This window comes from Rana temporaria, chromosome 13 (assembly GCF_905171775.1).
Source record: "Rana temporaria chromosome 13, aRanTem1.1, whole genome shotgun sequence".
Classification (NCBI taxonomy): domain Eukaryota; kingdom Metazoa; phylum Chordata; class Amphibia; order Anura; family Ranidae; genus Rana; species Rana temporaria.
In genome coordinates this window covers 120398666-120522205 of record NC_053501.1, presented here as the reverse complement: position 1 = coordinate 120522205, position 123540 = coordinate 120398666, and the positions used below count along the sequence as shown (strand labels likewise).

Here is a 123540-nt window from a genome sequence, read left to right as displayed (position 1 = left end):
GACATGACCATGTACTCATAGGACCACCACCACCAGACATGACCATGTACTCATAGGACCACCACCACCAGACATGACCATGTACTCATAGGACCACCACCACCAGACATGACCATGTACTCATAGGACCACCACCAGACATGACCATGTACTCATAGGACCACCACCAGACATGACCATGTACTCATAGGACCACCACCACCAGACATGACCATGTACTCATAGGACAACCACCCACAGACATGACCATGTACTCATAGGACCACCACCAGACATGACCATGTACTCATAGGACCACCACCACCAGACATGACCATGTACTCATAGGACCACCACCAACAGACATGACCATGTACTCATAGGACCACCACCACCAGACATTACCATGTACTCATAGGACCACCACCACCAGACATGACCATGTACTCATAGGACCACCACCACCAGACATGACCATGTACTCATAGGACCACCACCACCACCAGACATGACCATGTACTCATAGGACCACCACCACCAGACATGACCATGTACTCATAGGACCACCACCCACAGACATGACCATGTACTCATAGGACCACCACCAACAGACATGACCATGTACTCATAGGACCACCACCACCAGACATGACCATGTACTCATAGGACCACCACCACCAGACATGACCATGTACTCATAGGACCACCACCAGACATGACCATGTACTCATAGGACCACCACCACCAGACATGACCATGTACTCATAGGACCACCACCACAGACATGACCATGTACTCATAGGACCACCACCAACAGACATGACCATGTACTCATAGGACCACCAACAGACATGACCATGTACTCATAGGACCACCACCAGACATGACCATGTACTCATAGGACCACCACCAGACATGACCATGTACTCATAGGACCACCACCAGACATGACCATGTACTCATAGGACCACCACCAACAGACATGACCATGTACTCATAGGACCACCACCAACAGACATGACCATGTACTCATAGGACCACCACCACCAGACATGACCATGTACTCATAGGACCACCACCACCAGACATGACCATGTACTCATAGGACCACCACCCACAGACATGACCATGTACTCATAGGACCACCACCAACAGACATGACCATGTACTCATAGGACCACCACCAACAGACATACCATGTACTCATAGGACCACCACCAACAGACATGACCATGTACTCATAGGACCACCACCAGACATGACCATGTACTCATAGGACCACCACCAGACATGACCATGTACTCATAGGACCACCACCAGACATGACCATGTACTCATAGGACCACCACCACCAGACATGACCATGTACTCATAGGACCACCACCACCAGACATGACCATGTACTCATAGGACCACCACCAGACATGACCATGTACTCATAGGACCACCACCACCAGACATGACCATGTACTCATAGGACCACCACCACCAGACATGACCATGTACTCATAGGACCACCACCACCAGACATGACCATGTACTCATAGGACCACCACCACCAGACATGACCATGTACTCATAGGACCACCACCAGACATGACCATGTACTCATAGGACCACCACCAGACATGACCATGTACACATAGCACCACTACCACCAGACATGACCATGTACTCATAGCACCACTACCACCAGACATGACCATGTACTCATAGGACCACCACCAGACATGACCATGTACTCATAGGACCACTACCACCAGACATGACCATGTACTCATAGGACCACCAGACATGACCATGTACTCATAGGACCACCACCAACAGACATGACCATGTACTCATAGGACCACCACCAGACATGACCATGTACTCATAGGACCACCACCAGACATGACCATGTACTCATAGGACCACCAACAGACATGACCATGTACTCATAGGACCACCACCACCAGACATGACCATGTACTCATAGGACCACCAACAGACATGACCATGTACTCATAGGACCACCACCACCAGACATGACCATGTACTCATAGGACCACCACCAGACATGACCATGTACTCATAGGACCACCAGACATGACCATGTACTCATAGGACCACCACCACCAGACATGACCATGTACTCATAGGACCACCACCAGACATGACCATGTACTCATAGGACCACCAACAGACAAAACTCAAATTCTGTACAGAAGGCCGAATGTAACCACCCAACAGAAGGACCATTAAGAAGACAGACTACAGAAGACCAGCCGGGGTCCTTCTTGCTGCTAAGAGCAAGAAAATTAGGCTACAGGGAGCACCAGATCACCAGGACTGGTGAATATCGGAATAATATTGCCTGGTCTGACCAATCTCCATTTCTGCTGCAACATATGGATGGAGAGCCAGAATTGACCTCTTGTATGGTGTCAGTGGTCCAGATTAGCACACATCAGGCCCCTTATTAGAATGGCCTACCCCCCCCCCCCCCATAGGTATCCAGTATAGCCCCCCCCCATAGGTATCCAGTATAGCCCCCCCCCCCCATAGGTATCCAGTATAGCCCCCCCCCCCTATAGGTATCCAGTATAGCCCCCCCCATGGGTATCCAGTATAGCCCTCCCCCGCCCAGTTGAATAGGAATTGAGGTAAAATAAGAGGAAGTTCAGGCCACAGTCCCCCCCAGAATGGAGGTCATCATCACCTGTTGAACTTTCGTAGCAGAACTTTCATCTGATTGAAGTCCGGCCTGTCTAGGGGGTCCTCCGCCCAGCACCTCTGCATGAGCACCCCCAGTTCCTGGATGTGGCAGTAAAGGTTGGTGGACGGTCGGAAGTACGGCTTCTCCTGGCTCTTGACTCGGTCTATAATTTCTGAAAAGGAGAAATTTGGGGGAATTACAGAAGAAAGAGAAACCTCGTGTCTGGTGGTGGGGGGGTCGGCACCCCCGGTCAGGAGACCCACCTTTGGGGCTGTAGTCGGCGCTGTCCATGTAGAAGACCCCGTTCCTGAGAGCGATCTCCTGGAGTATGATGCCAAAGCTGTAGACGTCTCCTTTCTGGGTCCCCTGAGGGTCGGGGGATTCCATGCGGAGGAGCTCCGGGGCCGTCCACAGCCTCTCTATAACAACAATGGAGGGTGAGGAACCCCTCAGAACGGTGAGGAGACTTTCATGTCATAAGAACGTCCCTTCCCTTCCCTTCCCCTTCCTTCCCGTCCCTTCCCCTCCTGTCCCTTCCCCTCCTGTCCCTTCCCCTCCCGTCCCTTCCCGTCCCTTCTCTTCCCTTCCCCTTCCCCTTCCTTCCCCTCCCTTCCCTTACCTTCCCCTCTCTTCCCGTCCTTTCCATTCCCCTTCCATTCCCCTCCCTTCCCTTCCCATCCCTTCCCTTCCCCTCCCTTCCCTTCCCCTCCCCTCCCTTCCCCTCCCTTCCCTTACCTTCCCCTCTCTTCCCGTCCTTTCCCTTCCCTTTCCATTCCCCTCCCTTCCCTTCCCTTCCCTTCCCCTCCCTTCCCTTCCCCTCCCCTCCCCTCCCTTCCCCTCCCTTCCCTTCCCTTCCCCTCCCTTCCCTTCCCATCCCCTCCCTTCCCGTCCTTTCCATTCCCCTCCCTTCCCCTACCGTCCCTTCCCCGTCCCTTCCCTTTCCCCTCCCTTCCCGTCCCTTTTTTTTGATAATAAAAAAAAATCTATTTTTTCTTTTTATATATTTTTGTTATTTCTCTGGATGGCAACCCCCCATTTTTTTATTTTATTTGTTATAAAAAACATCAATTTTATATATATATAAATTTTTTTTTTTTTTTTAAAGGGCCCATAGGTCCTCAGGGCCCCCGAATGGCAAACCCCCCTCCCCCCCTTTTTTTTTTATATATATATTTTTTTCTTTCTTTTTATTAAAGGGTCCAGGGGCCCGGAGGTCCCCAGGGCCCTGGATGGCTACCCCCCTATTTTTTTATATTTTTTAAATTCGTGGCACCCCCCACTTTCCCATTCACGCCCTGCCCCCCCCCGCTTCTCAATTTGAACCCCCCCTGGTTCTCTGCTCCAGGGGGGGGGGCCATGCCTGAAGCTGTGCAAGGGGCCCCATTATTCCTGATGGTGGCCCTGTCCACAGTTCCTCATCTGAGAGGCAGAAATTGCTCAAGGAACCCCAAGCAATGTCTGCAGCAACCCGCCGATCTTCCACGGAACTGTACTAGAAGTTCAATAGAAGGACACACTTTGATTGGTCAGGACCCGTGTCAGGGCCAAGGGTCAGTTTAATGACAACCATCAGAACTGTCAAAAAGGGCTGGGGGGGAGGGGGGGCAGGAGGAGATGCTGCCCTGGGCGCAGTAAAGCAAAGGTGCAAAGAATGGACTCAGTGGGGGAGGGGGCTCCGTTCTGGACCCTTGCCCTGGTAGGTGGCTGACCCGGGCCCGGGACACTTTGAGGTTCATACATTTTGGTAATAATGGGGTCGTCCTTTAGCTGCCTCCAATCACATGGCGGCCAAGGACCTCCTGAGCGGAGATGTTCCGTCTTACTGGCAAAGAAAGCGTGAGAATCCTCCAAGTCCACCACCCTGCGGAAGCTGGCCAGTCCGTAGTCGGTGATCTTCAGGACGAAGCGGCTGTCCACCACGCAGTTGCAGGACTTGAGGTTCCCGTGGGACACGATGACGCTGTTGTGCAGGAACAGCATTCCCTGGAGGAGAAGAAGACGGCCAACCAATCAGGACATTAGAAATATCACTTTTATTTCCAATGAGGTTCTATGTCCCCCGTCTACACTGTGCCCCTGCTGTCCTCCCCCAGTGAGGTTCTATGTTCCTGGTCTACACTGTGCCCCTGCTGTCCTCCCCCAGTGAGGTTCTATGTCCCCCGTCTACACTGTGCCCCTGCTGTCCTCCCCCGGTGAGGTTCTATGTCCCCCGTCTACACTGTGCCCCTGCTGTCCTCCCCCGGTGAGGTTCTATGTCCCCCGTCTACACTGTGCCCCTGCTGTCCTCCCCCGGTGAGGTTCTATGTCCCCCGTCTACACTGTGCCCCTGCTGTCCTCCCCCCAGTGAGGTTCTATGTCCCCGGTCTACACTGTGTCCCTGCTGTCCTCCCCCAGTGAGGTTCTATGTCCCCCGTCTACACTGTGCCCCTGCTGTCCTCCCCCCAGTGAGGTTCTATGTCCCCGGTCTACACTGTGTCCCTGCTGTCCTCCCCCAGTGAGGTTCTATGTCCCCCGTCTACACTGTGTCCCTGCTGTCCTCCCCCCAGTGAGGTTCTATGTCCCCCGTCTACACTGTGCCCCTGCTGTCCTCCCCCGGTGAGGTTCTATGTCCCCCGTCTACACTGTGCCCCTGCTGTCCTCCCCCGGTGAGGTTCTATGTCCCCCGTCTACACTGTGCCCCTGCTGTCCTCCTCCCAGTGAGGTTCTATGTCCCCCGTCTACACTGTGCCCCTGCTGTCCTCCCCCCAGTGAGGTTCTATGTCCCCGGTCTACACTGTGTCCCTGCTGTCCTCCCCCAGTGAGGTTCTATGTCCCCCGTCTACACTGTGCCCCTGCTGTCCTCCCCCGGTGAGGTTCTATGTCCCCCGTCTACACTGTGCCCCTGCTGTCCTCCCCCGGTGAGGTTCTATGTCCCCCGTCTACACTGTGCCCCTGCTGTCCTCCTCCCAGTGAGGTTCTATGTCCCCCGTCTACACTGTGCCCCTGCTGTCCTCCCCCCAGTGAGGTTCTATGTCCCCGGTCTACACTGTGTCCCTGCTGTCCTCCCCCAGTGAGGTTCTATGTCCCCCGTCTACACTGTGCCCCTGCTGTCCTCCCCCCAGTGAGGTTCTATGTCCCCGGTCTACACTGTGTCCCTGCTGTCCTCCCCCAGTGAGGTTCTATGTCCCCCGTCTACACTGTATCCCTGCTGTCCTCCCCCCAGTGAGGTTCTATGTCCCCCGTCTACACTGTGCCCCTGCTGTCCTCCCCCAGTGAGGTTCTATGTCCCCCGTCTACACTGTGCCCCTGCTGTCCTCCTCCCAGTGAGGTTCTATGTCCCCCGTCTACACTGTGCCCCTGCTGTCCTCCCCCAGTGAGGTTCTAGGTCCCCGTCTACACTGTGCCCCTGCTGTCCTCCCCCAGTGAGGTTCTATGTCCCCCGTCTACACTGTGCCCCTGCTGTCCTCCCCCCAGGGAGGTTCTATGTCCCCCGTCTACACTGTGCCCCTGCTGTCCTCCCCCGGTGAGGTTCTATGTCCCCGGTCTACACTGTGCCCCTGCTGTCCTCCCCCAGTGAGGTTCTATGTCCCCCGTCTACACTGTGCCCCTGCTGTCCTCCCCCCAGTGAGGTTCTATGTCCCCCGTCTACACTGTGCCCCTGCTGTCCTCCCCCCAGTGAGGTTCTATGTCCCCCGTCTACACTGTGCCCCTGCTGTCCTCCCCCAGTGAGGTTCTTTGTCCCCCGTCTACACTGTGCCCCTGCTGTCCTCCCCCGGTGAGGTTCTATGTCCCCATCTACACTGTGCCCCTGCTGTCCTCCCCCAGTGAGGTTCTATGTCCCCCGTCTACACTGTGCCCCTGCTGTCCTCCCCCAGTGAGGTTCTATGTCCCCCGTCTACACTGTGTCCCTGCTGTCCCCCCCCCCCAGTGAGGTTCTATGTCCCCCGTCTACACTGTGCCCCTGCTGTCCTCCCCTAGTGAGGTTCTATGTCCCCCGTCTACACTGTGCCCCTGCTGTCCTCCCCCAGTGAGGTTCTATGTCCCCGTCTACACTGTGCCCCTGCTGTCCTCCCCCAGTGAGGTTCTATGTCCCCCGTCTACACTGTGCCCCTGCTGTCCTCCCCCAGTGAGGTTCTATGTCCCCCGTCTACACTGTGCCCCTGCTGTCCTCCCCCAGTGAGGTTCTATGTCCCCCGTTCTACACTGTGCCCCTGCTGTCCTCCCCCCAGTGAGGTTCTATGTCCCCCGTCTACACTGTGCCCCTGCTGTCCTCCCAGTGAGGTTCTATGCCCCCCGTCTACACTGTGCCCCTGCTGTCCTCTCCCAGTGAGGTTCTATGTCCCCCGTCTACACTGTGCCCCTGCTGTCCTCCCCCCAGTGAGGTTCTATGTCCCCGGTCTACACTGTGTCCCTGCTGTCCTCCCCCAGTGAGGTTCTATGTCCCCCGTCTACACTGTGTCCCTGCTGTCCTCCCCCCAGTGAGGTTCTATGTCCCCCGTCTACACTGTGCCCCTGCTGTCCTCCCCCAGTGAGGTTCTATGTCCCCCGTCTACACTGTGCCCCTGCTGTCCTCCTCCCAGTGAGGTTCTATGTCCCCCGTCTACACTGTGCCCCTGCTGTCCTCCCCCAGTGAGGTTCTAGGTCCCCGTCTACACTGTGCCCCTGCTGTCCTCCCCCAGTGAGGTTCTATGTCCCCCGTCTACACTGTGCCCCTGCTGTCCTCCCCCCAGTGAGGTTCTATGTCCCCCGTCTACACTGTGCCCCTGCTGTCCTCCCCCAGTGAGGTTCTATGTCCCCGGTCTACACTGTGCCCCTGCTGTCCTCCCCCAGTGAGGTTCTATGTCCCCCGTCTACACTGTGCCCCTGCTGTCCTCCCCCCAGTGAGGTTCTATGTCCCCCGTCTACACTGTGCCCCTGCTGTCCTCCCCCCAGTGAGGTTCTATGTCCCCCGTCTACACTGTGCCCCTGCTGTCCTCCCCCAGTGAGGTTCTTTGTCCCCCGTCTACACTGTGCCCCTGCTGTCCTCCCCCGGTGAGGTTCTATGTCCCCCGTCTACACTGTGCCCCTGCTGTCCTCCTCCCAGTGAGGTTCTATGTCCCCCGTCTACACTGTGCCCCTGCTGTCCTCCCCCCAGTGAGGTTCTATGTCCCCGGTCTACACTGTGTCCCTGCTGTCCTCCCCCAGTGAGGTTCTATGTCCCCCGTCTACACTGTGCCCCTGCTGTCCTCCCCCCAGTGAGGTTCTATGTCCCCGGTCTACACTGTGTCCCTGCTGTCCTCCCCCAGTGAGGTTCTATGTCCCCCGTCTACACTGTGTCCCTGCTGTCCTCCCCCCAGTGAGGTTCTATGTCCCCCGTCTACACTGTGCCCCTGCTGTCCTCCCCCAGTGAGGTTCTATGTCCCCCGTCTACACTGTGTCCCTGCTGTCCTCCCCCCAGTGAGGTTCTATGTCCCCCGTCTACACTGTGCCCCTGCTGTCCTCCCCCAGTGAGGTTCTATGTCCCCCGTCTACACTGTGTCCCTGCTGTCCCCCCCCCCCAGTGAGGTTCTATGTCCCCCGTCTACACTGTGCCCCTGCTGTCCTCCCCTAGTGAGGTTCTATGTCCCCCGTCTACACTGTGCCCCTGCTGTCCTCCCCCAGTGAGGTTCTATGTCCCCGTCTACACTGTGCCCCTGCTGTCCTCCCCCAGTGAGGTTCTATGTCCCCCGTCTACACTGTGCCCCTGCTGTCCTCCCCCAGTGAGGTTCTATGTCCCCCGTCTACACTGTGCCCCTGCTGTCCTCCCCCAGTGAGGTTCTATGTCCCCCGTTCTACACTGTGCCCCTGCTGTCCTCCCCCCAGTGAGGTTCTATGTCCCCCGTCTACACTGTGCCCCTGCTGTCCTCCCAGTGAGGTTCTATGCCCCCCGTCTACACTGTGCCCCTGCTGTCCTCTCCCAGTGAGGTTCTATGTCCCCACCTACCTTCACAGCGACCCCCACCTACCTTCACAGCGACCCCCACCTACCTTCACAGCGACACAACCCCCACCTACCTTCACAGCGACCCCCACCTACCTTCACAGCGACACGACCCCCACCTACCTTCACAGCGACCCGACCCCCACCTACCTTCACAGCAACCCCCACCTACCTTCACAGCGACCCCCCACCTACCTTCACAGCGACCCCCACCTACCTTCACAGCGACCCCCCACCTACCTTCACAGCGACCCCCACCTACCTTCACAGCGACCCCCACCTACCTTCACAGCGACCCGACCTACCTTCACAGCGACCCCACCTACCTTCACAGCGACCCCAGCCTACCTTCACAGCGACCCCCACCTACCTTCACAGCAACCCCCCACCTACCTTCACAGCGACCCCCACCTACCTTCACAGCGACCCCCACCTACCTTCACAGCGACCCCCACCTACCTTCACAGCAACCCCCACCTACCTTCACAGCGACCCCGACCTACCTTCACAGCGACCCCCACCTACCTTCACAGCGACCCGACCCCACCTACCTTCACAGCGACCCCCCACCTACCTTCACAGCGACCCCCACCTACCTTCACAGCGACCCGACCCCCACCTAACTTCACAGCGACCCCCACCTACCTTCACAGCGACCCGACCCCCACCTACCTTCACAGCAACCCCCACCTACCTTCACAGCGACCCCCACCTACCTTCACAGCGACCCCCACCTACCTTCACAGCGACCCCCCACCTACCTTCACAGCGACCCCCACCTACCTTCACAGCGACCCCCCACCTACCTTCACAGCGACCCCCACCTACCTTCACAGCGACCCAACCCCCACCTACCTTCACAGTGACCCCCACCTACCTTCACAGCGACCCCCACCTACCTTCACAGCGACCCCCACCTACCTTCACAGCGACCCCCCCACCTACCTTCACAGCGATCCCCCACCTACATTCACAGCGACCCCCACCTACCTTCACAGCGACCCCCCACCTACCTTCACAGCGACCCCCACCTACCTTCACAGCGACCCGACCCCACCTACCTTCACAGCGACCCGACCCCCACCTACCTTCACAGCAACCCCCACCTACCTTCACAGCGACCCCCACCTACCTTCACAGCGACCCGACCCCCACCTACCTTCACAGCAACCCCCACCTACCTTCACAGCGACCCCCCACCTACCTTCACAGCGACCCCCCACCTACCTTCACAGCGACCCCCCACCTACCTTCACAGCGATCCCCACCTACCTTCACAGCGATCCCCACCTACCTTCACAGCGACCCCCACCTAGCTTCACAGCGACCCCCACCTACCTTCACAGCGACCCCCACCTACCTTCACAGCGATCCCCACCTACCTTCACAGCGACCCCCACCTACCTTCACAGCGACCCCCACCTAACTTCACAGCGACCCCCCACCTACCTTCACAGCGATCCCCACCTACCTTCACAGCGATCCCCACCTACCTTCACAGCGATCCCCACCTACCTTCACAGCGACCCCCACCTAGCTTCACAGCGACCCCCACCTACCTTCACAGCGACCCCCACCTACCTTCACAGCGACCCCCACCTACCTTCACAGCGACCCCCCACCTACCTTCACAGCGACCCCACCTACCTTCACAGCGACCCCCACCTACCTTCACAGCGACCCCCCACCTACCTTCACAGCGACCCCCACCTACCTTCACAGCGACCCGACCCCACCTACCTTCACAGCGACCCCCACCTAGCTTCACAGCGACCCCCACCTACCTTCACAGCGACCCCCACCTACCTTCACAGCGACCCCCACCTACCTTCACAGCGACCCCCCACCTACCTTCACAGCGACCCCACCTACCTTCACAGCGACCCCCACCTACCTTCACAGCGACCCCCCCCCTACCTTCACAGCGACCCCCACCTACCTTCACAGCGACCCGACCCCACCTACCTTCACAGCGACCCCCACCTACCTTCACAGCGACCCCCACCTACCTTCACAGCGACCCCCCACCTACCTTCACAGCGATCCCCACCTACCTTCACAGCGATCCCCACCTACCTTCACAGCGACCCCCACCTACCTTCACAGCGACCCCCACCTACCTTCACAGCGACCCCCACCTACCTTCACAGCGACCCCCACCTACCTTCACAGCGACCCCCCACCTACCTTCACAGCGACCCCACCTACCTTCACAGCGACCCCCACCTAGCTTCACAGCGACCCCCACCTACCTTCACAGCGACCCGACCTACCTTCACAGCGACCCCCACCTACCTTCACAGCGACCCCCACCTACCTTCACAGCGACCCCCACCTACCTTCACAATGTCATTTATCAAGGAATACCGGAACATCCAATCCAGAGTAATACTCTCATTCTCCAGAATGTCCTGCAGAGGGAACATACAATCATGGAGCGATGCTCTGCAGAATATATCAATATGGATCTGTCAGGAGGGGGAGGGGAGGGAGCGATGCTCTGCAGAATATATCAATATGGATCTGTCAGGAGGGGGAGGGGAGGGTGCGATGCTCTGCAGAATATATCAATATGGATCTGTCAGGAGGGGGAGGGAGCGATGTTCTGCAGAATGTATCAATATGGATCTGTCAGGAGGGGGAGGGGAGGGAGCGATGCTCTGCAGAATATATCAATAGGGATCTGTCAGGAGGGGGAGGGAGCGATGCTCTGCAGAATATATCAATATGGATCTGTCAGGAGGGGGAGGGGAGGGTGCGATGCTCTGCAGAATATATCAATATGGATCTGTCAGGAGGGGGAGGGGACGGTGCGATGCTCTGCAGAATGTATCAATATGGATCTGTCAGGAGGGGGAGGGGAGGGTGCGATGCTCTGCAGAATATATCAATATGGATCTGTCAGGAGGGGGAGGGGACGGTGCGATGCTCTGCAGAATGTATCAATATGGATCTGTCAGGAGGGGGAGGGAGCGATGTTCTGCAGAATATATCAATATGGATCTGTCAGGAGGGGGAGGGGAGGGAGCGATGCTCTGCAGAATGTATCAATATGGATCTGTCAGGAGGGGGAGGGGAGGGATGCTCTGCAGAATATATCAATATGGATCTGTCAGGAGGGGGAGGGGAGGGAGCGATGCACTGCAGAATATACCAATATGGATCTGTCAGGAGGGGGAGGGAGCGATGCTCTGCAGAATATATCAATATGGATCTGTCAGGAGGGGGAGGGGAGGGATGCTCTGCAGAATATATCAATATGGATCTGTCAGGAGGGGGAGGGGAGGGATGCTCTGCAGATCTCAGGGTGGAAGACTCACCTGCAGGCTCCCCCGGGGGCAGTATTCGGTCAGGATACAGATATTGGGCGGGTCTATACACGCCCCGACAAATCGGGTCAGATGCTCGTTCTGGACGTCCCTCATCTGCAATGGAGATGATAATTGGTCAGATCTTCCTTCATATCCCCGCCCACTTACACCTCCCTGTGTCACAGCCCCGCCCACTTACACCTCCCTGTCACAGCCCCGCCCACTTACACCTCCCTGTGTCACAGCCCCGCCCACTTACACCTCCCTGTGTCACAGCCCCGCCCACTTACACCTCCCTGTGTCACAGCCCCGCCCACTTACACCTCCCTGTCACAGCCCCGCCCACTTACACCTCCCTGTGTCACAGCCCCGCCCACTTACACCTCCCTGTGTCACAGCCCCGCCCACTTACACCTCCCTGTGTCACAGCCCCGCCCACTTACACCTCCCTGTCACAGCCCCGCCCACTTACACCTCCCTGTGTCACAGCCCCGCCCACGTACACCTCCCTGTGTCACAGCCCCGCCCACTCACACCTCCCTGTGTCACAGCCCCGCCCACGTACACCTCCCTGTGTCACAGCCCCGCCCACGTACACCTCCCTGTGTCACAGCCCCGCCCACTCACACCTCCCTGTGTCACAGCCCCGCCCACGTACACCTCCCTGTGTCACAGCCCCGCCCACGTACACCTCCCTGTGTCACAGCCCCGCCCACTCACACCTCCCTGTGTCACAGCCCCGCCCACGTACACCTCCCTGTGTCACAGCCCCGCCCACGTACACCTCCCCGTGTCACAGCCCCGCCCACTCACACCTCCCTGTGTCACAGCCCCGCCCACGTACACCTCCCTGTGTCACAGCCCCGCCCACTCACACCTCCTTGTGTCACAGCCCCGCCCACTCACACCTCCCTGTGTCACAGCCCCGCCCACTTACACCTCCCTGTGTCACAGCCCCGCCCACTTACACCTCCTTGTGTCACAGCCCCGCCCACGTACACCTCCCCGTGTCACAGCCCCGCCCACTTACACCTCCTTGTGTCACAGCCCCGCCCACTTACACCTCCCTGTGTCACAGCCCCGCCCACTTACACCTCCCTGTGTCACAGCCCCGCCCACTTACACCTCCCTGTGTCACAGCCCCGCCAACTTACACCTCCCTGTGTCACAGCCCCGCCCACTTACACCTCCCTATGTCAAAGCCCCGCCCACTTACACCTCCCTGTGTCACAGCCCCGCCCACTTACACCTCCCTGTGTCACAGCCCCGCCCACTTACACCTCCTTGTGTCACAGCCCCGCCCACTTACACCTCCCTGTGTCACAGCCCCGCCCACTTATACCTCCCTGTGTCACAGCCCCGCCCACTTACACCTCCCTGTGTCACAGCCCCGCCCACTTACACCTCCCTGTGTCAAAGCCCCGCCCACTTACCCCTACTTGTGTCACAGCCCTGCCCACTTACACCTCCCTGTGTCACAGCCCCGCCCACTTACACCTCCCTGTGTCACAGCCCCACCCACTTACACCTCCTTGTGTCACAGCCCCGCCCCCTTACACCTCCTTGTGTCACAGCCCCGCCCACTTACACCTCCCGGTGTCACAGCCCCGCCCACTTACACCTCCTTGTGTCACAGCCCCGCCCACTTACACCTCCACGTGTCACAGCCCCACCCACTTACACCTCCATGTGTCACAGCCCCGCCCACTTACACCTCCTTGAAATTAAAGGGAACCCATCAGAACATCAACACGGTGACTTCATCAGGACTGTCACCCTCAGTGACTTCATCAGGACTGTCAACCGTTCAGTGACTTCCTCAGGACTGTCACCCTCAGTGACTTCCGGGGAAATGTCAGCCAATCTTCTGATTAATTCCCCCGGGCCCAGCAAATAACATTCCCGAGAGCGAAGGAGGCGGAGAATGTTACAGACGAGGGCGCAGAAGAGAGGGGGAGGGGTGTAACTCATCGGAGACCGCCACCTCCAGGAACGGGTTCATCTGCTTACATTCCCCCTCCCCCTCATCTACATACTAATCACATTACTAAATAAAATCTTTCCATTACATATCTAATTTTATACACTGTGATGTCATCACTGGGTCTCTGAGCTTCTCTATGCAATGCAGGCAGATCAGGGCTAGTGGGAGGGGCTTACAGGGGGGGCTGTACCTAGATTCACAAAAACTACCTCCAGCCCTGTATTTAGCCCTTCTACTCCCCACCCTGTGTGTAGCCCCCCTACTCCTCAACCTGTGTGTAGCCCCCTACTCCTCTACTCCTCACCCTGTGTGTAGCCCCCCATTCCCATTCCTGTGTGTAGCCCCCCATTCCCATTCCTGTGTGTAGCCCCCATTCCCATTCCTGTGTGTAGCCCCCCCATTCCCATTCCTGTGTGTAGCCCCCCATTCCCATTCCTGTGTGTAGCCCCCATTCCCATTCCTGTGTGTAGCCCCCTATCCCCATTCCTGTGTGTAGCCCCCCCATTCCCATTCCTGTGTGTAGCCCCCCTATCCCCATTCCTGTGTGTAGCCCCCCATTCCCATTCCTGTGTGTAGCCCCCCTATCCCCATTCCCATGTGTAGCCCCCCTATCCCCATTCCTGTGTGTAGCCCCCCATTCACATTCCTGTGTGTAGCCCCCCCATTCCCATTCCCATGTGTAGCCCCCCTATCCCCATTCCTGTGTGTAGCCCCCCTATCCCCATTCCTGTGTGTAGCCCCCCATTCCCATTCCTGTGTGTAGCCCCCCATTCCTGTGTGTAGCCCCCCTATCCCCATTCCTGTGTGTAGCCCCCCTATCCCCATTCCTGTGTGTAGCCCCCCCATTCCCATTCCCATGTGTAGCCCCCCATTATCATTCCTGTGTGTAGCCCCCCTATCCCCATTCCTGTGTGTAGCCCCCCTATCCCCATTCCTGTGTGTAGCCCCCCTATCCCCATTCCTGTGTGTAGCCCCCCCATTCCCATTCCCATGTGTAGCCCCCCTATCCCCATTCCTGTGTGTAGCCCCCCTATCCCCATTCCTGTGTGTAGCCCCCCTATCCCCATTCCCGTGTGTAGCCCCCCATCCCCATTCCCATGTGTAGCCCCCCTATCCCCATTCCTGTGTGTAGCCCCCCTATCCCCATTCCCATGTGTAGCCCCCCTATCCCCATTCCTGTGTGTAGCCCCCCTATCCCCATTCCTGTGTGTAGCCCCCCATCCCCATTCCTGTGTGTAGCCCCCCATCCCCATTCCCATGTGTAGCCCCCCTATCCCCATTCCTGTGTGTAGCCCCCCTATCCCCATTCCCATGTGTAGCCCCCCTATCCCCATTCCTGTGTGTAGCCCCCCTATCCCCATTCCTGTGTGTAGCCCCCTATCCCCATTCCTGTGTGTAGCCCCCCCATTCCCATGTGTAGCCCCCCTATCCCCATTCCTGTGTGTAGCCCCCCTATCCCCATTCCTGTGTGTAGCCCCCCTATCCCCATTCCCGTGTGTAGCCCCCCTATGCCCATTCCTGTGTGTAGCCCCCCTATCCCCATTCCCGTGTGTAGCCCCCCTATGCCCATTCCTGTGTGTAGCCCCCCTATCCCCATTCCTGTGTGTAGCCCCCCTATCCCCATTCCTGTGTGTAGCCCCCCTATCCCCATTCCCGTGTGTAGCCCCCCTATGCCCATTCCTGTGTGTAGCCCCCCTATCCCCATTCCCGTGTGTAGCCCCCCTATGCCCATTCCCGTGTGTAGCCCCCCTATGCCCATTCCTGTGTGTAGCCCCCCTATCCCCATTCCCGTGTGTAGCCCCCCTATGCCCATTCCTGTGTGTAGCCCCCCATTCCCATGTGTGTAGCCCCCCTATCCCCATTCCTGTGTGTAGCCCCCCATCCCCATGTGTAGCCCCCCTATCCCCATTCCTGTGTGTAGCCCCCCTATCCCCATTCCTGTGTGTAGCCCCCCTATCCCCATTCCTGTGTGTAGCCCCCCATTCCCATTCCTGTGTGTAGCCCCCCCATTCACATTCCTGTGTGTAGCCCCCATTCCCATTCCTGTGTGTAGCCCCCTATCCCCATTCCTGTGTGTAGCCCCCCATTCCCATTCCTGTGTGTAGCCCCCCCATTCCCATTCCTGTGTGTAGCCCCCCATTCCCATTCCTGTGTGTAGCCCCCCATTCCCATTCCTGTGTGTAGCCCCCCTATCCCCATTCCCATGTGTAGCCCCCCTATCCCCATTCCTGTGTGTAGCCCCCCTATCCCCATTCCTGTGTGTAGCCCCCTATCCCCATTCCTGTGTGTAGCCCCCCTATCCCCATTCCTATGTGTAGCCCCCCTATCCCCAGTCCTGTGTGTAGCCCCCCATTCCCATTCCTGTGTGTAGCCCCCCATTCCCATTCCTGTGTGTAGCCCCCCTATCCCCATTCCTATGTGTAGCCCCCCTATCCCCAGTCCTGTGTGTAGCCCCCCATTCCCATTCCTGTGTGTAGCCCCCCTATCCCCATTCCTGTGTGTAGCCCCCCTATCCCCATTCCTGTGTGTAGCCCCCCTATCCCCATTCCTGTGTGTAGCCCCCCATTCCCATTCCTGTGTGTAGCCCCCCTATCCCCATTCCTGTGTGTAGCCCCCCTATCCCCATTCCCGTGTGTAGCCCCCCCTATGCCCATTCCTGTGTGTAGCCCCCCTATCCCCATTCCCATGTGTAGCCCCCCTATCCCCGGTCCTATGTGTAGCCCCCCTATCCCCATTCATGTGTGTAGCCCCCCTATCCCCATTCATGTATGTAGCCCCCCATTCCCATGTGTAGCCCCCCTATCCCCATTCCTGTGTGTAGCCCCCCATCCCCATTCCTGTGTGTAGCCCCCCATCCCCATTCCCATGTGTAGCCCCCCTATCCCCATTCCTGTGTGTAGCCCCCCTATCCCCATTCCCATGTGTAGCCCCCCTATCCCCATTCCTGTGTGTAGCCCCCCTATCCCCATTCCTGTGTGTAGCCCCCTATCCCCATTCCTGTGTGTAGCCCCCCCATTCCCATGTGTAGCCCCCCTATCCCCATTCCTGTGTGTAGCCCCCCTATCCCCATTCCTGTGTGTAGCCCCCCTATCCCCATTCCCGTGTGTAGCCCCCCTATGCCCATTCCTGTGTGTAGCCCCCCTATCCCCATTCCCGTGTGTAGCCCCCCTATGCCCATTCCTGTGTGTAGCCCCCCTATCCCCATTCCTGTGTGTAGCCCCCCTATCCCCATTCCTGTGTGTAGCCCCCCTATCCCCATTCCCGTGTGTAGCCCCCCTATGCCCATTCCTGTGTGTAGCCCCCCTATCCCCATTCCCGTGTGTAGCCCCCCTATGCCCATTCCCGTGTGTAGCCCCCCTATGCCCATTCCTGTGTGTAGCCCCCCTATCCCCATTCCCGTGTGTAGCCCCCCTATGCCCATTCCTGTGTGTAGCCCCCCATTCCCATGTGTGTAGCCCCCCTATCCCCATTCCTGTGTGTAGCCCCCCATCCCCATGTGTAGCCCCCCTATCCCCATTCCTGTGTGTAGCCCCCCTATCCCCATTCCTGTGTGTAGCCCCCCTATCCCCATTCCTGTGTGTAGCCCCCCATTCCCATTCCTGTGTGTAGCCCCCCCATTCACATTCCTGTGTGTAGCCCCCATTCCCATTCCTGTGTGTAGCCCCCTATCCCCATTCCTGTGTGTAGCCCCCCATTCCCATTCCTGTGTGTAGCCCCCCCATTCCCATTCCTGTGTGTAGCCCCCCATTCCCATTCCTGTGTGTAGCCCCCCATTCCCATTCCTGTGTGTAGCCCCCCTATCCCCATTCCCATGTGTAGCCCCCCTATCCCCATTCCTGTGTGTAGCCCCCCTATCCCCATTCCTGTGTGTAGCCCCCTATCCCCATTCCTGTGTGTAGCCCCCCTATCCCCATTCCTATGTGTAGCCCCCCTATCCCCAGTCCTGTGTGTAGCCCCCCATTCCCATTCCTGTGTGTAGCCCCCCATTCCCATTCCTGTGTGTAGCCCCCCTATCCCCATTCCTATGTGTAGCCCCCCTATCCCCAGTCCTGTGTGTAGCCCCCCATTCCCATTCCTGTGTGTAGCCCCCCTATCCCCATTCCTGTGTGTAGCCCCCCTATCCCCATTCCTGTGTGTAGCCCCCCTATCCCCATTCCTGTGTGTAGCCCCCCATTCCCATTCCTGTGTGTAGCCCCCCTATCCCCATTCCTGTGTGTAGCCCCCCTATCCCCATTCCCGTGTGTAGCCCCCCCTATGCCCATTCCTGTGTGTAGCCCCCCATTCCCATGTGTAGCCCCCCTATCCCCGGTCCTATGTGTAGCCCCCCTATCCCCATTCATGTGTGTAGCCCCCCTATCCCCATTCATGTATGTAGCCCCCCATTCCCATGTGTAGCCCCCCTATCCCCATTCCTGTGTGTAGCCCCCCTATCCCCATTCCTGTGTGTAGCCCCCCTATCCCCAGTGGACTGAGGGGTTCTGGAGAGGTGTGTAGTACTGAGGTTGTCAGGAAGCCATGTACCGCCCCCCTGCTGGCCCCTCCCACCAGCCACGATCTGCCTGCATTGCACAGGGAAGTGCAGAGACCCGGTGATGACATCACAGAGATATCCAATGAAGAGCGGATGAGAGTTCAGCGGCGGCGCCGGGTTACATAAAAAAAAGAAACGACAACAAACAAAAGCTGTTTGTGTTTAAGGAGCGATTTGTGTTGTGTCAGCAGCGATCCCTGCGACCCGCGAGCCAAGGAAGTGTCAGAGACGCGGGACGGGCCCCAGATGCCAAGGCGGGGGCGGAGCCCAACAGCTGGAGGGAAAACAATTCCACAAAAATTCACAAATTTCACCATCGCGACCGCCGAGGGGGGGGGTAATTGTGTAACAGAGGGCGGGACTTATCACAGTATGCGCAGCCCCTCCCCCCATAACACAGGTTCCATTCTTCACTGGTTCCTTTCATCCGGGAATAAATAAAGTTAGGATTAAAGTGAACCTGTCTCCATGAATAAATCCCGGACACGCCCCAATATACAGCTACAGGATCATTGGTCGGATAAGCCCCGCCTTCTATCATGACACACCTTTCCCTGAGCTCCAATCAGAGACTTTATGTAAATGAATCCCGGACACACCCCAATATACAGCTACAGGATCATTGTTCGGATAAGCCCCGCCTTCTATCATGACACACCTTTCCCTGAGCTCCAATCAGAGACTTTATGTAAATGAATCCCGGACACGCCCCAATATACAGCTACAGGATCATTGTTCGGATAAGCCCCGCCTTCTATCATGACACACCTTTCCCTGAGCTCCAATCAGAGACTTTATGTAAATGAATCCCGGACACGCCCCAATATACAGCTACAGGATCATTGGTCGGATAAGCCCCGCCTTCTATCATGACACACCTTTCCCTGAGCTCCAATCAGAGACTTTATGTAAATGAATCCCGGACACGCCCCAATATACAGCTACAGGATCATTGTTCGGATAAGCTCCGCCTTCTATCATGACACACCTTTCCCTGAGCTCCAATCAGAGACTAAATGAATCCCGGACACGCCCCAATATACAGCAACAGGATCATTGTTCGGATAAGCCCCGCCTTCTATCATGACACACCTTTCCCTGAGCTCCAATCAGAGACTTTATGTAAATGAATCCCGGACGAGCCCCAATATACAGCTACAGGATCATTGTTCGGATAAGCCCCGCCTTCTATCATGACACACCTTTCCCTGAGCTCCAATCAGAGACTTTATGTAAATGAATCCCGGACACACCCCAATATACAGCTACAGGATCATTGTTCGGATAAGCCCCGCCTTCTATCATGACACACCTTTCCCTGAGCTCCAATCGGCGACATTATGTAAATGAATCCCCCGGACACGCCCCAATATACAGCTACAGGATCATTGTTCAGATAAGCCCCGCCTTCTATCATGACACGCCCCTCCCTGAGCTCCAATCGGTGACATTATGTAAATGAATCCTGGGGGTGGGCCCTAATATACAGCTACAGGATCATTGTTCGGATAAGCTCCGCCTTCTATCATGACACACCCTTCCCTGAGCTCCAATCAGAGACTTTATGTAAATGAACCCCGGGGGTGGATCCCAATATACAGCAACAGGATCATTGTTCGGATAAGCTCCGCCTTCTATCATTACACGCCCCTTTCTGAGCTCCAATCGGTGACATTATGTAAATTAATCCCGGGGGTGGGCCCTTATATACACCTACAGGATCATTGTTCGGATAAGCTCCGCCTTCTATCATTAAATAGCCCTCCCCAAATGATGACCCGTTACAAGATTGTATCTGACCGGCAGCTCGGGGGCGGACATAATTATTCATAGTGCAGAGTGAGGGTTCAGGTCAGCACAGGCTGCCTATGGTCTTCATTTCTCTAATGGGGGGCTCTGATGGGGGCCCTGATGTAAGAGTGACACCGATGGGGACCCTGATGTAAGGTGGACATTGGTGGGGAACCTGATGTAAGGGGGAACCCTTGATGGGGACCCTGATGTAGGAGGGAGATTCTGGTGGGGAACCTAAAGTATGAAGGACTCTAATGGGGACCCTGATATAAGAGGGAGTCTGATGGGGGTCCTGATGTAAGGGAGACTCCAATGGGGACCCTGATGTACGGGGGGAACCCCTGATGGGGACCCTGATGTAAGAAGGAGTCTGATGGGGGCCCTGATGTAATAAGGAGTCTGATGGGGGCCCTGATGTAAGAGGGAGTCTGATGGGGGCCCTGATGTAGGAGGGAGATTCTGGTGGGGAACCTAAAGTATGAAGGACTCTAATGGGGACCCTGATATAAGAGGGAGTCTGATGGGGGTCCTGATGTAAGGGAGACTCCAATGGGGACCCTGATGTACGGGGGGAACCCCTGATGGGGACCCTGATGTAAGAAGGAGTCTGATGGGGGCCCTGATGTAATAAGGAGTCTGATGGGGGCCCTGATGTAAGAGGGAGTCTGATGGGGGCCCTGATGTAGGAGGGAGATTCTGGTGGGGAACCTAAAGTATGAAGGACTCTAATGGGGACCCTGATATAAGAGGGGTCCTGATGTAAGGTGGACATTGGTGGGGGCCCTGATGTAAGGGAGACTCCAATGGGGACCCTGATGTAAGTAGAGACTCTGGTAGGGACCCTGATGTAAGAAGGAGTCTGATGGGGGCCCTGATGTAAGAAGGAGTCTGATGATGGTCCTGATGTAAGGGGGACTCTGGTGGGGACCCTGATGTAAGAAGGAGTCTGATGGGGGTCCTGATGTAAGGTGGACATTGGTGGGGGCCCTGATGTAAGGGAGACTATGGTAGGGACCCTGATTTAAGGGAGATTCTGGTGGGGACCCTGATGTAAGGGGGACTCTTGTAGGGACCCTGATGTAAGGGGGGACTCTGGTAGGGACCCTGATGTAAGAAGGAGTCTGATGGGGGTCCTGATGTAAGGGAGACTCCAATGGGGACCCTGATGTAAGTGGAGACTCTGGTAGGGACCCTGATTTAAGGGAGATTCTGGTGGGGACCCTGATGTAAGGGGGACTCTGGTGGGGACCCTGATGTAAGGGGGACTCTTGTAGGGACCCTGATGTAAGGGAGATTCTGGTGGGGACCCTGATGTAAGGGGGACTCTGGTAGGGACCCTGATGTAAGGGGGACTCTTGTAGGGACCCTGATGTAAGTGGAGACTCTGGTAGGGACCCTGATTTAAGGGAGATTCTGGTAGGAACCCTGATGTAAGGGGGACTCTTGTAGGGACCCTGATGTAAGGGGGGACTCTGGTGGGGACCCTGATGTGAGGTGGGACTCATTCATTTATAAAGCTCCTTTTTTTGGTCCAGGAATATCTCTATACTTTGTGGCCCTCATACAGAAGAGTTTGGAGACTCCGGTTCTAGAGGGAGGAGAAGTCGGAGAACCCGGCACATGAGTTGAGGATCTTCTGATTCCCGGATTTGCGGCGGGTCCCTTTAAACCATTAACCAATCAGAGGCTGGGGACTCACATATTTCAGCTCGAAGAGGACCTTCCGCGTCAGCTCGATGCGCTTGTGGTTCAGGTACTTCACAGCGACCACATTCCCCTGGAGAACGAGATGAGAAGGAACGATTGTGACAGGAAATACCAAGCATCAATTACGTCGGCAATGAAAGGTCACCGATAAATGACGGGACCAGCTGTGCCGGATCCTGGAAGTCACTCTCCGAGGAATGACATTTATTACAGCGCTGGTGTACTACTCGTGTGTTCCCATCATCTCCACCACCCATCCGTCATGATATTCCAAAAACATACCTTGTAGTACGCCGTCTTGGCGTAAATCTGGAACTGGCCATCCATGGTGAGCAGGGAGCCGTAGTTGGAGCCTCTCTGGAGACAAAATGACAAAGATCAGAAGATGAACCCGAGGTGGGATGATCAGGAACACGACACAATATAGTGGGTGAAATGTTGGGTGAGCTTTATGGATGAAGTGAATTGGGGGTCAGTGATGAGGGGGGGGGTCATTGATCTACCAAGGTTGAGAGTTTGAGTCGTAATCACAATTCATAAAGCAAGACAATTACACTATACCTCGGATTCAGCCATGAAGTGGCCAAGGGGAGGTATGAGGAATGGCTGAGGGCAAAAGGTTGAGAAATCAAGACAGAACCAGAGAAAAGGCCAAGAAACCAAGACAGAACCAGAGAAAAGGCCAAGAAACCAAGACACAACCAGAGAAGAGGCCAAGAAACCAAGACACAACCAGAGAAAAGGCCAAGAAACCAAGACATAACCAGAGAAAAGGCCAAGAAACCAAGACACAACCAGAGAAGAGGCCAAGAAACCAAGACACAACCAGAGAAGAGGCCAAGAAACCAAGACACAACCAGAGAAGAGGCCAAGAAACCAAGACACAACCAGAGAAAAGGCCAAGAAACCAAGACACAACCAGAGAAAAGGCCAAGAAACCAAGACACAACCAGAGAAGAGGCCAAGAAACCAAGACACAACCAGAGAAAAGGCCAAGAAACCAAGACACAACCAGAGAAGAGGCCAAGAAACCAAGACACAACCATAGAAAAGGCCAAGAAACCAAGACACAACCAGAGAAAAGGCCAAGAAACCAAGACACAACCAGAGAAAAGGCCAAGAAACCAAGACAGAATCAGAGAAAAGGCCAAGAAACCAAGACACAACCAGAGAAAAGGCCAAGAAACCAAGACACAACCAGAGAAAATTCCAAGAAACCAAGACACAACCAGAGAAAAGGCCAAGAAACCAAGACACAACCAGAGAAGAGGCCAAGAAACCAAGACACAACCAGAAAAGAGATTAAGAAACCAAGACACAACCAGAGAAAAGGCCAAGAAACCAAGACACAACCAGAGAAAAGGCCAAGAAACCAAGACACAACCAGAGAAAAGGCCAAGAAACCAAGACACAACCAGAGAAGAGGCCAAGAAACCAAGACACAACCAGAGAAAAGGCCAAGAAACCAAGACACAACCAGAGAAAAGGCCAAGAAACCAAGACACAGCCAGAAAAGAGATTAAGAAACCAAGACAGAACCAAAGAAGAGGCCAAGAAACCAAGACACAACCAGAGAAAAGGCCAAGAAACCAAGACACAACCAGGGAAAAGGCCAAGAAACCAAGACACAGCGAGAAAAGAGATTAGGATACCAAGACACGGCCAGATAAGAGACTAAGAAACCAAGACACAACCAGAGAAGAGGACAAGAAACCAAGACACAACCAGAGAAGAGGCCAAGAAACCAAGACACAACCAGAGAAGAGGCCAAGAAACCAAGACACAACCAGAGAAAAGGCCAAGAAACCAAGACACAACCAGAGAAGAGGCCAATAAACCAAGACACAACCAGAAAAGAGGCCAAGAAACCAAGACACAACCAGAAAAGAGGCCAAGAAACCAAGACAGGACCAGAGAAGAGGCCAAGAAACCAAGACACAACCAGAAAAGAGGCCAAGAAACCAAGACACAACCAGAAAAGAGGCCAAGAAACCAAGACACAACCAGAAAAGAGGCCAAGAAACCAAGACACAACCAGAAAAGAGGCCAAGAAACCAAGACACAACCAGAAAAGAGGCCAAGAAACCAAGACACAACCAGAGAAGAGGCCAAGAAACCAAGACACAACCAGAAAAGAGGCCAAGAAACCAAGACACAACCAGAAAAGAGGCCAAGAAACCAAGACAGAACCAGAGAAGAGGCCAAGAAACCAAGACAGGATCAGAGAAGACAGGAAAAACAGAATGGCTAAAGAGGGCTTGAGAGGAACTTGGGGTGGATATACAATTTGTCTGCTTTTTTGTGAGCTCTACATGCCAAGCAGGCAAGAAGATAGACAAGCAATGGACAGAAACAGGACAGTAGAGGATGGATGGAGAACTCTATGAAGTGGCCAGGAGAAGGTATGGGGAATGGATGACGGTAGGACGCCAAGAAACCAAGACAGAACCGGAGAAGAGGCCAAGAAACCAAGACACAACCAGAGAAGAGGCCAAGAAACCAAGACACAACCAGAGAAAAGGCCAAGAAACCAAGACACAACCAGAGAAGAGGCCAAGAAACCAAGACACAACCAGAAAATAGGCCAAGAAACCAAGACACAACCAGAAAAGAGGCCAAGAAACCAAGACACAACCAGAGAAGAGGCCAAGAAACCAAGACACAACCAGAGAAAAGGCCAAGAAACCAAGACACAACCAGAGAAAAAGCCAAGAAACCAAGACACAGCCAGAAAAGAGATTAGGAAACCAAGACACGGCCAGATAAGAGACTAAGAAACCAAGACACAACCAGAGAAGAGGCCAATAAACCAAGACACAACCAGAAAAGAGGCCAAGAAACCAAGACACAACCAGAAAAGAGGCCAAGAAACCAAGACAGGACCAGAGAAGAGGCCAAGAAACCAAGACACAACCAGAAAAGAGGCCAAGAAACCAAGACACAACCAGAAAAGAGGCCAAGAAACCAAGACACAACCAGAAAAGAGGCCAAGAAACCAAGACACAACCAGAAAAGAGGCCAAGAAACCAAGACAGAACCAGAGAAGAGGCCAAGAAACCAAGACACAACCAGAAAAGAGGCCAAGAAACCAAGACACAACCAGAAAAGAGGCCAAGAAACCAAGACAGAACCAGAGAAGAGGCCAAGAAACCAAGACAGGATCAGAGAAGACAGGAAAAACAGAATGGCTAAAGAGGGCTTGAGAGGAACTTGGGGTGGATATACAATTTGTCTGCTTTTTTGTGAGCTCTACATGCCAAGCAGGCAAGAAGATAGACAAGCAATGGACAGAAACAGGACAGTAGAGGATGGATGGAGAACTCTATGAAGTGGCCAGGAGAAGGTATGGGGAATGGATGACGGTAGGACGCCAAGAAACCAAGACAGAACCGGAGAAGAGGCCAAGAAACCAAGACACAACCAGAGAAGAGGCCAAGAAACCAAGACACAACCAGAGAAAAGGCCAAGAAACCAAGACACAACCAGAGAAGAGGCCAAGAAACCAAGACACAACCAGAAAATAGGCCAAGAAACCAAGACACAACCAGAAAAGAGGCCAAGAAACCAAGACACAACCAGAGAAGAGGCCAAGAAACCAAGACACAACCAGAGAAGAGGCTAAGAAACCAAGACACAACCAGAGAAGAGGCCAATAAACCAAGACACAACCAGAAAAGAGGCCAAGAAACCAAGACACAACCAGAAAAGAGGCCAAGAAACCAAGACAGAACCAGAGAAGAGGCCAAGAAACCAAGACACAACCAGAAAAGAGGCCAAGAAACCAAGACACAACCAGAAAAGAGGCCAAGAAACCAAGACACAACCAGAGAAGAGGCCAAGAAACCAAGACAGGATCAGAGAAGACAGGAAAAACAGAATGGCTAAAGAGGGCTTGAGAGGAACTTGGGGTGGATATACAATTTGTCTTCTTTTTTGTGAGCTCTACATGACAAGCAGGCAAGAAGATAGAAAAGCAATGGACAGAAACAGGACAGTAGAGGATGGATGGAGAACTCTATGAAGTGGCCAGGAGAAGGTATGGGGAATGGATGACGGTAGGACGCCAAGAAACCAAGACAGAACCGGAGAAGAGGCCAAGAAACCAAGACACAACCAGAGAAGAGGCCAAGAAACCAAGACACAACCAGAGAAAAGGCCAAGAAACCAAGACACAACCAGAGAAGAGGCCAAGAAACCAAGACACAACCAGAAAATAGGCCAAGAAACCAAGACACAACCAGAAAAGAGGCCAAGAAACCAAGACACAACCAGAGAAGAGGCCAAGAAACCAAGACACAACCAGAGAAGAGGCCAAGAAACCAAGACACAACCAGAGAAGAGGCTAAGAAACCAAGACACAACCAGAGAAGAGGCCAATAAACAAAGACACAACCAGAAAAGAGGCCAAGAAACCAAGACACAACCAGAGAAGAGGCCAAGAAACCAAGACACAACCAGAGAAGAGGCCAAGAAACCAAGACACAACCAGAGAAAAGGCCAAGAAACCAAGACACAACCAGAGAAAAGGCCAAGAAACCAAGACACAACCAGAGAAGAGGCCAAGAAACCAAGACACAACCAGAGAAAAGGCCAAGAAACCAAGACAGGACTGGAGAAGACAAAATGAAGAAAGAAGGCTTGGGATGGATATACAATGCTGTTGCTTTTCGTGAGCTTGGAAAGCCAGGCGAGGTGAGAAGATATCCCAGCACTGGACAGAAGAAGAGAGGACACAGGACAAGAAAGGAAGAATGGAGAAGTCCAGTAGCCGGTAGGAAGTGGAAGGAAGTGGTTGAAGGTAAGAGGCCGAGAAACCAAGACAGAACCAGAGATGACGGAAAGACAGAAATTACAGAGAAATGAACTTGGGATGAATAATACGATGTCAAGTGAGGATCATCAATTAAATGAATGATGAAGAGGACACAAGTGGAAAACGGGGTTTAGTCTGAATACGTTTGAGAATGACCCTTATGTACACACGCTCGTAATTTCCAACAGAAAAAGTCAGATGGGAGCTTTTCATCGGATATTCTGACCATGTGTACGCCCCATCGGACTTTTTCTGTCGGAAATTCTTAGATAGAGAGCAGCTTCTCTTTTTTTCCGTTGGGAATTCCGACGGAGGTTTGCCGGTCAAAAGTCCGACAGTGTGTACGTGGCATTAGAAGTGAAACATGAATTTGTTGAAGCCTTTTATTTTAAAACAGATGATATGCAGACATGGAAATACGAAGATCTTCTGTTCATTGAGACAGAGTACAGGTGAAGGTCTAACCCTGAAGGTCCAACCCTGATGGTAAAGGTCTAACTTCGAAGGTAAAGGTCTAACTCTGAAGGTAAAGGTCTAACTCTAAAGGTAAAAGTCTAACTCCGAAGGTAAAGGTCTAACTCCGAAGGTAAAGGTCTAACTCTGAAGGTAAAGGTCTAGCCCTGAAGGTAAAGGTCTAACTCCGAAGGTAAAGGTCTAGCCCTGAAGGTAAAGGTCTAACTCCGAAGGTAAAGGCCAAGCCCTGAAGGTAAAGGTCAAGCCCTGAAGGTAAAGGTCGAATCCTGAAGGTAAAGGTCTAACTCTGAAGGTAAAGGTCTAACCATGAAGGTAAATGTCTAGCCCTGAAGGTAAAGGTCTAACTCTGAAGGTAAAGGTCTAACTCCGAAGGTAAATGTCTAACTCCGAAGGTAAATGTCTAACTCTGAAGATAAAGGTCTAACTCTGAAGGTAAAGGTCTAACTCCGAAGGTAAATGTCTAACTCTGAAGATAAAGGTCTAACCATGAAGGTAAAGGTCTAACCATGAAGGTAAAGGTCTAACCATGAAGGTAAAGGTCTAAATCTGAAGATAAAGGTCTAACCCTGAAGGTAAAGGTCTAAACCTGAAGGTAAAGGTCTAAACCTGAAGGTAAAGGTCTAACTCTGAAGGTAAGGGTCTAACTCTGAAGATAAAGGTCTAACTCTGAAGATGAAGGTCTAACTCTGAAGATGAAGGTCTAACTCTGAAGATGAAGGTCTAACCCTGAAGGTAAAGGTCTAACTCTGAAGATGAAGGTCTAAACCTGAAGGTAAAGGTCTAACTCTGAAGGTAAAGGTCTAACTCTGAAGGTAAAGGTCTAACTCTGAAGATAAAGGTCTAACTCTGAAGATGAAGGTCTAACTCTGAAGATGAAGCTCTAACCCTGAAGGTAAAGGTCTAACTCTGAAGATGAAGGTCTAAACCTGAAGGTAAAGGTCTAACTCTGAAGGTAAAGGTCTAACTCTGAAGGTAAAGGTCTAACCCTGAAGGTAAAGGTCTAACTCTGAAGATGAAGGTCTAAACCTGAAGGTAAAGGTCTAACTCTGAAGATGAAGGTCTAAACCTGAAGGTAAAGGTCTAACTCTGAAGGTAAAGGTCTAACTCTGAAGGTAAAGGTCTAACTCTGAAGGTAAAGATCTAACTCTGAATGTAAAGGTCTAACCCTGAAGGTAAAGGTCTAACTCTGAAGATAAAGGTCTAACTCTGAAGATAAAGGTCTAACTCTGAAGGTAAAGGTCTAACTCTGAAGGTAAAGGTCTAACTGTGAAGGTAAAGGTCTAACTCTGAATGTAAAGGTCTAACCCTGAAGGTAAAGGTCTAACTCTGAAGATGAAGGTCTAACTCTGAAGATAAATGTCTAACCCTGAAGTCCACATGTGATCTACAAATGATTCTAGTAGAGTGGATGAGTAGTAGACAATCTCTACAGGCTGGATCTTCCAGGGTGACTTTAAAATGAAAATGTACTCCTAAGGCCATTCCGTTTCCATACGTTTCTGAAGAACCTGAACGGTTCCTTGTGTCCCGGCTGACCATTCCTGTCTGGTAAAACTCAAACCAAAGGTGATCAGACATCAAAAGTATCCCCAACCTATACCCAGGACGAAATGTATTCTGAATATACAGCCCGTAGGTTCCCTGGTTTCAGCCCCGCCCACTTTCTGATCCCACCCTAGACTTGTCTACACATGGCATGGGAAGAGAGGCTAGAAGAACTATAAAAAGCCTGCTGAATATAGGTGTGGTATATAAAAGTCATCTCATAGCACACTGAGGGGGCTTCCTAACTTGAGCTATTCTGAGCCCAAAGAAGGCTCCTGATTGGCTAACACACACAGGTTTCTACGTTGAGCAACGGGGGTCAATTGCCCTTAGTATTGGCGGTATGGGGAGGGGGAGGGGTTTGCGTCTGAAGCGGTTACCAAAGACAAGGTGAGTTTGCTGCCGGCTCGGCGCAGGTTCTTCTCCATGTTGCTAGTCTGGATGTCCTCCCAGCGCACTTTCCACAGCTCGGCCGCCAGCTCCTTCTCCAGCCGCAGCTTCCTGGGAGGGAGAGACAGGGGGCGCCGGTCAATGCCAAGCCTTAAAATATTACCAATGCTGAGATAAAATATTGACCCGGGTCCACCGACCCCAGTGTGTGTGTGTGCGCCACCTTCACCCCAGGGACCGGCCCGTCACTGACCCCAGTGTGTGTATGTGCCACCTTCACCCCAGGGACCGGCCCGTCACTAACCCCAGTGTGTGTGTGCCACCTTCACCCCAAGGACCGGCCAGTCACTGACCCCAGTGTGTGTGTCGCCACCTTCACCCCAGGGACCGGCCCGTCACTAACCCCAGTGTGTGTGCGCCACCTTCACCCCAAGGACTGGCCCGTCACAGACCCCAGTGTGTGTATGTGCCACCTTCACCCCAGGGACTGGCCCGTCACTGACCCCAGTGTGTATGCGCCACTCTCACCCCAGGGACTGGCCCGTCACTGACCCCAGTGTGTGTGTGCGCCACCTTCACCCCAGGGACCGGCCCGTCACTGACCCCAGTGTGTGTGCGCTACCTTCACCCCAGGGACCGGCCCGTCACTGACCCGAGTGTGTGTGCGCCACCTTCACCCCAGGGACTGGCCCGTCACTGACCCCAGTGCGTGTGTGCGCTATCTTCACCCCAGAGACCAGCCCGTCACTGACCCCAGTGTGTGTGTGTGCGCCACCTTCACCCCAGGGACTAGCCCGTCACTGACCCCAGTGTGTGTGTGCGCCACCTTCACCCCAGGGACTGGCCCATCACAGACCCCAGTGTGTGTATGTGCCACCTTCACCCCAGGGACCGGCCCGTCACTGACCCCAGTGTGTGTATGTGCCACCTTCACCCCAAGGACCGGCCCGTCACTGACCCCAGTGTGTGTATGTGCCACCTTCACCCCAGGGACCGGCCAGTCACTGACCCCAGTGTGTGTGTCGCCACCTTCACCCCAGGGACCGGCCCGTCACTAACCCCAGTGTGTGTGTGCCACCTTCACCCCAAGGACCGGCCCGTCACTGACCCAAGTGTGCGCGCGCTACCTTCACCCCAGGGACTGGCCCGTCACAGACCCCAGTGTGTGTATGTGCCACCTTCACCCCAGGGACTGGCCCGTCACTGACCCCAGTGTGTATGCGCCACTCTCACCCCAGGGACTGGCCCGTCACTGACCCCAGTGCGTGTGTGCGCCACCTTCACCCCAGGGACTAACCCGTCACTGACCCCAGTGTGTGTGTGCGCCACCTTCACCCCAGGGACCGGCCCATCGCTGACCCCAGTGTGTGTATGTGCCACCTTCACCCCAGGGACTAGCCCGTCACTGACCCCAGTGTGTGTATGTGCCACCTTCACCCCAAGGACCGGCCCGTCACTGACCCCAGTGCGTGTGTGCGCCACCTTCACCCCAGGGACTAGCCCGTCACTGACCCCAGTGTGTGTGTGCGCCACCTTCACCCCAGGGACCGGCCCATCGCTGACCCCAGTGTGTGTATGTGCCACCTTCACCCCAGGGACTAGCCCGTCACTGACCCCAGTGTGTGTATGTGCCACCTTCACCCCAAGGACCGGCCCGTCACTGACCCCAGTGTGTGTATGTGCCACCTTCACCCCAGGGACTAGCCCGTCACTGACCCCAGTGTGTGTGTGCGATATCTTCACCCCAGGGACCGGCCCGTCACTGACCCCAGTGTGTGCGCGCGCTACCTTCACCCCAGGGACTGGCCCGTCACAGACCCCAGTGTGTGTATGTGCCACCTTCACCCCAGGGACTGGCCCGTCACTGACCCCAGTGTGTATGCGCCACTCTCACCCCAGGGACTGGCCCGTCACTGACCCCAGTGCGTGTGTGCGCCACCTTCACCCCAGGGACTGGCCCATCACAGACCCCAGTGTGTGTATGTGCCACCTTCACCCCAGGGACTGGCCCGTCACAGACCCCAGTGTGTGTATGTGCCACCTTCACCCCAGGGACTGGCCCGTCACTGACCCCAGTGTGTATGCGCCACTCTCACCCCAGGGACTGGCCCGTCACTGACCCCAGTGCGTGTGTGCGCCACCTTCACCCCAGGGACTGGCCCATCACAGACCCCAGTGTGTGTATGTGCCACCTTCACCCCAGGGACTGGCCCGTCACAGACCCCAGTGTGTGTATGTGCCACCTTCACCCCAGGGACTGGCCCGTCACTGACCCCAGTGTGTATGCGCCACCTTCACCCCAGGGACTGGCCCGTCACTGACCCCAGTGCGTGTGTGCGCCACCTTCACCCCAGGGACTGGCCCATCACAGACCCCAGTGTGTGTATGTGCCACCTTCACCCCAGGGACCGGCCCGTCACTGACCCCAGTGTGTGTATGTGCCACCTTCACCCCAAGGACTGGCCCGTCACTGACCCCAGTGTGTGTGCGCTACCTTCACCCCAGGGACTGGCCCGTCACTGACCCCAGTGTGTGTATGTGCCACCTTCACCCCAGGGACTAGCCCGTCACTGACCCCAGTGTGTGTATGTGCCACCTTCACCCCAGGGACCGGCCCGTCACTGACCCCAGTGTGTGTATGTGCCACCTTCACCCCAGGGACTAGCCCGTCACTGACCCCAGTGTGTGTGTGCGATATCTTCACCCCAGGGACCGGCCCGTCACTGACCCCAGTGTGTGTGTGTGCCACCTTCACCCCAGGGACTAGCCCGTCACTGACCCCAGTGTGTGTGTGCGATATCTTCACCCCAAGGACTGGCCCGTCACTGACCCCAGTGTGTGTGCGCTACCTTCACCCCAAGGACCGGCCCGTCACTGACCCCAGTGTGTGTGTGCACCACCTTCACCCCAGGGACCGGCCCGTCACTGACCCCAGTGTGTGTGTGCGCCACCTTCACCCCAGGGACCGGCCCGTCACTGACCCCAGTGTGTGTGTGCGCCACCTTCACCCCAGGGACCGGCCCGTCACTGACCCCAGTGTGTGTGTGCGCCACCTTCACCCCAGGGACCGGCCCGTCACTGACCCCAGTGTGTGTGTGCGCTACCTTCACCCCAGGGACCGGCCCGTCACTGACCCCAGTGTGTGTGTGCACCACCTTCACCCCAGGGACCGGCCCGTCACTGACCCCAGTGTGTGTGCGCTACCTTCACCCCAGGGACTGGCCCGTCACTGACCCCAGTGTGTGTGCGCTACCTTCACCCCAGGGACCGGCCCGTCACTGACCCCAGTGTGTGTGCGCTACCTTCACCCCAGGGACCGGCCCGTCACTGACCCCAGTGTGTGTGTGCACCACCTTCACCCCAGGGACCGGCCCATCGCTGACCCCAGTGTGTGTGTGCGATATCTTCACCCCAGGGACCGGCCCATCACTGATCCCAGTGTGTGTGCGCCACCTTCACCCCAGAGACCGGCCCGTCACTGACCCCAGTGCGTGTGTGCGCCAACTTCACCCAAGGGACCAGCCCGTCACTGACCCCAGTGCGTGTGTGCGCCACCTTCACCCCAGAGACCAGCCCGTCACTGACCCCAGTGTGTGTGCGCCACCTTCACCCCAGGGACTGGCCCGTCACTGACTCCAGTGTGTGTGCGCTATATTCACCCCCAGGGACTGGCCTGTCACTGACCCCAGTGTGTGTGTGCGCCACCTTCACCCCAGGGACCGGCCCGTCACTGACCCCAGTGTGTGTGCGCTCTATCTTTACACAGGGACCGGCCCGTCACTGACCCCAGTGTGTGTGCGCCACCTTCACCCCAGGGACTGGCCCATCACTGACCCCAGTGTGTGTATGCGCCACCTTCACCCCAGGGACTGGCCCATCACTGACCCCAGTGTGTGTATGCGCCACCTTCACCCCAGGGACCGGCCCGTCACTGACCCCAGTGTGTGTGCGCTCTATCTTTACACAGGGACCGGCCCGTCACTGACCCCAGTGTGTGTGCGCCACCTTCACCCCAGGGACTGGCCCATCACTGACCCCAGTGTGTGTATGCGCCACCTTCACCCCAGGGACTGGCCCATCACTGACCCCAGTGTGTGTATGCGCCACCTTCACCCCAGGGACCGGCCCGTCACTGACCCCAGTGTGTGTGCGCTCTATCTTTACACAGGGACCGGCCCGTCACTGACCCCAGTGTGTGTGCGCCACCTTCACCCCAGGGACTGGCCCATCACTGACCCCAGTGTGTGTATGCGCCACCTTCACCCCAGGGACTGGCCCATCACTGACCCCAGTGTGTGTATGCGCCACCTTCACCCCAGGGACCGGCCCGTCACTGACCCCAGTGTGTGTGCGCTCTATCTTTACACAGGGACCGGCCCGTCACTGACCCCAGTGTGTGTGCGCCACCTTCACCCCAGGGACTGGCCCATCACTGACCCCAGTGTGTGTATGCGCCACCTTCACCCCAGGGACTGGCCCATCACTGACCCCAGTGTGTGTATGCGCCACCTTCACCCCAGGGACCGGCCCATCACTGATCCCAGTGTGTGGATGTGCCACCTTCACCCCAGGGACCGGCCCGTCACTGATCATTGGCCTAATAATGGGCAACCTAATAGCTACAAACGCATCCTACACTTTAAGGAAAAGAGGTTCGTCTTGTAACACGAGGGTGAGAGCGGCCCTCAGTGATCAATTATCACCCCATTCATGTACACAGGGCTGCCCCCAGGGGGGGGGTGTGTGTGGAGGGGGGGGGGCGGTATTACCCTTTGTGGACCCCGCAGGCAGTGCCAGCCCAAAGTTAGATGATTGCTCCAGAGCCCCCACTGGCGCCAATTAAGGTCTGAAGTCTGCCGGAGAGTCGCACTCGGAAGTCTCCTTTAATCTCCTCGCCGAAGTCACGCCGCTGCGGCTCTCATGGTAACAAGAATCAGGTCTGCCCAATGACTGCGCCCCGTCCCCCCGCCCCCCGCGCGCCGCACCGTCCGGAGAATCGTCTGCTTCAATTAGCAGCTACAAGGCCGAGGCGAGGAGGGAAGGCGGGTGGAGGGGGGACCCCAGGAGAAGAGTACGGGGGGGGGGCTGGAGGAGAAAAGAGTACCTGTATATGAAGACGGAGGAGACGGCGATGGCGAGGAGGGAAGGCGGGTGGAGGGGGGACCCCAGGAGAAGAGTACGGGGGAGGAGAAAAGAGTACCTGTATATGAAGACGGAGGAGACGGCGATGGCGAGGAGGGAAGGTGGGTGGAGGGGGGACCCCAGGAGAAGAGTACGGGGGGGGGGGGGGAGGAGAAAAGAGTACCTGTATATGAAGACGGAGGAGACGGCGATGGCGGGGAGGGAAGGCGGGTGAAGGGGGGACCCCAGGAGAAGAGGAGGGGGGGGAGAAAAGAGTACCTGTATATGAAGACGGAGGAGACGGCGATGGCGAGGAGGGAAGGCGGGTGAAGGGGGGACCCCAGGAGAAGAGTACGGGGGGGAGAAAAGAGTACCTGTATATGAAGACGGAGGAGACGGCGATGGCGGGGAGGGAAGGCGGGTGAAGGGGGGACCCCAGGAGAAGAGTACGGGGGGGGGGAGAAAAGAGTACCTGTATATGAAGACGGAGGAGACGGCGATGGCGAGGAGGGAAGGCGGGTGGAGGGGGGACCCCAGCAGAAGAGTACGGGGGGGGGGGGCCGGAGGGGAAAAGAGTACCTGTATATGAAGACGGAGGAGACGGCGATGGCGAGGAGGGAAGGAGGGTGGAGGGGGGACCCCAGGAGAAGAGTACGGGGGGGAGAAAAGAGTACCTGTATATGAAGACGGAGGAGACGGCGATGGCGAGGAGGGAAGGCGGGTGGAGGGGGGACCGCAGGAGAAGAGTATGGGGGGCGGGAGGAGAAAAGAGTACCTGTATATGAAGACGGAGGAGACGGCGATGGCGAGGAGGGAAGGCGGGTGGAGGGGGGACCCCAGGAGAAGAGTACGGGGGGGGGGAGGAGAAACGAGTACCTGTATATGAAGACGGAGGAGACGGCGATGGCGAGGAGGGAAGGCGGGTGGAGGGGGGACCCCAGGAGAAGAGTATGGGGAGGAGAAAAGAGTACCTGTATATGAAGACGGAGGAGACGGCGATGGCGAGGAGGGAAGGCGGGTGGAGGGGGGACCCCAGGAGAAGAGTACGGGGGGGGAGGAGAAACGAGTACCTGTATATGAAGACGGAGGAGACGGCGATGGCGAGGAGGGAAGGCGGGTGGAGGGGGGACCCCAGGAGAAGAGTACGGGGGGGGGAGGAGAAACGAGTACCTGTATATGAAGACGGAGGAGACGGCGATGGCGAGGAGGGAAGGCGGGTGGAGGGGGGACCCCAGGAGAAGAGTACGGGGGGGGGGAGGAGAAACGACTACCTGTATATGAAGACGGAGGAGACGGCGATGGCGAGGAGGGAAGGCGGGTGGAGGGGGGACCCCAGGAGAAGAGTATGGGGAGGAGAAAAGAGTACCTGTATATGAAGACGGAGGAGACGGCGATGGCGAGGAGGGAAGGCGGGTGGAGGGGGGACCCCAGGAGAAGAGTACGGGGGGGGGAGGAGAAACGAGTACCTGTATATGAAGACGGAGGAGACGGCGATGGCGAGGAGGGAAGGTGGGTGGAGGGGGGACCCCAGGAGAAGAGTACGGGGGGGGGGGGAGGAGAAAAGAGTACCTGTATATGAAGACGGAGGAGACGGCGATGGCGGGGAGGGAAGGCGGGTGAAGGGGGGACCCCAGGAGAAGAGTACGGGGGGGAGAAAAGAGTACCTGTATATGAAGACGGAGGAGACGGCGATGGCGGGGAGGGAAGGCGGGTGAAGGGGGGACCCCAGGAGAAGAGTACGGGGGGGAGAAAAGAGTACCTGTATATGAAGACGGAGGAGACGGCGATGGCGGGGAGGGAAGGCGGGTGAAGGGGGGACCCCAGGAGAAGAGTACGGGGGGGGGAGAAAAGAGTACCTGTATATGAAGACGGAGGAGACGGCGATGGCGAGGAGGGAAGGCGGGTGGAGGGGGGACCCCAGGAGAAGAGTACGGGGGGGGAGGAGAAACGAGTACCTGTATATGAAGACGGAGGAGACGGCGATGGCGAGGAGGGAAGGCGGGTGGAGGGGGGACCCCAGGAGAAGAGTACGGGGGGGGGGGGAGGAGAAAAGAGTACCTGTATATGAAGACGGAGGAGACGGCGATGGCGGGGAGGGAAGGCGGGTGAAGGGGGGACCCCAGGAGAAGAGTACGGGGGGGAGAAAAGAGTACCTGTATATGAAGACGGAGGAGACGGCGATGGCGGGGAGGGAAGGCGGGTGAAGGGGGGACCCCAGGAGAAGAGTACGGGGGGGAGAAAAGAGTACCTGTATATGAAGACGGAGGAGACGGCGATGGCGGGGAGGGAAGGCGGGTGAAGGGGGGACCCCAGGAGAAGAGTACGGGGGGGGGGAGAAAAGAGTACCTGTATATGAAGACGGAGGAGACGGCGATGGCGAGGAGGGAAGGCGGGTGGAGGGGGGACCCCAGGAGAAGAGTACGGGGGGGGGGGCTGGAGGGGAAAAGAGTACCTGTATATGAAGCCGGAGGAGACGGCGATGGCGAGGAGGGAAGGAGGGTGGAGGGGGGACCCCAGGAGAAGAGTACGGGGGGGAGAAAAGAGTACCTGTATATGAAGACGGAGGAGACGGCGATGGCGAGGAGTGAAGGCGGGTGGAGGGGGGACCGCAGGAGAAGAGTATGGGGGGCGGGAGGAGAAAAGAGTACCTGTATATGAAGACGGAGGAGACGGCGATGGCGAGGAGGGAAGGCGGGTGGAGGGGGGACCCCAGGAGAAGAGTACGGGGGGGGGAGGAGAAACGAGTACCTGTATATGAAGACGGAGGAGACGGCGATGGCGAGGAGGGAAGGCGGGTGGAGGGGGGACCCCAGGAGAAGAGTATGGGGAGGAGAAAAGAGTACCTGTATATGAAGACGGAGGAGACGGCGATGGCGAGGAGGGAAGGCGGGTGGAGGGGGGACCCCAGGAGAAGAGTACGGGGGGGGGGAGGAGAAACGAGTACCTGTATATGAAGACGGAGGAGACGGCGATGGCGAGGAGGGAAGGCGGGTGGAGGGGGGACCCCAGGAGAAGACGAGTACCTGTATATGAAGACGGAGAGACGGCGATGGCGAGGAGGGAAGGGCGGGTGGAGGGGGGACCCCAGGAGAAGAGTACGGGGGGGGAGGAGAAACGAGTACCTGTATATGAAGACGGAGGAGACGGCGATGGCGAGGAGGGAAGGCGGGTGGAGGGGGGACCCCAGGAGAAGAGTACGGGGGGGGGGGGGGGGAACGAGTACCTGTATATGAAGACGGAGGAGACGGCGATGGCGAGGAGGGAAGGCGGGTGGAGGGGGGACCCCAGGAGAAGAGTACGGGGGGGGGGAGGAGAAACGAGTACCTGTATATGAAGACGGAGGAGACGGCGATGGCGAGGAGGGAAGGCGGGTGGAGGGGGGACCCCAGGAGAAGAGTACGGGGGGGGGAGGAGAAACGAGTACCTGTATATGAAGACGGAGGAGACGGCGATGGGGAGGAGGGAAGGCGGGTGGAGGGGGGACCCCAGGAGAAGAGTACGGGGGGGGAGGAGGAACGAGTACCTGTATATGAAGACGGAGGAGACGGCGATGGCGAGGAGGGAAGGCGGGTGGAGGGGGGACCCCAGGAGAAGAGTATGGGGAGGAGAAAAGAGTACCTGTATATGAAGACGGAGGAGACGGCGATGGCGAGGAGGGAAGGCGGGTGGAGGGGGGACCCCAGGAGAAGAGTACGGGGGGGGGAGGAGAAACGAGTACCTGTATATGAAGCCGGAGGAGACGGCGATGGCGAGGAGGGAAGGAGGGTGGAGGGGGGACCCCAGGAGAAGAGTACGGGGGGGGGGAGGAGAAACGAGTACCTGTATATGAAGACGGAGGAGACGGCGATGGCGAGGAGGGAAGGCGGGTGGAGGGGGGACCCCAGGAGAAGAGTACGGGGGGGGAGGAGAAACGAGTACCTGTATATGAAGACGGAGGAGACGGCGATGGCGAGGAGGGAAGGCGGGTGGAGGGGGGGACCCCAGGAGAAGAGTACGGGGGGGAGAAAAGAGTACCTGTATATGAAGACGGAGGAGACGGCGATGGCGAGGAGGGAAGGCGGGTGGAGGGGGGACCCCAGGAGAAGAGTACGGGGGGGGAGGAGAAACGAGTACCTGTATATGAAGACGGAGGAGACGGCGATGGCGAGGAGGGAAGGCGGGTGGAGGGGGGACCCCAGGAGAAGAGGACGGGGGGGGGAGGAGAAACGAGTACCTGTATATGAAGACGGAGGAGACGGCGATGGCGAGGAGGGAAGGTGGGTGGAGGGGGGACCCCAGGAGAAGAGTACGGGGGGGGGGGGAGGAGAAAAGAGTACCTGTATATGAAGACGGAGGAGACGGCGATGGCGGGGAGGGAAGGCGGGTGAAGGGGGGACCCCAGGAGAAGAGTACGGGGGGGAGAAAAGAGTACCTGTATATGAAGACGGAGGAGACGGCGATGGCGGGGAGGGAAGGCGGGTGAAGGGGGGACCCCAGGAGAAGAGTACGGGGGGGGGAGAAAAGAGTACCTGTATATGAAGACGGAGGAGACGGCGATGGCGAGGAGGGAAGGCGGGTGGAGGGGGGACCCCAGCAGAAGAGTACGGGGGGGGGGGCTGGAGGGGAAAAGAGTACCTGTATATGAAGCTGGAGGAGACGGCGATGGCGAGGAGGGAAGGAGGGTGGAGGGGGGACCCCAGGAGAAGAGTACGGGGGGGAGAAAAGAGTACCTGTATATGAAGACGGAGGAGACGGCGATGGCGAGGAGTGAAGGCGGGTGGAGGGGGGACCGCAGGAGAAGAGTATGGGGGGCGGGAGGAGAAAAGAGTACCTGTATATGAAGACGGAGGAGACGGCGATGGCGGGGAGGGAAGGCGGGTGAAGGGGGGACCCCAGGAGAAGAGTACGGGGGGGAGAAAAGAGTACCTGTATATGAAGACGGAGGAGACGGCGATGGCGGGGAGGGAAGGCGGGTGAAGGGGGGACCCAGGAGAAGAGTACGGGGGGGGGGAGAAAAGAGTACCTGTATATGAAGACGGAGGAGACGGCGATGGCGAGGAGGGAAGGCGGGTGGAGGGGGGACCCCAGGAGAAGAGTACGGGGGGGGGGCTGGAGGGGAAAAGAGTACCTGTATATGAAGCCGGAGGAGACGGCGATGGCGAGGAGGGAAGGAGGGTGGAGGGGGGACCCCAGGAGAAGAGTACGGGGGGGAGAAAAGAGTACCTGTATATGAAGACGGAGGAGACGGCGATGGCGAGGAGGGAAGGCGGGTGAAGGGGGGGACCCCAGGAGAAGAGTATGGGGGGCGGGAGGAGAAAAGAGTACCTGTATATGAAGACGGAGGAGACGGCGATGGCGAGGAGGGAAGGCGGGTGGAGGGGGGACCCCAGGAGAAGAGTATGGGGGGGGGAGGAGAAAAGAGTACCTGTATATGAAGACGGAGGAGACGGCGATGGCGAGGGGGGAAGGCGGGGTGGAGGGGGGACCCCAGGAGAAGAGTATGGGGAGGAGAAAAGAGTACCTGTATATGAAGACGGAGGAGACGGCGATGGCGAGGAGGGAAGGCGGGTGGAGGGGGGACCCCAGGAGAAGAGTACGGGGGGGGGAGGAGAAACGAGTACCTGTATATGAAGACGGAGGAGACGGCGATGGCGAGGAGGGAAGGCGGGTGGAGGGGGGACCCCAGGAGAAGAGGACGGGGGGGGAGGAGAAACGAGTACCTGTATATGAAGACGGAGGAGACGGCGATGGCGAGGAGGGAAGGCGGGTGGAGGGGGGACCCCAGGAGAAGAGTACGGGGGGGGAGGAGAAACGAGTACCTGTATATGAAGACGGAGGAGACGGCGATGGCGAGGAGGGAAGGCGGGTGGAGGGGGGACCCCAGGAGAAGAGTATGGGGAGGAGAAAAGAGTACCTGTATATGAAGACGGAGGAGACGGCGATGGCGAGGAGGGAAGGCGGGTGGAGGGGGGACCCCAGGAGAAGAGTACGGGGGGGGAGGAGAAACGAGTACCTGTATATGAAGACGGAGGAGACGGCGATGGCGAGGAGGGAAGGCGGGTGGAGGGGGGACCCCAGGAGAAGAGTACGGGGGGGGGGAGGAGAAACGAGTACCTGTATATGAAGACGGAGGAGACGGCGATGGCGAGGAGGGAAGGCGGGTGGAGGGGGGACCCCAGGAGAAGAGTACGGGGGGGGGGGGGAGAAACGACTACCTGTATATGAAGACGGAGGAGACGGCGATGGCGAGGAGGGAAGGCGGGTGGAGGGGGGACCCCAGGAGAAGAGTACGGGGGGGGGAGGAGAAACGAGTACCTGTATATGAAGACGGAGGAGACGGCGATGGCGAGGAGGGAAGGTGGGTGGAGGGGGGACCCCAGGAGAAGAGTACGGGGGGGGGGGGGAGGAGAAACGAGTACCTGTATATGAAGACGGAGGAGACGGCGATGGCGAGGAGGGAAGGCGGGTGGAGGGGGGACCCCAGGAGAAGAGTATGGGGAGGAGAAAAGAGTACCTGTATATGAAGACGGAGGAGACGGCGATGGCGAGGAGGGAAGGCGGGTGGAGGGGGGACCCCAGGAGAAGAGTACGGGGGGGGGGAGGAGAAAAGAGTACCTGTATATGAAGACGGAGGAGACGGCGATGGCGAGGAGGGAAGGCGGGTGGAGGGGGGACCCCAGGAGAAGAGTACGGGGGGGGGGGGGAGAAAAGAGTACCTGTATATGAAGACGGAGGAGACGGCGATGGGGAGGAGGGAAGGCGGGTGGAGGGGGGACCCCAGGAGAAGAGTACGGGGGGGGGGAGGAGAAAAGAGTACCTGTATATGAAGACGGAGGAGACGGCGATGGCGAGGAGGGAAGGCGGGTGGAGGGGGGACCCCAGGAGAAGAGTACGGGGGGGGGAGGAGAAACGAGTACCTGTATATGAAGACGGAGGAGACGGCGATGGCGAGGAGGGAAGGCGGGTGGAGGGGGGACCCCAGGAGAAGAGTACGGGGGGGGGGAGGAGAAACGAGTACCTGTATATGAAGACGGAGGAGACGGCGATGGCGAGGAGGGAAGGCGGGTGGAGGGGGGACCCCAGGAGAAGAGTACGGGGGGGGGGAGGAGAAACGAGTACCTGTATATGAAGACGGAGGAGACGGCGATGGCGAGGAGGGAAGGTGGGTGGAGGGGGGACCCCAGGAGAAGAGTACGGGGGGGGGGGGGGGAGGAGAAACGAGTACCTGTATATGAAGACGGAGGAGACGGCGATGGCGAGGAGGGAAGGTGGGTGGAGGGGGGACCCCAGGAGAAGAGTACGGGGGGGGGGGGGGGAGGAGAAACGAGTACCTGTATATGAAGACGGAGGAGACGGCGATGGCGAGGAGGGAAGGCGGGTGGAGGGGGGACCCCAGGAGAAGAGTATGGGGAGGAGAAAAGAGTACCTGTATATGAAGACGGAGGAGACGGCGATGGCGAGGAGGGAAGGCGGGTGGAGGGGGGACCCCAGGAGAAGAGTACGGGGGCTGGAGGAGAAAAGAGTACCTGTATATGAAGACGGAGGAGACGGCGATGGCGAGGAGGATGAAACAAATGACGATGGAGGTGACTTCCAGGACAGAGAAGCTGGCTGAGAGACAAGAGAAGACAATCAGATTCCACACAAGACTCGGCTACACAATTTCCCAATTCTACATTTTTTGTTTCATTTGTTTGTTTGTATTTTTGCTTTTTTCGGAAAATCAGGAAATTAGAAAATTTGGAATTCCGAATTTCCGAACTTTAGAATCTCGAATTTCCAATTTTCTAATTTGCCAAATTTCCAAAAAAAGAAAAAAAAACAAAAAACGAATTTCGGAAATTGAAAAATTTGGAAATTCGGAATTAAGGAATTTGTCAAAATTTGTTAAAAAACGAATTGCACGAGGTTAGGTGTACTTACTTTTATCAGATACTGTGTATATACCTCCATATACTATATACACCCCATATATACTATATACACCCCATATATACTATATACACCCCATATATACTATATACACCCCATATATACTATATACACCACATATATACTATATACACCCCATATATACTATATACACCCCATATATACTATATACACCCCATATATACTATATACACCCCATATATACTATATACACCCCATATATACTATATACACCCCATATATACTATATACACCCCCATATACTATATACACCACATATATACTATATACTTCCCCATATATACACCCCATATATACTATATACACCCCATATATACTATATACACCACATATATACTATATACACCCCATATATACTATATACACCCCATATATACTATATACACCCCATATATACTATATACACCCCATATATACTATATACACCCCCATATACTATATACACCACATATATACTATATACTTCCCCATATATACACCCCATATATACTATATACACCCCATATATACTATATACACCCCCATATACTATATACACCCCATATATACTATATACACCCCCATATACTATATACACCCCATATATACTATATACACCCCATATATACTATATACACCCCCATATACTATATACACCCCATATATACTATATACTTCCCCATATATACACCCCATATATACTATATACACCCCATATATACTATATACACCCCCATATACTATATACACCCCATATATACTATATACACCCCCATATACTATATACACCCCATATATACTATATACACCCCATATATACTATATACACCCCCATATACTATATACACCCCATATATACTATATACACCCCCATATACTATATACACCCCTATATACTATATACACCCCATATATACTATATACACCCCATATACTATATACACCCCATATATACTATATACACCCCATATATATTATATACACCCCATATATACTATATACACCCCATATATACTATATACACCCCATATATACTATATACACCCCCATATACTATATACACCCCATATATACTATATACACCCCCATATATACTATATACACCCCCATATACTATATACACCCCATATATACTATATACTTCCCCATATATACACCCCATATATACTATATACACCCCCATATATACTATATACACCCCATATATACTATATACACCCCATATATACTATATACACCCCCATATACTATATACACCCCATATATACTATATACACCCCATATATACTATATACACCCCCATATACTATATACACCCCATATATACTATATACACCCCATATATGTTATATACACCCCCATATACTATATACACCCCATATATACTATATACACCCCCATATATATACTATATACACCCCATATACTATATACACCACATATATATATACTATATACACCCCATATACTATATACACCACATATATACTATATACACCCCATATATACTATATACACCCCATATATACTATATACACCCCATATATACAATATACACCACCATATACTATATACACCCCATATATATACTATATACACCCCATATACTATATACACCCCCATATATATTATATACACCCCCCCTATAGACACATGGAGAATATTAGCCCCTCCCCTCTCTTACTTTTCATGCACTCCGGGTTGCTGTTGTCGAATCCGCAGGGCGGGACATCCTTGGGCGCCGCCCCTCCCGGCCAGTGGATCTCCCTCCCCGGCACCCGGACGATGCTCCTCTGAGTCCCGTTGTAATTGGCCACCACCTGCGAGGCGACAGATTGAGGGTCACCTGTCAGAGCCAATCACCGTCCGGGGGGGTCCAGACCCGCCCCCTCCCCCCGTCCATCGCCTCACCTGAAAGTCTCCGCCCGTCTCCGAGAGGTCCCACAGCGAGTAGTCGTTCTCCCGGTCCCCGTTGTCGTCCACCCTCAGGAATCCCGACACCCCTGTCAGTGGAGGAAAGGGTTCTTTACAGTAAGAGCGAAGAGAAGGGTTCTTTACAGTAAGAGCGAATAGAAGGGTTCCTTACAGTAAGAGCGAAGAGAAGGGTTCTTTACAGTAAGAGCGAATAGAAGGGTTCTTTACAGTAAGAGCGAAGAGAAGGGTTCCTTACAGTAAGAGCGAATAGAAGGGTTCCTTACAGTAAGAGCGAATAGAAGGGTTCCTTACAGTAAGAGCGAATAGAAGGGTTCTTTACAGTAAGAGCGAAGAGAAGGGTTCTTTACAGTAAGAGCGAATAGAAGGGTTCCTTACAGTAAGAGCGAATAGAAGGGTTCTTTACAGTAAGAGCGAATAGAAGGGTTCTTTACAGTAATAGTGATAGGAAGGATTCTTTATAGTAAAAGAGGTGGCAAAGGGGGAGGTAAAAGTGTCAGAAGGGATTCTTTACAGTAAGAGTGGTCAAGCTGTAGAAAGTCCCACCCAATGAGACCAAACCAGCCATGGAATTTAAACAAGACCAGATGCTTTCCTTATAGATGCCGCCTCAGTATAAGATCACATGGGAATGTTTTCCATCGAATCTGATCCCTCCATATTTGTCCTGGAACAAGCATGCAGCCAGTGAAGTCCCCCCTGTCCTGGAACAAGCATGCAGCCAGTGAAGGGGCTGTGCTCCTCTCACGGGACGGAACAGGTTAAGCAGTAATGGTGATGCACATCCATGGCGGCGGCGGCACATCACAGGAGCGGCGGTCTGCGAGCGGATTGGTCGGTGGGAACCACATAATGAAGGGAAAATTACCCCTAAATGGGATCATTATCCCGCAGCTCCGATAATGGGGAGGGGGAGGTGTCACTCCGCACATTCAGCCGCCATAACGCACGTCTTATGTAAAGGGGGGGGGGGCTCCGGACAAAACAGAAACCCCTCCTCCGCAAAATGTACAGCGCCTGTAAAAAGTATTCATACCCCCCCTAGAAATTTCCCCATATTTTGTCATCTTACAAGTGGAAGGAAAATGATACAAATAAAGCCCAGCGATCCGCTGCATGTGTACGGCACTTTTAGCTGCGGTTGCGTTTAGCTGCGCTTCTTCTCTTTTTCTTCTTCTCGTCTCTTCTTCTTCTTCTCCTTCTTCTTCTTCTCTTCTTCTCCTTCTCTTCTTCTCGTCTTCTTCTCTTCTTCTTCTCTTCTTCTTCTCTTCTCCTTCTTCTCTTCTTCTTCTCTTCTTCTTCTCTTCTCCTTCTTCTCTTCTCCTTCTTCTCTTCTTCTTCTCTTCTTCTTCTCTTCTCCTTCTTCTCTTCTTCTTCTCTTCTCCTTCTTCTCTTCTTCTTCTTCTCTTCTTCTTCTTCTCTTCTTCTTCTCCTTCTTCTCTTCTTCTTCTTCTTCTTCTCTTCTTCTTCTTCTTCTTCTCTTCTTCTCTTCTCTTCTTCTCCTTCTCTTCTTCTCGTCTTCTTCTCTTCTTCTTCTTCTCTTCTTCTTCTCTTCTCCTCTTCTTCTTCTCTTCTCCTTCTTCTCTTCTTCTTCTTCTCTTCTTCTTCTTCTCTTCTCCTTCTTCTCTTCTTCTTCTCTTCTCCTTCTTCTCTTCTTCTTCTCTTCTCCTTCTTCTCTTCTTCTTCTCTTCTTCTCGTCTTCTTCTCTTCTTCTTCTCTTCTCTTCTTCTTCTTCTCTTCTCCTTCTTCTCTTCTTCTTCTTCTCTTCTCCTTCTTCTCTTCTTCTTCTCGTCTTCTTCTCTTCTCTTCTCCTCTTCTTCTTCTCTTCTCCTCTTCTTCTTCTCTTCTCCTTCTTCTCTTCTTCTTCTTCTCTTCTTCTTCTTCTCTTCTCCTTCTTCTCTTCTTCTTCTCGTCTTCTTCTCTTCTCCTCTTCTTCTTCTCTTCTCCTCTTCTTCTTCTCTTCTCCTTCTTCTCTTCTTCTTCTTCTCTTCTTCTTCTTCTCTTCTCCTTCTTCTCTTCTTCTTCTCGTCTTCTTCTCTTCTTCTTCTCTTCTTCTTCTCTTCTCCTTCTTCTCTTCTTCTCTTCTTCTTCTCTTCTCCTTCTTCTCTTCTTCTTCTCTTCTTCTTCTCTTCTTCTCTTCTCCTTCTTCTCTTCTTCTTCTCTTCTTCTTCTTCTTCTCTTCTTCTCTTCTTCTTCTCTTCTTCTCTTCTCCTCTTCTTCTTCTCCTCTCCTTCTTCTCTTCTTCTTCTCTTCTTCTTCTCCTCTCCTTCTCTTCTCCTTCTTCTCTTCTTCTTCTCTCCTTCTCTTCTTCTTCTCTTCTTCTTCTCTTATTCTTCTCTTCTCCTTCTTCTCTTCTTCTTCTCTTCTTCTCGTCTTCTTCTCTTCTTCTTCTCTTCTCCTTCTTCTCTTCTTCTTCTTCTCTTCTTCTTCTCTTCTCCTTCTTCTCTTCTTCTTCTCTTCTTCTTCTCTTCTTCTCGTCTTCTTCTCTTCTTCTTCTCTTCTTCTTCTTCTCTTCTTCTCTTCTTCTTCTCTTCTCCTTCTCTTCTTCTTCTTCTCTTCTTCCTCTTCTCGTCTTCTTCTCTTCTTCTTCTTCTTCTCTTCTCTTCTCCTCCTCTTCTCCCTCTCTTCTTTCTCTACTCTTCTTCTCTTCTTCTTCTCTTCTTCTTCTCTTCTTCTTCTCTTCTTCTTCTCTTCTTCTTCTCTTCTTCTCGTCTTCTTCTCGTCTTCTTCTCTTCTTCTTCTTCTCTTCTTCTTCTCTTCTTCTTCTCTTCTTCTCTTCTTCTTCTCTTCTCCTTCTCTTCTTCTTCTTCTCTTCTTCCTCTTCTCGTCTTCTTCTCTTCTTCTTCTTCTCTTCTTCTTCTCTTCTTCTTCTTCTTCTCTTCTCTTCTCCTTCTCTTCTCCTTCTCTTCTAATTCTCTTCTTCTTCTCTTCTTCTTCTCTTCTTCTTCTCTTCTTCTCGTCTTCTTCTCGTCTTCTTCTCTTCTTCTTCTTCTCTTCTTCTTCTCTTCTTCTTCTTCTCTTCTCTTCTCCTTCTCTTCTTCTTCTTTTCTTCTCGTCTTCTTCTCTTCTTCTTCTCTTCTTCTTCTTCTCTTCCTCTTCTCTTTTCTTCTTCTCTTCTCTTCTTCTTCTCTTCCTCTTCTCTTTTCTTCTTCTCTTCTCTTCTTCTTCTCTTCCTCTTCTCTTCTCTTCTTCTTCTTCTCTTCTTCTTCTCTTCTCTTCTCTCTTCTCTTCTCTTCTTCTTCTCTTCTCTTCTTCTTCTCTTCTTCTTCTCTTCTTCTCTTCTTCTTCTCCTTCTCTTCTCCTTCTCTTCTCCTTCTTCTTCATTTCTTTTTCTCTTCTTCTTCTTCTCTTCTTCGATGTTGACACGTCACTTCCTCCCGTTGTAATGCCGTGTGCGCGGCTCGCACCGATTCATATAGGCCTCTTATGACGTCACAGTCCCATCGTGTTCCGTGCACCCGGAACACGATGGGACTGTTGACGTCATAAGAGGCCTATATAAGTCAGTGCGAGCCGCGCACACGGCATTACAGCGGGAGGAAGTGACGTGTCAACATCGAAGAAGAAGAAGAAGAGAAGAACAAGAAGAAGAGAAGAAGAAGAAGAGAAGAGAAGAAGAAGAGGAGAAGAAGAAGAAGAGAAGAGAAGAAGAAGAGAAGAGAAGAAGAGAAGAAGAAGAAAAAGAGAAGAAGAAGGAGAAGAAGAAGAAGAATAGAAGAAGAAGAGAAAAAGAAGAAAAGAGAAGAAGAAGAATAGAAGAAGAGACGAGAAGAGAAGGAGAAGGAGAAGAGAAGAAGAAGAGAAGAGAAGGAGAAGGAGAAGAAGAGAAGAGAAGAAGAAGAGAAGAGAAGGAGAAGAAGAGAAGAAGAGAAGAGAAGAAGAAGAGACGAAGAGAAGAAGAAGGCGACAGAACCCCAGACGGCGGTGAAGACCTGCACATCCCCCCACCCCAGAAGACATTGAAGAAGCAGCCCCCCCTCGTAAAAGAGCTAAAGAAGAGAGGGGGGGCCCCGGAGCTGACTAATAAATTACTGTAATAACCCTGTGTAGTGTTTTTTTTTTTTTACATATTATTTTCCGCCAGGTGAATGGCTAGGGGTACGATGTACCCCATACTCATTCACCCAGGGTGGGGGGCCGGCATCTGGGGGCCCCCTTATTAAAGTGGGGTCCCGGATTCCGATAAGCTCCCCTCCTGCAGACCCCGACAACCAACGGCCAGGGTTGTCGGGAAGAGGCCCTTGTCCTCATCAACATGGGGACAGATGCACCTACCCCCCCCCATGTTGAGGGTATGTGGCCTGGCACGGTTAAGGAGGGGGGGGGCGCTCGCTCGTCCCCACCCCTTTCCTGACCGGCCGGGCTGCTGCTCGGATACGGGTCTGGTATGGATTTTGGGGGGGATCCCACGCCGTTTTTTCGGCGTACGGGGTGTCTCCTTAAAATCCATAGCAGATCCAAGGGCGTGGTATGCTCCTGTAGGGGGAACCCATGCCGGTTTTTTATTTGAAATTTGGCGTGGAGTTCCCCTTCAAGATTCATACCAAACGCAGCTGACACAGCGCACTGCAGTTACCTGCGGTTCTGTGCCGATAGCTGCGGGATTTCCCAGCTGGATGCATCCAGTTCTATTTTTTCTATCCGCACAAAACCACGGGGAACAAAACCGCAGGTAACCGTAGTGTGTGAATGATGTCATATAGAGCCCACCTGTGTGTCATGTAGTCTCAGTATAAATACAGCTGTTCTGTGAAGCCCTCAGAGGTCTGTTAGAGAATCTTAGTGAACAAACAGCATCATGAAGGCCGAGGAACACACCAGACAGGTCAGGGATAAAGTTGTGGAGAAGTATAAAGCAGGGTTAGGGTATAAAAAATATCTCCCAAGCTTTGAAGATCTCACGGAGCTTCTGTTCAATCCATCATCGGAAAATGGAAAGAGTATGGCACAACCGCAAACCTACCAAGACATGGCCGTCCACCTAAACTGACCGGGCCCGGGCAAGGAGAGCATTCATCGGAGAAGCAGAGAAGACGTCCATCGTAACTCTGGAAGGAAGGTAGTCGTCATCAGATAAGAGAAGGAAGGTAGTCGTCGTCAGATAGGAGAAGGAAGGTAGTCGTCGTCAGATAAGAGAAGGAAGGTAGTCGTCATCAGATAGGAGAAGGAAGGTAGTCGTCGTCAGATAAGAGAAGGAAGGTAGTCGTATTCAGATAGGAGAAGGAAGGTAGTCGTCGTCAGATAGGAGAAGGAAGGTAGTCGTATTCAGATAGGAGAAGGAAGGTAGTCGTCGTCAGATAGGAGAAGGAAGGTAGTCGTCGTCAGATAGGAGAAGGAAGGTAGTCGTCGTCAGATAGGAGAAGGAAGGTAGTCGTCGTCAGATAGGAGAAGGAAGGTAGTCGTCGTCAGATAGGAGAAGGAAGGTAGTCGTCATCAGATAGGAGAAGGAAGGTAGTCGTCGTCAGATAGGAGAAGGAAGGTAGTCGTCGTCAGATAGGAGAAGGAAGGTAGTCGTACTCAGATAGGAGAAGGAAGGTAGTCGTCATCAGATAGGAGAAGGAAGGTAGTCGTCGTCAGATAAGAGAAGGAAGGTAGTCATCATCAGATAGGAGAAGGAAGGTAGTCGTTGTCAGATAGGAGAAGGAAGGTAGTCGTCGTCAGATAGGAGAAGGAAGGTAGTTGTCGTCAGATAGGAGAAGGAAGGTAGTCGTCGTCAGATAAGAGAAGGAAGGTAGTCGTCATCAGATAGGAGAAGGAAGGTAGTCGTCAGATAGGAGAAGGAAGGTAGTCGTCATCAGATAGGAGAAGGAAGGTAGTCGTCGTCAGATAGGAGAAGGAAGGTAGTCGTCAGATAGGAGAAGGAAGGTAGTCGTCATCAGATAGGAGAAGGAAGGTAGTCGTCATCAGATAGGAGAAGGAAGGTAGTCATCATCAGATAGGAGGAGGAAGGTAGTCGTCATCAGATAGGAGAAGGAAGGTAGTCGTCATCAGATAGGAGAAGGAAGGTAGTCGTCATCAGATAGGAGAAGGAAGGTAGTCGTCGTCGTCAGATAGGAGAAGGAAGGTAGTCGTCATCAGATAGGAGAAGGAAGGTAGTCGTCGTCAGATAAGAGAAGGAAGGTAGTCGTCGTCAGATAGGAGAAGGAAGGTAGTCGTATTCAGATAGGAGAAGGAAGGTAGTCGTCGTCAGATAGGAGAAGGAAGGTAGTAGTCGTATTCAGATAGGAGAAGGAAGGTAGTCGTCGTCAGATAGGAGAAGGAAGGTAGTAGTCGTATTCAGATAGAAGGAAGGTAGTCGTCGTCAGATTGGAGAAGGAAGGTAGTCGTACTCAGATAACAGAATGAATACACCAGAAGTGGTTATAAATCATTCTTTTGTGTTCTTTACATTTGTCTCGGATGAATCCCGCTGAGGACAAATCCTTTAAGTGTCACCGCTGTCCGCAGTCAGTGCCGCCCGCCGCCTCTCTTTTTCGGTCTCACGCGGCGCGGGAGATGATGGAATATCGGAAGGATTATTTGTAATTAAACAGAGCTGGGAATATTTTTCATTCTTACATTTTCCTGGAGAAATTTTGCTGCTCCAGGAAAAGCGGCCGCTCGGTGGAACGGTACCCGGGGGGGGGGGGGCAGGGCGCACATTCCCACCGCCTGAAACTTTCTGTAATTTTAGAGGAAGCGAAAAGGACGCCAAAGCAGAATGGCCTCTCCACATGACACCCCCGCTGGTCATTACGCGGGATGAAAGGATCGTTACACTTTTATGAGGCTCAATAATCACATTAAACACAAATTTAAATACAAATGAGGAGTCCTGGCCGATCCGCCGCGGGATCCGCAGAGTCAGCGCTTTACTTCTTCATCTAATATTTCTATATCTTGCCTATAGAAGGATGGAGCGTATTTCTCATGAGTTACTGTACTGAGGGCACAGCACAACGCCAGGTTTCTGCTCCCCCAGCCCATTTATTGCCCCCCGGTGCACACTCTCCTCAATGCCCCGGGTAGACTTTATTTCTGTGCTAGGCCCTGCCACTGTGTGAATATAGGGAAAGGCGACACAGGAATTGCACTAATACAGAGTGTTGTGACTGAGCACAGAGAACTGGATATTCAGTTATCTCTGGGTTTAGTAATCCAAGATCAGGATCCAGAGTCTGTGTCAGATGAAGTCTTCAGTCCTGTGTCCGGGTCTTTAAAGAGTCTTGGCTGGGATGAAGCATTTAGTCCCTTGTCCAGGTCTTCAAACAGTTTTGGGTAGAATAAAGTATTCATGTTTTCAAAGAGTCTTGGGTGGGAAGAAGCCTTCAGTCCTGTGTCCAGGTCTTCAAAGAGTCTTGATTGGGATGAAGCCCTTGGTCCCGTGTCCAGGTCTTCAAAGAGTCTTGATTGGGATGAAGCCCTTGGTCCCGTGTCCAGGTCTTCAAAGAGTCTTGATTGGGATGAAGCCCTTGGTCCCATGTCCAGGTCCTCAAGGAGTCTTTAGTGGGATGAAGCCTTCAGCCCTGTGTCTGGGGCTTCAAAGAGTCTAAGGTGGGATGAAGCCTTCAGTCCTTTGTCCAGGTAATCAAAGAGTCTTGGGTGGGATAATGCTTCCAGTTCTGTGTCCAGGTCTTCAAAGAGTCTTGGGTGGGAAGAAGCCTTAAGTTCTTTGTCCATATCTTCAAAGAGTCTTGGATGGGATGAAGCCTTCAGTCCTGTGTCTAGGTCTTCAAAGAGTCTTGGGTGGGATGAAGCCTTCAGTTCTGTGTCTAGGTCTTCAAAGAGTCTTGGGTGGGATGAAGCCTTCAGTTCTGTGTCCAGGTCTTCAAAGAGTCTTGGGTGGGATGAAGCCTTCTGTTCTGTGTCCAAGTCTTCAGAGTCTTGGTTGGGATGAAGCCAACTATCCTGTGTCCAGGTCCCCAAAGATTCTTAGATGTGACAAAGCCTTCAAACCTCTGTCAAGGTCTTCAGAGTATTGTGTTGGATGAAGGCTTCATGTCCTGTGTCCAGATTTTCAAAGTCTTGGGTGGGATGAAGCCGTCGTCCTGTGTCCAGGCCTTCAAAGAACTTGGGTGGAATGAAGCCTTTGGTCCTGTATTCAGCTCTTCAAAGAGCCTTGGGTGTGACAAAGCCTTCAGTACTGTGCCAAGGTCTTCAAAGAGTCTTAGGTGGGACAAAGCCTTTAGTCCTGTATGCAGGTCTTCAAAGAGTCTTGGATTGTATGAAGCCTTCAGTCATGCGTCCAGGTCTTCAAAGAGTCTTGGATGGAATGAAGCCTTCAGTCCTGTGTTCAGATCTTCAAAGATTCTTGGATGGGATGAAGCCTTCAGTCCTGTGTCCAGGTCTTCAAAGAGTCTTGGGTGGGATGAAGCCTTCAGTCCTGTGTCCAAGTCTTCAAGGAGTCATGGTTGGGATGAAGCCAACCGTCCTGTGTCCAGGTCCTCAAAGATTCTTATATGGGACAAAGCCGTTAGTCCTCTATCAAGGTCTTCAGAGTCTTGGGTGGGATGAAGCCTTCAGTCCTGTGAACCAGGTTTTCAAAGTGTTATGGGTGGGACGAAGCTGTCGATCCTGGGTCTAGGTCTTCAAAGAGTCTTGGGTGGAATGAAGCCTACAGTCCTGCATCCAGGTCTTCAAAGAGTCTTGTGTGGAATGAAGCCTTCAGTCATGTGTTCAGATCTTCAAAGATTCTTTGGTGGGATGGAGCCTTCAGTCTTGTGTCCAGATGTTTTCAGAGTCTTAGATGGGATGACGTCGTCCGGTCCGGATGACGTCACGTTGGGCACCGCCGATTTGTTGATTACGGGCACTCAAATATCATGCTGTTTAGCGTGCTCATCTATCCGTCATTCAGGGCGGACACTGATCTGCTTGAGGCGGCTGCTTTTGAGGGGTTCTGTTTTTCGAGGTTTGTTATTTGCGATCCAGTCCACCGGCCCCGTGCCATTGTCTGGTAAGGCTGTTTCCTGGACACAGTTTTATATTTCTTTGTAGGCTGCCTATATAGAGATCTGATGTGAACTCACCAGTGGTGGATTTAAACGGTTACTAGCTATATCTACCGATGGGCATTCAAGGCTGAACTAATGTTATTTCCACATGGATGATGTTTTTGTCTCTGTGGCTTTTGTGCTAGCTGTGATTTTCTCTGCCCATTCTAGCGCTTTTATCTACTTGCTAGTAAACTGGTGAGTCTCCACCTTTACTATCGCGGATGTTTGCTCAGGCCCTATTAAACCCTCTATAAAGGTTTTTTATTGTTATTTGTTTTATTTTAGGCAGTCAGCCTGTGGCTGTTGGTTAGCCTTGTATGTGATTACTACCTACCTTGATCCCCGTCATTCAAACATTTCTCTCCTTCCTGATAATATACTTTGGATGTTGGTTTTATATTATTACTCTCGCAAAATATATACTATACTATGCAGGAAGTCATTTTTTGTATTCTGTTTTTGATTACTTCAAACTCCTATCAAGTGTTGAATCTTGTAGGCACCAATGTTGGGGGTTATTATGGCAGTCACTGGCACCAATGTTGGGGGTAATTATGGTGGTCACTGGCACCAATGTTGGGGGTTATTATGGCAGTCACTGGCACCAATGTTGGGGGTTATTATGGCAGTCACTGGCACCAATGTTGGAGGTTATTATGGTGGTCACTGGCACCAATGTTGGAGGTTATTATGGCAGTAACTGGCACCAATGTTGAAGGTTATTATGGCGGTCACTGGCACCAATGTTGGGGGTTATTATGGTGGTCACTGGCACCAATGTTGGGGGTTATTATGGCAGTCACTGGCACCAATGTTGGGGGTTATTATGGCAGTCACTGGCACCAATGTTGGGGGTTATTGAGGCAGTCACTGGCACCAATGTTGGAGGTTATTATGGCAGTCACTGGCACCAATGTTGGGGGTTATTATGGTCATCACAGGCACCAATGTTGGAAGTTATTATGGCGGATACTGGCACCGATGTTGGTGGTTATTATGGCGGACATTGGCACCAATGTTGGAGGTTATTATGGCGGTCACTGGCACCAATGTTGGGTGTTATTATGGCCGTCACTGGCACCAATGTTGGGGGTTATTATGGCCATCACTGGCACCAATGTTGAAGGTTATTATGGCCATCACTGGAACCAATGTTGGGGGTTATAATGGCCATCACTGGCACCAATGTTGGAGGTTATTATGGCAGTCACTGGAACCAATGTTGGGGGTTATTATGGCAGTCACTGGCACCAATGTTGGGGGTTATAATGGCCATCACTGGCACCAATGTTGGAGGTTATTATGGCGGTCACTGGCACCAATGTTGGGGGTTATTATGGTCGACACTGGCACCAATGTTAGGGGTTATTATGGTCGACACTGGCACCAATGTTAGGGGTTATTATGGCTGTCACTGGCACCAATGTCGGAGGTTATTATGGTCGTCACAGGCAACAATGTTGGGGGTTATTATGGTGGTCACTGGCACCAATGTTGGAGGTTATTATGGTGGATACAGGCACCAATGTTGGAGGTTATTATGGCGGACATTGGCACCAATGTTGGGGGTAATTAAGGCGGTCATTGGCACCAATGTTAGGGGTTATTATGGTGGTCACTGGCACCAATGTTGGATGTTATCATGGCCGTCCCAGGCACCAATGTTGGGGGTTATTATGGCGGACATTGGCACCAATGTTGGGGGTTATTATGGCGGTTACTGACAACAAGGTGGAGGCTATTATTGAGTCCATTGCCCCCGATGTTGGGGGATATTATGGCATCCATTGATACCAATGCTTGGGTTATTGTATACCAACTTCTTCTGTGCATTGAGATATCTTTGGGTGTTGAGGTGCAAAAATGCTCTGCTATTGTGTGGCCCTCTGGCAGTACCAGGGGCTGCATTCTTTAACTTTGAAGTTGACCAGCACTGCTATAGAGAACAGGGTTATGTAACAACATGGCACCACCCAGGCCGGCCTAATAATGCCCCTCAATCCTTACACAGGAAACAGCCATCTAATCGCAGAGCGGGGGTGAGGGGGGGGCTTCACTGGACAGGAGGTGAATATTGCACCAAAATCTTTTCCTTTTTATTTTTCAGAACTGCTAGGCTATTCGTTTTTCTTTTTGATGAACTCTTCAGCTGAGCTTTAATACACACGAGTGCGAAATGCGGTGGAGTCGAAGGCCAGAGTGACGCATTCCCGCAGAAGGAAGGAAGATATTAGTGTTTGCATCTGCGAGCTCTAATCAGCGTCCATATGGCCTGACCTGGCAGCGAGGATGGCGCACAGCGCCCGACACCCAGCTGCTTCCTGTGCGTTCAGGAACCCAGAAGAATAGAGGACAGCACAGAGTGTGACCCTGAGGGGGGGGGGGGGGGATTTATGCAGAAGGTTGTATGGGGGAATCTCTCCGCTGGAGTCCCTGAGATATATATGAAGCCAGCAGGTGGTTCAACGCATCAAACTCCACCTATAAGTGAAAAATCACTTGTGAATAGACTGACCTTTCAAACTCTGCATGACCCTTTTCAATGCTAATGGGACAGAATAGGGATTGGGGTATAATAGAAGGACAGAGGGGGGATTGGGGTATAATAGAAGGACAGAGGGGGGATTGGGGTATAATAGAAGGACAGAGGGGGGATTGGGGTATAATAGAAGGACAGAGGGAGGATTGGGGTATAATAGAGGGGGGATTGGGGTATAATAGAAGGACAGAGGGAGGATTGGGGTATAATAGAAGGACAGAGGGGGGATTGGGGTATAATAGAAGGACAGAGGGGGGATTGGGGTATAATAGAAGGACAGAGGGGGGATTGGGGTATAATAGAAGGACAGAGGGAGGATTGGGGTATAATAGAGGGACAGAGGGAGGATTGGGGTATAATAGAAGGACAGAGGGAGGATCAGGGTATAATAGAAGGACAGAGGGGGGATTGGGGTATAATATAAGGACAGAGGGGGGATTGGGGTATAATAGAAGGACAGAGGGGGGATTGGGGTATAATAGAAGGACAGAGGGAGGGTTGGGGTATAATAGAGGGACAGAGGGGGGATTGGGGTATAATAGAAGGACAGAGGGGGGATTGGGGTATAATAGAAGGACAGAGGGGGGGTTGGGGTATAATAGAAGGACAGAGGGAGGATTGGGGTATAATAGAAGGACAGAGGGAGGATTGGGGTATAATAGAAGGACAGAGGGGGGATTGGGGTATAATAGAAGGACAGAGGGGGGATTGGGGTATAATAGAAGGACAGAGGGGGGGATTGGGGTATAATAGAAGGACAGAGGGAGGATTGGGGTATAATAGAGGGACAGAGGGGAGATTGGGGTATAATAGAAGGACAGAGGGGGGATTGGGGTATAATAGAAGGACAGAGGGAGGATCGGGGTATAATAGAAGGACAGAGGGGGGATTGGGGTATAATAGAAGGACAGAGGGAGGATTGGGGTATAATAGAGGGACAGAGGGAGGATTGGGGTTTAATAGAAGGACAGAGGGGGGATTGGGGTATAATAGAAGGACAGAGGGAGGATTTGGGTATAATAGAAGGACAGAGGAGGATTGGAGTATAATAGGACAGAGGGGGGATTGGGGTATAATAGAAGGACAGAGGGGGGATTGGGGTATAATAGAAGGACAGAGGAGGGATTGGGGTATAATAGAAGGACAGAGGGGGATTGGGGTATAATAGAAGGACAGAGGGGGAATTGGGGTATAATAGAAGGACAGAGGGGGGTATAATAGAAGGACAGAGGGGGGTATAATAGGACAGAGGGGGGATTGGGGTATAATAGAAGGACAGAGGGGGGATTGGGGTATAATAGAGGGACAGAGGGGGGGGATTGGGGTATAATAGAATGACAGAGGGGGGATTGGGGTATAATAGAAGGACAGAGGGGGAATTGGGGTATAATAGAAGGACAGAGGGGGGTATAATAGAAGGACATAGGGGGGTATAATAGGACAGAGGGGGGATTGGGGTATAATAGAAGAACAGAGGGGGGATTGGGGTATAATAGAAGGACAGAGGGGGGATTGGGGTATAATAGAAGGACAGAGGGGGGATTGGGGTATAATAGAAGGACAGAGGGAGGATTGGGGTATAATAGAAGGACAGAGGGGGGATTGGGGTATAATAGAAGGACAGAGGAAGGATTGGGGTATAATAGAAGGACAAAGGAAGGGATGGGGTATAATAGAAGGACAGAGGGGGGATTGGGGTATAATAGAAGGACAGAGGGGGGATTGGGGTATAATAGAAGGACAGAGGGGGAATTGGGGTATAATAGAGGGACAGAGGGGGATTGGGGTATAATAGAAGGACAGAGGGGGATTGGGGTATAATAGAAGGACAGAGGGGGGATTGGGGTATAATAGAAGGACAGAGGGAGGATTGGGGTATAATAGAAGGACAGAGGGGGGATTGGGGTATAATAGAAGGACAGAGGGAGGATTGGGGTATAATAGAAGGACAGAGGGGGGATTGGGGTATAATAGAAGGACAGAGGGGGGATTGGGGTATAATAGAAGGACAGAGGGAGGATTGGGGTATAATAGAAGGACAGAAGGGGGATTGGGGTATAATAGAAGGACAGAGGGGGGATTGGGGTATAATAGAAGGACAGAGGGAAGGATTGGGATATAATAGAAGGACAGAGGGGGGATTGGGGTATAATAGAAGGACAGAGGGAGGATTGGGGTATAATAGAAGGACAGAGGGGGGATTGGGGTATAATAGAAGGACAGAGGGAGGATTGGGGTATAATAGAAGGACAGAGGGAGGATTGGGGTATAATAGAAGGACAGAGGGGGGATTGGGGTATAATAGAAGGACAGAGGGGGGATTGGGGTATAATAGGAGGACAGAGGGAGGATTGGGGTATAATAGAGGGACAGAGGAGGGATTGGGGTATAATAGAAGGACAGAGGGAGGATTGGGGTATAATAGAAGGACAGAGGGGGGATTGGGGTATATTAGAAGGACAGAGGGGGATTGGGTATAATAGAAGGACAGAGGGAGGATTGGGGTATAATAGAGGGACAGAGGGGGATTGGGGTATAATAGAAGGACAGAGGGAGGATTGGGGTATAATAGAAGGACAGAGGGGGGATTGGGGTATATTAGAAGGACAGAGGGGGATTGGGGTATAATAGAAGGACAGAGGGAGGATTGGGGTATAATAGAGGGACAGAGGGGGATTGGGGTATAATAGAAGGACAGAGGGGGGATTGGGGTATAATAGAAGGACAGAGGGGAGATTGGGGTATAATAGAAGGACAGAGGGGGGATTGGGGTATAATAGAGGGACAGAGGGGGGATTGGGGTATAATAGAGGGACAGAGGGAGGATTGGGGTATAATAGGAGGACAGAGGGGGGAGTGGGGTATAATAGAAGGACAGAGGGGGGAGTGGGGTATAATAGAAGGACAGAGGGGGGATTGGGGTATAATAGAAGGACAGAGGGAGGATTGGGGTATAATAGAAGGACAGAGGGGGGATTGGGGTATAATAGAAGGACAGAGGGGGGATTGGGGTATAATAGAAGGACAGAGGGAGGATCGGGGTACAGTAGAGGGGCAGATATTTTCGTTCCATCACTCGCTGTCTTACCATAGTACGTTCTGTTCCACATGTGGCTGATGATGGCGGATGCGTTTCGAATGCTCTCTCCCTTCTCTCGGGTATCGTTGACCACATGGGCATACAGCATGACCGAGTCGTAGAAATCGGCGGCCACCGTGTTCATCTGTAAGGAAGATGGAAGAGGTCATGAGGCACAAGTCTTGGCAGGGAAGCAGACACACACACACACACACTTCCTGTGGCATTGTCCTCGCACGCTCGCAGTCCCGGGTAATGACACCTCCGAGTCCCGCCAGCACCTGGCGCACGCACGCTCTCGCTGTAGTGTGACACTCCGGACCGCCGCTGGATCCTGTCCCGAGATCTGATCTCTTTGTCTTGTGCCCATGGCCTGATAATGAGGCTTTTCCTCCTGACGTACATACTCCGGGTTCCATGACTTGGCCAGAGTAGGCCGAAGAGGAAGCAGGTACAATGCGGCATCAATTCTGAAACTGATCGTAGGAAAGACTAATTGCCCCAATTACCACCCCCCAACCTCACCATTACCATCTATCCAGCATAACCTAATTACAATCTAATAGGGTGGGTCAAGTGGTTTGGGGCAGTGGCGGCAATTTTTTTTTTTTGGGGGTGGCAAACAGTAACGCCCCCCCCCCCCAGTTGGTTCGATCAACGGAGCGGGTCTGGTGCACTTACCCCATCTATGCAGCCCTTCACCGGTGGCTTCCCTTGCTCAGCAGTGGCGACAGCTTTCCCTCCCTCCCAGTGGCGTAGCGTGGGGGGCCACCGCCCCGGGCGCAAAATTTAGAGGGGCGTTGTCACGCGCGTGAAGAGGAGGGAGCGCCAACAACAGATGGGACATAGGAACATATGCATGATGTCACCACTCCAGGCTTTACCAGTTATTTTCAAGCACGCTCTCCTCTTCCCTACAGCCAGCGCTGTCTCACATGGTGGATCATGTGACCAGACTGGAGATAGCTGCTATCAATAATCCTGGTAAACTCGCCCAGCCCGGACGGCTCCTCCCACCGCGGGGGAAACACAGGCTCCATGGGAGGGATTACACAGGCTCCACGGGAGGGATTACATAGGCTCCACAGGAGGCATTACACAGGCTCCACGGGAGGGATTACACAGGCTCAACGGGAGGGATTACACATGCTCCACAGGAGGGATACACAGGCTCCACGGGAGGGACTACACAGGCTCCACGGGAGGGATCCCCCCATCAACACTGACTGTGTTGATGGGGGGAACCGAGCAAATTTCTTTCACTACAACTTGTGGTTGCAGGAGCACCATCTATGGCCAGCTTGAGGCGGAGGCAGGATAGCCTTTCCCGAAGAGATGATTTTTCCGGGATCGCCTAAATGTAGATAGAGGAGGAAATAGCCGGACAGATTGAAATATAGGGCCCCGGGCCCCCTTATCATCCCGCACTCACCAGCGTGCTCTCCATCGTGTGGTTGAATTTGGGGGCGTAGCTCTTCAGATCTTGCAGAAATTCAAAGTATTCTGGGTTCTCCGGCTCCTTGTAGGTGATAATCATCACTGACTGACCAGGAGAGACAACATGTAAGAGGGAAATATGAACAATCATATTCATCAGAAGACAATCTTAGGCCTCTGTCTAGGGAGACGGGATTCAAGGGGCAATGGAGGCAAAACACAATCCAATAATAAAGGGGAGGATAGGGGTATAATAGAAGGAAGGATAGGGAGGATTGGGGTATAATAGAGGGGAGGATAGGGGAGATTGGGGTATAATAGAGGAGAGGATAGGGGGGATTGGGGTATAATAGAGGGGAGGATTGGGGTATAATAGAGGGGAGGATAGGGGTATAATAGAAGAAAGGATAGGGAGGATTGGGGGGTTGGGGTATAACAGAAGGGAGGATTGGGGTATAATAGAGGGGAGGATAGAGGAGATTGGGGTATAATAGATGGGAGGATTGGGGTATAATAGAGGGGAGGATAGGGAGGATTGGGGTATAATAGAGGGGAGGATTGGGGTATAATAGAGGGGAGGATTGGGGTATAATAGAGGGGAGGATTGGGGTATAATAGAGGGGAGGATAGGGGGATTGGGGTATAATAGAGGGGAGGATTGGGGTATAATAGAGGGGAGGATAGGGGTATAATAGAGGGGAGGATAGGGGTATAATAGAAGGGAGGATTGGGGGGATTGGGGTATAATAGAGGGGAGGATTGGGGGGTTGGGGTATAATAGAAGGGAGGATTGGGGTATAATAGAGGGGAGGATAGGGGGGGTTGGGGTATAATAGAGGGGAGGATAGGGGGGATTGGGGTATAATAGAGGGGAGGATAGGGGGGATTGGGGTATAATAGAGGGGAGGATAGGGGGGATTGGGGTATAATAGAAGGACAGAGGGGAGATTGGGGTATAATAGAAGGACAGAGGGGGGGATTGGGGGTATAATAGAAGGACAGAGGGGGGATTGGGGTATAATAGAAGGACAGAGGGGGGATTGGGGTATAATAGAAGGACAGAGGGGGGATTGGGGTATAATAGAAGGACAGAGGGGGGATTGGGGTATAATAGAAGGACAGAGGGAGGATTGGGGTATAATAGAAGGACAGAGGGGGGATTGGGGTATAATAGAAGGACAGAGGGGGGATTGGGGTATAATAGAAGGACATAGGGGGGATTGGGGTATAATAGAGGGACAGAGGGAGGGTTGGGGTATAATAGAAGGACAGAGGGGGGATTGGGGTATAATAGAAGGACAGAGGGGGGATTGGGGTGTAATAGAGGGACAGAGGGAGGGTTGGGGTATAATAGAAGGACAGAGGGGGATTGGGGTATATTAGAAGGACAGAGGGGGGATTGGGGTATAATAGAAGGACAGAGGGGGGATTGGGGTATAATAGAAGGACAGAGGGGGGATTGGGGTATAATAGAAGGGCAGAGGGGGGGATTGGGGTATAATAGAAGGACAGAGGGGGGATTGGGGTATAATAGAAGGACAGAGGGGGGATTGGGGTATAATAGAAGGACAGAGGGGGGATTGGGATATAATAGAAGGGCAGAGGGGGGGATTGGGGTATAATAGAAGGACAGAGGGGGGATTGGGGTATAATAGAGGGACAGAGGGGGGATTGGGGTATAATAGAAGGACAGAGGGGGGATTGGGGTATAATAGAAGGACAGAGGGGGGGATTGGGGTATAATAGAAGGACAGAGGGGGGATTGGGGTATAATAGAAGGACAGAGGGGGGATTGGGGTATAATAGAAGGACAGAGGGGGATTGGGGTATAATAGAAGGACAGAGGGGAGGATTGGGGTATAATAGAAGGACAGAGGGAGGATTGGGGTATAATAGAAGGACAGAGGGGGGATTGGGGTATAATAGAAGGACAGAGGGGAGATTGGGGTATAATAGAAGGACAGAGGGGGGGGTTGGGGGTATAATAGAAGGACAGAGGGGGGATTGGGGTATAATAGAAGGACAGAGGGGGATTGGGGTATAATAGAAGGACAGAGGGGGGATTGGGGTATAATAGATGGACAGAGGGGGGATTGGGGTATAATAGATGGACAGAGGGAGGATTGGGGTATAATAGAAGGACAGAGGGAGGATTGGGGTATAATAGAAGGACAGAGGGGGGATTGGGGTATAATAGAAGAATAGAGGGGGGATTGGGGTATAATAGAAGGACAGAGGGGGGATTGGGGTATAATAGAAGGACAGAGGGGGGATTGGGGTATAATAGAAGGACAGAGGGGGGATTGGGGTATAATAGATGGACAGAGGGAGGATTGGGGTATAATAGAAGGACAGAGGGGGGATTGGGGTATAATAGAAGGACAGAGGGGGGGTATAATAGAAGGACAGAGGGGGGATTGGGGTATAATAGAAGGACAGAGGGAGGATTGGGGTATAATAGAAGGACAGAGGGGGGATTGGGGTATAATAGAAGGACAGAGGGGGGATTGGGGTATAATAGAAGGACAGAGGGGGGATCGGGGTATAATAGAAGGACAGAGGGGGGATTGGGGTATAATAGATGGACAGAGGGAGGATTGGGGTATAATAGAAGGACAGAGGGGGGATTGGGGTATAATAGAAGGACAGAGGGGGGATTGGGGTATAATAGAAGGACAGAGGGAGGATTGGGGTATAATAGAAGGACAGAGGGGGGATTGGGGTATAATAGAAGGACAGAGGGGGGATTGGGGTATAATAGATGGACAGAGGGAGGATTGGGGTATAATAGAAGGACAGAGGGGGGATTGGGGTATAATAGAAGGACAGAGGGGGGGTATAATAGAAGGACAGAGGGGGATTGGGGTATAATAGAAGGACAGAGGGGGGATTGGGGTATAATAGAAGGACAGAGGGGGATTGGGGTATAATAGAAGGACAGAGGGGGGATTGGGGTATAATAGAAGGACAGAGGGTGGATTGGGGTATAATAGAAGGACAGAGGGGGATTGGGGTATAATAGAAGGACAGAGGAGGGATTGGGGTATAATAGAAGGACAGAGGGTGGATTGGGGTATAATAGAAGGACAGAGGGAGGATTGGGGTATAATAGAAGGACAGAGGGGGGATTGGGGTATAATAGAAGGACAGAGGGGGGATTGGGGTATAATAGAAGGACAGAGGGAGGATTGGGGTATAATAGAAGGACAGAGGGGGGATTGGGGTATAATAGAAGGACAGAGGGGGGATTGGGGTATAATAGAAGGACAGAGGGGGGATCGGGGTATAATAGAAGGACAGAGGGGGGATTGGGGTATAATAGATGGACAGAGGGAGGATTGGGGTATAATAGAAGGACAGAGGGGGGATTGGGGTATAATAGAAGGACAGAGGGGGGATTGGGGTATAATAGAAGGACAGAGGGAGGATTGGGGTATAATAGAAGGACAGAGGGGGGATTGGGGTATAATAGAGGGACAGAGGGGGGATTGGGGTATAATAGAAGGACAGAGGGGGGATTGAGGTATAATAGATGGACAGAGGGGGGATTGGGGTATAATAGAGGGACAGAGGGAGGATTGGGGTATAATAGAAGGAGAGGGAGGATTGGGGTATAATAGAAGGACAGAGGGGGGATTGGGGTATAATAGAAGGACAGAGGGGGGATTGAGGTATAATAGATGGACAGAGGGGGGATTGGGGTATAATAGAAGGACAGAGGGGGGGTTGGGGTATAACAGAAAGACAGAGGGGGATTAGGGTATAAATATGGGCATGGGGGGGATTGGGGTATATATATGGGCATGGGGGGGGGAGGCAGAGGGGATTGGGGTACAATAGAAGAATGGAGGGTAAAGAAATAGAGAAATATCTGGAATCTCAGAACCCCTCCTAAATTAACCCTTTGCTTGCAGTCAGCTGACCTGATTTAATGGGGAGTATATAGACAGAACTATATACGGTGTCGGTGAGTGACGGCTCGCACCTGGGGGTCGGAATCCGCGGGGGGCCATCAACCTAAGTGCTGCTTCCATGGAAGTCACGGGTGACAGGGTGTTCCAGTTCAGTGTGTATGTGAGAGGGGGGGGGGATGGGAACGTCATTTTCAGAACTGTCAGTCGCAGAGGCCTAGAGTCACCTTCTGTCATTGCGTCTTTCCTCGTCTCACGTGCGTCGGGGCGACTACGACAAATCCTCCACCACAAAATATACGAGAACGGAGGTGAGCTTGAAGTGAAACTCCGGCACGTCTTCAGCCGGTCACATTCGGGGTTATTATTGTACCGGCAACCTAAAGCCGGATTTTGATGGAACTCATTTTTTTTTAGGCTTGCTGTTCCATATTTTCATGATAAGCGAACACGGATATACAAAAACCTCCCCCATGCTCCTCATCTCTCTGCGCCCCCCCACCACAGTGATAAATGCCATTTCCGAATTCTCTCATTTCTCGCCACCTTCCCCTCATCCATTATTTCCCGTTGTTTTCCGCTTTGTCTTGTCTCGCGAAGACCGCGTCTGCCTTCGAGGAAGCGTTCCGTCTCATCCCGTTCCTCCTGACAATACCCTGCATCCCTTGTCAAAACGCATGACTCGCAAAGTGTGGAAATATGGAGGGCCCGGGGCCCTAGACACATAAACATTCAGCGCAACACTTATTCCAGTCTGGAAAGCTTGTAGGATGATTAACCCCCAAATCTCTCTCTCTCTCTCTGCAAAGGCCTCCATCCAAATTTACCTCCAATAAGATTTCAATGTTGGCCCGAGAGGAACCGATTCGATTGGTTTACCTTAAACGCCTCCCTGGCATTGGCGTCGTCGGCGTCGCCTCTGTACCAGGGCCGCTGATAGTCAGGGAAGGTGGAGCCTTGGAGGCTGGCGCCGTAGTTGTCGATGTAGTAGAAGACGTAGTCGCCGGAGCACAGGTCTTCGCGCCAAGCGTGCAACATGAGCTGGCGGAAGTCGTCCGGAGGGCAGCAGATGTAGATAACTGGAGGAGAAGCAGAAACATGGAGGACAATTAAACAACAAAAACACTTTGGAGACAATGGAAATAGTTAGGTTAGGTGTGGCAATGTGCTCACTCCGCCATCTTGGTACCCCCTACCTTCACCATCCTTCTACTGTTTCCTGAAAAGCCCACACTCTTAACCTCAAGATAACCCCAAACCTCTAGTACAAGGGTCTCCATACTTTTCAAGCAAAGGGCCAGTTTCAGACTTTAGGGGGGCCGGACAACAGTGAGAATAAACATGGCCCCAGTGTTGGTGGGCAGTAGGAGGAGGAATAGTGCTCCATCATTGCTATTAATCTAAGAAATGTTGTCCCATTGTTGGTGCCATTGGGAGGAATAGTGGCTCATATCGTTGGGAGCAATACTGCCCCAAGGGCCGGATGAAGGCTAGCAAAGGGCCGCATCCGGCCCTCGGGCTGCAGTTTGGAGACCCCTGCTCTAGTAGAATGTGCACTGTTACAACAATCAATACAACTACAGATGTACGAGTATTGCCGGTAATGTTATGATACTGGGATCTATATGGAGAACTTTTCCTCTTCCTGCATGCAGGACCACTCAACAACTGATTATATGGTAGGCTGGATCATTGATCTGGTTGATCATGAATCTGGTTGACCACAGATATCTTGTTGACCATGGATCTGACTGATCATGAATCTGGTTGACCACAGATATCTTGTTGACCATGGATCTGGTTGATCATGAATCTGGTTGACCATGGATCTGGTTGACCACAGATCTTGTTGACCATAGATCCGGTTGATTATGAATCTGGTTGACCACAGATCTTGTTGACCATGGATCTGGTTAATCATGAATCTGGTTGACCATGGATCTGGTTGATCATGAATCTGGTTGACCACAGATCTTGTTGACCATGGATCTGGTTGACCACAGATCTTGTTGACCATAGATCCGGTTGATTATGAATTTGGTTGACCACGGATCTGATTAACCATAGATATGGTTGATCATGGATCTGGTTAAATGTGAATTTGGTTGATCATGAATCTGGTTGACCATGGATCTGATTGACTACAGATCTGGTTGACCATGGATCTGGTTGATTATGAATTTGGTTGACCACGGATCTGATTAACCGTAGATATGGTTGATCATGGATCTGGTAAAACGTGAATTTGGTTGATCATGAATCTGGTTGACCATGGATCTGATTGACTACAGATCTTGTTGACAATGGATCTGGTTTTTAAAGGTAAATTTTTATTTTGAAATTTTTGTACATACAAAACAGACAATACAACAAACACACATCCTAGGCGAACATCGCCCGGTACATCATTTTACAAAACTTTGGTAGCTGGTACACATTGAGCATTTTCATAAAAACACACAGAGAAAGGTGGGAGAAAAACAACAGAATCGTTAATTTACTCACTTAGATCTATTCAACGGGCAGAGGTATCAGTCAAAGTTCAAGGAGCAGGAGGTATGGTGCTCTCGGAATCAACCCAAGAGCCCCAGACCTTCAAGAATTTTTTGGACACCCTCTGGCCTCATATGTCATCTTATACAGCGGTATAGCACGATTGATGGTGGTGAGCCAGAAGGCAATGGGAGGTAGGGATGGAGACTTCCAGTGGAAGGTTATAGACTTCTTAGCATAGAACAGTACTATCCGCAGGAAGGTTTGCATATTCTTAGATAGAGTCTCGTCATCAATGTGGCCCAGTAAACACCTCAGAGGATTACATATATTGGGTATCTCAGTCAGCGAGCTAATGAAGGCCGTGACCTCCGACCAGAACTTTCTAATCGGAGCACACTCCCACATCATATGAAAGAACGTGCCATCGGCCGCGCCGCATCGGGAGCATAGCGCTGAGGGGATTCTGCTCAGTTTGAACAGTAAGCATGGTGTGAAGTAGGATCTATATAACAGTTTGGTCTGTATTACCTTGTCACGGGACGAAATGACAGAAGGGACCTGGAGGGGCAATACCTCCTGCCAGATCTCCTCCGTCAGTTCAGGGATGTCGGCTCTCCAGCTAGCAGCCGCTTTGCTCAGCCTTTGAGTCGTAGTGTGCAGGAGAGACCCATAATATGTGGAGACTAACTTGGTGTGCGAGGGGTCAGTTAGTAGTCGCTCCAGCCGAGAAAGCTGGATGACTATGTTACGAAGGCCAAACTGCGTTGCTGCAGTGTGGCGTATCTGTAGGTAAAGGAAGTAAGCCGTGCGTGGCAGATTATAGTCTCTACGAAATTCCTCAAAAGTACGAAACACATTGCCTGAGAACAGATGTAAAATAGTTTTTACCCCCCTTTTCGACCAGTATCCCCCATCCGATCTACGGAAAAATTCCGGAAGGTTTGGATTCCCCCACAGTGGAGTGTTCGGTGAGTATGTATTACTGCTGGAGGGGACTTGTAATTTAGTGAGTTTAATAATCCGTAGAGTCATAGCTATAATACTCGTTCCCTCCCGCCCCCCAAGGGACATACGATGAATCAAATTTTGCAGGGATTCATAGGAGGTGAGGATGGCTGCCTCCAGTGCAGTGGCTGCATTGTTGGCTTCGGGGTAAAGACGATGGATCTGGTTGATTATGAATTTGGTTGGCCACGGATCTGATTAACCATAGATATGGTTGATCAATGAATCTGGTTAAATGTGAATTTGGTTGACCATGGATCTGGTTGATCATGAATCTGGTTGACCATAGATCTGATTGACCACAGATCTGGTTGATCATGGAAAGCCCACACTCTTAACCTCAACATAACCCCAAACCCCTAGTTCAATGTGCACTGCTACAACAATAAATAGAATATTATCACAGTAATTAATACTACTACAGATGTACGAGTATTGCCGGTAATGTTAAGGTGGTAACATGTGATACTGGGATCTATATGGAGAACGTCACAATTACTGCACCAAATTTCAGAGCATTATTGTGCCTAAGATGAATCTGAAGAAAACCAACAATCTCATCATCGAAAAATTGGTCATGAACAAATTGTAAGTAGCCTAAGAACTGCTTTTCCTCTTCCTGCATGGGACCACTCAACAACTGATTATATGGCAGCCTGGATCATTGATCTGGTTGGTCATGAATCTGGTTGACCACAGATCTTGTTGACCATGGATCTGGTTGATTATGAATTTGGTTGACCGCGGATCTGATTAACCATAGATATGGTTGATCAAGGATCTGGTTAAATGTAAATTTGGTTGATCATGAATCTGGATGACCATGGATCTGATTGACCACAGATCTGGTTGACCATGGATATGGTTGATTATGCATTTGTTTGACCATGGATCTGATTAACTATAGATTTGGTTGATCACGGATCTGGTTAAACGTGAATTTGGTTGATCATGGATCTGGTTGGATATGAATCTGGTTGATCATGGATCTGATTGACCACAGATCTGGTTGACCATGGATCTGGTTGATTATGAATTTTGTTTGACCACGGACCTGATTAACCATAGATTTGGTTGATCATGGATCTGGTTAAACATGAATTTGGTTGACTATGGCTCTGGTTGATCATGAATCTGGTTGACCATGGAACTGATTGATCATGGATTTGGTTGACCACCGATCTGGTTAACCATGGATCTTGTAAATTGAATGAGTTTGGTTGACCATGGATCTGGTGGTTAATCATGAATTTGGTTGACCACAGATCCTGTTCATCATGGTTCTGATTATTCATGGATTTGGTTAACAACGGAACTGGTTAAACATGGATCTGATTGACCATGGATCTAGTTAACCATGTATTTGGTTGTTTATGGATCTGGTTGACCAGAGATCTTGTTGATCGTGGATAATTCTGTAATAAGTCTTCTATAGAGTGAAGCGGAAGATTAGGGGAAGGAACCAAGAAAGGAATTTGGCATTTTTCTGTACGGTAGCAGCTGGTAGTTAGGGCCAATTATGCTGAGGGACCCTGACCTTATGAGCCCAGAGTAGTTGAACCATCTGCACCCCCTTTAGCTGCTGTCTAGACTTCCGCCCTATGGATATAAGATCAGCCCCAGCAGATCTAATTTCCTGATGGCTTGGATGAGAGTCTAGATTGTTGGTGTGCATGCTATGTTAGCAACTGAAGAAAAATACCACAAATTGTAAACTCACTTCAGAGCGTTGTCGATACACCGGTGACTACAATTATGGAGGAGAAAGACAACAGGCTGAGCAAAAACCTGAGGATATGACTGAAGAACTTAGTCTTACAAGATGATAATTCCTTCAATGAATAGATACGATAATTTGTCTGCCAGGTTTCAAAGAAACCAGCGACGATGGGCACTCGGCGATCATGAGAGCCATCAACCCAGCCAGGTGCGAGAGGTGAATTTGTTATTGACTGCCAGACAGAGAGACTTGGAGGCAATTTAATGGCTTTGAGTTGTTGCGGCTTCAGCCGTACAGCTGGGTGTCATTAATTCTCTTTGTCGGAGAGAGTTTCATTTATTAGTTTCTCATGTATGCAATTTTAAAACGTGTCTTTCTCCAACAATGTGGGGGACCCGACAAGGCTCTCTGCCTTCAAGAGCCTCAGCACTTCTATTTTTTTATGCTGACAACAAACGACATTCCGCTCGCTTGAAATTAACCCGTTCTTGTTGGACACTACAAGAGAGCCACGACCTTGCATTCAATTCAGCCCTCGTCCATAACCCAAAAGGACCAACCAACCAGGGCCTGGCCAGCAAACAGTCTTCAGAAATTAGAAATTGATTTCCACTGACCACTTGAGGAACATCAGACATTAAAAGTGTGTTTTCAAATTGGTATTTATATAATATAAAGAATATAAGACAGCCGTGTAACAATGACAAAAGGATTTATGGGAATTAGGACAACTAATTCATAAGACAACAATGTCTTCCCATAAACAAAACAGTGTGTCTAATTCCGTGACTCAAACATACTTCCTTAAATTGTACTAAACTGAAAATAATCCTTCCAGCTGGAGACCTCACACAGTCCTTCCAAGAGGGGCCTCGTGAAATCCTGTTATCCAAAACAACACATACCTGCCGCAAGGACCAAACGCCATTTAATCAACCAAAAACCAACGCAAACCTGATGCCCAAAGTCCAACATAACCCAACCAAGCGAAAAACCCACACAGACCCGCCACCCAAAACTCAACAGAGACCTGCCACCCAAAACTCAACACATTCCTTCCAACTAAATCCCAACACAGACCTGCCACCCACAACCCAACACAGACCTGCCACCCACAACCCAACAAAATCTTACCAACTAAAACCCAACACAGACCCGTCACCAAAAACCCAACACATTCCTACCAACTAAATCCCAACACAGACCTGCTACTCACAACCCAACACAGACCTGCCACCCACAACCCAACACAATCTTACCAACTAAAACCCAACACAGACCCGTCACCAAAAACCCAACACAATCCTACCAACTAAATCCCAACACAGGTTTTGCAGACAAAACTTAACACATACCTGCAACCAAAAAATTAAAAAACAGACCTGCCACCCACAACCCAACACAATCTTACCAACTAAAACCCAACACAGACCTGCCACCAAAAACTCAACACCAGCCTACCACTCTAAACAAACACCTGCCACCTACTACCCAACACATTCCTATCAACTAAAACCCAAAATAGACCTGCCACTCTAAACTCAAATACATTCCTGCCACCCACAACCCAACACAATCTTACACACTAAAACCCAACACAGTCCTGCCACCAGAAACCCAACACAGACCTGCCACCAGAAACCCAACACAGACCTGCCACCAGAAACCCAACACAGACCTGCCACCAGAAACCCAACACAGACCTGCCACCAGAAACCCAACACAGACCTGCCACCAGAAACCCAACACAGACCTGCCACCAGAAACCCAACACAGACCCGTCACCAAAAACCCAACACAATCCTACCAACTAAATCCCAACACAGGTTTTGCACACAAAACTTAACACATACCTGCAACCAAAAAATTAAAAAACAGACCTGCCACCCACAACCCAACATAATCTTACCAACTAAAACCCAACATAGACCTGCCACCAAAAACTCAACACCAGCCTACCACTCTAAACACACAGCTGCCACCTACTACCCAACACATTCCTATCATCTAAAACCCAAAATAGACCTGCCACTCTAAACGCAAATACATTCCTGCCACCCACAACCCAACACAATCTTACACACTAAAACCCAACACAGTCCTGCCACCAAAAACCCAACACAGACCTGCCACCAGAAACCCAACACAGACCTGCCACCAAAAACCCAACACAGACCTGCCACTAGAAACCCAACACAGTCCTGCCACCAAAAACCCAACACAGACCTGCCACCAGAAACCCAACACAGACCTGCCACCAGAAACCCAACACAGACCTGCCACCAGAAACCCAACACAGACCTGCCACCAGCATCCCAACACAGACCTGCCACCAGAAACCCAACACAGACCTGCCACCCAACAATTCCAACACAATCCTACCAGCTAAAACCCAACACAGACCTGTCAACAAAAACCCAACACAGACCTGCCACCCAAAGCCCAACACAATGCTACCAATTAGAACCCAACACAGACCTGCCAAAAAAAAAACCAACACAATCCTACCAACTAAAACCCAACACAGACCTGCCACCAAAATCCAACTTAATCCTACCAACTAAAACCAAACACAGATCTGCCACCAAAAACTCCACACAGACATGCCACCCAAAACTCAACACAATCCTACCAACTAAAACCCAACACAATCCTACCAACTAAAGCCAAACACAGATCTGCCACCAAAAACTCCACACAGACATGCCACCCAAAACCCAACATAATCCTACCAAATTTAACCCATCACATACCTGCCACCCAAAACCCAACAAAGACCTGCAACCCAAAACCCGACACAATCTTACCAATTAGAACCCAACATAGAGCTGCCACCCAAAACCCAACAGAGACCTGCCACCAAAAACCCAACAGATACCTGCCACCCAAAACCCAACACAATCTTACCAATTAGAACCCAACACAGACCTGCCAAACAAAACCCAATACAATCCTACCAACTAAAACCCAACAAAGACCTGCCACTAATAACTAAACACAGGTCTGCCACCCACAATCCAACTCAATCCTACCAACTAAAACCAAACACAGATCTGAAACCAAAAACTCCACACAGACCTGCCACCCAAAGCCCAACACAATCCTACCATCTAAAACCCAACACAGACTTGTCATCAAAAACGCAACACATTCCTGCCACCCAAAACCCAACAGAGACCTGCCACCCAAAACCCATCACAAGTCTACCTACCAACACCCTATGAAATCTCTCATAGGCAAGGGCTTATGTATGCTGGGCGACGTTCTGGTATCCACTCCCCTTTGATAGTTCCCCGGGGGGGTGGGCTTACCATCTTTGTGGACCCCTAGTAGTTGGGCTCCTGTATGCTCTCTGCATCCGCATGTGGAGGATACCTGCTTCTGGTCCTCCTAGTGTCCCAGATGCCTGCCTGGTGGGGCTGAGTCCTACCTTGTGGGGTCATTCCCAGTGCAAACTACTTCTGCATAGCAACTGACCTCTCTATTTTATATCCTCTTCAGAGAAAATTAAGTACTGCCCGTGATACTTTATTTGTCCTGAAAAATTGTATGTTAGTGCAAATAAAAAGAGTATCACGGGCAGTACTCAATTTTCTTGGTCACAATTGCACTAATACGCCTACAATCACGTCAAGTATCCTCTTCAGAAAGCGGGTACCACTTCCTGCGAAACGCGTAGGGAAAGAATGATGATGAAGAACGTGAGTCTTTTATCAACCTAACAATGTAACTATGTAATGAACGATACTGTAGAACTATGATGGATAAATAGATGTCAAGGGGATCTAAGAGCCCATGCTGATAATTCTGTATTAGCCGTAGAGGTGGAGAAGATTTGATTATAGGAAGGAAGTTGACTGCGCTGTTTCTATTACGTCTTCACAGATCTTTATATGTTTGATTTCAGCTTTCGTATGAATAAGAATTATGAAAGGGGTGTGTATCCCCCAATTTTACATTTTGTATTGTGGTTTTCTCTGGGGCACCTCAAAAGTCCACTTGTGGTGAGGATACGAGGTTTTGGTTACCCAAGAAATCCTGTGAACTATACTCAACACATCACAAACACGTGACACAGCGAAAACCCATAACAATCCCACCTACCGAACCCAACACAATACTGCTACCCAAAACTCGAGGCAGTCCTACCAACCAAAACCCAAGACAATGGTGCCTACCCAACTCACCACAATAAAACACAACGCCAAAAACAACCATGCCTACCAAACGTCAACCTGCCAGCCAGACCCAACACAACCCTACCTACCAAAAGCCAACACCAACCTACCAGCCAGACCTAACACCACCCTACCTACCAAAAGCTAACACCAACCTACCAGCCAGACCTAACACCACCCTACCTACCAAAAGCTAACACCAACCTGCCAGCCAGACCTAACACCACCCTACCTATCAAAAGCTAATACCAACCTGCCAGCCAGACCTAACACCACCCTACCTATCAAAAGCTAATACCAACCTACCAGCCAGACCTAACACAAGCATGCCTACCAAAAGCTAACACCAACCTGCCAGCCAGACCTAACACCACCCTACCTACCACAGGCTAACGTCAACCTGCCAGCCAGACCCAACTAAACCCTACCTACCAAAAGTTAACACCAACCTGCCAGCCAGACCTAACACAACCTTACCTACCAAAAGCTAACACCAACCTGCCAGCCAGACCCAACACAACTCACACTACCATAAACTAACACCAACCTGCCAGCCAGACCCAACACCACCCTACCTACCAAAAGCTAACACCAACCTGCCAGCCAGACCCAACACAAACCTACCCACCAAAAGCTAACACCAACCTACCAGCCAGACCAAACACAAGCATGCCTACCAAAAGCTAACACCAACCTACCAGCCAGGCCTAACCCAACCCTACTTACCAAAAACTAACACCAACCTGCCAGCCAGACCTAACACAAACCTGCCTACCAAAAACTAAAACCAACCTGCCAGCCAGACCCAACACAACCCTACCTACCAAAAGCTAACACCAACTTGCCAGCCAGACCCAACACCACCCTGTGCTAGAGACAAGCCTTTCCATTGCTGTATGGAAAAGTACAGGATCTGAAGGAGTAGACAAGCCTTTCCGCAGCTGCTCAGAGTGGCGCAAGATCTGCAGGAAGAGATCTGAGATAGGGGGGGGGGGGGGTTGGTTGGAGCAGAGATGAGCCTCTCTATGGCTGCACAGAGTGGCGCAGGATCTGTAGGAGAAGTTCTGTCCTCCTCTCTGCTGCCGACTGCTGAGACAGGGTTAGAGACAAGCCTTTCCGTGGCTGTATGGACAAGTACAGGATCTGTAGGAGGAGTTCTGTCCTCCTTCTCTACTGTCAGCTCCTGGTACAAGGTGGGGGTGGAGACGAGGTGGGCGCTGCAGCTGCAGGAGAGGCGTGAGGACCACATGAAATGGCCAGGAGGGCCGGCCCAGATCCTCCAGGAATAAATTACTGACACCCCAATTCATCCACTGAAAGGTGTTTTTATATATTTTTTTATTTTTCCTGGACAGAAATGGCTGGCAAGAGGCTGCTGTCCCGCCCACAGACCTACCGAAAGCCCTGCTTGATCGATGGAAATTATATTAAACTCAAAAATAAGCCAACCTCCTGATTCCTGGAAGCCATTCATTACCCGTTTCCCTGATTGGTATCACTTATCTCGGTTTGCCGGAGAATATGGAAATGATGTGAATGATCCTTTCGGAGAGATGATTGCTGCTGATGAGAGATGGAATCACCATCACAAGGTGACATAGGAGGGGGGAGGGGGCCCGTTACACAGAGCTGACACCGGTTGTCGTCGTCCCCCCCCTCCCCCGGAGCGGCCCAGCGGTGTCCCTTCTCTCAGCACTGCTAATGCGCGTGTTTAAAATGCTAATGTAACGGAGGACGTTGGTGTTTACCTGATGAATAATAGATGCTTGAACCTCCCACGCCTCATTACTGACACTTAGCCTGCTTTCCCCCGCCGCTAAACCAGGGAAATGGGGGGGGGGGGGGGCATCGGTGTCACCGTACCGGGAGAGGGGATGTTAAGGAGGAGCTCCGACCAAAGCTGCCACGACACCCCGGAGCTTCACTTTAACCACTCGCCGGCCGGGCCAGTTCTGACACTTCGCTCCTACATGGAAAAATCACATAAAACCCCCAAACATTATATATGTTTTTTTCAGCAGAGACCCTAGAGAATACAATGGCGGTCGTTGCAACTTTTTATCTCGCACGGTATTTGCGCAGCAATTTTTCAAACGCCTTTTAAAAGAAAATTGTGCTAAAAATGCCCCCCTCGGCTTATACTCGTCACCTTTTTGTGCCTGATCTTCTGGACTTTGGGGACCCGGTACTGGCCGGCCTTAGGTCCCCTGGACCCCAAGCTTGGCACACATGTAGCTTCTCTCTTCCTCTACAAGTGTTTAAAGTTTGTTGTGTGGGGGGACCTACGGCGGAGGAGCACCGATTTTTCAAAGCCGGGCACCCCTTCCATAGACTCCCATGTTAAACGGTAATTTCTCCGGTGACTTTGGGGACCCGCTGCCGGCCGGTCGTAGGTCCCCTGGACCCGGAACTTGGCACACGCGCAGCCCCTCTCTTCGTCTACAAGTGTTCAAAGTTTGTTGTCTGGGGGACCTACGGCGGAGGAGCACCAATTTTTCAAAGTCGGGCACCCCTTCCATAGACTCTAATGTTAAACGGTAATTTCTCCGGTGAATTTGGGGACCCGGTACTGGCCGGCCTTAGGTCCCCTGGACCCCAAGCTTGGCACACATGTAGCCCCTCTCTTCCTCTATGAGTGTTTAAAGTTTGTTGTATTGGGGACCTACGGCGGAGGAGCACCGATTTTTCAAAGCCGGGCTTCCCTTCCATAGACTCCCATGTTAAATGGTAATTTCTCCGGTGACTTTGGGGACCCGCTACCCGCCGGTCGTAGGTCCCCTGGACCCGGAACTTGGCACACATGTAGCCCCATTTCTCCTCTACAAGTGTGCAAAGTTTGTTGTCTGGGGGACTTATGGCCGGGGAGCACCGATTTTTCAAAACCGGGCACCCCTTCCATTGACTCCCATGTTAAACATCAGTCTAGTCATGGGCACAGTGAGGCATGGGCACAGTGAGGCATGGGCACAGTGAGGCATGGACAGAGTGAGGCATGGGCAGAGTGAGGCATGGGCACAGTGAGGCATGGACAGAGTGAGGCATGGGCACAGTGAGGCATGGACAGAGTGAGGCATGCACATGGACACAGTGAGGCACATTGAGGCATGCAAATGGACACCCTAGGCTTATACTCGAGTCACCTTTTTGCACCGATCTCCCGGATTTTGGGGACCCGGTACTGGCCGTCCGTAGGTCCCCTGGACCCGGAACTTGGCACACATGTAGCCCCATTTCTACTCTACAAGTGTGTGAAGTTTGTTGTCTGGGGGACTTACGGCCGGGGAGCACCGATTTTTCAAAGCCGGGCGCCCCTTCCATTGACTCCCATGTTAAACATCAGTCTAGTCATGGGCACAGTGAGGCATGGGCACAGTGAGGCATGCACATGGACACAGTGAGGCAAAGTGAGGCACATTCAGGGCAACAATAGCCAGCAACAATAGAGCCCCCCCCCTCCCAAACAATACATTGTGCCCAGCAACAATAAACCCCCCCCCCCCCCCCGCAGCAAAAATAGACCCCACCATCTTTCCCCCAGCAACAGTCGGCTGCAAAAGTGGAAAATGCACTTCAAGAGACACAAGACAGGGGGACGTCCCTCCGGCGTTTCTTGTATCAGCGCAGAGCGGTGCCAGCAGCTCTCATAGGTAAGAGTTGGCACAGTGGGGCGGGAATATCCATCCTGCGGAATGTAGTCTCACCCCCCCCCCTCTTGTGATGGAGCCGCCCCCCCCCCAGGATTGTGTGCTTCCTGCAAAATTATTACCATCTGTTCCCATCATCTCCCCTCGGGGGTGACGTCCTCCATATGTCACGTTTTACCGCGATTATAGCGCCGGCCGCCATACCGAGCGCCAAACCGAGCGACGCGCCGCTGACCTCAGCATTACCAAGAAAGTATTAAAATATATATATATATATATCCATAGAAAATAATAGAATACAATGAAAATTATTATTATTATTATTATATATATAAATCTATAGAAAATAATAGAATAAAATTAATATTAATAATAATAAAAATAGTAATAATAATCTTTTTCCTCTTCTTCTATTGTAACGTTTTGACCAACAAAAATAAACTGTAGTATTATTATTATTTTTTGTAAAATTTATTTTTATCAATAACAATGTAATGCAAAAAATATATAATATATTACCACAATTACAGCGCGGGCCGCCATACTGAGCGCCAAACCGAGCGACACGCTTCTGACCTCAGCATTGCCAAGAAAGTATTAAAATATATATATAAATATCCATAGAAAATAATAGAATAAAATGAAAATAATTATTATTATTAATATTATATATATATATATATATATATATATATATATATATATATATATATATATATATATCCATAGAAAATAATAGAATAAAATGAAAATAATTATTATTATTAATATTATATATATATATATATATATATATATATATATATATATATATATATATATCTCCATAGAAAATAATAGAATAAAATGAAATATATATATATATATATATCCATAGAAAATAATAGAATAAAATAAATATTATTATTATTATTATTATAATTAATAATAATAAAAATAATAATATTAATAATAATAAAAATAGTAATAACAATCTTCTTCTATTGTAATGTTTTGTCTAACAAAAATTAACTGTATTATTATTATTTTTTGGAAAATGTATTTTTATCAATAACAATGTAATGAAAAAAGTATATAATATATTACCACTATTACAGCGCGGGCCGCCATATCGAGCGCCAAACTGAGGGACACGCTGCTGACCTCAGCATTGCCAAGAAAGTATTAATATATATATATATCCATAGAAAATAATAAAATAAAATTAATAATAATAAAAATAGTAATAATAATCTTCTTCCTCTTCTTCTATTGTAACGTTTTGACTAACAAAAATGAACTGTAGTATTATTATTATTTTTTGGAAAATGTATTTTTATCAATAACAATGTAATGAAAAAAATATAAAATATTAGAATAAAATTAATATTACTATTATTATTATTAATAATAATAATAATAATAATAATAATAATAATAATAATAATCTTCTTCTTCTTCTATTGTAATGTTTTGTCTAACAAAAATTAACTGTATTATTATTATTTTTTGGAAATGTTATTTTTATCAATAACAATGTAATGAAAAAATATATAATATATTACCACTATTACAGCGCGGGCCGCCATACTGAGCGCCAAACCGAGCGACGCGCCGCTGACCTCAGCATTGCCAAGAAAGTATTAAAATATATATATATTCATTGAAAATAATAGAATAAAATGAATATTATTATTATTATTATTAATAATAATAAAAATTGTAATAATAATCTTTTTCCTCTTCTTCTATTGTATCGTTTTGACTAACAAAAATTAACTGTAGTATTATTATTATTTTTTGGAAAATGTATTTTTATCAATAGCAATGTAATGAAAAAAATATATAATATATTACCACAATTACAGCGCGGGCCGCCATACTGAGCGCCAAACCGAGGGACACGCTTCTGACCTCAGCATTGCCAAGAAAGTATTAAAATATATATATATATTCATTGAAAATAAGAGAATGAAATGAATATTATTATTATTATAATTAATAATAATAAAAATAATAATAATAATAAAAATAGTAATAATAATCTTCGAACCAACATGCGCCTAATAACAGGCTACGCCCGCCGACGTAGCGCGAGCACGCCGGCGTAGGGTGGTCGCACATGTGGGCTGGGCGCATGGTGCTGCTCCCACTGATTAGCCATGCGAACATGCAAATGAGGGGAATACGCCGACTCACGAACGTGCGTGCGCCCGGCGCAGGCTACGCGAGATGCGCGCAAGTTGTACGTCCAGCGTAAAGTTATTCCCCATACATGAGGCGCAACCCGGCAACAGACATGCACAGGTCAGCTGGAGAGCAGCTGCAGCAGCACCGTTACGGACGGGCAGAGCAACCCCACTTGCAGGACAACACATCCGTACGCCAACATGCCAGGGGCAGCCGTGGCCCGTATTGTGCGTTGGACGTGCGTCTCGCACGTTATGTTTAGGGCGTACGCAGTGATCCGGCGTAGCTTAGGCGGTTGTGCCGGTGTGGTTGTGAGCAGGCGCATGGAGGGGTGCTGTGCATGCGTCCACGTCACGGCGCATGCGCAGTCCGTGATACGCCGGGCGTAAAAAAACTTTGCCACGCCGGCGTACCTGTCTGGCGCTCGGCCCATCATTTGCATGGGGTCACGCCCACTTCCACCTCCCATTACCCGACACCCTCACAATTTCTGTGTCTGAGCCCACCTTTACTATTTTAGATCAGGGTCAGCTTCTATCAGAGCCTTCTCACACAGGTGTTTTTGCTCTTTAATGGACCCCACACCCCCCCCCCCCTCCCGGCGCAGAACGCGTATTACAATAAAAGTGGCCTGCGGATGAATAATTCAGGGCGGCGGGGGGGGGTGGCGATGCTCTGGGCGGGGGGGGGGGGGGGGGGGGGCGCACTCTCCGCATCACTCAGTTCTCCTAATTCCATCTGACATTTCACCGGCCCAGCGCCAGATTGCGCAAGGATTCCACGGTGGGGCCTGCGGAGACGGAGCGTGGGGATGGGAACGCGCATTCTCCTGTATAACACATGGCTGCCCCCTCCCCCCCGAGAGCCCATACTGAACCCCCCCCCCGAGAGCCCACCCCGAACCCCCCCCCCCCCGAGAGCCCATCCTGAACCCCCCCCAAGAGCCCATCCTGAACCCCCCCTGAGAGCCCATCCTGAACCCCCCCCCAAGATCCCATCCTGAACCCCCCCCCCCGAGAGCCCATCTTGAACCCCCCCCGAGAGCCCATCCTGAACCCCCCCAAGATCCCATCCTGAACCCCCCCCCCCGAGAGCCCATCCTGAACCCCCCCCACGAGAGCCCATCCTGAACCCCCCCCCCCCGAGAGCCCATCCTGAACCCCCCGGCTCTCACATCTGCTGTGGGTTGGTGAGCGCCCCTCGGCCTCCCCTCCCCCCAGATGTGTGATCTGATGACCTGATGTTGTCATGTGACTTCCTTTACCTTCATATCTGAAGGTAACAATGTAACAAAGACTTCTCCTGGTGGGGTTGCCGAGTAACCAGCGGTGGAAAAAAAATTGGTTTAAAGGGATTTTTCCCAATCGAGATCTGATGATTTTATTTGTCTGTTTGTTACCGGAGGCTTGGACCGCATTCCTGGCTGATGTACCGGGGGCTTCCGCACTTCTGCCGCCGCCGCCATTACCCGCCATCCTGCGGTGCAAATATAGAACTGCTGAGAGGTGGGAGAGACAGACAGGGCCTCTTTTCCCTAAAATGTCCATCACTCTGTTCACCTGAAAGCATCAGAGACAGGGGCGTACCTACAGGGGGCGCAATGGTGGCCGGGCTCCCCTGTACACCTGGATAGGAGGAGCGGCCATATAGAGGAACCAATCCCATTCATCTTCCTCCTCCCCTCCCTCCCACCAGCATTCAGTGGCTGCAGGAGGAGAATGGAGGGGATCAATTCCTCTCTATGCCGCCCCTCCTGTCTATTTTACTTGCTTCTAGCTGCCCCCGGGGCCCTGTGTGCTGCCCCATCCCCACCACAGCTCTGCCAGCTTCCCCTCCCTGCCCTGCTGCCCCCAGTCCCCTGTGTGCTCCCCAATCCCCACCATAGCTCTGCCAGGTTCAACCCCCTCCCCTCTTCCTGCCCTGCTGCCCCCGGGCCCCTGTGTGTTGCCCCATCCCCACCACAGCTCTGCCAGGTTCAACCCCCGCCTATCTCCCTGTTCTGCTGTCCCCGGGCCCCTGTGTGCTCCCCTGTCCCCACTACAGCTCTGCCGGGTTCAACCCCCTCCCCTCTCCATGGCCTACTGCCCCCGGGCCCCTGTGTGCTCCCCTGTCCCCACTACAGCTCTGCCGGGTTCAACCCCCTCCCCTTTCCATGCCCTGCTGCCCCTGTGTGCTCCCCTGTCCCTACCACATCTCTGCTGGCTCCCCCCCTCCCTGTGGCCCCTGTGTGCTCCCCTGTCCCCGCCACAGCTCTGCTGGGTTCCCAACCCCCTCCTCTCTCCATGCCCTGCTGCCCCTGTGAGCTCCCCTGTCCCCACCACAGCTCTGCTGGCTCCCCCCTCCCTGTGGCCCCCAGGCCCCTGTGTGCTCCCCTGTCCCCACCACAGCTCTGCTGGCTCCCCCCTCCCTGTGGCCCCCAGGCCCCTGTGTGCTCCCCTGTCCCCACCACAGCTCTGCTGGCTCCCCCCTCCCTGTGGCCCCCAGGCCCCTGTGTGCTCCCCTGTCCCCACCACAGCTCTGCTGGCTCCCCCCTCCCTGTGGCCCCCAGGCCCCTGTGTGCTCCCCTGTCCCCACCACAGCTCTGAATGCTCTGAAGAGCTTGCGCGTTTGCAGATGCATGAGGGGGCCAATATCAATGGTGGTGCCACACATCTGCTAAAAGGGCAATGCGTTTTTGTGCGTTGCGGGAAAGCGTGCCATTTTTGTGCGCGTTCCGGTGTCCGTGCCCCCCCCCCCGTACTTCGAGACGCGGCGTAACGTAAATCCAAATCTTTTATAAGGAGAGTCGCGGTGGGAAGACTCTCTGCAGATGGCGGTTCACACGCCGCGGTTACGTTGTTATTCGATGCGTTGATACATCGGAAGACGGATCTGGAGACGCGCCACTTCAGCGAACGCTTTTCCCCGCACGGAGATCCCCTTTATAGAATAATATTTGACATCCGCCCGCTGCTTGTATCCCTCCCCCGCTGAGTCTGCGAAGACCGTACAGACAAGCTCCATCAACCCCCCCCGCAGGGCGCAGGTCCCGGGAGGGCCGCTGTCACCATTGACATTTCCTATGAATACAGAGAGGAGGTAATGAGAGCCGCTGTTAGCAGCGGGGGCAGATCCAGGAGCACCGAGGGGGGGTGCCGGGGTAATTGGCATTTATTTACCGAAGCACTCGGCCTGGGAATTGGCGGCGGTTTGCCGTACGGAAGTTGATATGAGCCGAGTGCGGCGTTCTTGCTCGCTAATTAATTGGAGTCGTCAGTTCAACAACTCTACACGGCGTCTCGCCTTTCACTTCGCACCGCCGCTGCCGCGGGGAGCTTCACGTCTCTGGGGTTACGTTTGTGGTTTGTCTGTGTTTTGGGGGGGGCAGAAGGCGTAAAATGTTCCCCTTCTCCCCCACTCATCCTCGATACTGACCTAACCTTCCAAGTCATATACAGACCTAGCCTCCCAACTCATCCTCGATACTGACCTAACCTTCCAAGTCATATAAGGACCTAGCCTCCCAACTCATCCTCGATACTGACCTAACCTTCCAAGTCATATACGGACCTAGCCTCCCAACTCATCCTCGATACTGACCTAACCTTCCAAGTCATATACGGACCTAGCCTCCCAACTCATCCTCGATACTGACCTAACCTTCCAAGTCATATACGGACCTAGCCTCCCAACTCATCCTCGATACTGACCTAACCTTCCAAGTCATATACGGACCTAGCCTCCCAACTCATCCTCGATACTGACCTAACCTTCCAAGTCATATATGGACCTAGCCTCCCAACTCATCCTCGATACTGACCTAACCTTCCAAGTCATATATGGGCCTAGCCTCCCAACTCATCCTCGATACTGACCTAACCTTCCAAGTCATATACGGACCTAGCCTCCCAACTCATCCTCGATACTGACCTAACCTTCCAAGTCATATATGGGCCTAGCCTCCCAACTCATCCTCGATACTGACCTAACCTTCCAAGTCATATACGGACCTAGCCTCCCAACTCATCCTCGATACTGACCTAACCTTCCAAGTCATATACGGACCTAGCCTCCCAACTCATCCTCGATACTGACCTAACCTTCCAAGTCATATATGGGCCTAGCCTCCCAACTCATCCTCGATACTGACCTAACCTTCCAAGTCATATACGGACCTAGCCTCCCAACTCATCCTCGACACTGACCTAACCTTCCAAGTCATATACAGACCTAGCCTCCCAACTCATCCTCGATACTGACCTAACCTTCCAAGTCATATACAGACCTAGCCTCCCAACTCATCCTCGATACTGACCTAACCTTCCAAGCCATATACGGACCTAGCCTCCCAACTCATCCTCGATACTGACCTAACCTTCCAAGTCATATACGGACCTAGCCTCCCAACTCATCCTCGATACTGACCTAACCTTCCAAGTCATATACGGACCTAGCCTCCCAACTCATCCTCGATACTGACCTAACCTTTCGAGTCATATACTGACCTAGCCTCACATCTCATCCTGGATACTGACATAACCTTCCAACTTACTTTGGATATTGACCTAGCCTCTCAACTCATCCTCAATACTGACCTAGCCTTCCTATCTACCTCTAAAACTGACCGAGTCTAGTACTGGAGGTGGGTTGGGAGGTAAAGTCAGTATCTGGGATTAATGGAGAGGTTAGGTCAGTATTGTAGGTGGGTTGGGAGGTTAGGTTTGTACTGGAGATGGGTCAGTATCTGGGATGAGTGGAAAGGTTAGGTCAGTATCAGAGGTAGGGTTGGGAGGTTAGGTCAGTATCATGGATGAGTGGAGAGATTGGGCCAGTAACAGGGATGAGCTGAGAGTTTAGGCCAATGTAAGAAGTGGGTTGGGAGGTATGGTCAGCATCAGGGATGAGTGGAAAGGTTAGGTCAGAACTGGAGGTGGGTTGGGAGGTTAGGTCAGTGCTGGAGGTGGGTTGGGAGGTAAGGTCAGTATCTGGGATTAATGGAGAGATTAGGTCAGTATTGTAGGTGGGTTGGGAGGTTAGGTCAGTATCGTGGATGAGCTGAGAGTGTAGGTCAATGTATGAAGTAGGTTGGGAGGTATGGGTGGAAAGATTAGGTCAGAAATGGAGATGGGTTGGGAGGTTAGGTCAGTATCAGAAATGATTGGAGAGGTTAGGTCAGTATTGTAGGTGGGTTGGGAAGTTAGGTCAGTATTGTAGGTGGGTTGGGAGGTCAAGTCAGACCTGGAGGTGGCTTGGGAGGTAAGGTCAGTATGGGGGATGATTGAAGAGGTTAGGTCAGTATTGTAGGTGGGTTGGAAGGTTAGGTCAGTACTGGAGATGGGTTGGGAGGTAAGGTCAGTATGGGGGATGATTGGAGAGGTTAGGTCAGTATTGTAGGTGCGTTGGGAGGTTAGGTCTGTACTGGAGATGGGTTGGGAGGTAAGGTCAGTACTGGAGGTGGGTTGGGAGGTTAGGTCAGTGTGGAGGAGGGTTGGGAGGTTAGGTAAGTATCAGGGATGAGTGGAGAGGTTAGTATCAGAGGTGGGTTGGGAGGTAAGGTCAGTACTGGAGGTGGGTTGGGAGGTTAGGTCACTATCAGGGATGAGTGGAAAGGTTAGGTCAGTACTGGAGGTGGGTTGGGAGGTTAGGTCAGTATCAGGGATGAGTGGAAAGGTTAGGTCAGTACTGGAGGTGGGTTGGGAGGTTAGGTTAGTACTGGAGGTGGGTTGGGAGGTTAAGTCAGTACTGGAGGTGGGTTAGGAGGTTAGGTCAGTACTGGAGGTGGGCTAGGAGGCTAGGTCAGTACTGGAGGTGGGTTGGGAGGTTAGGTCAGTACTGGAGGTGGGTTGGGAGGTTAGGTCAGTACTGGAGGTGGGTTGGGAGGTTAGGTCAGTACTGGAGGGGGTTAGGTCAGTACTGGAGGTGGGTTGGGAGGTTAGGTCAGTACTGGAGGTGGGTTAGGAGGTTAGGTCAGTACTGGAGGTGGGTTGGGAGGTTAGGTCAGTACTGGAGGTGGGTTGGGAGGTTAGGTCAATACTGGAGGTGGGTTAGGAGGTTAGGTCAGTACTGGAGGTGGGTTGGGAGGTTAGGTCAGTACTGGAGGTGGGTTGGGAGGTTAAGTCAGTACTGGAGGTGGGTTAGGAGGTTAGGTCAGTACTGGAGGTGGGCTAGGAGGCTAGGTCAGTACTGGAGGTGGGTTGGGAGGTTAGGTCAGTACTGGAGGTGGGTTGGGAGGTTAGGTCAGTACTGGAGGTGGGTTGGGAGGTTAGGTCAGTACTGGAGGGGGTTAGGTCAGTACTGGAGGTGGGTTGGGAGGTTAGGTCAGTACTGGAGGTGGGTTAGGAGGTTAGGTCAGTACTGGAGGTGTGTTGGGAGGTTAGGTCAGTACTGGAGGTGGGTTGGGAGGTTAGGTCAGTACTGGAGGTGAATGAGACCAGGTCAATGTGGGTTTTGGCAGGTAGGACGATATCATAGGGTAGATAGGATATTATGCTTGGAATTTTCAGGGACTTAGCAGGGTGTTTATCACATGGCCCGTTACGGGTTAATATCAGGAAAACATGTTGGGAAAGGTGGCCGCCATGACACTGTGTAGCTACTCCTTCCCCAGGAAGCAGCTGTCACCATCAGTAGTGGGGCTTCCTTCCTGTAGGCACCTCCTTACATGTGACTGCGAGGGCACGTCCCCATTGGCTGCTGATGTCAGCATTTCTCCTCCGCCTGTTGATCACACACATGCAGGGGGAACGAGCTCGCTGGCGTCAGCGCCATTTAGTAGGCGTGGGGAATAATTGCCTCTCCTATGTACCTGTGACATGAGTAAGGCTGGGTTCACACTACTACGGATCGGGAATGCGTGAAATCAATGGGGTGCTCTAAAAACGCGTCGCGTGGTAATGTGCAAAAAAGCGCGTGCACCCGGACGCACCCCCTTTATTAGCCCCACCTTGCTAGTAGCGGGTTGGACCCCCTTTATTTGCCCCACCTTGCTAGTAGCGGGTTGGACCCCCTTTATTAGGTCCTCCTTGCTAGTAGAGGGTTGGACCCCCTTTATTAGGTCCCCCTTGCTAGTAGCGGGTTGGACCCCCTTTATTAGGTCCCCCTTGCTAGTAGTGGGTTGGACCCTCTTTATTAGGTCCCCCTTGGTAGTAGCGGGTTGGACCCTCTTTATTTGGTCCCCCTTGCTAGTAGTGGGTTGGACCCTCTTTATTAGGTCCCCCTTGGTAGTAGCGGGTTGGACCCCCTTTATTTGCCCCACCTTGCTAGTAGCGGGTTGGACCCCCTTTTTTTTAGGTCCTCCTTGCTAGTAGCGGGTTGGACCCCCTTTATTTGCCCCACCTTGCTAGTAGCGGGTTGGACCCCCTTTTTTTAGGTCCTCCTTGCTAGTAGCGGGTTGGACCCCCTTTATTTGCCCCACCTTGCTAGTAGCGGGTTGGACCCCCTTTATTTGCCCCACCTTGCTAGTAGCGGGTTGGACCCCCTTTATTAGGCCCCCCTTGCTAGTAGCGGGTTGGACCCCCTTTATTAGGTCCCCCTTGCTAGTAGCGGGTTGGACCCCCTTTATTAGGCCCCCCTTGCTAGTAGCGGGTTGGACCCCCTTTATTAGGTCCCCCTTGCTAGTAGCGGGTTGGACCCCCTTTATTAGGTCCTCCTTGCTAGTAGCGGGTTGGACCCCCTTTATTAGGTCCCCCTTGCTAGTAGCGGGTTGGACCCCCTTTATTAGGTCCTCCTTGCTAGTAGCGGGTTGGACCCCCTTTTTTTAGGTCCTCCTTGCTAGTAGCGGGTTGGACCCCCTTTATTAGGTCCCCCTTGCTAGTAGCGGGTTGGACCCCCTTTATTAGGTCCCCCTTGCTAGTAGCGGGTTGGACCCCCTTTATTAGGTCCCCCTTGCTAGTAGCGGGTTGGACCCCCTTTATTAGCCCCATCTTGCTAGTAGCGGGTTGGACCCTCTTTATTAGTTCCACCTTGCTAGTAGAGGGTTGGACCCCCTTTATTAGGTCCCCCTTGCTAGTAGCGGGTTGGACCCTCTTTATTAGGTCCTCCTTGCTAGTAGCGGGTTGGACCCCCTTTATTAGGTCCCCCTTGCCAGTAGCGGGTTGGACCCCCTTTATTAGCCCCACCTTGCTAGTAGCGGGTTGGACCCCCTTTATTAGCCCCACCTTGCTAGTAGCGGGTTGGACCCCTTTATTAGGTCCCCCTTGCTAGTAGCGGGTTGGACCCCCTTTATTAGGCCCCCCTTGCTAGTAGCGGGTTGGACCCCCTTTATTAGGTCCCCCTCGCTAGTCCCGGGTTGGACCCCCTTTATTAGGTCCCCCTTGCTAGTAGCAGGTTGGACCCTCTTTATTAGGTCCCCCTTGCCAGTAGCGGGTTGGACCCCCTTTATTAGCCCCACCTTGCTAGTAGCGGGTTGGACCCCCTTTATTAGGTCCCCCTTGCTAGTAGCGGGTTGGACCCCCTTTATTAGGTCCTCCTTGCTAGTAGCAGGTTGGACCCTCTTTATTAGGTCCCCCTTGCTAGTAGCGGGTTGGACCCCCTTTATTAGGTCCTCCTCTCTAGTAGCGGGTTGGACCCCTTTATTAGCCCCACCTTGCTAGTAGTGGGTTGGACCCCCTTTATTAGGTCCCCCTTGCTAGTAGTGGGTTGGACCCCCTTTATTAGGTCTTCCTTGCTAGTAGCGGGTTGGACCCTCTTTATTAGGTCCCCCTTGCTAGTAGTGGGTTGGACCCCCTTTATTAGGTCCCCCTTGCTAGTAGCGGGTTGGACCCCCTTTATTAGGTCCCCCTTGCTAGTAGCGGGTTGGACCCCCTTTATTAGGTCCCCCTTGCTAGTAGCGGGTTGGACCCCCTTTATTAGGTCCTCCTTGCTAGTAGTGGGTTGGACCCCCTTTATTAGGCCCCCCTTGCTAGTAGTGGGTTGGACCCTCTTTATTAGGTCCCCCTTGCTAGTAGCGGGTTGGACCCCCTTTATTAGGTCCCCCTTGCTAGTAGTGGGTTGGACCCTCTTTATTAGGTCCCCCTTGCTAGTAGCGGGTTGGACCCTCTTTATTAGGTCCTCCTTGCTAGTAGCGGGTTGGACCCCCTTTATTAGGTCCCCCTTGCTAGTAGTGGGTTGGACCCTCTTTATTAGGTCCCCCTTGCTAGTAGCGGGTTGGACCCCCTTTATTAGGTCCCCCTTGCTAGTAGCGGGTTGGACCCTCTTTATTAGGTCCTCCTTGCTAGTAGCGGGTTGGACCCTCTTTATTAGGTCCCCCTTGCTAGTAGCGGGTTGGACCCCCTTTATTAGGTCCCCCTTGCTAGTAGTGGGTTGGACCTCCTCTATTAGGTCCCCCTTGCTAGTAGCAGGTTGGACCCCCTTTATTAGGTCCCCCTTGCTAGTAGCGGGTTGGACCCTCTTTATTAGGTCCTCCTTGCTAGTAGCGGGTTGGACCCTCTTTATTAGGTCCCCCTTGCTAGTAGCGGGTTGGACCCCCTTTATTAGGTCCCCCTTGCTAGTAGTGGGTTGGACCTCCTCTATTAGGTCCCCCTTGCTAGTAGCGGGTTGGACCCCCTTTATTAGGTCCCCCTTGCTAGTAGCGGGTTGGACCCTCTTTATTAGGTCCCCCTTGCTAGTAGCGGGTTGGACCCCCTTTATTAGGTCCCCCTTGCTAGTAGCAGGTTGGACCCCCTTTATTAGGTCCCCCTTGCTAGTAGCGGGTTGGACCCTCTTTATTAGGTCCCCTTTGCTAGTAGCGGGTTGGACCCCCTTTATTAGGTCCTCCTTGCTACTAGCGGGTTGGACCCCCTTTTTTTAGGACCTCGTTGCTAGTAGCGTGTTGGACCCCCCTTTTTTAGATCCTCCTTGCTAGTAGCGTGTTGGACCCCCCTTTTTTAGATCCTCCTTGCTAGTAGCGGGTTGGACCCCCTTTATTTGCCCCACCTTGCTAGTAGCGGGTTGGACCCCCTTTATTAGGTCCTCCTTGCTAGCAGCGGGTTGGACCCCCTTTATTAGGCCCCCCTTGCTAGTAGCGGGTTGGACCCCCTTTATTAGATCCCCCTTGCTAGTAGCGGGTTGGACCCCCTTTATTAGGTCCCCCTTGCTAGTAGCGGGTTGGACCCCCTTTTATTAGGCCCCCCTTGCTAGTAGCGGGTTGGACCCCCTTTATTAGGCCCCCCTTGCTAGTAGCGGGTTGGACCCCCTTTATTAGGTCCCCCTTGCTAGTAGTGTATTGGACCCCCTTTATTAGCCCCCCTTGCTAGTAGTGGGTTGGACCCCCTTTATTAGGTCCCCCTTGCTAGTAGTGGGTTGGACCCCCTTTATTAGGTCCTCCTTGCTAGTAGCGGGTTGGACCCCCTTTATTAGGTCCCCCTTGCTAGTAGCGGGTTGGACCCCCTTTATTAGGTCCCCCTTGCTAGTAGCAGGTTGGACCCCCTTTATTAGGTCCCCCTTGCTAGTAGCGGGTTGGACCCCCTTTATTAGGTCCCCCTTGCTAGTAGCAGGTTGAACCCCCTTTATTAGCCCCCCTTGCTAGTAGTGGGTTGGACCCCCTTTATTAGGTCCCCCTTGCTAGTAGTGGGTTGGACCCCCTTTATTAGGTCCCCCTTGCTAGTAGCGGGTTGGACCCCCTTTATTAGGTCCCCCTTGCTAGTAGCGGGTTGGACCCCCTTTATTAGGTCCCCCTTGCTAGTAGCCGGTTGGACCCCCTTTATTAGGTCCCCCTTGCTAGTAGCAGGTTGGACCCCCTTTATTAGGTCCCCCTTGCTAGTAGCGGGTTGGACCCCCTTTATTAGGTCCCCCTTGCTAGTAGTGTATTGGACCCCCTTTATTAGCCCCATCTTGCTAGTAGCAGGTTGAACCCCCTTTATTAGCCCCCCTTGCTAGTAGCGGGTTGGACCCCCTTTATTAGGTCCTCCTTGCTAGTAGTGGGTTGGACCCCCTTTATTAGGTCCCCCTTGCTAGTAGCGGGTTGGACCCCCTTTATTAGGTCCCCCTTGCTAGTAGCGTCTCATCCCGAATGATATACGGTCAGTCTGACCCTTCCCCCGCTCTACTGAATTGTAAACAATGTAATAACAAATGACAACATTTTCAGGACATCGGGATTCCTTCTCATTAACATTTGCAGACATAAAGGTCCCTTTCTAGAGAACATTTAAAGGCTAAACGCATTGCGGAGAGAGACTGACGCGTTTTCATGGTGACAAGCTGCAAGCTTTTAGAATGTACACATATGAAGGTCCTTCCTCGTACACATATGAAGGTCCTTCCTCGTACACATATGGAGGTCCTTCCTCGTACACATATGGAGGTCCTTCCTCGTACACATATGAAGGTCCTTCCTCGTACACATATGAAGGTCCTTCCTCGTACACATATGAAGGTCCTTCCTCGTACACATATGAAGGTCCTTCCTCGTACACATATGGAGGTCCTTCCTCGTACACATATGAAAATCCTTCCTCGTACACATATGAAGGTCCTTCCTCGTACACATATGAAGGTCCTTCCTCGTACACATATGGAGGTCCTTCCTCGTACACATATGGAGGTCCTTCCTCGTACACATATGAAGGTCCTTCCTCGTACACATATGGAGGTCCTTCCTCGTACACATATGAAGATCCTTCCTCGTACACATATGAAGGTCCTTCCTCGTACACATATGAAGATCCTTCCTCGTACACATATGAAGGTCCTTCCTCGTACACATATGGAGGTCCTTCCTCGTACACATATGAAGATCCTTCCTCGTACACATATGAAGGTCCTTCCTCGTACACATATGAAGGTCCTTCCTCGTACACATATGAAGGTCCTTCCTCTTACACATTAGAAGGTCCTTCCTCGTACACATATGAAGGTCCTTCCTCGTACACATATGAAGATCCTTCCTCGTACACATATGAAGGTCCTTCCTCGTACACATATGAAGGTCCTTCCTCGTACACATAGGAAGATCCTTCCTCGTACACATATGAAGGTCCTTCCTCGTACACATATGAAGGTCCTTCCTCGTACACATAGGAAGATCCTTCCTCGTACACATATGAAGGTCCTTCCTCGTACACGTATGAAGGTCCTTCCTCGTACACATATGGAGGTTCTTCCTCGTACACATATGGAGGTCCTTCCTCGTACACATATGGAGGTCCTTCCTCGTACACATTAGAAGGTCCTTCCTCGATTGGGTGAAACCTGATTTACATAATTCATCGGATTCATGACACAGAAATTGATCTCCAGATAAAACGAGGAAACTTGACACATAAGAAGATCTGACATTTCCCGAGAAATGGTTTTCCGGAGCGCGTCGCCTATAAATTGCATTATCTCGCTTCCATTGCCCTACATGTGAGAGCGACAAACCTGCGATCGGTCATAAATCACCCGCCGATCTCATTCCCAGTCCCGGAGCTGGCTGGGGGTTGGGAGACATTTAGCTGCAGTAAAATGAACTTCATTGAAAGTATCTTCATTTCCATCTGCAGCCCGGAGATTTGTATAAACAATCTATTGTTACTCCGCCGGAGAGAAAAAAGGGCACGACTTCAGGAAGAGGCTTTTCTACTTCTACTAGAAGGTTCTCCAAAATGTTTTCTATCCGAATACTCCCAATAATGAGGCTCCAGACCCACAAGAAGAAGAGACCTGCAAGGTTCCTACTTAGAGTTCTGCACCCACAAGAAGAGACCTGCAAGGTTCCTACTTAGAGTTCTGCACCCACAAGAAGAGACCTGCAAGGGTCCTACTTAGAGTTCTGGACCCACAAGAAGAAGAGACCTGCAAGGTTCCTACTTAGAGTTCCGTATCCACGAGAAGAAGAGACCTGCAAGGTTCCTACTTAGAGTTCTGCGCCCACAAGAAGAAGAGACCTGCAAGGTTCCTACTTAGAGTTCCGGACCCACAAGAAGAAGAGACCTGCAAGGTTCCTACTTAGAGTTCTGGACCCACAAGAAGAAGAGACCTGCAAGGTTCCTACTTAGAGTTCTGGACCCACAAGAAGAAGAGACCTGCAAGGTTCCTACTTAGAGTTCCGGACCCACAAGAAGAGACCTGCAAGGTTCCTACTTAGAGTTCCGGACCCACAAGAAGAGACCTGCAAGGTTCCTACTTAGAGTTCCGGACCCACAAGAAGAAGAGACCTGCAAGGTTCCTACTTCGAGTTCTGGACACACAAGAAGAAGAGACCTGCAAGGTTCCTACTTCGAGTTCTGGACACACAAGAAGAGACCTGCAAGGTTACTACTTAGATTTCCGGACCCACAAAAAGAAGAGACCTGCAAGGTTCCTACTTAGAGTTCCGGATCCACAAGAAGAGACCTGCAAGGTTCCTACTTAGAGTTCTGGATCCAAAAGAAGAGGCCTCTGAGTTCCTATTTAGAGCTCAAGACCCACAAGTAGAAGAGACCTGTGAGGTTCCTATATAGAGCTCCAGACACAGGTGAAGAGACCTAAGAGGTTCTTCTATGGAGCTCCAGACACAGGTGAAGAGGAAACCTGAGGAGGTTCCTTTATGGAGCTCCAGACAGGTGAAGGTCCGCTCTCTTTCTCCAGACACAGGTGAAAAGGAGACCTGTGAGGTTTTTATATAAAACTCCAGACACAGGTGACAAGGAGACCTGAGGGGTTCCTATATGGAGCTCCAGACACAAGTGAAGGTCCGGTTCCATTTTCAGGACACAGCTGAAGAGGAGACCTGTGAAGTTCTTATAAAGAACTCCAGACAAAAATTAAGGTCCGGTCACGTTACCTGGACACAGGTAAAGAGGAGACCTGTGAGGTTATTATATAGAGCTCCAGACATTGATAAAGAGTAGACTTAAGGGGTTCCTATATGGAGCTCCAGACACAGGTGAAGGTCCAGTCCGTTCTCCGGTCAAAGTCAAAGCGGATATCTGTGAAGTTCTTATATAGAGCTCCAGACATAGATGAAGAGGAGAATTGAGGGGTTCCTATATGGAGCTGCAGACACAGGTGAAGAGGAGACCTGAGGGGTTCTTCTCTTTACCTGTGCCTGGAGCTTCATAGAAGAACCCCTCAGGTCTCCCCTTCACCTGTGTCTGAAGCTCCATAGAAGAACCCCTCAGGTCTTCTGTTTATTCTTTAGAGCTGCAGACACAGATTAAAAGGAGACCTGAGGGGTTCCTATATGGAGCTCCAGACACAGGTGAAGGTCCGATCCCATATTCAGGAGACAGGGGAAGAGGAGACCTGTGAAGTTCTTATAAAGAACTCCAGACACAGATTAAGGTCCGGTCCTGTTACCTGGACACAGGTGAAGAGGAGACCTATATAGAGCTCCAGACACAGGTGAAGGTCCGATCCTTATCTCCAGACACAGGTGAAGAGGAGACCTGTGAAGTTCTTTAAAGAACTCCAGACACAGGTGAGGGTCCGGTCCCGTTCTTCAGACACAAGTGAAGAGGAAACCTGTGATGTTCCTTTATAGAACTCCAGACACAGGTGAAGGACCGATCCTGATCTCCAGACACAGGTGAAGGTCCGATCCTGATCTCCAGACACAGGTGAAGGTCCGATCCTGATCTCCAGACACAGGTGAGAGTCCGGTCCCATTTTCTGGACACAGGTGAGGGTCCGGTCCTGTTCTCCGGACACAGGTGAAGAAGAGACCTGTGAGGTTCTTATATAGAGCTCCTGACACAGGTGAGAGTCCGGTCCTGTTCTCCAGACACAGGCGAGAGTCCAGTCCCGTTCTCCGGACACAGGTGAGGGTCGGGTCCCGTTCTCCGGACACAGGTGAAGAGGAGACCTGTGTGTGAGGTTCTTATATAGAGCTCCTGATGCAGGTGAGGGTTTGGTCCTGTTCTCCAGACACAGGTGAGGAGAACTGTGAGGTTTTTATATAGAGCTCCAGACACAGGCGAGAGTCCATTCCCGTTCTCCGGACACAGGTGAGGGTCCGGTCCCGTTCTCCGGACACAGGTGAGGGTCCGGTCCTGTTCTCCAGACACAGGTGAATAAGAGACCTGTGAGGTTCTTATATAGAGCTCCAGACACAGGTGAGAGTCTGGTCCCATTCTCCAGACACAGGTGAGGGTCCGGTCACATTCTCCAGACACAGGTGAGGGTCCGGTCCCATTCTCCAGACACAGGTGAGGGTCCGGTCCCATTCTCCAGACACAGGTGAGGGTCCGGTCCCGTTCTCCAGACACAGGTGAGGGTCCGGTCCCGTTCTCCAGACACAGGTGAGGGTCCGGTCCCGTTCTCCGGACACAGGTGAGGGTCCGGTCTCGTTCTCCGGACACAGGTGAGGGTCCGGTCCCGTTCTCCAGACACAGGTGAGGGTCCGGTCCCGTTCTCCAGACACAGGTGAGGGTCCGGTCCTGTTCTCCGGACACAGGTGAGGGTCCGGTCCTGTTCTCCAGACACAGGTGAGGGTCCGGTCCCGTTCTCCAGACACAGGTGAGGGTCCGGTCCCGTTCTCCAGACACAGGTGAGGGTCCGGTCCTGTTCTCCAGACACAGGTGAGGGTCCGGTCCCATTCTCCAGACACAGGTGAGGGACTGGTCCCGTTCTGCAGACACAGGTGAGGGTCCGGTCCCGTTCTTTAGACACAGGTGAGGGTCCGGTCCCATTCTCCAGACACAGGTGAGGGTCCGGTCCCATTCTCCAGACACAGGTGAGGGACTGGTCCCATTCTCCAGACACAGGTGAGGGACTGGTCCCGTTCTGCAGACACAGGTGAGGGTCCGGTCCCGTTCTCCAGACACAGGTGAGGGTCCGGTCCTGTTCTCCAGACACAGGTGAAGAGGAGACCTGGGATGCCAGTCTAGGGTTTTCTGGATCCAGATTGGGGTGGGGGAGATTGGCCTGGGGCTGTGCTTGTTTGCTAACAATAAGTCTATAACTCTATATCTGGCACTTTGCCCGCTTGGCAGAGGAAGCTTCTGTGCCAGTCCCCTCCCCCCCTCCTCCACCTTCCCAGCGTATGTTAGAAAATGGCCCCTGGTAATGTCTGTCGGTTATTCATTCACTGGCTCTGCAAGCGGCTGACTCCCCCGAACTGCCACTTAACTCCTTCATGACCTGAACGTGGCGGTGGGCAGGGCAGCGCCCGAGGGCGGGCGGGCGGGCGGTGAACGCGGCATCCACACTGCTCAATGCCGGTATCGTCACAAAAACGGAGACCGTGCCAAGTCCTATATTATTGCGCGTATTCAGCGGACCTCAGATTTCCGGCTGCTGTAATAAAATCAGGCAGATGCCGCTTTCTGATTGGCTGCTTCCGGAATTGTGCAATCGAGCGAAAGCTCTAACGTCTTACCTGAATTTTAATTAAAAAAAATGTTCTCGCCTTTAAGCTGATCATACACTATACAATCCGATTGTACAATCGCCCGCCCCTTAGAGCTACCATCATCTATGCAATGCCTAGCTCTAACTACAAGTCCCAGCATCCTCTGCGCTTCAGAAGATGACACGGGATGCTGGGACCTGTAGTTCCACCAGAACCAGCTGGCAGTTTATCGATTGTTTGCATTTTGGTACTTGTAGTTCCACAGCTACTGGAGCTCGGGGTGGAGTCGTGAACGGATTTGTCGGTTACTGGAGCCCTACAGATGTTTTTTGGAGTCGCAGTAGGTCAGCGTTTAACCTGGGACTTGTAGTCCTACAACGGGACTTTCTGCATGTTGCTTTAACCTTAGGTCTGTGGGCATGTTGGGACTTGTGGTTCTACATTAGGTCTATGGGCATGCTGTGTCTTGTAGTCCTGCTGCTAGGACTTCTAGATCTGAATCGGGTCTATGGGCATGCTGTGTCTTGTAGTCCTGCTGCTAGGACTTCTAGTTCTGCATCGGGTCTATGGGCATGCTGTGTCTTGTAGTCCTGCTGCTAGGACTTCTAGTTCTGCATTGGGTCTATGGGCATGCTGTGTCTTGTAGTCCTGCTGCTAGGACTTCTAGTTCTGCATTGGGTCTATGGGCATGCTACGTCTTGTAGTCCTGCTGCTAGGACTTCTAGTTCTGCATTGGGTCTATGGGCATGCTACGTCTTGTAGTCCTGCTGCTAGGACTTCTAGTTCTGCATCAGGTCTATGGGCATGCTGCGTCTTGTAGTCCTGCTGCTAGGACTTGTGGCTCTCCATCGGGTCTATGGGCATGCTGCGTCTTGTAGTCCTGCTGCTAGGACTTGTGGCTCTCCATCGGGTCTATGGGCATGCTGTGTCTTGTAGTCCTTCTGCTAGGACTTCTAGTTCTGCATCGGGTCTATCTATGGGCATGCTGTGTCTTGTAGTCCTGCTGCTAGGACTTCTAGTTCTGCATCAGGTCTATGGGCATGCTGTGTCTTGTAGTCCTGCTGCTAGGACTTCTAGTTCTGCATTGGGTCTATGGGCATGCTACGTCTTGTAGTCCTGCTGCTAGGACTTCTAGTTCTGCATCAGGTCTATGGGCATGCTGCGTCTTGTAGTCCTGCTGCTAGGACTTGTGGTTCTCCATTGGGTCTATGGGCATGCTGTGTCTTGTAGTCCTGCTGCTAGGACTTGTGGTTCTCCATTGGGTCTATGGGCATGCTGTGTCTTGTAGTCCTGCTGCTAGGACTTCTAGTTCTGCATTGAGTCTATGGGCATGCTGTGTCTTGTAGTCCTTATGCTAGGACTTGTGGCTCTCCATTGAGTCTATGGGCATGCTGTGTCTTGTAGTCTTGCTGCTGTTATCGTGTGCTGGGACTTGTGGTTCCACAGTTGGCTTGTGGGTGTGCTGAGATGTGCTGCAGTCCTGCTGCTTTGATAGGTCTGCGGGGTGTGCTGGGACTTGTAGTTCCACAGCCCGTATATGGGCATGCTGGGTTTTGTAGTCCTGCTACGTTTAAAGGTCTTCTAAGACTTGTGGTTCTACATCGGGTCTATGGGCATGCTGTGTCTTGTAGTCCTGCTGCTAGGACTTGTGGCTCTCCATTGGGTCTATAGGCATGCTGTGTCTTGTAGTCCTGTTGCTAGGACTTCTAGTTCTGCATTGGGTCTATAGGCATGCTGTGTCTTGTAGTCCTGCTACATTTAAAGGTCTGCTAGGACTTGTAGTTCTGCATTGGGTCTAGCTGTGTTTTGTAGTCCTGCTGCTGTTACAAGTCTGCAGATGTGCTGGGACTTGTGGTTCTGCTACAAGAAAATGCACATGCTGGGACCTGCAGTTCTACAGAATACAGCCCCCCCCCCCCCAGCTATTATTCTGTCTTTCCACTCCTGCAGATACCAGGAACCCGGGAGGAGAGAGAGACACAGCTGTACGCAGCAGCAGCCGCCTGACCCTGAGGAATTTTGCTGATCCTCGACTCCTCCAGCAGATATTCGGACTCATTAAATGTCCAATGCTTGCCCAGCCACACCTTTCCTCCGTTGTCACCACCAACCCCGCCTCCCCCCCACCCTCAGCGCAGAATTCCCAACCTGCAGCCAACAGCGACATGCAGCGCCGGCCTCGGGCGCCCCTTTCCCCAGCAGGCGAAGAACAGAATGCGGCGGAGGCTCCGCGGAATTAAACATTAATGTCTTCTTAACTGCCAAAAGTTAATTTCTGTCTCCATCAATACGAATTCAGTTAACGGGCAGGGAAGCGGAACCGCGCGTATTCCTGCCAACGCGGCCGTAGACATAATGTAACGCCTGAATACAACCGCTGTCATTGACCCTTGTCCCCCGACCCGCATTGTGACGACTCGTCATCTACAGCCGCCATGGTGACCTTTTTATGAACATTTAAAGAGTCGTGTCAAAGAAGCTGATCGAAAGAATGCTAATTGGATGTGAGATCCAGCATGCTGGAAAATGCCTCAAACATTTTCCAGCACGCTACCACTTTATCTAGGCAGTTGGTGGCTAGAACTGCCCTTTGCAAGATCTTTTCGGTGTACAACTATGAATGGTCTTGTGGGTCTACAAGATGGTTATTTGCATGCTGGGAGTTATGGTTCCGCATAGGTCTATGTTTACATGGGACTTGTATGCCTGTAACTGCTTGTGGGTCTACAACCTTGAATGGTTTTGTGGTCTACAACCTTGAATGGTTTTGTGGTCTACAACCCGGAATGGTTTTGTGGGTCTACAACCTTGAATGGTTTTGTGGTCTACAACCTTGAATGGATTTGTGGTCTACAACCTGGTTTTGTGGTCTACAACCTTGAATGGTTTTGTGGTCTACAACCTTGAATGGTTTTGTGGTCTACAACCTTGAATGGTTTTGTGGTCTACAACCCGGAATGGTTTTGTGGGCATACAATCTTGAATGGTTTTGTGGTCTACAACCTTGAATGGTTTTGTGGGTCTACAACCTTGAATGGTTTTGTGGTCTACAACCTTGAATGGTTTTGTGGTCTACAACCTTGAATGGTTTTGTGGTCTACAACCCAGAATGGTTTTGTGGTCTACAACCTTGAATGGTTTTGTGGTCTACAACCTTGAATGGTTTTGTGGGTCTACAACCTTGAATGGTTTTGTGGGTCTACAACCTTGAATGGTTTTGTGGGTCTACAACCTTGAATGGTTTTGTGGTCTACAACCCAGAATGGTTTTGTGGTCTACAACCCGGAATGGTTTTGTGGGTCTACAACCCGGAATGGTTTTGTGGGTCTACAACCCGGAATGGTTTTGTGGGTCTACAACCCTGAATGGTTTTGTGGGTCTACAACCTTGAATGGTTTTGTGGTTTACAACCTTGAATGGTTTTGTGGTCTACAACCTTGAATGGTTTTGTGGTCTACAACCTTGAATGGTTTTGTGGTCTACAACCTTGAATGGTTTTGTGGGTCTACAAGATGGCTATTTGCATGCTGGGAGTTACGGTTCCGCACAGGTCTATGTTTGCCTTGGACTTGTACATCTACAACTGCTTGGGATCTACAGCCCTCAATGGTTTTTGGGTCTTCAAGGTGGCTATCTGCATGCTGAGAGTTATGGGACTGTTATGCCTACAACTCCTTGTGGTCTACAATCCCGAATGGTCTTGTGGGTCTACAAAATGGTTATTTGTATGCAGAGAGTTATAGTTCCGCACAGGTCTAGGTTTACATGGGACTTGTATGTCTACAACTCCTTGTGGTCTACAAGCCTGAATGGTTTTGTGGATCTACAAAATGGTTATTTGCATGCTGGGAGTTATGGTTCTAAACAGGTCTATGTTGACCTGGGACTAGTACATCTACAACTGCTTGTGGTCTACACACCTGAATGGTCTTGTGGGTCTACAAGATGGCTATTTGCATGCTGAGAGTTATGGGTCTTGTACGTCTACAACTGCTTGTAGTCTACAACCCCTAATGGTTTTGTTGGTCTATAAAATGGTTATTTGCATGCTGAGAGTTATGGTTCTGCACAGGTCTATGTTTGCCTTGGACTTGTACATCTACAACTGCTTGAGATCTACAGCCCTCAATGTTTTTTGGGTCTTTAAGGTGGCTACCTGCATGTTGAGAGTTATGGGACTTTTATGTGTACAAGCCTGAATAGTTTTGTGGGTCTACAAAATGGTTATTTGCATGCTGGGAGTTATGGTTCTAAACAGGTCTATGTTGACCTGGGACTAGTACATCTACAACTGCTTGTGGTCTACAACCCTGAATGGTCTTGTGGGTCTACAAGATGGCTATTTGCATGCTGAGAGTTATGGGTCTTGTACGTCTACAACTGCTTGTGCTCTAAAACCCCTAATGGATTTGTTGGTCTATAAAATGGTTATTTGCATGCTGAGAGTTATGGTTCTGCACAGGTCTATGTTTATCTGGGACTTGTGCATCTACAAATGCGTGTGGTCTACGAGCCTGAATGGTTTTGTGGGTCTACAACCCGGAATGGTTTTGTGGTCTACAACCCGGAATGGTTTTGTGGTCTACAACCCGGAATGGTTTTGTGGGTCTATAACCCGGAATGGTTTTGTGGGTCTATAACCCAGAATGGTTTTGTGGTCTACAACCCGGAATGGTTTTGTGGTCTACAACCCGGAATGGTTTTGTGGTCTACAACCCGGAATGGTTTTGTGGTCTACAACCCGGAATGGTTTTGTGGTCTACAACCCAGAATGGTTTTGTGGGTCTATAACCCAGAATGGTTTTGTGGTCTACAATCCAGAATGGTTTTGTGAGTCTACAACCCTGAATGGTTTTGTGGGTCTATAAGATGGTGGGAGTTATAGTTCTGCACAACTGCTTGTGATCTACAGCCCTGAATGGACTTGTAGGTCTTCATGAAGCCTACAAGTAGTTGTTAGAGAAACTTGTTGGTGTTGCATCATACCCCCTCAAGTTGGCGAACAAAGATGGCAAGTTTTTACTTACTGCGCCCTTTCTGCTTGATGTACTGGATGGTGGAGGTGTGGTTGATCACTCCGTCCTGTTTCATGTTCGTATCCACCACGGTCATATTGTTAAACTTTGGCAGCTCCACGAAGGCTCCCTCGATGGTGAAGTAGCAGGCGCGGTCGTCCTTGTCGTCGCTGTATATGAGCATGGCACGACTGCTCCAGTTGTACTGCTGGTGGATGTGCATCAAAAACTGGGCCAGCTTGGAGTGGACAACTCCCGTCCTGGTGATGTATTTGTACTCCTCATCCTTGACTCCGAACCCAAATGCCGAAGCTCCGGCCGTGATCAGGGGGACCTTCCAGTGCTCGGTAAAGCGGACCACCGGAGCGGCCGAATAAATGCACGCTGGGCCCAGGAAGACGTACGGGTGGTAGAGGAACTGCATGTCCACCGCGGTCACCGGGGCGGCCGACTCGGAGCACCTCTTGTGCTTGTCCTCGGTGTCGCCGTAAACCGCCCAGAGGTGAAAGTCCGGGAGGAGGTCGCGGTCGGCGTTGACGCGGTCGATGGCCATCTGGATGGCGGGTCCGACCCTGGGCAGTGCCCACGGGTATGAGGTGCTGGTTTTGGGCAGCAGCACCGCAATGGTGAGGTTCTGGGCTTCCTGAGAGCCGTGGCAAACCACCCAACTGGCCAAGAACACCAGCACCCATCTCCCGAGCATTTTGTAGAGGGTCTTGACTCTACTCTTACCCATACGCCAAGAAGAAGGGGGACTTGAGCCACTCTGCGCCCTCTTTGAAAGATTCAGAGGAGAGTCTCGCTGGCCAGAGAGCAATTACAGAGATACATCCACGGCGTCGTTAACCGGTTCCCATCTGTGAGTCCCTTCGCTCCCATCCATGAGATCGTAGCTGCTGGAAGTGGCTGGGGCACAGAAATTCCTATTATCCGGAGGCAGGCTTCCTTCTTTCCTTCCCCTGACTCAGTGACAAAAGGCTTGTTATCATAAGCTTTGCAGCTTAACCCCTTCCTGGCTGGATGTCACCAAGGTAAAAAAAAAAAAGGGTCACCCACGTTATCCCCGACCCTGACAGCGGTCCAAGTGGATCTGACAGCGGTGGAGAGACCTACAGGAGGGGGGGGGGTACTTAGAAAAGGAGAAGGAGGAGGAGGCAGAGGAGGTTCTGGTCACAACCCTGAAACTTGGAGAGAATGCTGGAGATCAGAACCCGGAGATTTTGGCTTTCGCAGAGCTGCAAATATTTATCTGGTGACTGGTGAGCGTATCTGTGTGTGTGTGGGGGGGGGGGGGGGGGGGGGGGGAGAATAAATATCTAATCACCCTCTGGAGAATGGGGGAGACTTTCAGGGATGGAGAAGTTCTGACAATTCCAGGTAATGGAGGAGGAGAGGAGGGTGTGGGCAGGGGGTAGGTCTGGGGACAGGGGGACAGGGCATAAGAGGGGTGTACCCGGGGGGGGGGGGGGGTGACTGCAGGGTGGGATTCAGGCTGAAGTAAGTCCAACAAGTGAAGTGAAGAGAGGAAGGAGAGGCAAGTACTCCGAGAATGGAGGGATCAGATGGGGGGGGGGCAGAGGATATGTATAAGAGAGGAGAGAAGAGACAGGTACCCTGAGAATGGAGGGAGCCGATGGGGGGGGGGAGGGGATAAGTATAAGAGAAGAGACAGGTACCCTGAGAATGGAGGGAGCAGATGGGGGGGGGGGCGAGGATATGTATAAGAGAAGAGACAGGTACTCTGAGAATGGAGGGAGTAGATGGGGGGGCAGAGGATATGTATGAGAGAGAAGAGACAGGTACCCTGAGAATGGAGGGAGTAGATAAGGGGGGGGGGCAGAGGATATGTATAAGAGAGGAGACAGGTACCCTGAGAATGGAGGGAGCAGATGGGGGGGGGGGCAGAGGATATGTATAAGAGAAGAGACAGGTACCCTGAGAATGGAGGGAGCCGATGGGGGGGCAGAGGATATGTATAAAAGAAGAGACAGGTACTCTGAGAATGGAGGGAGTAGATAAGGGGGGGGGCAGAGGATATGTATGAGAGAGGAGAGAAGAGACAGAGGATATGTATGAGAGAAGAGACAGGTACTCTGAGAATGGAGGGAGCCGATGGGGGGGGGGGGGGTAGAGGATATGTATAAGAGAGGAGACAGGTACCCTGAGAATGGAGGGAGCAGATGGGGGGGGGGGAGAGGATATGTATAAGAGAGGAGACAGGTACCCTGAGAATGGAGGGAGCAGATGGGGGGGGGGGGGGTAGAGGATATGTATAAGAGAAGAGACAGGTACCCTGAGAATGGAGGGAGCAGATGGGGGGGGCAGAGGATATGTATAAGAGAGGAGAGGAGAGACAGAGGATATGTATGAGAGAAGAGACAGAGGATATGTATGAGAGAAGAGACAGGTACTCTGAGAATGGAGGGAGCAGATGGGGGGGGGTAGAGGATATGTATGAGAGAGAAGAGACAGGTACTCTGAGAATGGAGGGAGCCGATGGGGGGGGGGGCAGAGGATATGTATGAGAGAAGAGACAGGTACCCTGAGAATGGAGGGAGTAGATGGGGGGGGCAGAGGATATGTATGAGAGAGAAGAGACAGAGGATATGTATGAGAGAGGAGAGAAGAGACAGAGGATATGTATGAGAGAGGAGAGAAGAGACAGAGGATATGTATGAGAGAGAAGAGACAGAGGATATGTATGAGAGAGGAGAGACAGAGGATATGTATGAGAGAGAAGAGACAGAGGATATGTATGAGAGAGGAGAGAAGAGACAGAGGATATGTATGAGAGAGGAGAGAAGAGACATAGGATATGTATGAGAGAGGAGAGAAGAGACAGAGGATATGTATGAGAGAGGAGAGAAGAGACAGAGGATATGTATGAGAGAGGAGAGAAGAGACAGAGGATATGTATAAGAGAGGAGAGGAGAGACAGAGGATATGTATGAGAGAGAAGAGACAGAGAATATGTATGAGAGAGGAGAGAAGAGACAGAGGATATGTATAAGAGAGGAGAGGAGAGACAGAGGATATGTATGAGAGAGAAGAGACAGAGAATATGTATGAGAGAGGAGAGAAGAGACAGAGGATATGTATGAGAGAGGAGAGAAGAGACAGAGGATATGTATAAGAGAGGAGAGGAGAGACAGAGGATATGTATGAGAGAGAAGAGACAGAGAATATGTATGAGAGAGGAGAGAAGAGACAGAGGATATGTATGAGAGAGAAGAGACAGAGGATATATATGAGAGAGGAGAGAAGAGACAGAGGATATGTATGAGAGAGGAGAGAAGAGACAGAGGATATGTACGAGAGAGGAGAGAAGAGACAGAGGATATGTATGAGAGAGGAGAGAAGAGACAGAGGATATGTATGAGAGAGGAGAGAAGAGACAGAGGATATGTATGAGAGAGGAGAGAAGAGACAGAGGATATGTATGAGAGAGGAGAGAAGAGACAGAGGATATGTATGAGAGAGGAGAGAAGAGACAGAGGATATGTATGAGAGAGGAGAGAAGAGACAGAGGATATGTATGAGAGAGGAGAGAAGAGACAGGTACCCTGAGAATGGAAGGGAGTAGATAAGGGGGGGGAGATACGTATGAGAGAGGAGAGAAGAGAAAGGGGGAAGAAAGGAGAGAACAGATAGATACTGATAAAAAAAGAGAACACGGAACAGAAAGAGGGAGAAGAGAGACAGGTACTCCGAGAATGTAGGGAAGAGAAGAGAAGTAAAGGGGAGAGGCAGGGATGTGAGACGAAAGGATAAAAGGGAAAGAGAGAGGAGAGGAGGAAAGGGAAAGAAAGAAGACAGGAGAGGATGGAAGGAGAAGAGAGAGGAGAAGAGAGGAGAGAAAAGAAGGGAAAGCAAGAAGAGAGAAGGGAAATAGAGAGGAGAGAAGAAAAGGGGAGAGGCAGGGGTGTGAGAGGAGAGGAGAGGAGAGAAGAGAAGAGAAGAGAAGAGAAGAGAAGAGAAGAGGAGAGAAGGAGAGGAGAGAAGGTATGTGAGAGAGAGGGGACAGAGGAGAGGAGATGAGTAGAGAGGAGAGAAGGGAAGGAAAAAAGAGAGGAGAGGATGGAAGGGAAAAAAAGAGTGCAGAGAATGAAAGGTAACGAGAGAGGATGGAAGGGAAGATAAAAGGAGAGAACATGGAACAGTAAGAGGGAGAAGAGAGACAGAAGAAAATGGGAGAGGCAGGGATGTGAGAGAAAAGGAGAGAAGACAAGGGAAAGAGAGAGGAGAGGAGGAAAGGGAAAGAGAAAGGAGAGTAGAAGAGGAAAGGGAATGGAAGGGAGGGGGAAGAGAGAGGAGAGAATGGGAAGGGAAAGAGAAGAGAAGAGAAATGAGAGAGAAGAGGAGGAAAGGGAATGGAAGGGAAGGAGAGGAGAGAAAAGTGAAGAGAAATGAGAGAGAAGAGGAGGAAAGGGAATGGAAGGGAAAGAAAGAAGGGAAATGGAAAGGAAAGATAATAGAGAAGAAAAAAGAGGAGAGAAGAGGAGAATGAGAGAGAAGAGAAATGAGAGGATAGATAGTGAAACTGATTGATAAGAGGAAAAAGGAGAGAGCACCAAAGAGAGATAAGAACAAGGAGAGAACTACAGGATGGAGGAGAGAAGTACAGAATAGAGGAGGTGAGTATGATGTGGAGGAGAGGAGTACAGGGTAGAGTAGAGGAGTACAAGGTGGAGGAGAGGAGTATGAGGTGGAGGAGAGGAGTATAGGATGGAGGAGAGGAGTACAGGGTAGAGTAGAGGAGTACAAGGTGGAGGAGAGGAGTATGAGGTGGAGGAGAGGAGTATAGGATGGAGGAGAGGAGTACAGGGAAGAGTAGAGGAGTATAGGATGGAGGAGAGGAGTACAGGGTAGAGTAGAGGAGTACAAGGTGGAGGAGAGGAGTCCAAGGTGGAGGAAAGGAGTGATAGGAAAGCAATAAGGAGACAGAGAGGGACTGGAAGAGAGATCTGAGGTTAGGAGATGGAAGGGAGAGAAACGGAGAGGAGTATAGGGAAGAGAAAGAGAAGTATTATGAGAGGGGAAGTAACACAACACAGACTGGGAGAGGAAAGGAGACAAAGGTTGATGGTGGGAATGGAGAAGCTGGAGATGAAAGAGAGTGACAGAAGGGAGATGAGATACAGAGAGATACTCAGAGACAGAGAGGGGGAGGAACGATGAGATAGAAAACGGAGAGAAGTATGTGGGAGACACCCCGGGTAACACCTGGACACAGTTAGTGTGGAAACTGTAATAATTAGAGGAGTAACCAGCACAGAGTATTAATAAGAGAGAGTCGGAGGGGGGTGGGGACAATCACGTTACACACCCGGGTATTAATGAGAGGACAGAGTATTAATAAGAGAGAGTCGGAGGGGGGTGGGGACAATCACGTTACACACCCGGGTATTAATGAGAGGACAGAGTATTAATAAGAGGGGGGTGGGGACAATCACATTACACACCCGGGTATTAATGAGAGGACAGAGTATTTGTCAATGTATATGGGGGAGCGCTGAACCCCGAAGTCATCACTGAGAGACTGGAGATTAATCCTCCCAGCAGACGGGTCTGAATGATGAAGCTATTACTAAGAGTATTAATAATAACCCTGGAAGGAGTATGCATAGTACTGCCGGGGTGATGGAGAGGAGTATTAGAGGGGACAGTCGTAGGAGGGATGCTGGAGAGAGTAACACTGCAGGTAGTACTAATGAGAGGAGACAAGTCTGAAGGTAGAAGAGAACTCTATGGAGGGAGTAACTGTTAGGGGTACGAAGTAGAGGAGTGTTATTGAGAGTAATAATTAGAGGAGTATTGGTGGTGGGGGGGGGTTATTCCTCTTCTTTCCTGGGTAACCTTCCCCATGAGCCCATGCCATCCTCGCATACATGACCCCCATAGGACGCCAGCAGGAAGGGATTGTGTGGGGAGTATTAATCACAAGTAGTAATGAGAGGAGGAAGGGAGGAGAGGAGTATTAATAAGACGGGGGTAGTAGTACAGCAGTGTACTGGCAGAACACAGCTCAGCGACACAATCATTATATTATCCATCTCAGCATGGAAAGAAGCTGAGCCGCCTGGTCCGCGTTCCCTTCTGAGCGGAGCTTTATCCGTGTTTTGGTTTATGCGGCTCTCATTTTGGATGTTTTTTTATGCTACAAGTATGCAGGAGAGAGCAGAAAAACAGAGGAGCCCAGCGTGACCGGCACCGCAACGGAACATCTCGTTACCACCGAAGAATACTCTACTGACCGCCAAAAGGCGTGACCGGCACCGCAACGGAACATCTCATTACCACCGAAGAATACTCCACTGACCGCCACCACCAAAGGTGTGACCAACCCCGAAACTGGAACATCTCATTACCAATGAAGAATACTCTACTGACCACCAAAAGGTGTGACCAACCCCGAAACTGGAACATCTCATTACCAGCGAAGAGTACTCTACTGACCACCACCACCAAAGGTGTGACCAACCCCGAAACGGAACATCTCATTACCAGCGAAGAGTACTCTACTGACCACCAACGCCAAAGGTGTGACCAACCCTGAAACAGAACATCTCATTTCCAGCGAAGAATACTCTACTGACCGCCAAAAGGTGTGACCGACCCCGAAACGGAACATCTCATTACCAGCGAAGAATACTCTACTGACCGCCAACGCCAAAGGTGTGACCAACCCTGAAACAGAACATCTCATTTCCAGCGAAGAATACTCTACTGACCGCCAAAAGGTGTGACCAACCCTGAAACTGGAACATCTCATTACCAGCGAAGACTACTCTACTGACCGCCAAAGTCAAAGGTGTGACCGGCACAGCAACGGAACATCTCATTACCACCGAAGAATACTCTACTGACCGCCAAAAGGTGTGACCAACCCCGAAACTGAACATCTCATTACCAGCGAAGAATACTCTACTGACCGCCAACGCCAAAGGTGTGACCAACCCTGAAACAGAACATCTCATTTCCAGCGAAGAATACTCTACTGACCGCCAAAAGGTGTGACCAACCCTGAAACTGGAACATCTCATTACCAGCGAAGAATACTCTACTGACCACCACCACCAAAGGTGTGACCAACCCCGAAACGGAACATCTCATTACCACCGAAGAATACTCTACTGACCGCCACCACCAAAGGTGTGACCAACCCCGAAACTGGAACATCTCATTACCAGCGAAGAATACTCTACTGCCCGCCAAAAGGTGTGACCAACCCCGAAACTGGATCATCTCATTACCAGCGAAGAATACTCTACTGACCACCACCACCAAAAGGTGTGACCAACCCCGAAACTGGAACATCTCATTACCAGCGAAGAATACTCTACTGACCACCACCACCAAAAGGTGTGACCAACCCCGAAACAGGAACATCTCATTACCACCGAAGAATACTCTACTGACCGCCAAAAGGTGTGACCAACCCCGAAACAGAACATCTCATTACCAGCGAAGAATACTCTACTGACCGCCAACGCCAAAGGTGTGACCAACCCTGAAACCGAATATCTCATTTCCAGCGAAGAATACTCTACTGACCGCCAAAAGGTGTGACCAACCCTGAAACTGGAACATCTCATTACCAGCGAAGAATACTCTACTGACCACCACCACCACCAAAGGTGTGACCAACCCAGAAACGGAACATCTCATTACCACCGAAGAATACTCTACTGACCGCCACCACCAAAGGTGTGACCAACCCCGAAACTGGAACATCTCATTACCAGCGAAGAATACTCTACTGACCGCCAAAAGGTGTGACCAACCCCGAAACTGGATCATCTCATTACCAGCGAAGAATACTCTACTGACCACCACCACCAAAAGGTGTGACCAACCCCGAAACTGGAACATCTCATTACCAGCGAAGAATACTCTACTGACCACCACCACCAAAAGGTGTGACCAACCCCGAAACAGGAACATCTCATTACCAGCGAAGAATACTCTACTGAACGCCAACGCCAAAAGGTGTGACCAACCCCGAAACGGAACATCTCATTACCAGCGAAGAATACTCTACTGACCGCCACCACCAAAGGTGTGACCAACCCCGAAACTGGAACATCTCATTACCAACGAAGAATACTCCACTGAACGCCAACGCCAAAAAGTGTGACCAACCCCGAAACGGAACATCTCATTACCAGAGAAGAATTATCTACTGATCTCCACCACCAAAGGTGTGACCAACCCCAAAACGAAACATCTCATTAACATCTCATCTCATTACACTTTTGGTGGTGGCGTTCAGTGGAGTATTCTTCGCTGGTAATGAGATGTTCTGTTTCGGGGTTGGTCACACCTTTTGGCGGTCAGTAGAGTAGTCTTCGCTGGCAATGAGATGTTCCATTTCGGGGTCGGTCACACCTTTGGTGGTGGCGGTCAGAAGGAGTATTCTTCGCTGGTAATGAGATGTTCTGTTTTGGGGTTGGTCACACCTTTGGTGGTGGCGGTCAGAAGGAGTTTTCTTTGCTGGTAATGAGATGTTCTGTTTCGGGGTTGGTCACACCTTTTGAAGTTCGCGGTCAGTAGAGTATTCTTCGCTGGTAATGAGATGTTCCATTTCGGGGTTGGTCACACCTTTGACTTTGGCATTCAGTAGAGTATTCTTCGCTGGTAATGAGATCTTCTGTTTCGGGGTTGGTCACACCTTTGGTGGTGGCGGTCAGTAGAGTATTCTTCGCTGGTAATGAGATCTTCTGTTTCGGGGGTTGGTCACACCTTTGACAGTGGCGGTCAGTAGAGTATTCTTCGCTGGTAATGAGATGTTCCGTTTCGGGGTTGGTCACACCTTTTGGCGTTGGCGGTCAGTAGAGTAGAGTAGAGTATTGTAGAGTATTGTACTCTACTGAACGCCACCACCAAAGGTGTGACCAACCCTGAAACGGAACATCTCATTACCAGCGAAGACTACTCTACTGACCGCCAAAAGGTGTGACCAACCCCGAAACAGAACATCTCATTACCAGCGAAGAATACTCCACTGAACGCCACCACCAAAAGTGTGACCAACCCCCGAAACAGAACATCTCATTACCAGAGAAGAATACTCTACTGACCACCAAAGGTGTGACCAACCCCGAAATTGGAACATCTCATTACCAGCGAAGAATAGTCTACTGAACGCCACCACCAAAGCTGTGACCGACCCCGAAACGGAACATCTCATTACCGGCGAAGAATACTCTACTGATCGCCACCACCAAAGTTGTGACCAATCCCGAAACGGAACATCTCATTACCAGCGAAGAATACTCTGCTGACCACCACCACCAAAGGTGTGACCAACCCCGAAACAGAACATCTCATTACCACCGAAGAATACTCTACTGATCGCCACCACCAAAGTTGTGACCAATCCCGAAACGGAACATCTCATTACGGGCGAAGAATACTCTACTGACCACCACCACCAAAGGTGTGACCAACACCGAAACGGAACATCTCATTACCAGTAAAAAGTACTCCACTGACCACCGACCACCACCGCCAAAAGCATGGACGGCACAAAAATGGAACATCTCATTACCAGAGAAGAATACTGCACTGACCGCCACCACCAAAGGCATGACCGACCTCAAAACAGAACGTTTCATTACCAGTGAAGAATATTCTACTGGTGGCCACCACCAACATCATGAATGGCACAGAAACAGAATATCTCATCACCATAGAAGAAACTTCCGCCAATGTCCGCCTGATCTAGTAGTGTAGCGCCGTTCCTCCACCTGATGAACCATTGCTGACCGAAGTTCTGTGACGCCAAGCCAACAGGCAGTGAAAAGGAGACCCGGAGAAACCCAGACCAGAGACATTCAAGACCCCAATAAAGGGGGAGTAAAAAACACTGACGTCAAATTATACACCCAACAGCATGACCGCCACCCACATCCCAGAGGACCCAATTTAAACTGATCAGAAATTCAGATGGCAGATTGTAACGTGTGTGAGCCGCAAGAAGCGATGAACAGAACCGCCAGCCATGCTGAGATTTATAGTTCCTTTGTAGCTGTAGAGAAGGCGGGTTCAGAACATGCCGGGCATTCTCAGGACAGCTGATAATTCTTCTTCCACATTCAGGCCGACCTTCACACACACACACACCATGCAATGACAGCAATTTACTGACGTTATAAATGTGTCAGCGTGATTTACACACAGTAATATCGTCTTCCTCTTTCTCCAACCTCCACCGCCAACTCTTCCACATCTATAGGGACACTATATAATGGTGAGATCCCTGTGCCGAGTTCCCGGGTCTGTACACCTGCTGTGCCCATTATGAGGGGTTCCCACCATCCCTGTGCTGAGTTCCCTGGTCTGTACACCCGCTGTGCCCATTATGAGGGGTTCCCACCATCCCTGTGCTGAGTTCCCGGGTCTGTACCCCCCGCTGTGCCCATTATGAGGAGTTCCCACCATCCCTGTGCTGAGTTCCCGGGTCTGTACACCTGCTGTGCCCATTATGAGGGGTTCTCACCATCCCTGTGCTGAGTTCCCCGGGTCTGTACACCCGCTGTGCCCATTATGAGGGGTTCCCACCATCCATGTGCTGAGTTCCCCGGGTCTGTACACCCGCTGTGCCCCATTATGAGGGGTTCCCACCATCCCTGTGCTGAGTTCCCGGGTCTGTACACCCGCTGTGCCCCATTATGAGGAGTTCCCACCATCCCTGTGCTGAGTTCCCCGGGTCTGTACACCCACTGTGCCCATTATGAGGGGTTCCCACCATCCATGTGGTGAGTTCCCGGGTCTGTACACCCGCTGTGCCCATTATAAGGAGTCCCAATCTCATCACCTGAACTCAGACCACTCCCATCACCTGTACTCAGCCCACTCCCATCACCTGAACTCAAACCACTCCCATCACCTGTACTCAGCCCACTCCCATCACCTGAAATCAAACCACGCCTGTCACCTGTACTCAGACCACTCCCATCACCTGTACTCAGTCCACTCCCATCACCTGAACTCAGTCCACTCCCATCACCTGTACTCAGACCACTCCCATCACCTGTACTCAGACCACTCCCATCACCTGTACTCAGACCGCTCCCATCACCTGTACTCAGACCGCTCCCGTTACCTGAACTCAGACCACTCCCATCACCTGAACTCAACCCACTCCCGTAACCTGAACTCAGACCACTCCCATCACCTGAAATCAGCCCACTCCCATCACCTGAACTCAGACCACTCCCGTAACCTGAACTCAGACCACTCCCATCACCTGAAATCAGACCACTCCCATCAACCTGAAATCAGACCACTCCCATCACCTGAACTTAGACCACTCCCATCACCTGTATGCAGCCCACCCCATCACCTGTACTCAGACCACTCCCAACACCTGTACTCAGACCACTCCCATCACCTGTACTCAGACCGCTCCCATCACCTGAACTCAGCCCGCTCCCGTTACCTGAACTCACACCACTCCCATCACCTGAACTCAGCCCACTCCCGTCACCTGAACTCAGACCACTCCCATCACCTGAACTCAACCCACTCCCGTTACCTGAACTCAGACCACTCCCATCACCTGAAATCAGCCTACTCCCGTAACATGAACTCAAACCACTCCCATCACCTGAAATCAGACCACTCCCATCAACCTGAAATCAGACCACTCCCATCACCTGAACTTAGACCACTCCCATCACCTGTATGCAGCCCACCCCATCACCTGTACTCAGACCACTCCCATCACCTGTACTCAGACCACTCCCATCACCTGTACTCAGACCGCTCCCATCACCTGAACTCAGCCCGCTCCCGTTACCTGAACTCAGACCACTCCCATCACCTGAACTCAACCCACTCCTGTTACCTGAACTCAGACCACTCCCATCACCTGAAATCAGCCCACTCCCGTAACCTGAACTCAAACCACTCCCATCACCTGAACTCAGACCACTCCCGTAACCTGAACTCAGACCACTCCCATCACCTGAAATCAGACCACTCCCATCAACCTGAAATCAGACCACCCCCATCACCTGTACTCAGACCACTCCCATTACCTGTACTCAGACCACTCCCATCACCTGTATGCAGCCCACCCCCATCACCTGTACTCAGACCACTCCCATCACCTGTACTCAGACCACTCCCATCACCTGTACTCAGACCACTCCCATCACCTGTACTCAGACCACTCCCATCACCTGTACTCAGACCACTCCCATCACCTGTACTCTGATTTTGTTCCATCATGTGACCCTAAGCCGGGTCACATGATCCCTGTCTACTTAGGAGCACTGTGTGTGTTTCATGTCATTAGAGACTGCAAAGAGTGTTCAATCAGAGGAAGGTTCAGTCCCTATGAAGGAAGCAGAACCTGCCTATGTAATCAGGAGTTATATACATAGTACACATAGAGGAGAACGGCAAAGATCGGCACTGGCAGGCGCAGTGATGATGTTCTGAGGGTGTTGCCAGCGCGGCGGGTCACTCGGTGTCATCGCGGGCCACGCTGCGCCTTCCTGCTGTTATCTGCTGTCACCGCGCACACACATATACAAGGACATTAAGCCGCTTCCTGCCCGCTGGAAGGGCAGACAACGGGAACTGGCCCCTAGAAACCTGAGCATTGTTCCAGGGCCGCGGGCTCCCCAGTGTGACGGTCAGGATGTGGAAAGACGGAAACGCTGGACAATAAATAACCAGAAGCGGTCACATCCCCCGAGCAACAGGAACGCAGGGACATTACAGGGCGGCTGGGAGGGGGGGGGCGCAGCGCCCCCTGCTGTCCGGGACAGGGACATTACAGGGCGGCTGGGAGGGGGGGGCGCAGCGCCCCCTGCTGTCCGGGACAGGGACATTACAGGACGGCTGGAGGGGGGGGGTGCAGCGCCCCCTGCTGTCCGGGACAGGGACATTACATTATAGGGCGGCTGGGGGGGTGCAGCGCCCCCTGCTGTCCAGGACAGGGACATTACAGGGCGGCTGGGGGGGGGGGGCGCAGCGCCCCCTGCTGTCCGGGACAGGGACATTACATTATAGGGTGGCTGGGGGGGTGCAGCGCCCCCTGCTGTCCAGGACAGGGACATTACAGGGCGGCTGGGGGGGGGGGCGCAGCGCCCCCTGCTGTCCGGGACAGGGACATTACAGGGTGGCCAGGGGGGGGGGGGGACGCAGCGCCCCCTGCTGTCCGGGACAGGGACATTACAGGGTGGCCAGGGGGGGGGGGGGGACGCAGCGCCCCCTGCTGCCCGGGCCAGAGACATTACAGGGCGGCTGGGGGGACACAGTGCCCCCTGCTGTCCGGGACAGGGACATTACAGGGCGACCGGGAACGCAGCGACCCCTGCTGTCAGGGACAGGGACATTACAGGGCGGCTGGGGGGGGGGGGTGTGCAGCGCCCCCTGCTGCCCGGGACAGGGACATTACAGGGCGGCCAGCGCTGTCCGGGACAGGGACATTACAGGGCGGCTGGGGGGGGGGGGGGGGGGCGCAGCACCCCCTGCTGTCCGGGACAGGGACATTACAGGGTGGCCAGGAACACAGCGACCCCTGCTGTCAGGGACAGGGACATTACAGGGCGGCCGGGGGGGGGGGGGGACGCAGCGCTCCCTGCTGTCCAGGACAGGGACATTACAGGGCGGCCGGGAACGCAGCGACCCCTGCTGTCCGGGACAGGGACATTACAGGGCGGCCGGGGGGGGGGGGGGGGGCAGCGCCCCCTGCTGTCCGGGACAGGGACATTACAGGGTGGCCGGGGGGGACTCAGCGCCCCCTGCTGTCCGGGACATTACAGGGCGGCCGGGGGGACGCAGCGCCCCCTGCTGTCCGGGACAGGGACATTACAGGGTGGCCGGGGGGGACTCAGCGCCCCCTGCTGTCCGGGACATTACAGGGCGGCCGGGGGGACGCAGCGCCCCCTGCTGTCCGGGACAGGGACATTACAGGGTGGGCAGGGGGTTATGCAGCGCCCCCTGCTGTCCGGGACAGGGACATTACAGGGTGGCCAGGGACGACGCAGCGCCCCCCCCTGCTGTCCAGGACAGGGACATTACAGGGTGGCCAGGGGGGATTCAGCGCCCCCCTGCTGTCTGGGACAGGGACATTACAGGGCGGCCGGGGGGGGGGACACAGCGCCCCCTGCTGTCCAGGACAGGGACATTACAGGGCGGCCGGGGGGGACACAGCGCCCCCTGCTGTCCGGGACACGGACATTACAGGGTGGCCAGGGGGAGGGACGCAGCGCCCCCTGCTGTCCAGGACAGGGACATTATAGGGTGGCCAGGGGGAGGGACGCAGCGCCCCCTGCTGTCCAGGACAGGGACATTATAGGGTGGCCTGGGGACACAGCGCCCCCTGCTGTCCAGGACAGGAACATTACAGGGTGGCCAGGGGGGGACGCAGCGCCCCCTGCTGTCCGGGACAGGGACATTACAGGGCGGCCTGGGGACACAGCGCCCCCTGCTGTCCAGGACAGGAACATTACAGGGTGGCCAGGGGGGGACGCAGCGCCCCATGCTGTCCGGGACAGGGACATTACAGGGCGGCCTGGGGACACAGCGCCCCCTGCTGTCCAGGACAGGAACATTACAGGGTGGCCAGGGGGGGACGCAGCGCCCCCTGCTGTCCGGGACAGGGACATTACAGGGCGGCGGGGGGGGGGGGGGGGGGGTGCAGCGCCCCCTGCTGTCCGGGACAGGGACATTACAGGGCGGCCGGGGGATGCAGCGCCCTGCTGTCCAGGACAGGAACATTACAGGGTGGCCAGGGGGGGACGCAGCGCCCCCTGCTGTCCGGGACAGGGACATTACAGGGCGGCCTGGGGACACAGCGCCCCCTGCTGTCCAGGACAGGAACATTACAGGGTGGCCAGGGGGGGACGCAGCGCCCCATGCTGTCCGGGACAGGGACATTACAGGGCGGCCTGGGGACACAGTGCCCCCTGCTGTCCAGGACAGGAACATTACAGGGTGGCCAGGGGGGGACGCAGCGCCCCCTGCTGTCCGGGACAGGGACATTACAGGGCGGCGGGGGGGGGGGGGGTGCAGCGCCCCCTGCTGTCCGGGACAGGGACATTGCAGGACGGCCGGGAACGCAGCGCCCCCTGCTGTCCAGGACAGGGACATTACAGGGTGGCTGGGGGGAACGCAGCGCCCCCTGCTGTCCGGGACAGGGACATTACAGGGTGGCCGGGGGACGCAGCGCCCCCTGCTGTCCGGGACAGAGACATTACAGGGTGGCCGGGGGACGCAGCGCCCCCTGCTGTCCGGGACAGAGACATTACAGGGTGGCCGGGGGGGGGGGGACGCAGCGCCCCCTGCTGTCTGGGACAGGGACATTACAGGGCGGCGGGGGACGCAGCACCCCCTGCTGTCCGGGACAGAGACATTACAGGGTGGCCGGGGGACGCAGCGCCCCCTGCTGTCCGGGACAGAGACATTACAGGGTGGCCGGGGGACGCAGCGCCCTGCTGTCCGGTACAGGGACATTACAGGGCGGCCGGGGGGGGACGCAGCGCCCCCTGCTGTCCAGGACAGGGACATTACAGGGCGGCTGGGTGGGGGGGGACTTATGAAGAGCTTTAGGGGGACGCTGAAGAGTTAACTCCCCCCCCCTCCTCGGAGGGTTTCCGGGTCCCGGGTGACATTATGGAGAGCGCCTGCGACTGTTTATACAACAAACAACCGTAACATTGTAACAAAGAGACGGAAAGAAGGCGATACGTTGTGTACAGAGCGACAGCTGGAGGAGAAATCGCATACAATGGAGGAAGCGACTGTCAATATTTAATATTCGACGTCATGATTGTCAGCGGAAATCAAACTCCGAGGCTCGGCTCGCACTCGCGCGACTTTTCATGCGACTTTAGACACTAAAGTCGCATGACGAATCGCAAACCCTATTGTTTTTCAACGAACCGTTCAAAAATATCCTCAATAACGATCTGTATTCACAAAGCACTTGCTCCGTAAGTTGCGGAGGCGTAGCGTAAATGGGGCCGGCGCAAGCCCGCGTGATTCAAATGTGGAAGGGGGGGCGTGTTTTATATAAATATATGATGACCTGACGTGATTGACGCTTTGTACGGCGCAACGACGTATTGGTTTCGACGTGAACGTAAATTACTTCCAGCCCTATTCGCGAAACGACTTACGCAAACGACGTAAAAAATTCAAATTTCGAAGCGGGAACGACGTCCATACTTAACATTGGCTGCGCCTCCTAATAGCAGGAACAACCTTACGCCGAAAAAGCCTAACGTAAACTAAGTAAATACATTGCGACGTACGTTTGTGAATCGGCGTATCTAGGTAATTAGCATATTCTACGCCGACAACAACGGAAGCGCCCTTAGCGGCCAACGTTATATCGCACACAATTCTACGCCGCCGCAATCAAGTTACGTCGGTGGAGGAAGCCTGTTTTTTAAGCGTATCTGCCTTTGAGAATCGGCGTAACGATACGCGGGCGCGGATTTCAAATTACGGCGGCGTATCTGGAGATACGGCGCCGTAAAAGGTACGTGAATCTACCCCGCTGATTGGAGCTCGGGGAAGGGTGCTTAATGATAAAAGGCGGAGCTTTCCTCAATAATGATCCTGTATATGGGGGCTCGTCCGGGATTCATTTACATAAAGTCACTGATTGGAGCTCAGGGAAGGGTGTGCCATGATAGAAGGCGTTCCATGACACCCTTCCTAGGGGCCGTTCCATGACAACTTCCTCAGGGGGCCGTTCCACGACACCCTTCCTAGGGGCCAGTCCATGACACCTTCCTTAGGGGGCCAGTCCATGACACCTTCCTTAGGGGGCCAGTCCATGACACCTTCCTTAGGGGGCTGATCCATGACACTTTTCTAAGGGGGCTGATCTATGTCACCCTGCACTCACAGTATGTCCTCAGTCTCCTGGGTTGAGTGATGGTGGACTGAGGACATCTAGTGGTGGAATTTAATTACTGTTCATGACACCTTCCTTAGGGGGCCTTTCCATGACACCCTTCCTAGGGGCCGTTCCATGACACCTTCCTAGGGGCCGTTCCATGACACCTTCCTTGGGGGGCTGTTCCATGACACCCTTCCTAGGGGCCGTTCCATGACACCTTCCTTAGGGGGCCGTTCCATGACACTCTTCCTAGGGGCCGTTCCATGACACTCTTCCTAGGGGCCGTTCCATGACACCTTCCTTAGGGGGGCATTCCATGACACCCTTCCTAGGGGCCATTCCATGACACCTTCCTTAGGGGGCATTCCATGACACCCTTCTTAGGGGCCGTTCCATGACACCTTCCTTAGGGGGCCGTTCCATGACACCCTTCCTAGGGGCCGTTCCATGACACCTTCCTTAGGGGGCCATTCCATGACACCCTTCCTAGGGGCCGTTCCATGACACCTTCCTTAGGGGCCGTTCCATGACACCTTCCTTAGGGGGCCGTTCCATGACACCCTTCCTAGGGGCCATTCTATGACACTCTTCCTAGGGGCCGTTCCATGACACCTTCCTTAGGGGGCCGTTCCATGACACCTTCCTTAGGGGGGCCGTTCCATGACACCTTCCTTAGGGGCCAGTCCATGACACTCTTCCTAGGGGCCATTCCATGACACCTTCCTTAGGGGGCCATTCCATGACACCCTTCCTAGGGGCCATTCCATGACACCCTTCCTAGGGGCCGTTCCATGACACCTTCCTTAGGGGGGCGTTCCATGACACCCTTCCTAGGGGCCGTTCCATGACACCTTCCGTAGGGGGCCGTTCCATGACACTCTTCCTAAGGGCCGTTCCATGACACCTTCCTTAGGGGGCCGTTCCATGACACCCTTCCTAGGGGCCGTTCCATGACACTCTTCCTAGGGGCCGTTCCATGACACCTTCCTTAGGGGGGCGTTCCATGACACCCTTCCTAGGGGCCATTCCATGACACCTTCCTTAGGGGGCATTCCATGACACCCTTCTTAGGGGCCGTTCCATGACACCTTCCTTAGGGGGCCGTTCCATGACACCCTTCCTAGGGGCCGTTCCATGACACCTTCCTTAGGGGGCCATTCCATGACACCCTTCCTAGGGGCCGTTCCCTGACACCCTTGCTAGGGGCCGTTCCATGACACTTTCCTTAGGGGGCCATTCCATGACACCCTTCCTAGGGGCCGTTCCATGACACCTTCCTTAGGGGCCGTTCCATGACACCTTCCTTAGGGGGCCGTTCCATGACACCCTTCCTAGGGGCCATTCTATGACACTCTTCCTAGGGGCCGTTCCATGACACCTTCCTTAGGGGGCCGTTCCATGACACCTTCCTTAGGGGGCCGTTCCATGACACCTTCCTTAGGGGCCAGTCCATGACACTCTTCCTAGGGGCCGTTCCATGACACCTTCCTTAGGGGGCCGTTCCATGACACCCTTCCTAGGGGCCATTCTATGACACCCTTCCTAGGGGCCATTCCATGACACCTTCCTTAGGGGGCCGTTCCATGACACCTTCCTTAGGGGGCCGTTCCATGACACCCTTCCTAGGGGCTGTTCCATGACACCTTCCTAGGGGCCGTTCCATGACACCTTCCTTAGAGGGCCGTTCCATGACACCCTTCCTAGGGGCTGTTCCATGACACCTTCCTTAGGGGGCCGTTCCATGACACTCTTCCTAGGGGCCGTTCCATGACACCTTCCTTAGAGGGCCGTTCCATGACACCCTTCCTAGGGGCCGTTCCATGACACCTTCCTTAGGGGGCCGTTCCATGACACCTTCCTTAGGGGGCCGTTCCATGACACCCTTCCTAGGGGCCGTTCCATAACACCCTTCCTTAGGGGGCCGTTCCATGACACCTTCCTTAGGGGGCCGTTCCATGACACCTTCCTTAGGGGGCCGTTCCATGACACCCTTCCTAGGGGCCGTTCCATGACACCTTCCTTAGGGGGCCGTTCCATGACACCCTTCCTAGGGGCCTTTCCATGACACCCTTCCTAGGGGCCGTTCCATGACACCCTTCCTAGGGGCTGTTCCATGACACCCTTCCTAGGGGCCGTTCCATGACACCTTCCTTAGGGGGCCGTTCCATGACACCTTCCTTAGGGGGCCGTTCCATGACACCTTCCTTAGGGGGCTGTTCCATGACACCCTTCCTAGGGGCCGTTCCATGACACCTTCCCTAGGGGGCCGTTCCATGACACCCTTCCTAAGGGGGCCGTTCCATGACACCTTCCTTAGGGGGGCATTCCATGACACCCTTCCTAGGGGGCCGTTCCATGACACCCTTCCTAAGGGCAGGTCCATGACACCGGTGGAAGGTTAGCAGCCAATCAGACGTCTCCAGGCGCAAGTCGCTCACCACAATGGTCAGAGCGACTACCTAACTCTAGGGGTCGGTGCGGAATATAGCGCCAATCCGAGGTAGGGGGGCCGCATGAACTGCGCGTCGGTTCCATAGACCGGTGGAACAACAAATGACGCGGCGTCACAGTACAGGATTTACGTCTCACATGTCAGATTCGCGTCCGTTTCCCCCCTCGGCGGTGACGTGGGAACGCGACGATAAAAGGCTCCATTGTTGTAAATCCCGTCCGACGAGCTCTGATGCCAAAATAAGCCGAAGAACTGCGCAATTCGGCAAACTCCGCCCCTCCTCGATCATCAGCAGATCAAAGAGACTCCCGCCGGTGCTACAATTGGGCGCTGCGTCTCCCTTAACAGCCAATCAAATTGCAGCTATTGTTCCTCTATGGGCCGGCCATAGGACGTGAGCAATTGAAGGGTCACCAAGGAAGAGCTCAGAGATTTTCCAGCACGATGGGCAGCAGCAAACCTCCCCAACGGAGGAAACGCGGGGCCCTTCGATTGCACGCGGATCCACGGCGGCTGCTGGACTCCCCTCGTGTGAACGGTGCAGCTCACAGCAGCATCAGGAGAGAAGCAGTGCATGCTGGGCATTAAGCCACGCCCACACCGGTGCCTACATGGCAGGATACACGTGGTGGGTTGCTCCGCCCACATCCGCCATGGATTGGCTTCCAGGAAAGGATACAATTACGGGGGGAGGAAAGTCGGAGAGTTTTACGCCCCCCCACCGTGCCGTGTGATAGGAGGACAGAGCAGAAAGATGAGCTCATCGCTCTGCTGCTTCTCCTTTTCAGGTGACCAATCACAGGCCAGGGAGGAGGTGGGAGAAGCAGAACAAGGAACCAATCAGCTGTACTGCAGTGTTCATGAGCGAACCAGGGAACATGCTGATAGGAGGAGAGAGCAGAGTGACAGAGAAGTGAGCCCATTCCTCTGCTGCTTCTCCTTTCACTGTCCAATCACAGGCCTGGGGGGAGGGACAAGACCTGCATGTGTTACTGAGCTGCAAACAATCAGTCTCCTCCTTCCCTAGCAGTCAGGGCTGTGCTGTGTGGCAGAGCTGAGTGAATGTCTGGACTGGATGGACACACACACCCGCCCCCATCGGCCTTTTCCGTCCCTCCGCCGCCCGGTGATTGGCTCGTCTCTGGCGATAACGATCGATGGCAGGAATCCGATTTATCGGTCGGCTCTCGTCGTGTCCCGTACCCCTGACAGATGTGAGATCCCCCCCCTCCCCCTCCAGGTGAGCCGAGCCAAGGAAGGAGGTTTGCTGGAGACGATCGCTCGGCGGAGCTGAACGATTTGCAGCGAGAAGCGTCAGCCAGCCGTACAGAGCCGGTACATGACAGGCGCAGCGCTGAGCGATACCGGAGGAGGGGGGGGGGCAGAAAACAGGGGGAACTACAACTCCCATCATACACAGAACATTTATAATGACAACCCTACAATCCTCTCCTGGGGTTCCCACTTCACCGGTGTTGTCAGGCTGATTAGTGATTGCAGCATGCGCATGTGTGTTTGTACGTGTGTGTGCATGCACGTGTGTGTTCATGTGTGTGTCTGTGCGTGTATGTGTGTTTGTGCATGTGTGTCTGTGCGTGCACGTGTGTGTTCGCATGTGTGTCTGTGCGTGCACGTGTGTGTTCACTTGTGTGTCTGTGCGTGTACGTGTGATTGTGTCAGTGCGTGCACGTGTGTCTGTGCGTGCACGTGTGTGTGTTCAGGTGTGTCTGTGCCTGCACGTGTGTGTGTTCACGTGTGTGTCTGTGCATGTGTGTCTGTGCGTGCACGTGTGTGTGTCTGTGCGTGCACGTGTGTGTCTGTGCGTGCACGTGTGTGTGTTCACGTGTGTGTCTGTGCGTGCACGTGTCTGTGTGTGTTTGATGCGTGCACGTGTGTGTGTTGTATGTAGTGTCAGCGCTGTGGTCTGGCCTTACACTGTATATGTTATGTCAGTGATGTGGATAATGGGGGTCGTAGTCTTGCCTCATATATGATGTGTTGGGTGTGGATAATGGGGGTTGTAGTCTTGCCTCGTATATGATGTGTTGGGGGTGTGGATAATGGGGGTTGTAGTCTTGCCTCGTATATGATGTGGATAATGGGGGTTGTAGTCTTGCCTCGTATATGATGTGTTGGGGGGTGTGGATAATGGGGGTTGTAGTATTGCCTCATATATGATGTGTTGGGGGTGTGGATAATGGGGATTGTAGTCTTGCCTCATATATGTGTTGGGAGGGTGGATAATGGGGGTTGTAGTCTTGCCTTGTATATGATGTGTTGGGGGTGTGGATAATGGGGGTTGTAGTCTTGCCTCATATATGATGTGTTGGTGATGTGGATAATGGGGATTGTAGTCTTGCCTCATATATGATGTGTTGGGGGATGTGGATAATGGGGGTTGTAGTCTTGCCTCATATATGATGTGTTGGGGGTGTGGATAATGGGGGTTGTAGTCTTGCCTCATATATGATGTGTTGGGGGTGTGGATAATGGGGGTTGTAGTCTTGCCTCGTATATGATGTGGATAATGGGGGTTGTAGTCTTGCCTCGTATATGATGTGTTGGGGGGTGTGGATAATGGGGGTTGTAGTATTGCCTCATATATGATGTGTTGGGGGTGTGGATAATGGGGATTGTAGTCTTGCCTCATATATGTGTTGGGAGGGTGGATAATGGGGGTTGTAGTCTTGCCTTGTATATGATGTGTTGGGGGTGTGGATAATGGGGGTTGTAGTCTTGCCTCATATATGATGTGTTGGTGATGTGGATAATGGGGATTGTAGTCTTGCCTCATATATGATGTGTTGGTGATGTGGATAATGGGGATTGTAGTCTTGCCTCGTATATGATGTGTTGGGTGTGGATAATGGGGGTTGTAGTCTTGCCTCATATATGATGTGTTGGGGGTGTGGATAATGGGGGTTGTAGTCTTGCCTCATATATGATGTGTTGGGGGTGTGGATAATGGGGGTTGTAGTCTTGCCTCGTATATGATGTGTTGGGGGTGTGGATAATGGGGGTTGTAGTCTTGCCTTGTATATGATGTGTTGGGGGTGTGGATAATGGGGGTTGTAGTCTTGCCTCATATACAAAGTGTTGGTGATGTGGATAATGGGGGTTGTAGTCTAGGGGCACACATAGCTGGCTCTTGTCAGTAGGTGGTAATGGACAGGCAGGGAGTTGGTAGCGGGTCTCAGTCTTTCATCACACAGCACTGGGGGGGGGGTGGATTGAAGGAGGGGGGGGGGTGGATGGGGGTGGTAGTTACGCTCCTTTTATCTCTGTGTAATTCCACATTGAAAGATGAAAGGATGAAAGCCACCAGCTGACCATTATCAAGCCGCATTTACCGCAAATATCCATTGACACCGGTAATGGTGGAAGGTGCCGAGTTCTTGTATAATGGTCATTATCTCCACTTCATCTTATATAGATTATCAGTCATCAGAGGAACTACAACTTCCAGCGTGACCTTCCATCCCAGGTCCCAACTACAGAGACAAGGTGGATCTATATCTATTTTCCATGACACCTTCCTTGGGGTCGGTCCATGACACCTTTCTTAGGGGGCTGATCCATGACACCTTTCTTAGGGGGCTGATCCATGTCACCCTGCACTCACAGTATGTCCTCAGTCTCCTGGGTTGAGTGATGGTGGACTGAGGACATCTAGTGGTGGAATTTAATTACTGTCCATGACACCTTCCTTAGG

The 123540-nt window shown here is 52.2% G+C and overlaps 1 protein-coding gene across 1 annotated transcript; it reads right to left on the bottom strand.

Moving 5' to 3' along the window:
* Positions 1–2657: 2657 nt before the first annotated feature.
* On the bottom strand, positions 2658–101791 carry NPR1 (natriuretic peptide receptor 1). The gene is made up of 15 exons (XM_040332794.1): positions 100519–101791; positions 64949–65148; positions 60154–60264; positions 58731–58866; positions 44108–44199; positions 43881–44016; positions 41791–41875; positions 29155–29275; positions 22225–22299; positions 21935–22012; positions 11936–12040; positions 10955–11026; positions 4501–4660; positions 2941–3096; positions 2658–2849 (listed from the first exon to the last, which is right to left on the bottom strand). The coding sequence occupies exons 1-15, from the start codon at positions 101240–101242 to the stop codon at positions 2677–2679; spliced, it is 2424 nt and encodes an 807-aa protein (XP_040188728.1). The 5' UTR covers positions 101243–101791; the 3' UTR covers positions 2658–2676.
* Between the last annotated feature and the right edge of the window lie 21749 nt (positions 101792–123540).

What these genes read in the sequence shown, in the direction of transcription:
- NPR1 (XM_040332794.1), bottom strand. Translation starts at nt 101,242, where the DNA reads ATGGGTAAGAGTAGAGTCAAGACCCTCTACAAAATGCTCGGGAGATGG. An exon ending in GTGGAACAGAACGTACTATG is followed by an intron (nt 44,200 to 58,730) that starts GTAAGACAGCGA and finishes CTCCACTGACAG; the next exon opens with GGGTGTCGGGATTCCTGAGG. An exon ending in GCCCCCGGGGGAGCCTGCAG is followed by an intron (nt 11,027 to 11,935) that starts GTGAGTCTTCCA and finishes TTCCCTCTGCAG; the next exon opens with GACATTCTGGAGAATGAGAG.